A 144,179-nucleotide genomic window follows, 5' to 3' on the forward strand; every position below is an offset into this window, starting at 1 on the left:
TAAGGCCATTAAAAAAGCCTTGGTACAATTTAATAAGTGAGGGGATGATTATTGATATAATGTGTCATTAACCTTTAATTGCCCAAATTTTGAAGTTGAACAATAGTTTTCCCATTTACTTCTCGATTTCTTTCTTGTAAGACTTGATAAAAATTGATGGAAGAAAAGGATAGTCTCATGGCTCTGAATTGTGGATAGTGTGATTAATTATAGTTTTGAAATCTCCTCTCACTGTTATCAATCACATGCCAATGCCTTTGGCTATTATGAAACATTTCCATAGAGCATACATTTTTACTTTATAGCTGGAAGCATACCAAGTCCCTAAACATAATAAGCTTATATTTCCCTTGTGGGGTCCCCGATGAACCCCTTGCATTTGCCACACTCATTTATGGGACACATACTAAAGGGTCTACTGCAAGATAGTTGGGAGAACTTTTGGCAGGTAAATCTTTAGATTGGGAATACTTTGATGGTGCTTGTCAAGGATCAAAGAATAATAATGGTATTGAGGCAATTGTTTATCTATTTGAGGATCATTTTATAAAGTTAAAAAGTAATTTGGGTAGTGGAACAAATGATATTTCTAAGTTTATGCCCCTTAAAATTCTTATGAAGTTAATTGTGGATAAAAATCTTAAGCATCTATAAATATTTGGGGATTATTTGTTAGTTATCTTGTGGATGAATAATGAGCAAAGAATTCATGGTATTGCAATCTAGGGATTAGCTTAATAACATGTTTTAAATGTCGACAAAATCTATTTTGAATTTTGTTCAAAATATATTTGAACAAAATTCACATTCTTGCATATTCATAAGGAATTGAACTTGTTGGCTAATTCACTTTCAAAATAAGGGTTATAAATGGCGCCCAAGGATTTGATACAAATGGAATTTGTGGCTAGAGACTTGATAGAGACAAGGTTCACTTTTATTTTTTTCTTAAAATGCTATATTTTTATCGAGTTTTAGATATGATGTATTTGCACAATGATTTTCTTATTTAGTTTTAAATAAACTAAAAGATTGAAATATGTTTCTCTTTGCTTTAAGTACAAGGCCATTTTTTTCTTGTGTGGTTCACGGTCCCCGGAGATCGATGACTGCCATGTCCACAAAATAATTGTACCTGACATATTTTCCTAAAGGGATCACTTCCTGCCAACCCAGCCACGAAGCCTGACCCCGAGAGTGTTGAGATAATTGAACCCGTGACCTCTCATAGCAGGGATTCTTTAAAAACATGGACTCGACCAACTGAGATAACCCCTAAGGATTTTAAATACAAGGCCACTATGAAAACGTTCATGAATTATAATAGTATAACTTAGAGATTGTTGGATATATGATGCTAATAGTCACTCTTTTGGAATGTTGGTCTAGTTTGGGAGTGTTTGTTTTTAATCTAATTAAACCTTTTATATTACATAATTTACAAAATCATAGTATGTAGGGGGGGCTTGCCATTGAGGAAACCAAGCCATCCTAAGAGTTCAAGCTAGCATGCCACAATGGGAAACCAAGTTTGGCAGAGTTAAACATGTCCACATAGAAAATATTATAGACTCGATAAACATAGGCATAAATTGGAAATTTTTGAACTAATAAAGTTTGGGATTAAAATGGTTGCATGTTATAGTAGGGTTCAACCCTGTTTCTTGACTAATATAACTATGAATCATAAAAAAATAAACATAATTAAAAATCTTCAAAAGGGAGGTAGTAAACCAAGGGATGGCCTAGAGTTACCTCTTTCTTAATAACATTGGGTTTCTAAGAGCTTGGAGTGCTTGCTAGGCTAGAAGAGGGCGGAAGCATGTTCTCGAGTACCAATCTGGGGTTTTTTCTAGAGCCTTTGGATCTCCTCAAACCACCCTTGTCTTCTTTATCCTCAACTCATCTTGGGGGCCTCTAATTTTGACAGTCAACTCAAAACCCCCCTTCACAAAGGCCTCAAAACTTACCTTTAAAAAGTGAGAGGTTCTTCTTCATCTTAGTGATTTCAACCCCTTCTAGAGTGATTCCTTGGGAAACCATAACTTTCGTGGTCAATTCATCTCAACAAGCATACAAAATTTCATTTCCTTAGTTCAAGAATTACCAGGGTGGTGAAGTTAGCCTTGTATCTCTGTTACGATCCTCTCAAAATACATACATTCCCATAATATCTACATTGTTGCACCAACTGAGATAACCCTTAAGGATTTTAAATACAAGGCCACTATGAAAACGTTCATGAATTATAATACTATAACTTAGAGATTGTTAGATATATGATGCTAGTAGTCACCCTTTTGGAATGTTGGTCTAGTTTGGGAGTGTTTGTTTGTTTGCTTGTTTTTAATCTAATTAAACCTTTTATATTACATAATTTACAAAATCATATTATGTAGGGGGGGCTTGCCATTGAGGAAGCCAAGACCTCCTAAGAGTTCAAGCTAGCATGCCACAATGGGAAACCAAGTTTGGCAGAGTTAAACATGTCCACATAGAAAATATTATAGACTTGATAAACATAGGCATACATTGGAAATGTTTGAACCAATTAAGTTTGGGATTAAAATGGTTACATGTTATAGTAGGGCTCAACCCTATTTCTTAACTAATATAACTATGAATCATAAAAAATTAAGCATAATTAAAAATCTTCAAAAGGGAGGCAGTAAACCAAGGGATGGCCTAGAGTTACCTCTTTCTTAATAACATTGTGTTTCTAAGAGCTTAGAGTGCTTGCTAGGCTAGAAGAGGGCGGAAGCGTGTTCTCGAGTACCAATATGGGGTTTTTTATAGAGCCTTTGGATCTCCTCAAACCATCCTTGTCTTCTTTGTGCTCAACTCATCTTGGGGGGCCTTTACTTTTGGCAGTCAACTCAAACACCCCCTTCACAAAGGCCTTAAAAATTACCTTTAAAAAGTGAGAGCTGCTTCTTCATCTTAGTGATTTCAACCCCTTCTAGAGCAATTTCTTGTGAAACCATAACTTTCGTGGTCAATACATCTCAACAAGCATACAAAATTTCATTTCCCTAGTTCGAGAATTACCAAGGTCGTGCAGTTAGCCTTGTATCTCTGCTACAATTCTCTCAGAATACATACATTCCCATAATCTCTACATTAATGCACCAACCCCATAAATGGAAACTCCACTTTATGTAGGACACCTGTATAAAAATTGGTTGTAGGTGCACTCCATATCCTGCTTGACTCTTGTAACTTGTCACTGAACTGCATCCATGGAGTAGGCATAGCCTCTCAACCCCTGAAACCATATGTTTTCCTCTATTTTTGCATTGAGACGATGCCATGGATCCCATCCTTTTCCCAACTGGCGTATTAATAACTTAGGTTCCCTCCACCTGCATGTCCCCTTTGCACTAGTCTCAACTCTGAGGAATGCAAGGATGAAGTTGAGTAAAGCAGAGACTACGGAAACCTCGTGCATATAAATCCCATACCTCTTCTAGCTAAGGGAATTAAAAATCCTTTGATGAAGTGGGAACACTACCCAATTCCCATTAAACCACCAAAATCACCTTGCATTTTATATGATACCTCATTCATGGTGATCATCTTTCTCACAGATCAAATCCAAGCCACTATACAACACAAGATCCCATCTGCATGCACCCACCCAAACCACCAACTTGATGATCCAACTCCCTCATGTGGACCATTAACATTCATCATTTCCACACTCATTGTTGTGAGTGGGGATGTGTAGTACCTGTAAAGAAGGAGGATGGAAAAGGAGCTCATACAAGGCACTCGTTACAACATTATGAATTGTTGCTCCCATCATCATTGAATCTGCTACAATGTTGATCTTAATTGCAATGTCTAGCATTTTTTTAACACCATCCTCCCACATCTACCCAAGTAACCTACCAACCAAGGTAAACATGTGACGAAGAGTTACTATGATATGATTCAACTCTCCATGTAGCAGTTAAGGAAGTGGAACCAATGGAACATAGATAACCTAACCTTATACACATACAACGGAACCCTTAGGAGCCATCCAACCCATCCAGGTGACTAGCCCTCGAGAAAAATTGACTTTTTGCTGCATTAAAGCATCAATCGCTCCCTTGACATGGGCATGCATACGACTGGAACCCTCTAGTCACTCCCACAACAAGGCATGCATGCGACTGGGGAATTTTCTAGGTAGTTCTGTGCTAGTGACTCTGGATTTTGTGCCACTTTTTTAGGGCCAAGACTCAGGCCACTACCTAGAACTCCATGAAACTTCCATAAATGAAAAATAACATTGAAACAATGATACAAATGCAAATAATTGAACAAGGACTTGATTGGACCCCTACTAGCCATGATAAACATTTTGTCAAACATGTCACAAATATGCATCCTACAGGTTTAAACAACATATCTGAGCATAGGGGTCTCAAGCTTATCTAAGAATCACTAAGAAGCATTGTTGCCTCATCACAATAACTGCATTACCATCTATTAAGCCACATATTCATTGTACATTCAATGATTAACCAAAACATGATGAGAGCCATACATTTTCATTGTCATAAAACTCATTCATAACCAACATATAACCAACAGAAATATCAAGGATATAATAACCATATAAGCCACATATAAACAAGTATATTTACCCATAAAATACCAATGAGAAAGAGAGCTCTTATTGATGATTGCATAAGCCAACCAAGTATGGGACTTCCATGAACCACCCGACTGTAGACTAGGTTGAACCAAATCTTTCTTTCATCTAGTCACCTCGATGCCATATTCCAAACATGAATGTGGGATCTCATAAAGCAAACCAATCAAAACCATCTAGGACTTGCGGAGGCCAAACCACCTCAATCCTCAACCAATGATTCCACCTCATGGTCGGACATCATTAACCATCACCAGATTGGTCTCTACCTAAGCTGTCTAGGGCTCCAGAGTGTTTGTTCCAACCAGGGCTTCCAGGACTAGTAACTCAACTCATAGTTGCCGCAGGAATTTTAAAGCATTTTTCCAACCAGGGCTTCCAGGACTAGTAACTCAACCCACCAAGGGCTTCCAGAGCGTTTTTCCAACCAAGGCTTCTAGGACTAGTAACTCAACCCAAGCTATTATAGGGCTTCCAGAGTGTTTGTCCAACCAGGGCCTCGAGGACTAGTAACTCAACCCAAGATGTTACAGGGCTTCTAGAGCGTTCGTCCAACCAAGGCTTCCAAGAACTAATAACTCAACCCACAACCAAAGGCACAAGAAAACCAACCAGAAAACAAAAGTAAAACCCACAACACCATGACTATCTAGGAAATGGCAAGGCTAGGAAAAACCACTGTCAATCTAGGCAATCCTCCATGCCAATGACAGATCATAACCAAATAAACACATGCATATGCCATGCATGCCAAAACTAGCAAGGAAATCATACATGCAACTCAGTACTTGCAAATAAAATCCGATGTAGCTACTGATCCCGATGTCCTCTTGTGCTTTCCTGCTTTTCCTTTGCCTTCTTGCTCCAAATCCCAAGTATGCCACAGTCCTCCAAGAGTGCTCTAAGAAAACTCTAAGTGTCCGAGAGAGAGAGAGAGAGAGAGCTCCAAAACTGAACTGATCAAAAGCTTGCCAATTGATCCATAAGCCTTTTTATTAATGAGGCCTCTATCTTCTTCATTTTCCATTATTTTCCTTTAATTTCCTCCTCACATGCAACTTATAACCTTTCACCTTCCTTTTCTCATATTTTCCATTATATTCATAAATAAAATGCCAATTAATGTCTCATGCCTTTCCAAAGCCTTTGCCATTGTCTTTGCCAATTTCCTTTAGCCATAATAAACCGAAGTGATACCCCACTAGAATGTTTTGCCCACCATTCAGCTTGGAATACGTGTCCCATGACCTTGGTCTTATATTTTTTACATGGATTTTTAACCAAGATTGTTACAATCTTGCTTTGCCACAACCCAATACCCCATTCAAGGTGGTTTGGGAGAGTGGTTTTTCAAGTATTGTTCAAAGTGAACTTTCTACAAAGTGCCATGAGCAATTAAAACATGTGTATTTCATTTTTTTGAATAAAATATGTGATTTTCTTTCTTAGTAATTTTTTCTTATGAAAAATTTCACAAAATTTATTACAAATTTTAAAGAAAATTATAAGTAAATCTTTATCTCCACCCATAATTACTAAACATGTTATTTTATTATTATTTTTAAATAAATTATGACATTTTAACTTTTCAATTTTCTAATGTGTCTGGGTCTCTTTCAACAAATTTAGCATAATTTCATTGCGGCTTGGAACTGAATAATATACACTTTTCCATTTAAAATTCTTGCCATAGATTTGTTTAAAGGAAATAGAAGCATTTTGAAAACCATTTACATATTATAAAAAATGTAAAGAAATATAAACAATATATTTATTTGTATTTGATTAGATTATTTTAGACTTGAAATTTAATATAAGTTATTATATTTGTGCATTCTATATTATGTAAATATATGACCATGTGATTGGAGGCGTCATCCAAATTGTTATCGGTTTCATTTTTTGGAAATAGGTTTATATAAATGAATTAAAAAAAGAGAGGATAAATTCATATTCAAACTAATAAAAAATATGTTAAAAACAAACTATATTATTTCAATGAAAAAGCAAAAATATGTACAAATATTCCTAATATACATGTAGTTTCATTTATATGATATACATTAAATACAGATAAAATGTGAATTAAGATAAAGATTTTATATTATAAGCAAATATATACATATACATTTTAAGGAAAACAATTTGATATATCTTTTTTTTTCTTTGAAATATTTAGATGGAAGTCAGTTTAATCACTAGCCACAATGATGCCACGATAATAGTTGGTAATTTGGTGAGATTTAGTTGAACTTAAACCTTAACTAGATTAAAATTGAGGACTTAATAACAAACTTTACTTTGAAATAATTAATTTGAACATATTAAGGTAACAACTTTCCAAAACTTATAAACGTGATTCCTTTTTGGAGGTCATGAGTTCGAATCCAGAGAGGGGTAGGTGTATTTACACCTACATAGTTAAGTAGTCAAATCATTACACAAAGGGGATTTCATTGTCCCACAAACTAAAGTCTCATACATCAATTTGATGTTTGATTAAGCTGGTACCTTAAAATTATATTTTTATACACAAACAACATACATTGATGATGGGTGAATGGGTGCGTTGTTAAGGCACTCCTTGCGATAGGTCACCGGTTCAAATCCCCCGTGGGTACTTAGGTTAATCTAATAGATAACATAAAAAAAAATAAAAAAATACATTGATGATGAACAAACTAGTTCAACTTTAAAGCATCTTTTAAACTTTCTTGATGGTCTTAAGTTTGTCCATTCCATACTATGAAAAATAATTGATTTAAAACCATATATATTATATAGTGAGGATATAGCTCATAATCTAAATTGTACTAATTTTACCATTAAATTGCACGATTTACAATAATAAATGAATACATTTTACAAATATTATGCATCATTATTATGCTATTAAACAATAACTTTATTTATATTAACAATCATATTAATTAAATTAATAAAACAATGTAAAATTCTGCCACTTATTCATAGTTTAACATTGAGAATTTGATTTTATTTTTTTTGCAAGGTGATTAGTTAAAGTCTTATTATATTATAGGCTCTTTAGTAACTTCCATGTTTTTAGTTACTAATTTTTTGTTTTTAATTTTATTTGATCTTTTTTATTTTTTATTTTTTATTATTATTCATTTTTCTAATATTTCCATTTTCATGAATTTTATTTTCTTCTCCTTATTTTGAATTTAAGATACCTTATTATTATATTAAAAATATATTTTAATAAAGTTAATTATTAAAAATAATATTAATTAAAAATAAAATACATAAATATATATAAAAAATAAACATATATATTAAAGTGTATATATGTCAATATAAACAATACTAATTAATCATATTCTTAATTTTTGATAATCACATTTAACAATATAATATTTTATTAATTGTTTTAATTTTGTGATAAAATCTTTATATTTATTATTTTTAATTTGATTTAACTATATTTAAATTAAATAGTAGATATACTACTAGCTACTATATAATCCCCATTTTAATCTCATAAGCAATACATTGTACACCATATCCACAAAAAAAATATATCCTAAAGACACCATATCCACAAAGAAAATCTCATAAGCAATACATTTTACGCAACATTAACACTTTAAAATGAACATTTTATAATAATTACAATTGTTCCATGATGCTTCCTCATAAAAATGAAAATGAAATTTTAACATCCACGAGACTAGATATAATCTATGGGATCACTAGCTTCCTCTGCTTTTTGCCTTTTGCAACTCGATCCTCTTATTATTCAAATCACTGATGCGATGACCCAACCTTCTAACAACGCTCTCACTGAAAAGACAATGCCAAGGCACTGATGTTAACATACTGTTGTAACTATCTCTGAAAGCATCACATTCCAAAATGAATTTTTATCCCAATTCCACTATCTCACAAGTGCAAAAAGTACACACCTCGTTATTTCCAAACTTTTTAGATCTTTTCCACCTACTTGATACAAGTTAGTTCTTAATTAAACAATAAAATTTTTTACTCTTCATATATCGAATGAAGAATAAATGAAGTATAAAGTAATTTGAATTGTTCGTTGTAGTTAAATTTTGCAATATCCTAGATATCAGTATTCAAAGGGTCTTAGATTTGAAAGCTTTGAGGTTCAGGGTTCTCTATTTACTACATAATGATAGTAGAGTGTAGTTTGTAGTTTGCATTGTTAGCTGTGGTTCAATTTTGCAATATCCTCCATATCGGTATTTAAAGGGTTTTAAGATTTGAATGCCTTGAAGGAATTGAAGGGTTAAACTTTGAATGAACATTTTACATAATGTTGGGAGAATGAAGATAATAACAATGGTCATGACTCATTCTTCCTCTCCAACAAAATCTCCCACTGGGCAGAATTCTTTTGACCCCAGAAAATTGTAATACCTTCAAAATGACACTAGAGAAGCTCTTTGCGAAGGACAAAATTACAATTCACAGCCTTCATAGTCATGAATTAACACATTTAATTCAATGTGCACTTGCAAAGTGCAAAAGAACAAAAATTAAGAAGTCTGAAACAAATTTCTTTCCAGTTAATGCTTGGTTTGACGAGGAATGCAAAAAGGCAAGGAGAATGTGGAAAGAGTCAAACAAGGATAACATAAAGCTCAAATCTTGCAAGCAGTTATTAAGCAAGAAAAATGTTGATTTCATGGTTTCAAGGAGGGAAGAACTATCTTCCTTGGGAAAAATAATCCCAAATTATTTTGGAAGGAGCTCCAAATGAAAAAGATACAAATTGGAAATAATATTACAGCTTATAAATGGTTTGACTATGCAAGACAACTCTATGAGTAGGTTCCCAAGGTTGACCCTCCCCCTTGGTCAACACTGATACTGAACTCTTCACGATACAAGAGGTAGAGATGGGTATCAAGAAGTTGGGTGTTGGAAAAGCAAAAGACTTAACTGAACTCCAAGCAGAATATTTAAAGTGGGGCTCAAAGATTCTTGCACCTCATATTACAAAAATCTTCAACAACATCATACAACAAGGGCTCCCAACAAATTGGATAACTAGTCTGGGAATACCTCTTTTCAAGAGTGGTGACGTCAATAATCCCTCCAGTTATAGGACCATCATGATAAATCCCTTTGTTTGCAAAGCTATCTGGAAGCATACTAGAAAAGAAAATTAGCAAGTGGGCAGATGAAAGAGATAAGTGTGCTAAAGGGCAAGTAGGTTTTAGACCTAAACATTCCACAGTTGATCACTGCATAAATTTAAGGGACATCATTGAAAAAGTTTGGGAGAAAAAGGAAGAAGTCTTTTGTTGCTTTGTTGATTTCAGAAAAGCGTTTGACTTGGTTCCAAGGATAAACTTTGGCAAAGAATAGAGGAACTTGGGGTTCCTAAACATTTGAGAGCAACTGTGCATAGGTTGTATGAAGAGGTGAAAGTCAAAATTAGAACTTCAGCAGGCATTTATGAAAGTTTTAGAAGTGATATTGGGGTCAAGCAAGGTTGTCCACTGTCTCCTACCCTTTTTGTTTATATATCGACAAGCTTGAGGAGTAGTTAAATTCGCAAGGAGGTGATGGTATTTATTTGTGCAAGTTTGTTATAAGGCTTCTTTTGTATGCAGATGACCTTATTCTGATTGCTAAATCAACTCTTGGTTTGCAAGAGCACTTACTATCCCTCGAGCATTTTTGTAGAAGTGTGGGGATGCAAGTCAATATCAGCAAAACGAAAATAGTGGTCTTCTCTAAGAAAAGAAAACATAACCAACATAAGTTCTACTTTGAAGGCAACATTTTGGAAGAAGTTGAGGATTACAAATACCTCGGAATTGACTTCAACAAAAATCTAAATTGGAATGGTTGTAGAAAGAAAAGAACTTTGGGGGGTTGGAAAGCATTTTGTGCTTTTCAAAATAGGTGCAGAGAGGCAGAATTATGGGACTGGAAGACCACTCAAACTCTTTTTGGGCTTCTAGTGATTCTGGTGATTCTCTATGGTTGTGAACTGTGGGCTAGCAGTCCCTCCGACATGCAGTGGAGACAAATTGAGAAAATTCAGAGGCGTTTGATTACAAATAAATTTAAGATTAAAAATGCAGTTCCTTATGATATCTTGTTAAGTGAAAAAGGAACTGCTCCTATTGAAGCAATTGCTATGGTGCGAGTCATAAGGTATTTAAAAAAAATTGAGCAAATGGAAGAGGGTAGATGGCCCAAGGTTGTCTTTGATGATAGTTGTGCAAGAGCAAAAATACTTGGATGCAGCAAAATAACAAATGGTTTAGTAAATGGGGTATTTGCTTGAACACGTGTCCCATAAACAACAAAGAGATAAAAGCTTTTGTTATGGAAAAGTTACACAAACATACTTGGGATAAGGAGCTAGGAAGAAAGAAAAATTACTATATTGAAGTGTTTAATCCCACTCATAATCATGAACCAAAAACATACATAAAGGCCAATATCTTTCGGAGAACCAAAATTCTTATTGCTCAGTTAAGGACTAATTCTCATCAATTCCATTGTGAAATAGGGCGCTGGAAAAGGCCAAAGGAAGTGTGGGAGAAAAGGGTACACATTTTTTGTTCTTCTAGAAAAGTGGAAAGAGAAAAACATTTCATTTTAGAATGTGACGCCTTCAAAGACAAGAGGGAAAGTTATGCAAATATGTTAGCAGCTAGCTCTTGGGATAATCTATTTAGCGAGGGGTTTGTTGAGAAGCTGGGAGCATTTATTGTGAAGCTTCACAGAAAAAGGGCCGACTACATCACGCAGATGAAGAATCAATTTGTCACAGAGGCTATCTTTAGCCTCGTAGACTTTAAAATAATTTCTTTCTTTCTTTCTCCACAGCCACTAGCAATATTAAGGCCAGGTCGGTCCCCTATATCGCATAGAAATTCTCTGCAAAGCGTTCGGTGAACATGGAAATGGTGGCCGTGTTCTCTGCAAGCCTGCTACGTTACTCAATTTCAAGTTGCAGCTTCTCGGCGCAACAGACCACTTTCTTCCTCAAAGACCAAGGTATCTTTTACAATTTCAATTCTTAGTTTTCCGTGGATGCCCGATGCATTCAATGGAACATCTCCTTTCTCTTGTTTTTTCGTAGAGATAAATGCTTTTGCTTGATTTGTCGGGAGCTTTGAACCCAAACTCTGCATTAACATGGTAATCCTCCTTTATATGGAGAAGATTCCATAAAATTTAAACTTTGCATGCCTACCTTGAAAATTGAATGTCCTGATTATTAGTCAAGCTGCTGAAACACGGGATTTACCGAACAACCCCTTTGGGTTTTGGTTTATTACTGTGAAATTTATTCACAAGGTCACTCTGTTGTCTGAGACATATATTCTCTATGGGATGGGAATTGTGTCCTTATTTGATTAGTAATAGGCTAGATGGTCCTGTTCTACAGTTGGACTAAGTATTATCTATTAATACCTTCGGTTAATGGAACTCTTGCAGATATAAATACCCATTTCCTTTGTCAGGTAATGTAACTGTGGTCAATGGAATTAGAGGCTGCTTCTGACTTCCAAGTCCCCACGGATAATATGTTGCTAGCAAGGTATACCCCAATTAAAAGAAAATGTTAAGTCCAATCTTATATTATTTTGGTTGAAAACTTTCCCATCAGAGAAGGTTTGTTGTCAAGGTGGAATGAACTTATATCGTTTCAACCAAGATAACTTACAGGGAAAAGATCCAGTTATTTATTATCACTAAAAGTACTGGATAGTTTCAAAAGAGTCCTGTTTTTCTTCTTTTGGCTTTCGATTAATGGAGCGTTGTCTTAAGCTCTTCAATGATCAATTGTATCTCACAAATGGAATGTCTTGTAAACATGTTATACATGTTGGCATGTAGCTGTTTTTAATCGCATTCGATCTATTCTCAAAGCTGGTATCTGGGTATGAGTCAAAACTACTGGACTTGACTTGGATAATGACTCATCGAGGCCAACGAGTAAGAGTTGATTCCGACTCAGAAAGAACTTTAAAGTTGACTCGAGAAACCCCTAAAAATTTAAAAATATACGAAGTTTCAGAAGTTTTTTTTCCTCACTAAGTTGAAAGTTTACATCGTCCATAAAATGCAAAATTTCAATAAATGTCTCGAAGTGCACAAATGATACTCAATACTACAAAATGACAGGGATCATAGGCAGTTGACAGGTCTGCTGGTTGTTTGCACAAAATGGGGTCAGTTAAACAAGAAAAATGAGTGCTTTTTTGTTATTCTGTGCCTTCATAGAGAGGCTACCAAGTCTAACTCATGAGACAGATGAATCAGACTCGCCAAGTCAATCTGACTTGTGTTTGACTTGCGAGTATGAGTCATACTCGTGAGTGAAAAATTGCGAGTAACTCAGGGTTGAGTCGACTTAGAAGAGATAACTCAACTTAGTTTCCTCAAAATACAGAGTCAAGCACAGGATCAAAATACTCGGAAGAGTCTGGTAAAGCTGATTTGCATCAAGTGATGCGAAAATCTAAATTTGCATCTTGAATCAAAATTATTGATCACTTTTCAATTTATTGTGGAGTTGTATTTGTAGAGTTCTCACATAATCATATTGATATTATTCAAATTTTATGGTGCTTGTACCTTAAGGCCCACCCATGGAGGGAAATGACTACTTGGTTATCAATAATTATATAGAAATGAATGAAATGGAAGCCATAAAAAATTAGAGTAATATTATAAGATGAGTAATCAATGATATAACACTGATAATTTAAATGCAAAAATATTAATATAAGGTGGCTAGCATGACATGGATGGTGGAATACATTTCAATGCAAGACTGTCAATAAAAATGGCTGCATGAATTGGTACATTTTAATGGAAAACTTCCAATATAAGGCAGCTAGCATTACGCTAAAAATATAACATAACACAAAAAGGTGCAATCCTTATAAACTGGGTAAGTTGCATGAAATGCAGAAACATGTATTAGTTTTTGAAGCAAGAATGCTTGGAAACACGACCCCACAACCCCCCAAAAAAATTGGTACATTAAGGGAAACATAGTACACAAAAAATTCAAAATCACAAACCATGTCTATATTAACTCTCATAGATGATTACATGACACAAAATTCAAAATTATACTTTATAAATGAGGCTATACATCCAAAATCAGCCTTTATATTTGGGAAATCCAAAATCATTTTTTTTCTGAGGAAAAATTACAATTTTATTCAAAGAACAGAATTACACTTTTGTAGATGTTAAAAAGCATTTGATCATACCAACCATGAAATGATTGGTGCCCAAGAAAACAAAATTATAAAAGAGAAAAACAAATAAAAAATACATTTGGGAGCTAAGTGTGAAAGCACTCAGCGACCCTTTTCTGCCCTTCCTTTTCTCCACTTTTCGCCAACCACCATGGTTGGGAGTGGCAGTTATAATAGCCAACTAATTCTCTTCCGCATTCATAGCGATTTCTTTAGCTAAATCTGAACTCTCTGATACATGGATTCTTTTGATGCCACCTGTCTCCTTTTCATGGGAGATCTTTTCATTCTGTTGCATTGGAATTGTGGTTTCTGTTGCTTCATTAATTTTCGAGCTTGGAACGGTAGTTCCTGCATGCCCAACTCCTCCTTCCACTAGTGTTTCTTGTGGATTCCGATCAACAATACTTGTAGAATACTCCATATTTTCTTCATCCTTTGCTTTGGAGAGATGCTATTCTGAGAACTGCCATCCCTTTAGCTTTTGGGCCTGTTTCTTTCTTGCCTTTTAGCTCTTTCTTTGCCCGAGGATCTATGAAACCGGATTCGCTGGAAATGGGCTATGTGTTCGAATCCCATGAATCGGACATGATTCGATGGAGATTTGAATCCCAGAATGGGACATGTCGTGTCCTAACCAGACACGATCGAACCCTATACGTGTCACGATTTTGGGATATGAATCCCAACAAAGGGAAACCCACGGGTATAAAAAAGTGTTGTTATATCAGTCATTTACCATTTCTCTCTTTCAGTTTTGCATACATTGAGCTGTGGGCAAGGAGCTAAGGGTTTGAAGCAAGGAGTTAAGGGTGTGGAGCGTTCGGCAAGGAGATTCAAGCATCAAGTAAGTGCATTTCATCTCTATTTTTTTGCATTTCTATTACAACAGTTTGTATATGATTTTTTTTTTACAAATTTGTGCATGTTTTGTTTATTTTTATTTTTACAGTATTCATGACTCAATCAAGGGCAGCAGATAGGGGGCAAAGGAAGGGGAAGAATGTCTCCATTGGAGATGCCCCTCCTCCCCCACTATCATCAAAGTCTGCTGCAAATAATGTTGAGGGAAGAGGAGGACCTAAAGACAGCATTGAGAAATATCCCTAGTGGAAATATGTCACAAGAGAGGATGGGACAAGCACCAAGGGGAAGGAGGAGGCAATGTGCAATGGAGATGCAACTTTTGCCACATTTCTTTCAAAAGCACATATTACTGTGTGAAAGGCCATTTGTTGGCTTTATCAGGTTGTGGAATTGGAGCTTCTGAAGCTGTTCCTTCACAAAAGAGGAAAGAAATGGAAAAGAAGTTCATTGTTGGTATGGCAAATGTGGCTACAAAATCAAGAAAAACCAAGAATGAAGACCTCCTTCCATTTTTGAGGAAAGGCACCACCAAATTTCCATTTGAGAGTTCTATTGGGGGACAAGCAACAAAAAAAAGAGCAATTTCACTTGGTCCAATGGACAAGATTTTTCAAAAAGAGAAACGGGAAGAGCTTGATATCACCATTGCCTTCTTTTTTTTATCAAAACTTCATATCATTTAATGTTGCACGTTCACCTCTATTTATTGAGATGTGTCGAGCTCTAACTCATAGGTCTCCATCATGGTATGTGCCTCCTGGTTCAGAGAATCTTAGAACCACATTGTTGATGAAGGCAAAAAAAGAGGTGCAAAAAATGCTTGAGCCTATTAAAGCATCATGGCCAACATTTGGGGTTAGCATTGTTTCTGATGGATGGACAGATCTAGCACGACACCCAATCATCAACTTCATGATGTCTTCCTTGAATGGTCCAGTTTTCTTGAAAGCAGTGGATACACTTGGAGAATACAAGGATGCACAATTTATGGGTGAGTTATTTATTAAAGTTATTGAAGTTGTAGGTGTTGATTCTTGTTTGCAAATCATTACAGATAATGCACCTGTTTGCAAGGCTGCTGGCATGATTTTGGAAGCTAAATATCCACAAGTGTTTTGGACACCTTGCATTGTCCATTCGTTGAACTTAACACTGAAATCCATTGTTTTTGATGTGCTTTGAATTGGTAACGTTATTGAGTATGCACGACATATCGTAACTTTGTGCAAAATCATACAAATGCCCTCACTATCTACAAGGAGTACAACAATCTATCATTGTTGAAGATTGTTGATACACGGTTTGCCTCTTCATTCATGATGTTGAAGAGGTTGAGGGAGGTCAAGACCGCTCTTGGGGCCATGGTTATTTATGAGTTTTGGTATTTTTGGAGAAAGACAGATCAAGTAGCCTCTAAAAGAGTGAAGGACACAGTGCTAGATGATGCTTGGTGGGAGAGGGTAGATCTAATTATTCAGATCATGGACTCTATCATTTCTTTGCGTCGATTTGCAGATACAGACAAACCCATCCTAGGAGAGGTTTATGAGGAATGGGATTCCATGATTGAGTCTATGAGGAGAATTATTCTACAGAGTGAGTGCCCCGAGTATGAGACATCACCAGAGGCCTTTTGTGGTACTATATAGGATATTCTTGTCAGCAGATGGGACAAGAATTGCACACCTTTACATTGTTTGGCTCACTCATTGAACCCAAAATACTACAACCATGAGTGACTGAATGGTGGACCTTCCCGCAAATTCCCTCCTCACATGGATGGTGAAATCTCACAGGGGAGGAAACATGCATTCAGACGGGTTTTTCAGGATAGAGCATTGCTTGATGAGGTGGAGGATGCCTTTGCAGAGTTTTCCACTAGCACTAGTCGATTTGCAGGATATGATGTGATTAGAGACAAGGGGGCTAAGAAGCCCTATTCTTGGTGGGAAAATCATGGGGCAACAAGCCCTCCTCTTCAGCAGTTAGCCATGAGGCTCCTCTCTCAGGTGACTTCATCCTCTTGTTGCGAGAGGAATTGGAGCACATATGGGAATTTGTATAGTGTGAAGAAGAGCAGGCTTGAGCAGTTCAGAGCAGAGACAATGGTGTATGTGCACACCAACCTTTGTCTTATTTACAGGCAGAGGGAAGAGTGGTTGTGGGTAAAGACAAAGATGTGGGATGTCTTTCCTAATGATATGGGTCTGGACAACAGTGTTGAGTTGGCATTGGCCAACATGGATCTCAATGATCCAGTGCTAGAGCCTGTTAGATTTGATGATGGTGATATTTTAGAGGGGTCATCCTCCACACCAGCAGATGCAGAGGCGACTATGGATACAGGGGAGGAGGAGGATGTAGAGGAGAGCAGTGGTGACCATAATGATGAGGACATTGATGTTGTCTTGATGATGACTATGAGGATTGTTGACTCATGAGTCATGCGCTACCTATTGCCTTGAGGCTTGTATACCTGTAGTTGTTTTATATTTTCTACTTCTATTTGCCATTGGCATTGCACTACCTATGTAACACATTTTGATTTGATGACTTAATGAGAAAACTACAGTTGTCAGTGTCTTTATCTTACTATCTTGTATGTTGTCTTTCATTTATGAATCATGATTTATCATTTTATGCGACATGTATTTGAATTTTGTATGTACTATGCATGCTAATTGCTATAATGTTACTAACTTACTTTGTAAACACTGAACAATACAACTAACATCTAGATGAAGATCTATGTTTGAAATCAATGAATTTGTATCATTAATGAGAATTTGTGTAAGAAATATATAATTTTTAATATATATATATATTTTAATAAAATAATATATAACGAATCTTACGTGTCCTGTTCCAGGGGGTCAACGTGTCCAAATCCGACTCTCGAATCACCGTATCCTACGAATCTCGAATCCTCGTGTCAGGTGACTTAGCCGAGGACACATATTTTGTAAATGTCCTATTTGAAGACAAATACGACATCTAAATGCCATGTTTTCAAAATCTAAAGGATGGGTCCACTGAAAGCTGTTATGAATCAGAAGTATGCGATCAAGTAAACCTTTACTAAGGTCTACCTCCACACAGATCTTGGCAAAAGTAAAAATTCCTTTTATGGCTCTATCCAGATCCAACTTTATAAACTTCCCCAAAGTATTTCCAATTCCTTCTAATACTTTGTGATGTCAAAAATGGAGGGGGAGATTATGTAATCTGACCCAAACCGACATTTTGGAAACCACCATGGTGTTGGCATCAAAACCCGGGAACCATGGGGTCATAAAGAGGCCTCCACTACCCCAAAACCATGGACCCTCTTTTTGTTGATTTCTGGTAGCATCAAATGTGCTCTAAGTCTCAAATTTTGCAGGGAGGCTTGGGCACATGTATTCCAAAGAACCCAAAAAGCGTTTTGGGAAATTCCACCCAAAAACAATTTTCTTAAAATAATTAATTATTTTTAATGGGACTTTAAGTCTAAAATTAGGAAAATAAAATAATTAAAAGGTATTAATATAGCTTGTGGGTGTAACTTCTAGAAGAAGACGAGGATCAAGCAAAAATGATCTTAAGTTCCATTGATTAGCTTCTAATATGGGCAGTTGAATGTCAACAAGGAGATTATTTAAGAAGCTTGAGGGTCACTTGGAAGACACACAGAGAGTTTAGAAGTTCGATTTTCTGAAGTAGAGCAACTGTCGGGAGGATTTCAATAGTGAGCTGTGGCAGAGAGGGGCAGAGAGAGTTTTGGCAGGAGGATCTTCTTCGGAGCCAAGAATACTCAGCAGAGAGGTAGAAAGACACACAGAGGAGGCAGTGCAGAGGGTATAGAGGGTGGCGCAGAGCCAGGAAGGGGTCACGCAGGCCCCACACAGAGCAGCGCAACAACTTCCAGTGCAGAGGTTCGAATTTGCTGAAGGAGCTGTTGTTTTTGAGACGGGAGGGCTAGAAAAGGCTCTTGAAGGCAGATCAATTCTTAATTGGGTTGATGCAAGGCCCATGCAGAAGTAGCCAGGGAACTCGCAGTTCAACTACCAGATCAATCGGGATCAACAATGTTGAGTGAGGTAATCTCACCAGTCTTTCTTGCCAAGTAATTTTCTGTGTAACGGGATTGCCAAGAGGGCATCCAGAGTTGTATTCAAAATACTTTTGCATAATAATAAAAACCCTTAGATATGCTGCACCAGTTTTCTCACATTGGGTTTTTCTGGGGACATTTGTCCAAAAAACACTGTGTCACTTGTGTGTATCTTTCTCTATTGTTTTGTTCTTGTTTTGGGCAAATTAATTAATTAAGTGAAGGCTGCAGTTGTATTAGCTTCGATATTTGCTATAGGAAGCAGTAAATAATTTGTTTTAGTAATTAACAAATAGGAGAAATTTAATCAGCTACTGCAGTGGTTGATTTGGGTGGGATTCTCGAATTTTCACACTTTCAAGGCAAAATCCATATCCTTCAATGTATCAAATTTTACAAAAAAAAAACCTTGGAGCATAAATGAATATAATATTTTCTATCTAGGTGGAGAAAACCCACTGATGTAGATCCTATGATTTGGGCTAGAATCCGTTGAATCTGCATATAACTGCTTGGGATTGAAAATCGATGTAAAGTGCATTAACCTCAGGAAGGTTAACTGCCATCGCTGGAACCTAATTCATCTTTTCTATGATGTAGGGTCTAGAAATATTGGGGATTTGACCAGATTTATTTTGTGTCTTAGCCTTTCTATTTACCACATCCTTAAACAAAACTGGTCCCTTAGTGTTATTGGATCTAGGACATTCTCCACGCAACCTTAGGTTTATGATGATAGATGAGTCTTGTTCCATGCCATATTCTTGTAGCTGGATGACATCTTGCATTGATTTCCCTGCAAAAATCAAACTTTGTAGCTTCGTCGGAATTCCCAACTTTTCTAGGACCTTGTGCTTCAAATCTTGCACTAGATCCCCAACAAAAACCCTTATAATAGCCGATTTCCCATCAAGGGTTTTCATAAAAAATTGAAAAGATGCCTTCTTTACCAGATCTGATTCACAGTTATCGTTCCCCTTCAATTTTTGAGATTTATTCCCCATCTTTAGAGATTTAAAAGGGACCCAATAAAACTCCCCCAAATCTGTAGAAAGAACAATTTTTTCTACCAGATCTGAGAAGATAGATTGTAGAACCACAACACAGATCATTTGTGCAGGGTTTTGCCTCCAGAAATTCTCAAGGGATGAACCCCACATTACACGTTTTCGGCTACAGAACATGATAAAGGTGTAGACTACCAACTTTGAATGCGAAGCTAACCAAACAAAACTCCAAAAAAAAGGATTGGAGTTCTCCTTAACAAGACAAACCCGATCCAGTAACCATCACACACACGACAACCACATCTGGAGAGGAAGGGCATTGACGTGCCCGTTGACAAAAAATTGAATGACATACAACCATTCTTTGCTCCAGAACTTCGGACAATACACCCTAAACAACAGCCACGTACAATCACACCCAATGCATAGAGCACGAGGAAGGAAGCAACCTCCATGAGCACCAGGATCATACCAACGTTCAGTGACAACAAACCCTGCAATCAAAGCAAGAAACCCTAGTGCTCCTCATTTTTTAACATTTGTATATCTAGTTTTGAAGATTAGGTTCCTAATGCAAAATCTCTCTCACACACACATATAATGTCACATTATCTTGAAAGAAAATAAGAATGATACAAATAATTGACATTTTAAAAGGAAGCCATGTCTATATTAACTCCCATAGATGATTATATGGTGCAAACTCCAAAATTACACTTTATAAATGAGGCCGCACATCCAAAATCAGCCTTTATATATGAGGCTATATGTGTTGAAAATGAAATCAAACATGAGCTAAAGATAAATACAATCACATATCCATCTCATCTTCATCTTCATCAACAAAAATAGAACAAGATTTCTGTTCAGTAGAATTGGAGCTTGGATTGGAGGATGAGGTAGCTCCACTTCCACTTGAATCACTACTAGTATTGAGAGCAGCAAGAGAGAGTTCCAAGTTTGTGCACTTTGGGTCCACATCCTAGTCTTTTTAACGTCCATTGAGTTCCAAGTTTGTGCACTCTGGATCCACATCCCAGTCTTTATGAGGTCCACTTGTATATTCTTCACCCTAACGAGACACAAGGTATAGGTTTGAATGCACATATACAAGATCCTTAGCCTTTTGTGATTCCAATCTGTTGTTCTTCACAGATGAATGAAACCATAGGTGGTCCAATTTCTTTTTGCTGATGAAGAGCTTGCCACTTGTGATAGAATATGAGTGGCAAGGATTTGAAAATATACACCATTTGCCCCATGACAAGTCCACTATTTGATCCGAAATTGATCTGAATTGATGAATGGGTGTAAGACTTAGTTCTTGCAAGTTTAATCTAGCAATTTATGATGGTTAGTAAACCATGTAAAAGACAATGCAATTGTGATGTGGAATGAAACAAAAGGAAAAAATAATGAAAGGGGAAAAAGGAGAGAATAAGCCGAGGAATGGGAAATGAAAGGTTAGCCTGTTGGCCTTCCCATTACCCCAACTTTCCTTTATTTTTCATGGAGGTTCATTCTCAAAGGGTCTTTTTGGTGAAGGAGAGAAGAAGGAACAACATTGTAACTAGAGATAGTTGAATGAAATGTTGAGTCCCCATTCAAACTTGGTTTTCCCATTTGGGTTCCCAGGGTAAATAATGTCTCCATGTGTTTTTTTATTTATCTAACATGTCCATTTTTAATGGTTTCTATGAATATTTTAATGGTTGTTGTGTTCGTTAATGAGCTAAGATTTCATTTATCTCTGTAGCATTGGAGTGTTCATTCAAACTTGCAGTAATTTATGAGTAACTGGATATTCTAATAGCTCTCTTTCCACCACTGTTGTTTAATTTTTGACATTGGATATTATTGGACATTGTTATTTGGCTGTTGCAATCTTGTAGGAGTTTCTAATTTGGTTTAATTCTAGCTGTTGGGCAAATTTCTTAGTCCCACAGGCTCAATCTCCCCCTTATTTTGCAATTTCACTTTCCCTTTGAGCCATTATTCACTACTAGGCAAAGTCATATTCCTTTTAGTGAATCCTTGTTCCCTGGGCAACTCTATACACATCAAGGATAATTCCTCACTCCTTGGGGGCGATTTTATACACAATTGGGTCAATTTCTCACTCCTTGGGTGGCAGTATACACAACGAGGACAATTCCTCACTCTCTGGGCAACTCTAAACATGATTGGGACGTTTCCCAATTGCCTGGGATGGTTCCCCACTTACTTGGGACGTTTCCCAATTGCCTGGGATGATTCCCCACTTACTTGGTACATTTCCACTTGCCTGGGATGTTTTTAACTTTTTCAATTGCCTAGGATGTTTTCCCACTTACCTAGGGCGTTTTCCACTTGCTTGGGGCATTTTTCCAATTGGTTGTGTCATTTCCCACATGCTTGAACGACTTCACATCTTTCCTTGGTGATTTTACATTGTCAGTTGATTTCACTACTTTTCTGAACTATCTTGTTGAGAGGAATTTGGTGGGTACTTGTAAGGCATTCTTTTTCCCATATCAAAAGGCTCTTTTTTAGCAAGGAGACATATATAGGAGTTCCACTACTATAGAAGGTTGAGAGGGGTAGGCAAGCTCCTTATTATTTTGACGATTCCTTACTATTGTGGGAAACAACCTTGGATCTCGCAACAAGGAAGTTGGAACAATTAACATGGAAGATGCTACAAAAACAAATACAATTTTCTCTTTATTAATGGTAAATCTAGTGGAGCCACGTAAGGAACTCATTAAAAATCCTACATCTAAAAATGAGCATTGAGAAGCTTGATTTTTAATTGCAATTTCAAGAGCAGTTTCTTCTTCATTCTTTAACTTGTTGTTTCGGTGCAACTCTCATTTCAATTTTAACTAGTGTACAAGTAGTGGCTGTGACTAGTGGTTCGGTATAGGGAGTAAGAGAATTCACGCACATGGTTATACTGATAGAGTTCATCTCTAATGGGTAAACCTCTTGGTATAAAGAGATATGGTTCTTGCATTTTAGAAATACACTAGGTACATAATTAAACTTCTCACTACCTTGTTTTTCCAATTCAGAAATTGAAGAGTCTGGCTGTAGCCATTAATGCTGAAGAGAGAGTGCATTGGCATAGTGGAGATTAGCATTGGTATTTGGTCACTAAATTTGAAGTGTTTGTAAAGCATGGTTTGCTATTGAGCTGGTAGTTATTTCCAGGTGGGTTGTTTTATGCAGGCTGCATTGAGAGAAGGCCTTGTAGCCAGGAGAAGGAGAGAGGCCTTTGTACAGGGTAGAGGATAGAGGCCTAGTGGTCTTTTTGAGAATAGAGCACTTTGTCCAAGATTGAAATAGATAATAGAAAGAGAATTCTGCACAATATTTGTGTTGGTGAAGCGAATGGGCTACAAATCCCTGATTTACAGATCACTATTTAACTAGGTCCATAGTCCTTGTCTCACTAAAAGATGATATGTCTACAAAATCCTCTAATTCAACAACAAAACAAGCAAAATTTTCCCTCACTTCCTTTTGAACTTTGTATAGAAGCTGGAAACAACCTTTGGAAGGCTTTCTTCACGCCATTGGACAACTCCTCGTCTTTATGTGGGGTGTCCCTTTAGCCCATTTCTTTGAGAAATGAGTTCTTCATTGTAGAAGTTTCGATTTAGATCATGTGCCAAAGCATGCAATGGAGTGTTAAAAACACTCCACCTCGCAAAAATGATGGACCTCACACACTTTGCAAAACCAGCACCAACAAAAAGAAGAGTGGGAGCCTCTTGTGTAATAATTTCACAGTTTTCTCAACCATGGTATCCATGTCATCATAAATCTCTTTCAAGAAGGTTTGTCTGCATTTGCCTCTTGGATAAACTCAAATGCAGGTAATGTGAACCTGAGCAAGAAATTTATCTTGCTCCATCGATCCTTATCAATCAACACCCTTTGCGTCATGCTTCCCCTCTTTGAATTTGTTGGTCTCTTCTCAGCTCAAGCCACACCCACCACCATACACATTAATGCACTTTTGGCTTCAATATGATTGTGCAACATGATAAAGTTTGAGGCATATCTCGTCTCAACTGTTGAAGTATGTAGCTACGGTCGGTCTTCATAATAACAAATTATTGATGTATTTTGAACAAATAAAATTATTATTATTTTTATTGTCAAGCATGTTCTTCATGCTTTGTATTGGTCAAAAGAAAATTTAGAAGGGCATGTTCTTCATGGCCTTTGCAAAAGAAATAAATTTGAAATTTGTCTAGTGTCATTTGTCTCACCAAGATGCCAAATCGGCCCTCCTACCCCTCAAAGCTGACTTAGCTACATGTTGCACCCATTCGCTGGTGGAGAAGACTACATATATAGCACATTTGCATCCCTCATTTGGAGATCATCACACACACTCACATCTGATCTGAAACGAAGAAGGATTCTTGGGGGTCAAAATCAGAAGCTAATATTCATCTCTTTTAGCCTTCGCTCTAGTAAACAAGGAGGCCAAAGTCTGTTTGAATATCTGAGACATCTTCTGAGGCATGCAAAGTCTTTCTGTGGTACATCTTCTGAGGCATGCGAAGTCTTTGTGTGGTGCATATTCTGAGGCATGCGAAGTCTTTCTGTGGCACATTTTCTGTAAAGCATGCAAAGTCTGAGGCACATAATTCTGTAATGATACCCGAGTTCTGTGGCTGAGAGAGAGGCCGAAATTCGGCCCTCTTGGAGACCTGTGACAGACTACATCAGACCTCTTTTGTGGACAGATTTGAAGGCACCTTGTCTTGGTATGCTGGAGGGTTGACTTGGATCTTGGTGAATAGTCATCTTGCTTCTATACTGGTCAGTTTGTCTATGATTTTGATGTCTCTTGTTGAATTGATTCTATAAGAAAAGACTGCTGGGTTTTCCCCTTGTGGGTTTTTCCCTGGCTGCTGGCCTAATTTCTGGTGTCTCTTGTCTCTTGTGCACTGTGATCTTTATTTATCTTGTACTTGAATGGTTAAATTGTTAAAGTATAATTGTTTGTTGAAGAATAAAGAAGGGCTAAAACAACAATAACACCTTCACAAATAATTATCAAGATCAGAAATTCAACTTGTACTTGAATTTCAACATCAACAACTTTGAGCAATTCCAATTTGGAGTGTTCTCAATATATTGCTTGAGATTGGTGGTGTTTGGTGATGAATTTTATGGTCACTCTAGCCTGCCTTGTGACCTTATGAATCCATGTAGTTTAAGCCTCAATCTCTTCTAAAATCAGAATTAAAATATGGACAGCACAAAAAGTCGAAAAAATATGATTGTATTTACCCTCAATAATCATGCTCGCATTGTGGCAAATAGGCACTTTATCCATGATGACTTGCACTGCATTTTCTAGGGCTACTTGCTCAATAGCAACAATTAAGTGTTCAGAAATGAAATTACCATCTTTTACCTCACCCGGACAATCTTTTGCTCTCAAAAACATTACATCTTTTTGTGATGATGCAATGACATCGATCAATGGCCTACGCTATATATTAGTCCATCTGTCTGAAATAATTTAAACCCCTGAGCTACTCCATGAGCTATGAATTGGTCTTGAAACATCCTCAAGCAATTGCCTCTCTTTCTTGAGCAAAGCTATTATGATTTTTCATAGTTTGGCCCCTTGATACCTTGAGGGGTTGTGTTAATTACCCTCACCAAATCCTGCCAATGGGGGATCCAAACCATGTTAAAAGGGATATCGCAAGTAGAGATGGCTCTGGCCATTCTTGGTCTTGGCTTCTTCTCTCCATTGATTGTTGAGCATCCATTAATTTGCTATTTTTACCTGCAGTCGAAATGTTTGATGTCTATTCTTGAACCTATGCCAGCCTCCTCTTCTTTGTTTCATGGAACATCCTTGGCCCATTACCAGCAACCAAGCAAGTATTCCTACCAATATTGCTTCTTTGCTCTTTCAACTTTTGAACATCGTTATTCTCTTTGTCAAATTTGGCCCCCGCCTCCATATTTCTGGGGTGTGCAAAAACATCATCACCCTTTATCATTTATGAAAAATATGTGACTTGACTCTTATGTAAGACCCCTTGTAGATCTTACTGTTGTTGCATAAATTACACGTCCAGTCATATGAACACTAATTGCCCATTTGCTTGAGCTTAGTAAACATACTTTTAAAGAAGATAGTATTCTCTTTGCTTTCTTGCTTGAAGAGCTCTAGTGACATGAGAAATCACACTTTGAGAAAACATGGATGCTGCAAAAATAGTAAATAAATCCGCTCACCAAATATAGGGCTGCCCACAACCTTCTTGTTGCTGCTGCTGGGAATGCACCAAAGCTTGCCCCCAATTCTCCAATATATAAATAAAATGGTTGCTGCTGCTGTAGGAAGCTCCTCTTGCTGAAGAAAGTGTGAAGAATGAGTGATCTGAAGCACTTTCTTATAGGAAAAGAGAGGCTGTTAAGATTTCTAGATATTTCCAATTTCATTTTTTTTAAATGAATGTAAAAATTAATCAACTAGGTTTATAAACTAATTAGATGTCTTTGTTATTTATTCTTCAAGTATTTTTAGGCTCTCTATGGTTTCCATGCGCCTCATGGGTGTTTGTGTGGGCCCACAAACTTCCAAAAAATTGCTTGAAACACAGCCCAAACTTGCTGAAAACCTTGGAAACGTCGTTGGTTGTACTGTATGATGCTTCCAAATTGGGAAACACCATATGATATGGTTGGTGATGCTTCCAAGGTGTTTCATACTGGTTTCTACATTTTTAGGTGTTTCGGGTATTGGAATGCTGCATAGCTAAGCATTTCTTGCAACATAATAAACTAGTAATTATGAGTTTATTATTAAACTGTAGTTTTGTTTACTTGAATTTAAGGGAAGTTGGTCTATCGCTAGTCATAAATTCCTTATATTATATGAGCATCAAGCACCATCATATAAGAGTGAATCATTACATCAAATGAGGCACTAGGTCCGTGACTCCTTTGTTTGATTAATTTGATGTAAGTTTGAATGATTGAATCAAAATGTGGCATTAGGGCAATTTATTTGACTTCATTCACCATGATGCAAATTATGCAATAAAAGCTCCACTTTGTTGTGAATACTGGATAAGTTAGGCACTATTCTCAAATAATATTGTGATCTCATGCTATCCATGAGATATTGAGCTTCATGGAATAACAAATAAGAAATGCATTGTCAAGAAAAATATAAAAAATGTTTTTTTAGTGAGCTGATCATAGGAATGTATTTGATGGAGTGTCAACATAATCTTCAGTTTATGGTTCAAGACGAAGTAATGAGAACAGCTGATCATTTATTTAATTCCAGGGTGACAAAAGAAAGGATCTTATGTTGTAAAATCAAGTCACCTAAATAATTAAAAACAATTGATCATTTTTAATTCCATGATGACGAAATAAAGGAATGCCCTAAAATCAAGTCACCTAAGCCTTTTTATATGGTGAAAGAAGCATGAGGAACACACTTATTGTAGTTTTTGTTTAGATCTCTGTGGTTGTGCCTTTGCTTATGCAATTATTCACAGATCACTTTGTAATAGAATTCACTTACTCCAAGCATTACTCAAGAGACATTAGATGAGTTCAAGTTTATATGGTCAATACATTTTGTTTACTCCTTTGTAAGATGATGATGAAAAGATTGAACCTAATCATAATAAATTATTCCACTTTAGAATTATGTTGCAAGAGTAACTATTTATGCGTGGTATAAATAGTTTTGATGTGATAAGTAACATTCTTGGCCCTCTAACTATATTTCCTAGATTGTCAATTTAATATGGTTTAGATCTTTCTTATGAAACTTATCCAAGTATATATTTGGATCTCTTTTATGCATTCCCCATACCTATTTTCTCTACTTCAGACTTTTACATTGTTGAAGAGCATGAAAATAGATCCGTATTGTAATAGAGCAAGCAATTTAAAATGATCCAATTTCTTTACCAAGCCAAAAGTTGCTCATTTAACTATTCCTTCTGCCATTTTGATATCTTGAAGCTTATTTGATAAACAATGATAGTGTTATGTATGAAAAACAAATGCAAAAGTTGTAGAAAGTTCATCGGTTATATAATAAAGAGAACAAATTTCAGCATTGGAATTTGCATTATGGACGTACTATTTCCATGGATTACCTAGGCATACTTGACTTTCCATTACTCTATGGTCTCTATGTAAAAGCTAGATATGCAATTTTTGCAAACAAATCTTATAGAATCTTTGATAAACTTCATCATCTCCACTATTGACCTGATTACCTTTATTATCTTTAAAATATAGTTGTGATGGACCTCTAAGTCAAATTGCATCTTTTCTTTGAGAGTCATCACAAGGTCCGATAATAGAAAAGTATTAAAATTTTCTATACAAGTACTCTTTGAAAGTTATAGGACGAGTCTTTGTGGCTTGAATTAGCATGGATGCAGCTTAAGAAATGGTGGGCTCCCTAGGAAACATATCCTTAGTATAGCTAAGATTCTTGGATTTCTCACTCTATTGCAAGGTTGATTTTTTTCCATCCACAACATTAAAGTTTTGAATGGCGTTGGTCGATTTTCACTTCTAATTTTTGTCAAGCTTCTTGTTGTGTGGATCAAGTTTGGTTGATTTGTTTGAAATTTTTCCAATAGAGAGGTAAGTCTTCATGCATTTCCCTTTGGCTTCTACATACATGGATTTCATATATGTTTTATCAAGGGTTTGAATGGCAAACAATATAAGCTTTGTTTGGATGTAGTTTTGCAATACATTAATATACTCAAACACTAGAAATGTTGATCACAATAATGCACATGTTCTGAGTCTTGACATTGATGCTTCCATTAGAAGGAATGATCTAGATTGACCACTACTTGAAATGGGATTTGCTGAATAAAAAGGGAGGTGATTGATGTTGAAATTATATGAAATTGATTAAAAGGAATTTGGGTGCTACAAGTCATGGGATTAGTGCCCAATGGAACTTTAAAAATCGTTTTTGGTAGATAAGATAATTATATTAGGGTTCAACGAATGACCACAAAAGTAGGTCAATGGGATTGAAGAGTATAACTAGTATGAATACAATGTGGGAGTTGAAGTGCAACTCCTAGAAATGTCAAAAATAATAGACACCTACATAAATATAAAATCAAAACATATGTATAAATTGAGGGAAAGGTATGGTGATACAAAACATTATGTGAGTTTGGACAACTTAAGAACTTGTCAAGAGAGGGAGTGAGAGAGAGAGTGATTAGATGATGAGGTTGATGCTGTCAAGTTCTATTGAGTTTGATGGCAGATGGTGAGGGGGTAGAACAGGGCATTGGCTTGTTGACAAAGTCCTCTGGAACTATTTGGGGGTCTGACTGTATGATCTTCGAGGGAATGTATGAGCGAAGTATACTTCTAGCATCTGAGGTCGAAAGAAGGAAACCTCGAATGGATATTTGGTTGCTCCTCTGGGTTTGGGAAGTAATCTAATAGGTGGAGGTGCTCTAATCTGAATTTGTTTGAAGTTGATCTCTCTAATGCTATGAGAACATGTGGCTTGATGCATGGGTTGGTATCGTAAAATTGGTCTTGATAATATTAGTTGGCCTGCAAAATGTGGAGGCTAAGGAGAAATCAGGGGTCTCACCATTTTGCTATCGGGATCTTTGTTGTGCCATTTGTTGCTCCAATATGACGGATCATCAGGGAAGTATGAGGTGATCAGTTTGGTCATCCCATGTTGGGGCATGGCATGCAAGAGCTAAAATCTTCGCTAGAAGATATCACCGACGAGGAGAGCTAAGCATCTCTAGTCCTGGTACTGGAAGACAGTAAGGAGGGAGCCCCATTAATCTTGATAGAGGTAGTAATAACATCCTCTGGTCTCATAGTATAAGGGACATCAGAAAATAAGATGCATCTCCATCTCTAGTTTGTAAAGGTGGCACACTTGGCAGATCCTACGAGATTGTGGTATATGGTTATTTGTCTCTAGTGGGAGTTAATGGTAGCTGACCTGAAGTTGTCCCAAAGGGATCTTGAAGGCCATTGCTTTGGTGAGTATTTTGGTCATCTCGTTGGTTACTATTTGGAGCTCTTGTAAACCATTTTCTAGTTGAGCTAACCTCCTCTCTTTCTCTAGTTATTGTAATGTTCCCTAGAAATTAACTGTCCAAGGGACGAAATAGCCTATCAATCCCCGTAGGCTAGAGTCCTCAATAAAAGGGAAAACCCCCAAAATACCCAAAGTCTGGGTGAGTTTTAGGGTAGATGGGCAAAGAAACCCAAAATTGGGGTTTGGAGTAAAGTTTATTCAATCATTTAAGAAGAAGAGGCCCCTCTAGGAAATCTATAAATAGAAGAAGGTTGAATTCATTTTGAAGCATCAAGTGTGGATCAATTTCATTTGTTTCTTGAGCATTAGCTTTGAGGGTTTTAAGACCCCTTTCCTTTTGTCTATTTTGGTGGTGAAAGATTCCACTCTAGTTGACACCGTTCCCTTTTTATCTCTAATTTGGCACAAGACTATTTTCTGAAGGAGGAGTGAAATTCTTTGTTGGATTGTCTTTGTTCTGGGCACAAGAAAACTATTGGAAGACATTGAATTTGTTTAGGACTTTTTGGTTCTTGATCTTGGCACAATAAACGTCATCTAGGAGAGAGGTTTTGCTGTAATTCTGTCCTGGCACAGGTCAATCATCTGGAAGACAGCGAAAGTTCTTGATTGGCTCTTATTCTGGCACAGGAAAGCTTTCTAGAAGGGCAGTGAAGTTCTCTGTGATCTTGATCCTTTTCATGGGAATAATAATATCACTAAGGAAGCAGTGAGGTCCTTTGATTATTCTTGAAGTTTGCGAGGAAGGAAGTCTGGCTGAAATCTCCTCCTAAGGTTGAAGTCAAGAGAGTATTCTTCCTTAAAGTAGACGAGACTGTCGAGGGCACAAAAAATGTAGTTCTGGCACAGTTTGTGTTTGAAGGCCCTAAGTCAATTGGAACAGGCTGAATCTTACTATCTGAAGCAGCGGATCTCTGAATTTAGGCAAACGAGGATTTTAAGAGTTGAAGGAAGCAAGGGTTTGGGCAGCGAGGGTATCTGTGGAGGCTTTCGAAGGTTGTTTGAGGCCCAAATTGACTCCGCAATGGATTATGTGGACAAGAAGATCAACGTTTTCATCCGAAAAGAAGAGTCCATGTTGTAGTTGTTTTTTGTAGTAGGAAGATGGTTTTCAAAGTCTGGTCTGGAAGCCACAATAGTTTTATCTAGTCCAAGTTGGTTGTATCTCTGCAATTGTGGATTCTGGTTAGGGTTTGCTGTACATCGGATTCTGTTTAAGGAGTGTATTGCTGTGTGATTTTTTATGAACTCTTGGTTATGTGGATTGGATTGATAAATATAGTGCACTAGTTTGATTCATTGGATATCTTCTGTTATGCCTATTGCTAAAGTTCATTGAAGAATACATTGACTTCTTGAATTTTTTTTATTTTTTTTTCTCTGTTGCAATTGGAATTTTTATTTAAAGTCTTAATACCCTAAGAGATTCTAGGGCAAAAATTACCCTAGCTCTCTACAATTATTCCTATTTTGTTTGGATTCCCTCCCTTTCCCTTGTATCGACTTCTAGTCAGGACCATCGAAATTCAAATAGATTCACAAACATTTTTTTCAACAATTTGAGTTGCTTTGATTAAGGTTTCTTTCTAAAGAGAACTTGAACCAAACTGATTTCAAATTACTTTAAATTTGTGGGTGATTGTGGCAATGTTTAGATACACAATTAAGTTGTCGTGGGATTTTGTCATATTTTGTAGTATGTTTTGCAACTTGCATATTGTAGAATTCTTTTTTCCATAAGTGTGCATTGTGTGTTTTATGCCCTTACTATATTGGTTTGAAATTTTTCAAATTTTGACAAAACAAGTCTTCATCTCTGCATCTCGAGTGGTAGGCCTTCTCTTTTTTGGAACTAGGAATTGCGCATCTTCAATTGTTCTTGTAAATTTGAGTTGTGCTTGCAACCTTGGGGTTGTGGTCTTGTGTCCATCTTGCAACTTTGGCTAATAAGCTTATGCCTCTTTCAACCTTGCTTTGTCTTTTGCTTATAACTTTGCAACTTGGGGTTTTTGTTGAAGAATGTAACTAGTTTCAGTGTTCATAATTGTATTTGAGTCATATATTTGTCAAAAGAAAGAAAGAGAAAATTTATTTGTAAAAGGGGAATTGTTTATAAGCATGGGTTTCATGCTTCATTCATTTCTAGGTCAAATCCTCCATTGTCGGCTTCTAGGGTTGAGTCGTTGTCATCTTATAGATCCTTCTTGGGCTTCTTAAGTTAAGAAAAAATTATTATTGGTCATGTAAAACCTCATTCATCAAGTCGGCCCCAAGCTCATCATGTCGGCCTCAAAGTACAGACTCCAACCACTGTAAATAGCGAATTAACTCGACCTATTTGACATCACTTGGATCTGCAACTTAAGAAGAAAGGATGAAATGTGAATATCATAAAAGAGCCTATTTCATAACTAGAAAGAGAAGGGAAACCAAGCGAAAAAGAAAGAAGCCTAGTCTTTGTCTTTTCTGTCACACGTGTGAAGGGATTGAAGCTCTGCAGGACAAAGGTACAAGATTATGATTACAGACCAAATTGTAGAAGGACGAAAGCCCTAATTGGTTAGTTTGATATATGATTCGATGGACCAAAGGCCTATTTGATTCTGCATTATCTTGAAGGTAAATTCTTGAGTGCTGACTTGATTCATGGAGGTAAGGTCTTTGTCTTAAGTCAAGATTGTCTCAATTTGATTTGAAGTTTCTAGTAGAAGAGTTTGACTGGGTTTTCCTGATCATAGGGGTTTTGCCCAGGCTGAGTGCCTACATCTGTTGCCCATTTGTCTTTAATGATTTTCATGTTTTGGTAGCTGTTTGATGATCAAGAATATAATAATAATAAGAAGAAGAAAAACCTAATAAGAATATCACAAGCAACTATCAAAGATAAAGAGAAATCAAATTAAATAAGCCCTAACTAAGCTGCCCTAGATTTCTCAACATGGTATTAGAGCTAAGGTCAATGACATAAAAGGCAACTAAAAGATCACAATTTGTAGGGTTAAAGGACAGTCTTGAAGGCAAAACTCCTAGAAGGAAATCCGAGCTTTAAAAGAGCATATTTCTGGGCACAATTACAAGTATATACAACTACAATCAGGGCGCAGAGCTGAGCTTATAGGTTGAACTAAAATATCGTTTTGCCGAAAATATCGCGATATTTTCGAATATCGCCAATATTATCAATAGTGGGTTGAAGTACCTAAAGGAGACTTGTAGCATATTTGTCAGGTCAGAAAGGCTAGATCTATAACCTAGACAAGGTTGAATCCATTGTGGGATAACGCGAAGTTCTATGCTTAAAATTTAGTCTCTGAAATCAATCTTGAGAGGTTATCATGGGTTCTATACTAGATCAAAGTGACCGAGTCATTTAATTTGAGGGCCGAAGATAATCCGTGTAGCCAACAAAGAATTCACTTGAAGTAGAAATCAAGACTGAGATCTATGAAGAGCGAAGTTCTATCTAAAATTAAGAATCTGAATGTATCTCAAAAAATCGAAATACAAAGACTAGAAACCAGCAAAAGGTGCAAGTATCAAAAGGACTAGGACAAAATCATTTGAGAGGCATTATAACCCTGTTATAAAAGCCACAGTCACTGTAATATTTGAAGGAGATAAGGTCCCTGTAAAGTAATACTTGTGCACATCTATAGAAAAAGGCCTGTATACAAGAGGATGAGTCTCCATAGTAGCATTAAAAACCGACTTAAAAAAATCATGGTACTTGACATAATAAGACTTGTTTTGAAGTGGGATGTAATCTCAGTCTTTTAAAGTCTTGTAATTTGTGGAATGATGAATAGGTTCAAGGTCTACAAGCAAGCATATTATCTTTGTCTTAAAAGCAAGCAATTTAGACCAAGGAGAGGTCTATTTGGAAATATGTAACAACCTATTCCTGAAAACCTCTACTACAGTCAAGAGAAGATATCTAGCATTTTGGGCATCAACTTAAAGGCCTTAGCTAACTCAAGTAAGTATTGATTGTACTCTTCATGTTTTAGTTTTCTAATAATTTGTCTTCAGTTTGCAAGAAAAGGGAAACAAGTGTGAAAATTTCATCACCGAAATTCTATTGCAACAACTAGAATTAATTCTTCTAACTTATAAATTAATTATTCAGTTTATTGCTATGACAACAACGAATTAATCACACTGTAATCTTCACAAATTAAAATACTGTGGAAGATAAACTGGAAACTGAGAAAATACTGGCACACACACAAAAATATAACACCATTATTTATAAACAGAAGTCCTTGGAAAAACCCAACTTGGGAAAACCGGTGCAGCAGTTGAGGGTTTTTATTATTAAGCAACAGTGAGAAATTCTGAGTACCATAAAAATCGGCAAACTGGCGAATCTATCTACGAGGATACTGGCAAAAATTATCTGAGGGAAATTACCCTCTCTTTGAGCAATCCCGACACTTGACTGCCCTTGAAAAACTAGCCGTCCAACCAACTCTGTGCAGGCCCTACGTCACCCTAGCGCAGTCCCTCAAATGAGCTGCTTGAATCAACTGCCAATTTGGCAGTCCTGCTTGCTGCTAACTGAAAAACTATCTCTACGACACTTTGGAAAATATTCCGGCCTTTGGAACTGAAAATGAGCTCCTCTTCAGCTGGATCAAATTTCCCTCTTGAGGCTTTGCGTTGCCCCTGTGTAGCCTCTTGGAGAAAATCTCAGCCTCCTCTTTCTGACTCTCCAGAACTGGAAAAATTCCTCCAGACTCATTGTCTTTGCCCCTTTCTGACTCTGCTTCCCTTCTCTAGTTTGAACTCTTTCGACAATCGTTGTTGCTCTCTGGAGAATCAAACTGCCCAAGGAAATCGATCTCTTGTCTCACAGGTGTATCTCTCCATCTACCCATTGACTTCTTCTTATAATCTCCTGTTGAGACTGTTACCCACCACCTGTGGGTAGTGTATATAGGAGAATTTTATTTCTCCTAGATGTTCCTCAGCCAATAACCAACAACCCTTTGCAACCACTAGATAGCACGATGTGCCATTATCTCCACCACCTGAGCCAACCATGTGGTCCCTCTTCCACTTGTTATGATTGTATGTTTGAAGGTGGGCCTTTTGACCCCAAAGGTATGGCTTTTCATTGGTATAGTTGAGTAATTTTCCTTGTCATCGGCACTGTAACCCACCATTTTGTGGGTGATGTTCCTAGGATAAATTTTTTCTCCATAATGGTCCTCATTTAACAGCCAACAACCCCTCGCAGCCACCAACTAGTTCGATATGCCATTTCTCTACCACCTGAGCCAACCATGTGGTCCCTCACCTATCTGTCATGATTGTATGTTTGAAGGTGGGCCTCCCAAATTTTAAAGGTATGCCTTGTTATTTTGTAATTGAGTATTTGAGTTTATTTATCATGGAAACTTTGGGCATGGATTAATGGGGGAATTCGGTGGAAAGAGTGGTCTAGGTCTGTGCTCTTGCCCCTAGGTCTCTTTTGGGATGTTAACCTTACACCCTAGTCCCATGGGATCTCTTTTATTGACCTATTGGTTTTAGGGATGGTATTACACGGGAAACCCTAATTTTAATTGCGTGGTCCTGCTCCCCGATTCGCATATATTACTCCCCTTCCGCTCATTACACCCCCAATCATCTCTTCTCCCCACCTGGGTCCATATTCCTCCTCTGGGTCCACATAGTGTCAACGACCCCTTCCCCTTGCCCCACATATTGGGTCGGGCTTGGAATGATGCTCGGAGGTTGATGCAGCTAAAAGAAAATGAAAAAGCATAATTGGTCACATTCAATTGGAAATTGTACCACAAAATGCAAAAGATGGCTGGGATAAATACATTTAGCACGTGGGCAAAAGCCATGGCATGAGCTCTACCCCATTACATGGCCATCACCCTAGTTCCTACATGGCCCTTGATAAGCCTCCTTTATCATTCAGGAACCCATGATTGTCCCAACCCTTGGTGAGCGATGAACTGCCCCACCTTATAAGGGGGTATCCACTGCTATACTTTACGCATCATGCTCTCATTACCTAGAGCCCCGAGAAGTTAACTAAAGAAAATCATAAAAAGGAAAAAGGCATATGAAGAAGGGTGGAAAAATAAAGGTCGGGGTAACTCATGCACCACAATTGCTCCCTCCTACACATTATTTACCCAAGTGTGGGCTTCCCTTTTATTAGCTACCCTTGTACCATGGCATGTGATCTAGGTTGCCCCCTTTCATTCCCTAGTCCATTCCATCATTATGCCACATGACACCACCATTTGAAGGATGTACCATGGACATACCACCCCTTTTAGAGGTAGAAACCACCTAATAGGATGCCTGGTTAATCCTATTTGGAGCTGGGAGACATTAGTACATGCCAAAGCCCACTATGGAAGGGCATGCCATTATGAAGTGCTCACTTGTTATCCTTGGTTTATAAACTCTTTTACTTGATTTCTTTAATGACTTAATGTGCTGGAAGGCACACAAACACATTGGATCTTATGCAGGATTGCATGTGGTTTCCATTTGGGTTTGGTCTCCCTATATGAGGTTCTGACACCAGAGGGCTACATTGGCACATGTAGGGTGTGTGAAGAGAGCCATGGGCCTCCACAATAGCAGACAACACTCCATGGATCCCAACAACCATTCAGAGATTGCTAGTGGTTCACTTATTGGACGAGGAAGATGTCCCTGATCCATCCGGCCCAGTTGGCCCCAGAGTTGCACCATACACTTGGCAAATGATCTGAGATTTTCACAATGATGTGGCATCACCTACAACATCATCCTAGACCTTGCAGGCGATCTACATGCATCTTCAATTTTTTTGGAGACCCATGAGGACACTTGTGTGCCCCACATGTCATTTGGAGCACCATAGGTTACTACAAGGGGCCAACCCCTTGTCCATTGCTTTTGGGAGTTCAACTACACATTATGGCACATATGGACTCCATTAGGCTTCCTCCAAGGGCCAACGACACACACTATCCATTATTCGACGTCTTGACAGGCTTATACTTTTGTTTATGAGCTAGTTTGGTGGGCTTGTCACCAAAAGTTAGTTATTTTGCACATTATTTTATTGTAGGGGCTATTGTAGGCCTAATTAGCTAAATCAAACTCATTAGAAGTGTATAAATACAAGTGATGTGAATTCATTTTATCATCATCACTTCGATGGATCGTTAGCTCTTGTGAGAATTTCACATTCTTTGGAGGAGGAGATTTTTGGATGAATGGATGAATTTTGATGTTTGGTTAAATCTTCTTTGTCTTGGAGCTTCTCTTGTTGGCAAATTTGATGATTGGATATATTCTTCTTGCATGTAAGTACCTTTAAAATGCTATTTTGTTATGTAATTTTGCTGCATCATGATGTTGGGAATTTCGCTATTCTAGGGCTTATTTACTACATCAATTTATGCGAGGTTGTGGAAATTAAGTTTCTAAATGGTGTTGTATCATGATTGGGCCATGCAATGAATGAATGAATGTTCCTAGGGATAACTATTTCTCCTGATAAGTCATCGAATTATGCTAAACGAAGTATAAAGACCTTGAAGCTGCTTCAAACTAGCCCTAAGCCTAGCGAAGTGTCTTCTAGGCCTCCTTGATAAGTTGAAATCAAGCCAAACCCTAATTTATCCATGACTCCATCTCTCCCAAAGAGCAAGGCACTGGTCTTCCACTGGTGATCACTTTAAAGAATATTTTTCTTCACCTTCTCTCTTTCTTTCTAGGCCTAGCCTACATAGGTCACCTAGGGCATCACTTATCTCACAATCTAGCCATCCAAATACTTTGATTTTTGGTCCACAACTGCGCTGGAGTTTTCTCTAGAGGCCCTCCAAATTTGAGGCAAATCCGACGGTGGGATCTCGAGATATTGCAAGCCCTAGCTCGAGGACTGTTTCTTGCCCTAGGTTTCCTTTGGCTAGTGACCTCATTGGGATTATTGCATCAAATTCAAAGAAAATTTCTCCTTTAATCCCTTTCTCCCCCTCAATTAGGTTAAGCACACCTTTGGTTGACAAATTCCATCGCCTTGACCTAATTCTGGTTCCACTTGGTCCCACAACTTATTGAAGCCAATTTCACAAAGACCACTTGGAATCCAAGTTTCCACAAGGATTTTAGGAGCTAAGAGTCTTCTTGACAAGTCATATACTCAAACCCTAGCTCTTAGAATTCCCCTAAGCCCTTCCTAGAGAGCCTTTCATCTTACTTTCAAAGCAAGCAAGCCATATATTTGAGCCTCTCTTGTGAATAGGCTTCTAGGATCACCTCTCATCCTATCATTGATCCATTTATTTTCATGATCCTTATTATAACAGGTCTCCTCCCATCGGTGAAAGTCCGTAAAGAGTAGGGAGCTTTAGCCGAGGTGATAGTGGGCTATTGCTCCATTGTTTCCCTTGACCTAGTAGTAGCCCTTCAAGGATCCCCTTTTCGGACCCTTGCTAGTTTGAGCGGTAACATTTTGGCGCCGTTGTCGGGGACACGAAACGTGTGTTTTGTTCCCATACAACACATTGACATATCATTATTGGTGACTCCATTGGACGAACGAAGCCCTAGTTCTTCATTATATTTTAAGGTTGATGCTTGTAGGGTGAAGCATGCATTTTTCTAGGCATCTTTAAAATCACCCTAGTGACTCCTACAAAATTTACATGTATACCCGAAGTAAGGTGTCTTTCTTTGATGATTTTCCCGCTTTGGACATCACTAGCATCCTTGGGCACCCTAATCATGTCAAAGGAAGAATGGTACATGGGGTACCCGTGTTTGATGGTGACCCAAGCTCCGCAATTGACCATGTGGAAAGATTTAATGCACATACTTCAAAGGAGAAAGTGGTCCACCAGGATGTCCTTATGTTGTTATTCTTTACTTCTCTCTATGGTCATAACTCATGGTTGCAAAATCACAAACCTAGGAGCATCTCATCTATTGAGGAGTTTGTTGATGGCTTTCTTAGGCATTTTCAAGTATGCCCCGCATTGAGCATTCAAGAGGAAGGCTTCATCGAGCATCATCAAGACCTTGAGAATCTAAGTGATGAATGGGAAGATGAGTCCTCCTTGGGTCCACATGATGAAAAGAATGATTTTGAGAACACATGTGTTGGGAAGGATGAGTCCATGGAAAGTGAAGTTGAGACTAACCTTACCTTTCTCAAGGATATTACTCTCAATGAATCTCCTTTTGAGAACCTTGAAGAAGGTGACCCCATTAGCCCCTTGGAAGATGACATTGAAGATTACTTCCACATTGAAAAGGAGAAATGGGAAATTGTTGGTCCTCAATTTGATTGTGCTCCCATTTATGACACCGACAAGGAAGATGAGGTTGAGAGTGGTCTCCCCTTTCTCTTAGGCATTATTTATGATGACATATTCATTGATACCCTTGAGAAGAAGGGTCATTATTTTCCCTTACATGAAAAGGATGATTTTGAGGAAGAAAAACTCGTTGAATATAGTACTTCACCCTCCCCTTTGCCTTATCCTTTTGTTCATCACTTCAATGTGAAAATTCCTTAAACCCGGGAATTCCTACTGCAACACTGATGATATTTCTTCTACTTGTTAGATTTACATGAACAAGTAATTTGCAGTTTCCTATGACAAACATCGAAATACATACACTGCGGCCTACACCAATTAAATAATATGCCAAGACAAGAAACATAACAATAGAGAAAGATACACACAAATGACACAGTTGTTTTTGGACAAATGTCCCTGGAAAAACCCAATGCGAGAAAACCGATGTAGCAGATCTAAGAGTTTTTATTATTAAGCAGTAGCAAATTCTGAATGCATCTTTGAATACCTCTCAGGTTATTCAGTTATAGAGAGAAATACTGGCAGAAAGATCCGTGAGATTACCTCACACAATCACTGAGAAAATCCTGGTTGATCCTGATACTGAATGAAGTGCCTCTGGTAGGCCCTACACTGCTCTGCGCAGTCCTCACGTAGTCTCTACGTCACCCAGTGTGCTGATCAATTTGCTGCCCGGAGTCTCTGCTCTCAGCCTCCCGGTCTCACACCCCGACTCCTAGCTTTTGAAACTGACTCTCCTCAGCAAAATCTCGGAGTCTCTCTCACCCTTTGCGCTGCCTTCGCGTGGCCCTGCATCAGCCTCCGCGTCTGGGCTACTGGATCACTCTTTGCCTCTCTTTGCTGATGATTCTTCGGCTGAGAAAATCTCTCTCTGGATGCTATCCTTGCCCCTCAACTGCAAGAAATCTCCTCGATCATAACTTTCTCCTAAGAACTTCTCACTTCAGAAATTTGATCTCTTGATCTCTCGGTGTGTTTTCGAAATGATCCTCAAGCCCCTTCTTATATCTTTCGTTGGACAACCAACGACCTAGATTAACTTCTAATCAAAGGCTCAGATCATTTTTGCTTGATCTTCGTCTTCTTCTAGAAGTTACACCCACAAGTAGATTAATACCCATGAATATTTTTAATTTCCTAAGTTTAGACTTAGGGTCCCATTAAAAAATATTAATTATTTTAATAAATTGTCTTTGGGTGGAATCTCCCAAAACGCTTTCTAGGTTCTTTGGAATACATGCACCCAAGCCTCCTTGCAAAATTTGAGGTCTAGAGCACATCCGATGCTACCCCAAATCAACACTCCCTCTTAGCAAGGAATGTGCTCTAACAATATACTGTTGCTGCGTATTGCTCTGACTTTGAAGCATCGTCCTCTACGCTGTTGATGTCTGACATGTTGTCCACCAACTACTACGCTGCTGCTGCAACTGTACTGCTACTGACACTGCCACTATGAACACTGCATCCGTACTATAACTCCCTCTCAAGTGTTGTATCTGTCCTGCTGCTAGCACTGCCACTGCCAACTGCCACTACACTGCAAATTGTTGCTAATAGCAACAGAAAAAAATCCAAAATTACTTGACTAACTGTGTTTAGTATGATACCACGTGAATGCTGAAGCTTGACTGCGACTAGTCTCTGCGTTGACCCTCTGAATATACTGCTCTGCTGCTGACCTTTGCTTTGTGCCATCTGCACTGCTGCCAACTCTGCTCTGCGCTGTTCAGTCTCTGGTGCTCTTAGCTACTGCAAGTTGCAATTGTCTCCTGACACTTCTCAGCATCATTCGACACTAGTCCATCCTGCTACTCCTAGTCTAGTCTCCCGTAGCAAGGTATTGATCCAAGAGGTGGAATCCTAAAGGATCTTGCCCATCTGTAGCTCTTTCAAACTACAACTCCAAATCAGCCCACCTCCCTCCTGGAGGTATCTCGACTGTCATGGCGAACTCCTCTTTGATCTTCGCGGGCGCAACCTTTGGATCATGTTTCTCATCTTTGTCCTTCTTCCTGAGAGGACACTGTGTAGCATAGTGACCCATCTCACCACACCTGAAACACTTGATCTTTGAGATGTCCTTCTTACGTCTCCCCTGCTCATCCTGTCCCTTCGATGCAAGGGCTACATTATCCTCCTCCTCCTTGGGCTTCGACCCACTGCTGCTGTTGCTTCCGTCAAGTTTGACCTTGACCATGTCTCTCCTTAGTTCCTCTTGTTTTAGAGCTTCCCACATCTCATCCCAATTTGGCAATGCTGCTCTGCCCAAGATACTCTGGACAAAGACTTGCCACTCATCTCAGATAGAATTGAGGGCTAGTTTAACCAACTCTGAATCTTGAGGTGTATGCCCCGCAGCAAACGATTCATCACGGGTCTCCTTAACCTTCATGAGGAATGGATCCACACGCTCCCCCTTCTGCATCTGAACAGATCTCAGCTTCTACTCCAAGTACATCTTCTGCTGCTCAGAAGATCCTTGATATAGCGTTATCAAGGCATCCCACATCTCTTTAGTAGTCCCTTTGCTAGAAATGTGACCCACCACGTGATCTTTGACTCCATCCAGGATCATCCTCTTAGCCTTCGCCATCTCTGCCTTGTACTTCTTCAGCGGATCTGGATCTGCTAGTTCAGCCACCACGCTGTGGACGTATGTCTTGAGGGCATGCTCATCTAGAAGGAATGACATTCTAGCCTTCCGGATGACGTAGTTGGATGCTCCATCCAACCTGTCCTGATCCCTCAAGCCACTGGTTGCCATTTCTGCCAACAAATAGAAAGTCGAATGACCTCCTCTCTCCTCTGTGCTATTGTTGGGCTAGCCTACGCACTCCCTGTTGGATCTAGTAAAAATGTTGCCCCTTGCTGCTGCTCAACTCTAGAGAATTCAAATTCCTTGGCTAGGAATTCTTTGAGGAAGAAATTCCCTCAGTTGTGCTTCTCATCTTTCTTCTGATGATCTTCCGCCCAGCAAAAATACCTACCGAAAAATTTGCATCCCACCAGCTCTCCTCACACTGAGGCTTCAGTGTTGCTCCCTCTGCCTTGGAAAAAATTCGAACTGGAAGTCCTTCTCTCCGTCGACTCTCTCAGAGAGAGACTGCCTCGAAAATCTGCCCTCCCGGCTTGGATTGCGCAACCCCTCTGGAGTTTCGAGCTGCTGCCTCCTGCAGCTTTTTCAAACTCCCTCTTCTGCCCAGCGCTGGGTCTACCAGCTCTACTCTTTTTGCTTCACCTGCACCTCCGATACCATGTGAAAATTCCTTAAACCTGGGAATTCCTACTGCAACATTGATGATATTTCTTCTATTTGTTAGATTTACATGAACAAGTTATTTGCAGTTTCCTACGACAAACATCGAAATACATACACTACAGCCTACACCAATAAATAATATGCTGAAACAAGAAATTGGACAATAGAGAAAGACACACTAAAATGACACAGTTGTTTTTGGACATATGTCCCCGGAAAAACCCAATGCGGGAAAACCGGTGAAGCAGATATGAGGGTTTTTATTATTAAGCAGTAGCAAATTCTGAATACATCTCTGAATAACTCTAAGGTTATTCAGTAATAGAGAGAGAAATACTGACATAAATATCTGTGAAATTACCTCACACAATCACTGAGAAAATCCCAACCGATCTGGATACTGAATGAAGTGCCTCTGGCAGGCCCTACGTTGCTCTGCGCAGTCCTCACATAGTCTCTGCGTCAACCTCTCTAGGCTTTGCGTCACCCAGTCTGCTGATCGATTTGCTACCCGGAGTCTTTGCTCTCAGCCTCTTGGTCTCACACCCGGACTCCCGGCTTCTAAAACCGACTCTCCTCAACAAAATCTCAGACTCTCTCTTACCCTTTGCGCTGCCTCTGCGTCATCCTCTGCGTCTGGGATACTGGATCACTCTCTGCCTCTCTATGCTGATGATTCTTCGGCTGAGAAAATCTCTCTCTCCGGATGCTATCCCTGCCGCTCAACTGCAAGAAATCTCCTCGATCAGAACTCCCTCCTGAGAACTTCTCACTTCAGAAATTCGATCTCTGGATCTCTCTGCGTGTTTTCCAAATGACCCTCAAGCCCTTTCTTATATCTTTCTGTTGGACAACCAATGACCTAGATTAACTCCTACTCAAAGGTTCAGATCATTTTGGCTTGATCTTCGTCTTCTTTTAGAAGTTACACCATAATTAGATTAATGCCCATTAATATTTTTAATTTCTTAAGTTTAGACTTAAGGTCCCATTAAAAAATATTAATTATTTTAATAAAATTGTCTCTGGGTGGAATTTCCCAAAACTCTTTCTGGGTTCTTTGGAATACATGTGCCCATGCCTCCTTGCAAAATTTGAGGCCTAGAGCACATCCGATTCTACCTCAAATCAACATTCAAGTCTTCCACAAATGATTCCTTTGGCCCTTTTCAAAGTGACCATGAGCCCTTTCCCCCTTTTGAGTAAGGTGTCAAGGAAGAACCCCTCATTGACTATATTTCATCTCCTTTGACACACCCTCAAGATTATGTCATATGATCAATTTATAATCCACCCTTTTCGGTATGATCATCATAGGCAACCTAATGTTTTTTCGTCTCATCATTCTCCCTTGCCTACTAATCATAATCCTATAGAGGCCATAAAATATGACATAAATGATAAGGACCATAATGGAATTGTTTTGATCTTTTAAGCAATTTTTGAAGACTTAGAGGGTATTTGGATCCATTTTGGATCATAAATGGATGAGAAAGTTTAGGGTATAAAAGATGTAACCCTTATTGATTATCAACCTAACTAGGTTTAGGTTTTGATATCTAAAGTTTGATTATTTTGATATTCCCATTGCAATAACATGCTAATCCTATTTTGTTAACTTCATGCTCCTATATATCGCCATCAACTTGAAGAACTATAAGGCCGCCATCGACTCACCGATTCATATGGGTGAGGACCGGCAAGGTGCGTAGCACGCTCGACTAATAAGGCTTTGTACTTGGTTGTACTCGTTCTTTAAGATTTGCAAGTACATAATCTTCAAGACGTTGAAAATGTTCATCTACCTCTTAATTAAAGATGACTGAGCATGATGAAGAGAGGAAGCTATGAGAATCTTGAAGTATTTGTTGGTGACCTTTTTGCCAAGTTAGGATAGAAGGAATGATGTATCAGAAGGTTGAAGTTCTCTGATGATGTGGTAATGCGAAAGAAAGAGCCTGTATAATTGAAAGAATAAAGTTGTTGATCTCCCTAAGCTGAGCGGAAGCTTGATTAAAGAAAGTGTATATCTCCCTAGTTAAGAGGGAGGACATATTGTGACAGCTATTGTGAAGACCTTGAAGAAAGAATGAGATCAAAGAATGGATGGATTCATGAAGTTGCAAACAAAGACTTGATTGTGTTGAGGCTGAGTTTGGTGCTGCTGAAGAAGTTAAAGAAGAAAGCTTCCGACGAGATGTGTTTGGATAATATGATGATGATCTAAGCAACATCAGAAGGATTAAGGACCTTGAAGGTTTGTGCTAACTTGTATATATTTGAAAGTCTGTTACGAATTGGGGTTGTGATTGTATAGGTAGATCTGTACATAAGAAGGTTGAACATTTTTGGAAGCATGCTTGGACTAATGGATATATTTGATTTAGTTGATAGGGAGAGATGAAGCATCTTGGGGCGACAAGATGCTGGGGAGGACATCTAGCTGGCTTGTGATGATGCCTAGATCTCGAAGTGGAGAGGGTATCGTTGGTCTTGTATAGCTCCAACCTTGGATACGATACCTAAATCCCTGGGTTCGTGTTAGAGCTGAAGCCTGATGGTACCTATAGTGGCTAAAGCTTGGAACACACCCTAGTCTCAACTGGTTAGATACCTTGATCAAGTATCTAATCTGTAGCATTGCGTGTGCTGTGACTCTTTATAGAACATATCATTTTGAGATCATCCATGTACCTATGTATATATGTAATTATAAATACCTCCCTAGTTAAGAGGGAGTGTTGAAGAATGTAACTAGTGTCGGTCTTCCTAATTGTATTTGAGTCATATATTTGTCAAAAGAAAGAAAAATAAAATTTATTTATAAAAAGGAAATTATTTATAAGCATGGGCTTCATGCTTCATTCATTTCTAGTTCAAAGCCTCCGTTGTAGGCTTCTAGGGTTGAGTCCTTGTCATCTTATAGACTCTTATTGGGTTTCTTAAATCAAGAAAAATTTATTATTGGTCATGTAAAACCTCCTCCATCAAGTCGGCCCCAAGCTCATCATGTGGGCCTCAAAGTATAGACTCCAACCACTATAAATAGCAAATGAACTCGACCTCTTTGACGTCACTTGTATTTGCAACTAAAGAAGAAAGGATGAAGTGCGAATATCATAAAAGAGCCTATTTCATAACCAGAAAGAGAAGGGAAACCAAGCGAAAAAGAATGAAGTCTAATCTTTGTCTTTTCTTTCACACGTGTGAAGGGGTTGAAGTTTTGTAGGATGAAGGTACAAGATTATGATTACAGACTGAATTGCAGAAGAACCGAAGCCATAATTGGTTAGTTTGATAGATGATTTGATGGACCAAAGGCCTATTTGATTCTGCATTATCTTGAAGGTAAATTCTTGAGGGCTGACTTGATGGATGGAGGTAAGGTCTTTGTCTTAGGTCAAGATTGTCTCAATTTGATTTGAGTTTTCTAGTAGAAGAGTTTGACTAGGTTTTCCCCTTCATAGGGGTTTTACCTGGGCTAAGTGCCTACATCTGGTGTCCATTTGTCTATAATGATTTTCATGTTTTGGTAGCTGTTTGATGATCAAGAATATAATAATAACAAGAAGAAGAAAAACCTATTAAGAATATCACAAGCAACTATCAAAGTTAAAGAGAAATCAAATTAAATAAGCCCTAACTAAGCTGCCCTAGATTTGTCAACAGTTTTGACCTCCACCACCTCTCCAACTTGACCATATGGTCTTTGACCAGTGCCGTGGCTTATACTTGATGGATTTTTCCTCCTCAATGGGATCCTTCAACCTCACAAAATAGCACTTACTCATATGACACAAATGTAGTAATTTAGATCATTTACTTTTATTTTTTAAGCTTCAAATCCAACTTATGTTGAAGCACCAGTTTGTAATAGAAATGTGTATACATATTGTATATCACTTGACCTTTGTTGAATAAATTAAGATGAAATAATAATATTAATGTTCAACAAATGACCAAAAAGGTAGGTCAATGGGACAAAAGAAAATTAGTACGATCAGTAATAAGTGCCTGTGGGAGTACATAAAGTAAGTCATTTAAAACATAATAGCCCATATTAATACACATTTTATTTCATGCGTTCTTTGGCATTTCTCCAAAGTCACAATATGTAAAATTTGAGCAACTTGGTTGATATGGTGGGCCCCAAATAAAGGGAAACTACGGCGGTGAAACTAAATGCAATATATATGGAAAATATGCATTAGATACAAAATATAAATAATAATAAAATTGAGAATAATCTATGAGAATATTTAAAATCCACACAATAAGCTCAAATCTAAGATAAAATTGGAGGTTAAGATTTCAACAATCTAAAACAGAAATCACAGGAAAGGTTAACCTGACACAATTAAAATATTAAATCATTTCATCAAGAAAACCTTATGCTTCTCCTTTTAAATCATTGAAGACAATACATTCTTAAATCTGTTCAATGCCCATTGATGGATGAAAAAATTCCTCTGCTGTTCCAAAGTTTTACAGGATGAGTTGAAACTTCTGGAAATACTTCAAAAGGTTCAAAAACTCGTGTAGGTGTTTCTTACTATGAAATATGTAACATTTATGACTATGATGTACAAAAAGGCCTATCTATCCTTTTCAAAATAAAACAAAAGGCCTTTGAAATCATCGACATCGGCCTTTTAAAGTTTAAAGGGTCGGAAAGATGAAAATATCAAAACAATATGAAGTAATTCTATTAAAATTTCGAGGCATTCCTAAATATTTTGAATGTAGCCTTAAACATTAACTGTATATTTTATGGTATGGAAGGGTCCTACAACCCACTTCGTTTGTCAAGTTTAGCTTTGATAGATTCAAGATTGGGGAAATGCAAAAATATGAATGTAAAAATATATTAAAATGGCATTGAAATGCTATTAGAATAATACAAATGATCAGTATTTTTAATTGATGTTGAGATCCATGATCAGATTCAACAATACATTTATTTTGCTAGATTTTTGAAGAAGCAAGAGTACAAGAAAATGTGCAGGTACTATTTTAACCGTTGCCCCTTCCCAACATGGGTAAGAAATTTGGAGCCGTGGAGAAGTAATGGTGCCCCATCTCATACTTGCTTACATTCACAAACTGTTAAATTTAGGTTGTCTTACCAGATTGACATCTAACCTCGACTAATTTAGTTATGGACGGCTTTAGTTCATTGACAATATATTGCAGTTCCATGGTTTAGGGTTTTGTGTTTTAACATCAAAAATATTATGTTAGAGATGCTATTAGTATGTTTACTATTTCGATATGCCTTTTATTAACAGTAATAATTCTCAAGCTTGACCAGACAGAGGAGGAGGTTGATCAGTGTTAATATTAAGTGTCAATAATCACACATTTCATTTTCAACACCATGTCGGGGATATACTATGAATTAATACAACTAGGACTATCTTTTCCAGAAGGCACAAAAGAATGAAGAAGATGAGGACTCTCTAGATGAAGATGCTTTGGAGGCCTTGTTTAGCCAATTAGAGAAGGATCTGGAAAAAGATCAGTTATCTGATGATGATGAGAATGATATGATTACTGAAGAGGAAGTCTCTAAATTTGAAGAAGAGTTGAATGAAGCAATATCTGATATAGATGATGATGAGAAAGCACTGGATGAGTATCCACCATTAAAATTAGAAAATTGGCAACTTCAGATATTCGCTGCAGCTCTGGTGGTTGGACGTTGTAAAGTTAGTGTAAGTGAGAAGCTTTGGTTGTGATTGGCATCATTGCACATCTATTTTTTATTTCAGTCTCTTGTTTACCAAGTACTAGATCAACTGATCCAAGTTTTCTGCTCAGGAGGTTAAAAAGCTTGCAGAAGAATTAGGCCTTGACAGAGAAACAGTTCTTGATTTGCTGCGGAATCCTCCTCCTGAGTTGCTTCTAATTCAGCCTGTGAAAGATAACATTGGGTCAACTCAATCTGCTGTTAAACCTGATAAAGATAATGTAGGGTCATCTGGATCTGATAGAAAACCCATAGATCCTACAATAAAAGAGGCGTCAGAGAGTGACGTTGAGGTTCCAATGTTTGTCAATCAAGCTCAGTGGAATAGGAAGAAACAGATGAAAAAAGTGCAGATTGCTACACTTGAAAAAGTCTACCGCCGTACAAGGCGCCCAACTGTGAGTATTTCTTTTTGTTTTGTAAAGCTATTATAATAGTGTGCTTCAAGTGGTATGTTTTGTCTTGATGTTGTTAACAGGATACAAATATGAGAATATAAAATGGGAAAAAGAGGGGGCTATTGGTGTTAGTCTGATTTGTGTGTCATTTAGCAAAATGTTGTTGATGCAAGTTTGTTATTTTATGTTCAAAACCTCCATTTCTTTTTAGCTTGAATGTTGGATGAATCAGCTTGCCTCAATGAAGATGCCCATAATGGTGCATAACTGAAATCACTGTAACTCGCGATCTTGGTAGAGAGAACTTCGACAAGTGACAAACAGGGAAAGTTTCGCGAAGTATATATTTATTAATCAACTACCTAAGAACAAAGCATCTTGGACAAGTAATATGGAAGTTGAAGTGATTACCTAGTCCATAGTTGAGAATGTAAAAATTCTTGTGAGATTTCATTGTCCAGTGAACTCTTGAATGTAAAAATTATTGTGAGATTTTGTTGTTCATGTTGATTTCTGGTAGCATCGGATGTGCTCTAAGTCTCAAAATTTGCAGGGAGGCTTAGACACATGCGTTCTCCAATACCCATAAATCGTTTCGGGAAATTCCACCCAGAAGCAGTTTTATTAAAATAATTAATTATTTTTAATGGGGTCCTAAGTCTAAACTTAGGAAATTAAAATACTTAATGGGTATTAATCTCAATTGTGGGTGAAACTTCTAGAAGAAGACAGAGATCAAGTCAATATGATCCTAGCCATTGATTAGAATCTAATCTGGGCCGTTGATTGATCAACGAGAGGATTATAAGAGGAGGCTTGATGGGCACTTGGAGAACTCATGAGAGACAGATATTCAGTTACTCGAGTAAGATCGATTTTCTCACTGGTCGAAGTTCGACAAGAGAAAATTGAATAAGAGGGAGAGTTGCAGGTGAGAAAGAGAGAGATGACATCAACATTTGTCAGGAGGGCAAGGCAAGAAGAAGCAGAGCAGGGAGAGCCAGCACAAAAATGTGACGTAGAAAGAGGCAGCGCAAGGCAAGTTACGTTGGGGTTGCGTGAGTAGTCTGACACTAGGCTAGCGTGAGGAAAAGTGACGCAGGAAGATACAAAGGGATTCAGAGGGCTGAGGAGCACTTCTCCTGGATCAAAGATTTGTCAGGAAGCGTCTGTAAATTTTCTCACTTCTGTTCTGTTGGTTGTATATTGTACAAGAGATTTTTGCTGAAGAATAATAAAGAAACCCTCATCTGTTGCACCGGTTTTCCCACATTGGGTTTTTCCGAGGACGATTGTCCAAAATTAATTGTCATTGTGGTTATTCTTGTGTTGTTATTGCATTCTCTTTAGAATTTTATTTGTGAATACTACAGTGGAATTTATTTTGATATTCACTGTAAGAACACTGTGAATAACTTATTTCTGAGTTAATAAGTAGAAGAAATAATATTATCACTACTGTAAGATTTCTATTTTGAATTTTTCACATGGAATCAAAGCAAGGTTAAGCAAGAGTGCAAACTGAAGAGCCCTCGTTGAGGAAAAGAAGGGAGTTCAAAATTACTGCAAAGGCAGAAAATCGAAACCCTAGAGAATTGCGTAGTTCTCAGGAAAGGACACAATTTATTCTACAACAGTTGCTGGGGTAGGATAGCGTCAGAAAACAACACAAAGATGGATATTCAAAGTAACTCAGAATTGGCTTCTAGACTAGAAGAATTCACATGCCTAGCAAGTTCAGCATCAGCGTTAGCAGATGTTTGGTATATTGATAGTGGGGCTTCAGCTCATATGACTAGAGTACGAGAATATTTCTCGAGCTATCAAGAAGAACAAATGGATTTTCATATTACAATGGGAAATCGGACAAAGTGTACTCCAGTAGGGAGGGGCACCATAGCATTTCAGACAGAAGCAGGAACCAACATCCGAGCCACCAATGTTCTACATGTGCCGGGATTAGGAATGAATCTGATTTCAGTGTCCCAGTTACAGGACAAGGGATACGATGTATACTTCATTGGAAAGAAAGTATATGTCAAGCATCCAAGTTGAAAGAAGAAAAGACAAATTGGAACTCATAGCAACAAATTGTATAGGTTGCAACTTGAGTCTCCAATGGCACTTATAGACAACAACTATGATGGTGAAAAGGAACGAAATGAATTATGGCACAGGCGAATGGGACATTTACACCATGGAGCAATGAGGATGCTCAGAGAGACTGTTACAGGAGTACCAATCCTTAGTAGTGAACATGATGACTTATGCAGAGGGTGTGTACTAGGGAAGTACGCTAAAACAACTTTTTCCAGAAGTAACAATAGAGCAGAATGTGTATTAGGATTGATACACTCAGATATCTATGGTCCTATGTCCACAAGAGCTCTTAGTGGTGGCGAATACTTTGTCATGTTTATTGATGATCACTCCAGAAAAACCTGGATCTATTTCTTAAAGACTAAGGATGAGGTCTTTGATCATTTTCGAGAGTTTAAATCTCTTGATGAAAATATGACAGGGAAAAAGTTATAGGTATTGCATTCAGATAATGGTGGAGAATATATGGACAAAGACTTCACAGATTTTTGCGCAAAGGAGGGCATAAAAAGAGAGTGGACAACTCCATATAATTCGGAGCAGAATGGAGTAACAGAACAGAAAAATAGAACTATTGTTGGGGCAGCCAAAGCTATGTTGTGTGATCAGGATCCACCTAGGTATCTGTGGGTAGAAGCTTGCAACACAACAATATATATCCAGAATAGAACTCCTCCTAAAGCATTGGGGAAGAAAATGCCCGAAAGGGTCTTCACTGGGAAGAAGCCGGAAGTCAGTCATCTCAAGATATTCAGAAGCGTGGCTTCTTGTTACATTCCAAACAAGAAGCACAATAAACTGGATTAGACTGTAGATAAGGGATATCTCGTAGGATACAACGAGACCTCAAAGGCATACAAAATCTACATTCCTAGCAACAGGAAGATTGTAGTAAGACGAGATGCAAAGTTCATGGAGGATAGAGCTTTCAAGAAATCTCGTGAGATGCCTGCAGAAGATCAGTCAGGAGATGTTCCACTAGTCCAGGAGTAGCAAGGGCAGCAAGGAGGACAGGCAATAGGACAGACACCTAGATCGATTATAGTGACCAGTACCAGTGTCTCCTCAGAAGGAGGAAATCCAGATGGTCCTGAGCAGATGGAACAACAGGATCAGGAGGACTTGATTAAGCCTCCCACCACCTGTGGTAGAACTAGCAGAGAAGTACGGTAGACACTGAGGGACGTAGAGGAGTTTGTTGGAGCTCCTAGAACTGAGGAAAGGTTGCGTAGGCAACTTGATACATACCAAACATTGGTAGCTTAGGCTGAAGAACACTTTAGCTTTCAGGAAGCTGTTTAACACCAAGTATGGGTGGATGCCATGGTAGAAGAATACAACTCTATCATGACGAATGATGTCTGGGAAGTAGTACCTAGACCAGAAGATAGATCAGTTGTAGGATCACGATGGATCTACAAGATCAAGTATGTTGCAGATGGCAATATAGAGAAGTACAAGGCTAGGTTCGTGGCAAAGGGGTATGCTCAGAAAGAAGGAATAGACTATGAAGAGACCTTTGCCCCAGTTGCTCGATACACCTCTATCAGATCCATTATATCCCTAACAGCTCAAATGGGATGGGAGATTCACCAGATGGATGTCAAGACAACATTCTTGAACGGGGTGATAGAAGAGGAGGTGTATATAGAACAACCCGAAGGCTTCGAAACTCATGAGAAGAGAACTCATGTTTGCAGATTAAAGAAAGCCCTGTATGGGCTCAAGAAGGCACCCAGAGCATGGTATGGTTGGATTGATAGTTACTTGTAGCAGTTGGGATTTGTCAAGAGTGATGTTGATCCCAATCTCTACTATTTGATGGTAGAGAATGAGCCACTTATTCTGGTATTATATGTAGATGACTTGTTCCTAACTAGGTCATCCAGGCTCATACAGGATTGCAAGAAGAATCTTGAAGCTGAATTCAACATGAAGGACATGGGGTTGATGAATTATTTTCTAGGATTGGAAGTTTGGCAATTCTGAAGAGATTCAGAATGCAGGATTGTCGACCCATGGCTACTCCCATGATCACCAACTGTCAGAAAATAGATGTATCAGGAAACAAGGAAGTAGACCCCACCTTGTACATGCAACTCATTGGATCGCTCATGTATCTGGTCAACACTAGGCTCGACATTTGCTTTGCTGTCAACACTCTTATCCAGTTCATGGTGAAACCAAAAAGGATGCATTGGGTGACAGCTAGACACATTCTTAGGTATGTGTGCGGAACAATCGGATATGGTTTGAAATACTCCCGATGGGAGGACGTCAGATTGAATGGGTTCACAGATGTAGATTGCGCAGTTAGTTGACCGAAAAAGTACCTCAGGGTACTGCTTCAGTGTTGGATCGAGGATGATATCTTGGTGCAGCAGGAAAGCATAAATTGATAGCTCTGAGCTCAGCAGAAGCAGAATATATGGCGGCCAGCACAACTACGTGCGAAGCTATATGGCTCAAAAAATTGCTTGTGAGCTTGTTCAGAAAAAGGATGGAAGCGACCAGGGTTTACTGTGATAATTAGAGTTGTATCAAACTCTCTGAGAATCCAGTATTTCATGATCGGTTGAAACACAGATATAAGATGTCACTTTATCAAAGACTGTGTTCAGTGTGGGGCAATACAACTACAATATGTCCCCACAGGAGATCAGGTAGCAGACATACTCACAAAGGCTCTCGGAAGGGTTAAGTTCACTCAGTTCAGAGAGCATATGGGTATGGTAGAGAATCCATTTCAGTAGCAGCAACAATTTGTAGTGTAGGGCAGTTGGCAGTGGCAGTGCCAGCAGCAACACAGATGCAAAAATTCAGAGGGAGTTGCAGTACAGATGTAGTGTTGACAGTGGCAGGGTCAACAACAGTACGTATGCAACATTTACATAGTAGTTGATGGACAAAAAGTCAGACATCAGCAACGCAGAGGACGATGTTATGAAGTTAGAGTGATGCTTCAATAGATTGCATTGCTAGAGCACATTTATTGCTAAGAGGGAGTGTTGATTTCTGGTAGCATCGGATGTGTTCTAAATCTAAAAATTTGCAGGTAGGCTTAGACACATGCATTCTCCAATACCCAGAAATCGTTTTGGGAAATTCCATCCGGAGACAGTTTTATTAAAATAATTAATTATTTTTAATGGGACCCTAAGTCTAAACTTAGGAAATTAAAATAGTTAATGGGTATTAATCTAAACTGTGGTTGAAATTTCTAGAAGAAGGCAAAGATCAAGTCAATATGAGCCTAGCCATTGATTAGGATCTAATTTGAGTTGTTATTAATCAATGAGAGGATTATAAGAGGAGGTTTGATGGGCACTTGGAGAACTCACGAGAGGCAGATACTCAGTTACCTGAGTAAGATCTATTTTCTTATTGGTCGAAGTTCAGCAAGAGAAAATCGAATCAGAGGGAGAGTTGCAGGAGAGAAAGAAAGAGAGGGCATCAACATCAACATTAGTCAGGAGGTACAAGGCAAGAAGACGCATCGCAGGGAGAGCCAGTGCAAGGTCGATTGACGCTGGCACTGTGTGAGCCGTTTGATGCTGGGCCAACGTGAGGACAAGTGACGTAGGAAGATGCAGAGGGATTCTGAGGGTTGAGGAGCACTTCTCCTGGATCAGAGATTTGTTAGGAAGCGTTTGTACATTTTCTCACTTCTATTCTATTGTTTGTATATTGTACAAGAGATTTTTGTTGAAGAATAATAAAGAAACCCTCATCTACTACACCAGTTTTCCCACATTGGGTTTTTCCGGGGACGATTGTCCAGAATTAACTGTCATTGTGGTTATTTGTGTGTTGTTATTGCTTGCGCTTTCAGAATTTTATTTGTGAAGACTGTAGTAGAATTTATTTTGATATTCACCATAAGAACATTGTTAATAACTTATTTATGAGTTAATAAGTAGAAGAAATAATATTATCACTACAGTAGGATTTCTATTTTGAAATTTTCACAGTCCAGTCAATCTTCTAGTTCATAATTTTGGGGAAGAGGAATTTGAAGAAGTAATGTCACAAGGCAAAATCAATTTCCAGACTAGACAAAAGGCTTCAAAAACGAGAATAATGTGAGATGAGTCTTGCAAAAAGATTACAACTGCCAGACAAATCATCTTAAAAACCAGTTCCTTGCTTGATAAAGATTTGTTGTAATCATTCTGACTATCAACCAATTGAGTTTTAAATATTTGATTCAAATGGGATAACTTCTTTTGGATAATGTTTTGGGTGAAGAGGTTGCTTTAAGGTCCTAACAGAGCAATTATTAAACCATAGCGATCTTAATTGGATCTTCCCTCAAATAAATATGAAGTTCAGAACTTTGGAATCTTGGATGAAACATATTTAGATATGTTGAAGACAAAATCTTAACTCTTGCTAAGTGTTACCTCCAAGATCTGTACTCAAAGATATTCAAATCCCTGAATGAAGTGGAACCCTAGAGGCACTTAAGAAGGTTGCCCACCATTACCACAACAACTCTTCTTCACAGTTTATGCTGGATCTTCTTTGTCACAAGAGGAAAACACTAGAAAAGTTGTTTATGATATCTTGTGAATTTGAGAGATGGTGAATTGGCATGACCAATACATTCCTAATTAGGCGATGGAGTTAGGGTTAACAATGAAGAGGGTTTGAATAGTATAATGGAGGCATATTTGGGCTGTTATAAACATGATTTGACTGTTGATTTTTCTTATAAGAGACTGATCTTCTAATCTGATAATTACTTCCAATGATCCTTAATCAAGTTATCTTATGTCATTAAGAAATTATACATAGAAAATCTCAACAATAATGCAATATTAACAGTAGAATCATAAAGAGACAACCAAACATCGAGAGACAACAAATTTACCCTGGGAAAACCCAACCTTGGGAAAAACCCAGGAAACTTTTCTTCTTAGGAGAATAATTCTTTAATAGTATAATTCAGAACCTTTCTAGGAATTTGAGCCCAATTCAAATTCAAAAATACTGGTCAAAGTAACAGCTTCTCGAAGCTGGTCAATGTTGAATTTCCACAACACTCAAGAATTTGGGTTTGGTCTTAGAATATCTAACACAAACACACTCAAGTGCCACAACAATAGTACTTTGCACAACGGAATCCACACACATCAGTGAATCAACTAGTGCACATGACAATTTTTAACTTTTCAAACGTACTACATGTTATATTACAAACTAGAATACAATAGTCTTAGGGCTCCCGTACCAGGTATGATGGCCCTTTACAATTCTCCTGATACAAGGATGCAACTAGGGCTTGGTGTCAGTCACTTGGACCACCAATCTACCCTGGAGAAGACTATACTTGACCTACTTGCTGATGGTGGTCACACACAACCCTTTCAATTCACATGTCCTGAACACATCTGGTGGGTTCTGTTGCCTCTCATTCTGCAACTCCTCAATCTTCCTCTATCAATGAACTTTTCTCCTTTAGGTCACTGAACTCGGCTCAATAAACTCTGCCCTCTAGCTGCCTCCTTTGTCCTTCAAGGTCTACAACACATAGGGTCTTTGATCAATTGTTAACAACTCTGTTTGTGAACAACCCTTTGGTCTGCCCACTTCTGCCTTCTTCTGCTACTATAATAATGGCAAGTCTAGGGCTTGGAGGTAGCCCTCTTTCCACCATAGAAGTCCTTATCTACATAGTGAACTAGGGATGATTTATTAAGCCCTTTTGGTTGCTCCTCTAGTGCTTCAAAGTTTGCAACCCTTTGCCTCCAATACATTGCCTCTCTTAGCATACTTGTTGTCCTTCACAAGTCTTGCACTTAGGGTACAATGTGACAACTACTAACAATCCTCCAATCTATTCTTAAGTTGCCACCAACAGTCCCAAACCGGGACCTCCAATTCGGCATTACATCTTGCACTGCTTCTCAACTTTCATATCTGCCCATCTTTAGTCAGAATCTTGACTGATCTAGGGCTTCAAATATCTGCCCCTTGTTATGCAATTTGACTCCTCAAATTGCACAGATCTAGGTTCCCATGTACAACCACTAATAATGAACATCCTGACCATTCTTAGGTCGTCCATCTCATCACTTTAAGCATACTCTTCTTCTTTACAAATCAGTTCCAACACATTTGTCCTATTTGCATTTCTGTCCAACATAGTCTGCAACCTCTCCTATTCTGCTACATCTTCACAACCCTAGAGGAATGCAACCTTCCATACTGAGATAACTTACTTTCTCATTAGGGTCTGATCTCTCATCCCTATGCTCAAAATTTGGCTGCTTAGGAACATAACTAGGGATTTGATTTGTTCTTGAAGAAACCCTCAACTAGGGCTTAGCATTTGTTGTACTAAACCCTTTACGACAACCTTCTCCACTCTAGAATCAACCCTCCTTGGCATCGGCATACATGGTAACCCTACAACAAACCTGATCACAACTTCGGCCTCCTATTTGTACTGTTGTAACCTACAACAAGGTCTCTTCCTAATTTGAGCTCTTCGGCTATCATTACTAGGCTAGGAAAAACCCTTATCTCGGCCTTATTAGCCCTCCTATACCTGTGCTGTGGCTAAGGCTTTTAGGGTGTCTTTCTTGTGAGCAAACATGCATTACGACCTCCTATTTGAGGCTTGGCCCTCTCTATAGAACTACGACCCCTTACCCCTTACAGAACAGGGATCTTGGCCCTGCCTTACTAAGCTCCTTGGCCTGCAAACTCTCCATAGTCTCGCTGCCACTTGAGGATGAATTTACTTGTGGATAATTAGATCTCGGCCTCCTAGTAGCCCTTTACGATGTCCTCTTCTTACGCAAATCCTACCTTCTCCGAGGCACGAACTTCATGAGGAAATCGTCCTCCCCTTGGAGCAGAATGACCTAGAAGGAACCCTTCTTGCTCCTCCATTCGTCCTCCCTAAAGGTGCTGCGACCTGAAGTATCCAAACCTCCTTCTAGGGCTACATAGCGACAATTTCTTGATCAAATGAGCTCCTCCCACTTGATGTGTCTAGCCTTGATCCTAAGGCCTCCTTAAATAATCTCTTAATTAGGCCTCTTAGGAACCCTCTAGAACTTAGGGGTTTTGATCCTCTAGACCTTGGGAATTAATTTTTCCTTTTAATCTTCTTTTTAATTCCTTCTTTAGATTTTAAACCCCATCATGGGTCTAAAACCCTTTCGCTTGGGTTCTTTTCCCACAAACCATTTTTGTGACCAAACTCACACAAACCCATCTCACTAGGCTTGTGGAGTACCTCCCAAGCTACACAATTCAACAGTCAAACCCTCCAAAAAGCGTGAAAGTGAATTCTGGTCAACTATGTTTAATGGGGGCCGAATTTCTACAGTCAAAACAACCTCCTTCCTCCATGGTCAAACTTGTCCAAAAATCAGTCAAACAACAATCCAAACATGGTTTGAATCTCAGTCAAAATAGAGCAGGTCAATGATGGTCAACGAGTAGCTTCAAACCTCATAAATCTTCCTCCTTAACTCACACTTGTGAACAAAAGAATAGTAGATGTGATGATGATCTAAATTATTCCATTTGTGAAGTTGAATTGAGTATTTATGAGTCAAATGAGATGGGTTTTGACCAAGGGTCACACCCATTCATTGGCAGGGCCAACTTGTCACTTTGGGGCCTGCATGAAGTTCAAATTAATAATTTTAATTTCCATATCTAATATTTTTCTTTGGCCAACTTAGGGGCTTTTTTTGGCATGCAGGTATACTTCTTGATGCTACACAAAAACCAACACTCCCTCTTAGCGCGCAAGGTATTGTCCTGCAACATATTTCCCTTAGCTGAAAATTCTCCCTCCTTAAGAAAAGTTTCATGAGCTTATCATATTGAAGCATGTATACAAAATAATCTTATCATGAATTAGGGAACACATGTTTTTCAAATATCCAGGGTAGGCCAAAATCCTTTATGGCTCCTCAGGCAAATATGTCAACTCTTTTGGTCATGACCTAGCCTAGGCATCAAATTTTTCCAACTTCTCAAGAGAAATTGCCTTTGACCATGCACCTTTCTGTTCAGAGTCCTTTGTGACTTACCCAAGTCCTTTTGGTATCAAAGGTGAATTTCATCTATCTCCTTTGGTCAACATAGCCAAGTCCTTCTGGCAGCGATTTCCTTTTGGCTTCTAAGGAGATCTGTCCAATCGTATAGTTTCCCTAGAACATTCACTTTTGGTTGACCTAGCCAAGTCCTTTTGGCTTCAAAGGTGAATTTATCCATCTCTTCTTGGTCAAAGTGCTTTATGACCCAACCAAAGTCATTTATGGCTTTAGGAGATGGTCTACTAAATTCTACAAATACCTCATCATTTCCTTTAATGAGGGAGACATTCAACATCATACTAAGCTCGTCTTTGTCCTCAATCTACTCATCTGTGGATATGTACTAGAGCTCTATTGCTCCTCTTGATCCATGTCTCAGATGAAGTGATTCGAGCATTGCTTCATGACTTGTAATGTTCCCGCAAAGACTCACTTCCTCTCATGAGACACATCCAATGTACAACATGTTGAAGAATCTAGGGCAATTAGATATAGTAGGATTCTTCTAGACTTGATAACAATTTGTGAAGCTCTTTTATAATTTATCTTGTTAGCTTAATCTTCTTCTCTTCTTATTAATGCATGTGTGTTTACTTCATCAAACTGCTATCAAAAACATAAAAACAAGAAGACAAGATGTTGGCTCTTTGCCAGGGCAAAACCTCTCTCTCTTAGAGAGGAAAACCCTTTCGTAAATTTCTCTTATTGAAGCTTCTTATTGATCAATGCCAAACCCTAGACCCTTGACAAGAATATCCTCCAAGCACAAGTCAAATCCTTCCTCCTTCCTGCACTTTGTTTTCCGGCACTTTGTCCTCCTTCTTCCGACACTTCATTCCTCGACACTTCGTCCTCCTTCTTGCTTCTTTGACTGGAGATAGACCTTGTCTATGTGAGCTCTAGAGGAGATACTTGGCTTTTATACTTATTGAGATCCTTCACCTATGGAGACACCTTCCTTTTCTTGACTAACTGAGTTTCTTCTTTATGTGTAGTTGTAGGCTTGATGTGACAACACAACAACCCTAGTTTCTTGCACGTGTGGGAGGTTTCCTTGAATATTTGACTCCTTCTATCTTCACTTGGGAGAGCCTCTTCTTCACTCTAATGGGAGGCCTTATAGGCCTAAGTTACTAGCCCAAACAATGAGAGATATGGGACTGATATGCTGCTGCTATTATGACTGTAGAGAGGCCTATTTTTCTTGCATGTGTGGCTGTGTTTGACTCTTAGAACAACCCCTTAAACTTCGGTCTTGTCTTCTCCTTCTTCACTGCACTAAAGGCTCCTTATACTTGGCTTCTTTCACTCTTTCTTGACTTCTCTTGCTCGCTGATTTCAGAGGTGAGTTCCCTTTTCGTTGGAGGAGTGGACAACCTCTATATATAGAGGACTGTCCGTCCCTTAGGCTGACTTGAGGCCGACTTGAGGACAATAGGCTGACTTGAATTTTCTTCATCGTTTTTGCTCCTTTTGGTGACGTTGTTGCATGGAGAGGACTTGTCTTTGCTTGGAGGGATATTCTTTGACTCTTATACAAATATATACATGGTGTAACATGCCCTTAAGGGTCTTCAACATTTTCTTTTGACTCTTTGACTCACCTATAACACTTTGACATGTGTTAGACCTATTTCAATGAGCAAGAAACACATTGATAAATATAACAAAAAATTAATATTTCTTTTCTTGAATAAATACAAATATCAAAAGTACATTTATGAAGACCGAACCTAGTTACACTTTCTTCAACACCCCCTCTTAACTAGGGAGGTATATATAAATCATTACAAGGTGTTTGGCTATTTTTCAATCTTGAAGAATTCACATAAGAGAAACCAGATTGGCAATCCATCTGTTATAGCATCATAGTAACCAACATTGTTCATAGCAAGGCCTTGACTAACAGCTCTATCTCTCATAAGATCAGAGCACAATTTTGGTGAGACCAATGACTTATAGACACCTTAGTCATTGTCTCTCAAGGTACATACCCACCCGGGTGTTCACTGAGTATGACCTTCTAGGACTATTCTTGCCTTGGGTTCCCAGCCCTCAAAGAATATCGATCCTCTTGCCTATTCTTGTCTTGGATTCCTTACACATCCTCAAAGAGTATCAGATGCCAGATGATTACCCAATCCTCCCATTCTTTCTTCCCAAGTGAAGACAAGAATGTTGTGTCTATCTCTTCCTCTTAATTGAGGAAGACATGCCCAAGTTTTCTCTGACAAGGAACTTGCCCAAGCTCCTTTGTAGTTGGGAACTTGTTAGAACTCCCTCTTAACTAGGGACTTGTCCATTCATCAACAACTTCTTTTTCATGGGTCCTTCAACTGCTTGATCTCCTTCTTTCCTTTGATGTCATGAAGTCTTTGTTTGAAATTCTTCTTGGTAGGGCACCAACCATCGATCACTTTCCTTCCTGGTTTGTCATGTCATTGCTCCCTTCGTGGAAAGTGGCCTTCTTGATATATATCAGGTCCTTTTGTCATCTTGTCTATGCTTCATAATACTTATGGATGCTTAGTTGTACTTGCTTTTTCCCATACTTTGATTTACTAGCCCTTCATGACTTCATCTTGATATTGCTTCAACATCAAATGATGCTTTTGCTAGACGACTTCTTCATCATGACATCTTTGTAGAGTTGAATCAATCATCTGCACCTTACTATCTCCAAGGCCTTCATAGGTGTCAAGGCCCAAGGGTCCTTTGATCTTTTTCTTCCTTTGTTGGAGTTTTCATGCCTTCTTTCGGGAGATGTCTTTAATGGATCTTGTCAGATAGTGATTCTTTGTGACCATGGTGTTCTTCACATGCTTGATCTCTTTCTTCATTTGCTTCCTTTTGGATGATTAGTCAACCACCTTATACTCCTTATGGGAGCACTTCTTTATGTTGACCTTCATTGCATTGTAGTACATGTCTTCAAGCATGTCATTGGTGAAAGAGATCCTTTTATACTTGATCATGCCATAAAACTATTCCCATGACTCAATAATATATATGATGACATGACTTAACTTTGATGCATACATACCTCATCTTGATTCTTCTTTGATCATCTTGGCTTCATTTGATTGTCCTTGGTGTGGCCTTTCTTGCTTCATCTTTTCTTGCCTACATATCATCCTTTTCTTGAATCCCATGAATGGGAATCCAATGAGACATCTGCTCTTGTTTATGAACCTTCTTTTGAAGATTCTATCAGAGGATCTTGAAGATCCTTACCTTGCAAATGTTTCTTCTTTTTTATGATGAAGGCCTTCTAAGATTTTTTAATCATGATCAATTATTCTTTCATTGTGGATGAGGTCCTATAATAGGTATGCTCCTTGTACATGAATATCTTGAGCTATATCTACCATGCTCCTATATTCTAGAAGATATATTTAACCATGCATTCTATTCTATTCCTACATGCTCCTATACTACTCAAAACTTTGAAAGAAGACTTTAAGTAAAGAGGTTGACTTAGTCATAGTAGAGATCTAGAGGATCTTCCTTCTTCTGCTTCTTGTCTTCTTCTTTCACTTCTTGAGTTACATGAGCTTCTTCCCTTTTTCTTTTGTTGTTGTTGTCCTTCTTAAGTTTAGGACAATCCCTTTTGTAGTGTCCATATTCTTGGCATCCAAAGCATTGGACTTTGGACATATCTCTATTGCTTGTTCTTCGTGGACCAAATTTGCCAAATTTTCCCTTTCTCTTGGCCATGGTAGCAAATGCTTGCTCCTTTGATCCCACATCATCCTTTGCTTTGAGTCTAGTTTCCTCTATCTTGCATAGAGACCATAGTTCACGTAGTGGAGTAGCTTCCTTCTTGGCATTTATGCTTGATGTGAAGTTGCCCCAATCCTCGGGTAGAGCATTGAGTACTACAATTGTCATTTCTCTATTAGACATGACTTCTCCTAGCTCTTGAAGTTGATCCCTCATCTCAGAGATCTTCATGAAGTATGGAGCTATTCCTTCCTTTGATATCTTCATCTTGTACAAATCATTTCGTAGAGGTACCACTTCTCCAGTTGTGCTTACCGAGAATAGCTCTATTAGCTTGTCATAGATTTATTTTGAGGTTTCAAATTTGGAGACATAAGGAATGAGAGAGTCTTTGATGGATTCTATTAGAATCCTTTGAGCTCTTGTCTCATCCTTATTGTACTTGGCTAAGGCTTGAGTTTGTTCCTTAGCAGGGATAGTGATATTCCCTTTGATGTGGTCTAGAAGTTCATTCTCTTTGAGAAGTAAATCAATCCTCTTCTTCCATGAAAGGAAGTTAGTGGTCCCAACCAATTTGTTGCTTTCCTTGCAAAAAGACATTGAGGTATATTCAGGAGGGGACATATACTTACTTGATAGAGTTTGAGATGTAGTGGACTTGCTTTCTTCTTGAAGACTTGATGGCTTGCCTTCCTTAGATCTTGATGTTCTTCAAGTTGCTTCCTCCAAATGGACTTGTTTGATGATGCTTTTCCTTTATGAATGATAGATGGTAGACCTTTTTGTCCTTGATGTGATTGAGACTTCTTGGCTTGATGCTTCAACCTTGTAGATATTCTTGAGATGTTTTTCCTTGATGAGTCACCTTATGAGTGTTCTTGAGATGCCCTTTCCTTGATGTGTCACCTTAGCTCCGATACCATGTTGAAGAATCTAGGGCAATTAGATATAGTAGGATTCTTCTAGACTTGATAACAATTTGTGAAGATCTTTTACAATTTATCTTGTTAGCTTAATCTTCTTCTCTTCTTATTAATGCATGTGTGTTTACTTCATCAAACTGCTATCAAAAACATAAGAAGAAGAACACAAGATGTTGGCTCTCTGCCAGGACAAAACCTCTCTCTCTTAGAGAGGAAAACCCTTTCGTAAATTCCTCTTATTGAAGCTTCTTATTGATCAATGCCAAACCCTAGACCCTTGACAAGAATATCCTCCAAGCACAAGCCAAATTCGTCCTCCTTCCGGCACTTCGTTCACCGACACTTCGTCCTCCTTCTTGCTTCTTTGACAGGAGATAGACCTTGTGTATGTGAGCTCTAGAGGAGATACTTGGCTTTTATACTTATTGAGATCCTTCACCTATGGAGACACCTTCCTTTTCTTGACTAACCAAGTTTCTTCTTGATGTGTAGTTGTAGGCTTGATGTGACAGCACAACAGCCCTAGTTTCTCGCACATGTGGGAGGTTTCCTTGAATATTTGACTCCTATCTTCGCTTGGGAGAGCCTCTTCTTCGCTCTAGTGGGAGGCCTTATAGGCCTAAGTTACTAGCCCAAACAATGAGAGATATGGGACTGATATGTTGCTGCTATTATGACTGTAGAGAGGCCTCTTTTTCTTGCACGTGTGGCTGTGTTTGACCCTTAGAACAACCCCTTAAACTTTGGTCTTGTCTTCTCCTTCTTCGCTGCACTAGAGGCTCCTTATACTTGGCTTCTTTCACTCTTTTCTTGACTTCTCTTGCTCGCTGATTTCAGAGGTGAGTTCCCTTTTCGTTGGAGGAGTGGACAACCTCTATATATAGAGGACTATCCCTCCCTTAGGCCGACTTGAGGATAGTAGGTTGACTTGAATTTTCTTCATCGTTTTTGCTCCTTTTGGTGACGTCGTTGCATGGAGAGGACTTGTCTTTGCTTGGAGGGATATTCTTTGAATCTTATATAAATATATACATGGTGTAACATGCCCTTAAGGGTCTTCAACATTTTCTTTTCTCTTTAACTCACCTATAGCGCTTTGACATGTGCTAGACCTATTTCAATGAGCAAGAAACTCATTGATAAATATAACAAAAATTAATAATTCTTTTCTTGAATAAATACAACTATCAAAAGTACATTTATGAAGACTGAACCTAGTTACACTTTCTTCAACACAACATAGATATCACTTTGCTACACCCAATGTACCATGAGGTGTTCATTTGTATAGCAAATATCTGGTCCATAGATATGGAATTGTAGTCCATACAAAACTAAACAATGTATTTCCTGTTAATTTTCCATTGTTCTATGCTATTACAATCACTTAGCCCAATGTTTTCTTCAATTAGCAATCAAATTTAATCTTCCAATGATAAATAACAATTGTAGATAGAACAATAAATGCAATGTACAATAGAAGACAATCGGGAGCAATGACAAGAGACACAAGATTTGGTCAAAGACCAGGGAAAAACCCCACCCCACAAGGGGGAAAACCCTTGCAAATTCTTCTTCTATTAGATTGTCATCAAATGTTCAGTAGAGAGATACAATAATTCAATTCATCAAAAAAAAGAGTCAAAGTCAATTCTTTGACTATCGAAGAGATCAATCATCCAATATCCAATAGATGAGCCTCAAAGTCAAATCTGGTCAACAAGTCAAAGTCTGCAATTCTACCACAGTCAACAACAGCCAAAGATGCCCTAACCAATCCACAAGTCAACGGTCAAACTGCCTCAAAGGAGCTTGGTCATCAATTAAAATATTCGGCCTTCCAAGTTGGTTAAACCTTAGTCAAAATAGTCCCAAACAACTCGGTCAAACTCGGTCAAAGGAGAGAGAAGAACCCTGCGGTTAACTTTATATTTTAGAGGTCAAAGTCAACGGTCAATAACAGTCAAAGTAGCCCAAAAAATCTTAGTTCCTCCATAGAAAAACTCGGCCTCCAAAGATCGAACTTTTGCAAGTTAAAGGGAGTCAAAATACCAAGTCAAACTTGGTCAACAGTCACCCAAACAAAAAGTCAACGCAAAATTTCAGAAGTAGCCTTTATCCCTTTGCATGTGTGAGCTCAGACCTCTCAATTGCAGACCTGTACAAACCAATCCAAAGAAGAGAGAAGAAGATGCTTGTGATGTGATGCTCCAAAGTGATGTGGGATTAGGTCTATTTATATGTGTTGGAGGAGACCCAATTTGACTTCTAGGCCGACCTGAAATTTTGTGCACGTGTGGGTTTTCACATTAAAAATATATTTTTCCTTGACCAAATTAAATTCTTCGAAGGGCAAAGAGGGTCTTCTCTAGACGAGGAAGGTTGTCCAAAGGAGGGAATTTGTCCCTAAGCTGCCAAATTAACATTTCCAAGAAATAATATATAAGGTCAAAATCCTTCATCTTAATTTCTGAGGCTAACTCCTTCTGAAGCTGAAGTAGGTCTTCCTTGTGGTTATCCTGGTTGCTTCCTCTGTTACGAAAACAATCCTTTTTACTACTGCTACTCCCTCTTACTTGGGAGATCTTTCTAGTCACAAATTTTTCTTTTTTCTTTCTGAAGCTTTGTATCAATACAATGTTCCTGCAATCTCATTCAGTATACCATGGAATTATAATTGAGTAAAAAAATTACAAAGACAAAGGGATGTTAATGAAAAGAATAAAATTAATCAAAGGAGAAGAATATAAGTTAGGAGAAGAATATAAGTTATCTTTTGATTAAGAGATATATGGAATTGTCGACTCCCTCTTGATCCTTGCTTCCTTACTGAAATCTACCTACAATCTCATTTTAGTTCTTAACATCAATGATACAACTTTCTTTCTTGTATGACTTGTAGGGGCTAGGGTTTATTCATCCCCTAGATCTTCCTTTGACATTCAGTATTCCAAATCTTGTACTAGGGTTTTATCCTTCAAACCCTAGGGTTAAATAGGTTGTCCTTTGCATCGAATGTTTTCACAAGGATTAGTTCCTTTTGATCATTGTTAACCTCAACCCATGACGTGATCTTGGGTGTCTATAAGTCAATTTTATTATTGTAAGTGGAGGAATATATATGTAGTCCTCTACCTTTATCAGAACAAATAGCAGTCTGAGCAATATTTATTATACTAGACTATTAAATGTCGATTTTGGACATAGTCAAAAAGTCTGTAGTGAAAAAATGAACGTGTTCAATGGAGCTTGGCACTAATTACTTATTATGCCCATTCATGGAACTTGTATTCCTTTCTTTATTGTTCGATCATCATTCATTTTGTCATTAGCACATCGGGTTCTAACTGCAACCAAAATGAAAGCATGACCTAGACTTATCAGAATTCGACCTTCATGGTCAATCTTTCACAGACAATAAATGGGTTTCGCTTCCGCATCTCTGCTCATGTGGCTGATCTACATGTCTACAATATCCAATCACAAAACATCGAGTCTATCACCTTTTGACCTTCACATATGTGTCTCATCTGAATATCTTGAATAGCTTGTAAAGACCCCCCCACCTTAACCTCGATGGAAAGTGTTCACTTGCTAGTCCAATATCCCTTGTAATAATTAGAGAGATGGGATAATAAATCTTTTTTTTTTCTCCAGAACTTGAGATAGTATCACCATTGTGTTCATCTCGATGAGATGATTCCGGTGATATAAAATTTTACCCTAATCTGTTAATTTTTCATCAATTTGTTCTATGCTGCAACTATCACTTCAGCAATATCCAATAACATCCAATTTAACAATTTTACTTCTTCAATTATCCAATGATAGTAGAGCAATAGTAGATAGAACAATTAAACAAATGCACAATGAAAGACAACCAAGAGACAAGAGACACGAATTTTTGGTCAATGACCAGGGCAAAACCCACTATGGGGAAAACCCTTGCAAATCTTCTTCTTATTAGATTGTCTTCAAATGTTCAACAAAGAAAGAGTACATCATCCAATATCCAATTTCAATATCCAAATAATATCAATATGCCAAGAAACTATCTAGGAGAGATGGAGTCAACTGTGGTCAAATATGATCTTCCTGAAATCTGCTCAAGTCAACAATAGTCAATTGTTGTTAAAGTGTGCCCTAACCAGAGATAGGACAATAGTCAAATGGTCTTCAAAGGAGGTTGATCCCAGAGCAATTTATGCAGCCTTCTTAGCTGAACAAAATGAGCCCAAAACAATGCAATTAGGACCAGTCAAACTTGGTCAACATAGAGGAGTAGCCTGCGGTCAAAGTCTGTGATTAGGGCTTTGGTCAAGTAGCACAAATTGCTTTGAATTAGCACCAATAGCCGCGGCCTGTTGGAACAAAAAGGATTCACCCAAAAACGCAGTCAAAACATGCCAATAATGACCAAGTTGATGTTGGTCAACGTCCTGCAACTTGTCCCAATCAGAAACAACCACTTGTCCTTCGCACATGTGAGAGAAATCCTTCAAATTTGAGTTGTACAAACCAATAGGAAGAGGAGAGAGAAGATGTGTTGTGAGGTGATGAAGTGCCAAATGAGGTTTGAGGTCTCTTGTATTTATATGAATTCATGTGGGTGAAAAGACATGACTTTTAGGCTTCATGAGCCAACATGATGGTGTAGTTGACCTTTACAATTTGCACATGTGTGGACTTCAATTAAGAAACACACTTCTTGTCCGATTTGAGTGATCTTTAGGTCAATTTTGGTCCTCTCGAAAAGAGGAATTCAATGCAATAATTATCTCCATCAAATGAGTTGTCCAAAGTGGAATTTGACCCTAGTTGCATTATTTAACAAATCCGTCCTCTGGATGAAAAGTTATGATCTTTTAAATTTTCGACAAATCAGGGGGTGCCATGTCATCGACCCTGCCACGTAGAACCCACGTGGCTATGCCACCTGGTTAACCTTCTAGTGCCACATGGAAAATTGTTAATGGCTTCCAAACCGTTCATTGCCTTCCTGATCCAATCACGACCAATCGCCATTTTTGGTGTTAAATCGACCGTTATCTTGGCTACAACTCCCGGTTTTGTTACCTGGCTAGAATTCTTGGTGTGCTACTCAGTTAAAATTCCTAGTGTGCTACCCAACTAAAACTCCAGGTTCATTACCTGATTAGAACTCTCGGTGTGCTACCCGGCTAAAACTCTCGGTGTGCTACCCGGCTAAACCTCTTGGTGCGCTACCCGACGAAAACTTTGGATGCAACTTTGCTTTTTCCTCCAGAGAATAGTATCCGGGATAGATTTTATGGGATGGTTACCCTGGCCCCGTTACCTCAACCCCTTACCAACACATGCCCCGCCTCATGCATCAGGAAACTAATCTCCAGGATAGAATTTACGGCCTGATTACCCCGACTCCTCATCAACGTGCACCCCGTTTCATGCACATGGGGAACTAATCTCCAAGATTGACTTTATGGGCTAGTTGCGCTGGCCCCATTACCCTAGCTTCTCATTAACATGCACCCCACTCCATGTATCTGGGGAACTAATCTCTGGGATAGATCTTATGGGATTATAACTCTTAAGGTACGCCTTCCACTCTTCCCTTTTGCGATAAGGCATAATCAAAACATTCAACCTGCTGCTTCCATGACGAGGCTTTTTGTTACGCCATGCAAATAAGGTTTAATCGACCAAGGCTATAAGGTTAAGTTCATGTCTGAATTGCAACAACACCACTCGTAGCACAATTTCACTCGTAGCTCGCAGATGAAGCTTTTGGCTGGAACTTGGGCCATGAGCAACATGTTCGCTCTTGCATTCGGTGGTTTCCATGAGGGTTTGCCCCCTTTCTGCACTATATGCCATTTACAAAGGAGTCTATCATGGCCCGGTTTCAGTGATTCTACAAACGTCTAGACTTGTGTCAAAGTTCCACCACGACCATTGGGGTTTGCTAAGACACCCTCTGGTGCTATCCCTTTTGAGCTTACGTTTGAGTTACTCTCTCCAGGTTCACAGTGTCTATAACGAGGATCTTTGGTCAGGGACTTGTTCATACAGGCCAACGACTTATCTATCCAGTCCCTCAAGGATTTGCAGTTCCTAGGATCTCTAGTATTTTACCTGGATCTAACAGATCTCGGCACAGAGTTCTACATGTCTCATTCGAGGACCCAATAAGTGCCACGAGCATATAACAACCACCATGAAGCACATGGTGCCAAGCAGGCCACTAGGAGATCAACACTCCTCAAGGAAACAGGGAATCCCTTCTTTAGGTCCGAATTCAAGCAAGAGCCTTATGGAGAGGCACCTAATAAATAAGATTGCGGGCTTACAAGCACTCCCTTTTTAGGGACAGGGAACTCCAACCATAGCTACATCAATGGTTGTTAGTCACCTTCTGCTACAGGCTTGGAGACTCTTGAAGGCCTCCAATGATCACACTGCACACCACAATGCAACCCAGGGCCTACAATAAACATACAAGTAATTATGTGCACCTACTTGGGCACTTCTTGTATGATGGACCAAGAAGCAGAGCTTGTAATGGGTTCCCAAACAACTTGGCTATTTGCAAGGACCCGTGGATGATTTCTCCAGACAAGGTGCCAACCACATTCAACACAAGACTATAACCAACTATTAAAGGTTATAACCAAGCTCAAGAAGACATGCTTTACACAACACAACATACAAATATATTTGACCAAATCTTGAGTAACATCATGATGTGCATCATTAAGGGCTCGAAGAGGTCCCTCATATGAGATCTTAGATTGATGAGAATAAGGACAGAGGAAAATCCTCAGCATTATCACCTTGTAACATCAGCCATGCTGGTGCAAGTTATCGTCTATGTAATCATCATGCTGTAACAAGAAGTTCTCATACTGAATATTATTGTAAGTAAATCAAGCTTCTCATAGGCTATTCTAATGCCTTTCAGACATTGCACAATATGTTAATCAATTTGTGTAATACTAATAATACAATCATGTATTTGCACAACAACAACATTTCAAACTAGAGATGTATTACACATTCATTATCAGAAGACATACTTAAGAAACACTTATAAGTCTTTGGGCAATTCAGTCTGGGACTAAGACTATCCCTCAACCATAGATAGTTGCAACTAATTCTCCCTTGTAACTATCACCCCCAAGCCATATTCCAGGGATTGAGGGGTCTGTTGCTCAAGGCTACAAACACCAACTCTAGTTGCTCCTGGGACTCCAGAGATCCTTTTGCATCCACCCTCCAACTGAGTGGTAGTCAATGATGCACATGGAATCTAGAGACTAACCCTCTCCACACTAAAACAAAGTTGTAACCAACAAGGTGCAAGAAATGCAAAGATTCACCGTCTCCACCCTTCAGTAGAATCATGAGCATCAAAATACATAGGGAATCCAGAGACTCACTGTCTCCACCCTTCAACCATGTTGTAATCAACAAGGTGCAGGGAATCCAAAGACTCATTGTCTCCACTCTTCAGTAGAATCGTGAGCAACAAAATACACAGGGAATCTAGAGACTCACTGTCTCCACCCTGCAAAACTCAACACCATGATTCCATCCAACCTGGGGAATCCAGAACCACACAAATCAAACACACAACAAGGAAGCCATCCAAAAACATTCCAGAAATTTTCCCAGGAATAATTCCTCCACCGCCGCCCTTTAGGGATTTTCCAAGAATCACCATCTCCACCCTTCGGCCAATGGGGACTCGAGAGGCGATTTATTCCCCACCTCGAAGTGATTTCCTCCCTGACATCTCCTTCCAACAGAATGTTGCTCTTGTTCTCTGCATTCTTCTTTTTCCAAGCTTCTCTTGCTTACCCTTTCTTCTGCTTCATTCATCTGTCTATTTTGTTCTTGCCCAATTCTCTTCTCTACGTTCCCCTGTCGTGCGAGCCATCTTCTCCTTTGTATACACTCTGACGACATTGCCAGCAGGTCTTGCGAACCCATGGCAAGTGAGCCACATATTCCTCTTTGTTACTTGCTGGTTATGCTTAACCAATAGCCCATACCTTCTACGAGCCTCGATCCTCTCCTTCAGCAACGCTGCCACCCCTGCATGTAATTCAAGGTTCTCTTTGTTGAAAAATGTGTAACTAGGTTTGGTCTTCATAAGTATGAAATGTATTCTTGTAAATATAAAATGGAAAAGAAATTATTATTATTATTATTATTATTGGAGCATGGGTTTCATGCCCAAGTTCTTTTATTTTATAGGTCAAGCACCCATTGAGTGCTTCTAGGATTTGTCCTAGGTAGAAGAGTCATTATCATATATGGAAGACCCTATGGGCACATTGTAAATTGTAAAGAAAAAATTATTTTGTCTTGAAAGTGTCAAAATACCTCCAAGATCAAGTCGGCCTACATGAAGAGCCACGTCCACCCTTGAGGAAGCCTATATATAAGAAGAACTCATCCTCCATTTGGATCACTCACTCTCTCATATCTTATGCGAAGAAGGAGAAGTCGAAGAAGGAAGTGCAAAGAAGAGGAAGTCGAAGTGTTTCTGGGCCTTATCTATTCTTCTAGGAAGATCGAAGTTAGGGTTTCTGCGTTGGATCTTTTGGGGTTTGATTTTGGAAGCAAAAGAGAAGGGAAGGCAAGCGAAGGTCTCTTAGGGCATCCTACTAGCCCTAGGACTCAAGTCAAGGCAAGCAAAGTCAAGAGGAAGGCTATTAGAGGGAGATCAAAGTCTCCTAGAGAAGCAACAACAGTTGCTGGGGAGCAAAATTTCGGATCTATTGGGAGGTCGAAGATATTGCAATAGGAGGTCGTGGTAGACTTGATCTTGGAGGGTATTTGTCTGAGTCTAGGTCATGGTATTCGTCAATTGAAAGATTTGAAAGATAAAGAAGAGATTTACGGGTTTTCCCCTCAAGAGGAGGGGTTTTGGCCCTGGCTTGTAGCCTATATACTGTGTCACTGTTCTTATTGTTTTGGTAGTTGTTTGATGTATTGCACATTGGAATAATAACGAACAAAGCTAATAAGTAAAAGGTAACACAAATAGTTATCAAGTTAAGAGAATTAACATATTCATTGCCCTATTGAATTCTCAACATGGTATCAAAGCTTTGGTTCTCTAAGGGCATCATGAAGATCTCCTCTACAATGAAGAAGTTCATCAAGAAAATTGCAAGCCATCTCAAGAAAGGTATCAAGGAAGCATGGAGTTTCTTATTCTCTTCAAAGAAGGCATCAATCAATGAAAGGGATGAAGGTCTCTTCTCGGCTCTCTCTGGTACATTCCAAGATGAAGACATCTGGGTAATTGATAATGGTGCATCAAGGCACATGACTGGTCACTCCAACCAATTAAAGACCTTATCAAAAGGAAAATCCGCTTATTATTTGGAACTTGGAGACAACAAAAGCTATCTGGTGAAGGGCATTGGATCAACTTCCATTAAACTCGAAGATGGAAGAAACATCCACCTCAACAACATTATATTTGTTCCAGGTTTGCACAAAAATTTAGTTTCCATTTCAAGTTTAGAATACAAAGGAGATAGAGTAGCCTTTATTGATGGAAAAGTAGTTGTTTGGTGAAAAGACTCGAGCATAGATCAAGCAAAAGTTATTGTTATCCAAGAAGGAAGGCTTTGCAAATTAATATCTCCCATAAACCAAGCCCTATTTCACATTGAGATTAGTCCATGTGAACTTTGGCATTAAAGGTTTGGTCATCTACATTTCAAAATACTTCCAACTTTAAGTTCCATAGTAGATGGAATATCGAATTTGAAGGAGGATCATGAAGGTGTCTACAAGGGATGTGCATTGGGCAAGAATACCAAGAGACCATTTGGAAGCAGTGCGTCGCAGTCGAAAGAAATCTTGGATCTCATTCACTCTAATGTGTGTGGCCCTATGACTCCAAAATCTCTTGGAGGCCATCTATACTATGTCACATTCATAGATGATCATTCAAGAAAAACCTAGGTTTACTTAGTGAAAACCAAGGATGAATTATTTACAAAATTTCAAGAATTCAAGGCTGAAGTGGAGAACCTTACAGAAAGAAGAATCAAGATACCGAGATCTGATAATGGAGGAGAATATACATCCAAAGAGATTATAGCATTCTGTAAGGAGTCTCGGATTAAGAGGGATTTGATAGTCCCATACAATCTCGAACAAAATGAAGTCGCCGAAAGAAAGAACAAATCTATTGAAGAAAGTGTGAAAGCAATGTTACACGATCAAGATCTACTTAAGTTTCTGTGTGGAGAGGCAACAAAGACAATGGTCTACATTCAAAATCGATGTCCTCACAAATCTCTAGATAACAAGACTCCGAAAGAAGTGTTCACTGGGAAAAAGCCATCTGTAGATCATCTCCGAAGCTTTGGGTGTCTTGTATATATTCATATACCAAAGGACAAAAGAAAGAAGTTGGATCCTTCCGGTATGAAGGGAATATTTGTTGGGTATAGTAACTCATCAAAGGCCTATAGAATCTATATGAAAGATGGACATCACATTGAAGTTAGTCGTGATGTCATATTTGATGAGAGTATAACATTCAAGACGTCAAAAGAATTTTCCATAGATTCTGATGATGAAGAACTTCCGATATTTGAGGAGGAAATTGACAAGGAAGGAGAAGGATCACACCATGAAGAAGAAGGGCCAAGTGAACCTGTTCAACCCATAGTCATTCCAGAAATAAGGAAAATACCTAATTGGTTGAAATCCACACTACTTGATGTAGAAGGTCATGGGGCAGCATAAGGATCATTTAGAGAAAGTAAGAGACCCAAGAAATATTCTGGTTATGCTGCATACATGACAAAATTAATAGAAGCAGAACCATCCACCTTTGAAGAGGCTATAGATTCTAGAACATCAAGAATGGAAGGATGCCATGAATGAAGAGTATCAATCTATAATGAAGAATGGAGTCTGGGAGATCATACGTAGGCCCGAAGACAAATCTTTGGTTGCTTCCAAGTGGATCTATAAGATCATGCATGCAGCTAATGGAAGTATAGGTAAGTATAAAGCAAGATTTGTGGCTAGAGGTTTCTCTCAACTTGAAGGCATCGACTATGAAGAAACATTTGCTCCAACAACAAGATATACAACGATTTGATCATTAGTCTCTCTGGTAGCATCGATGGGATGGAACATCCACCAAATGGATGTCAAGACTGCGTTTCTAAATGGCACCATAGATGAAGAAGTCTATATAGAACAACCCTTGGGATTTGAAGTCAAAGATAGAAAGGCATATGTTTGCAGATTGAAGAAAGCATTATATGGCCTCAAGCAAGCACCAAGGGCATGGTATGCTAGAATGGATGCATACCTCCAAAGAATAGGCTTCACAAAAAGTTCTACTGACTCGAACCTTTATATTAAGGTTGAAAATAATGAACCTGTAATTATTCTTCTGTATGTAGATGATCTTCTCTTGATAGGTGTAGAAGGTCGAGTTGAAGAATGTAAGAAGCAACTGGTAGTAAAAAATGACATGAAGGATCGTGGGCAGATGCATTACTATTTGGGACTAGAAGTTTGGCAAGGATCGAATGAAATCTATTTGGGTCAAGGAAAGTATGTGATCGAGATTCTAAAGAAGTTTGACATGATGGACTGTAAACCTATGACCACTTTGATGATCACAAACTTGAAAATACTGAGGAGTTTTGAATCAAGCCCTGTGGATCCTTCCAAGGATAGACAACTTGTTGGCTCATTGATGTACTTGGTGAATACTCGACTAGACTTATGTTTTGCAGTAAATGTATTTAGTCAATTCCAAGTGGAGTTGAAGCATGATCATTGGATAGCAACAAAGCATATTCTGAGACATTGTTGCTTTAAGTAGTGCTGAGGCTGAATATGTTGCAGCGTGTGAAGTATGCAGAGAAGCAGTATGGTTAAGGAAGCTGCTATCTGACTTGTTTGAAGGACCGATGAACCCTACAGTGATACTTTGTGATAACACCAGTTGTTTTCGTTTGTCTAAGAATCTAGTGTTTCATGGAAAGACAAAGCACATCAACAACAAGTATCACTATATTTGAGAGCTAGTACAAAATGGTGTGCTACAACTACGGTATATCTCCACTGATGAACAGGTAGGTGACATATTGATGAAATCACTTCTGAACAAGAAGCTTGTATACTTAAGGGACAAGCTTGGTTTGGTGGATTTTCCCTCCCTAATTGAGAGGGAGAGATAAACACTACATTCTTGTCTTCACTTGGGAAGAAAGAATGGAGGATTGGGTAACCATCTGGCATTCAATACTCTTTGATAATTTGTTAGGGCATTCATGACAAGAGTAGTCGTGGACCAATATTATTTGAGGATTAGCTACCCAAGATAAGAGTAGTCCAATGGGTGGTCATACTTTGTGACCACCCGGGTTGAGTATGTACCTTGGGAAACAATGAGGATGGTGTCTATACATCATTGGTCTCGTTAGCGTTGTGCTCTGACCTTGTGGAGAGATAGAGCTGTTAGTCAAGGCCTTGCTATGTGACAATGCTGGTTAATATGATGCTAGACAGATGGGTTACCAATTCGACTCTTCTTATGAGATCTCTTCAGATTGAGAATAACCATGGACCTCTTATGAATAAATCCCTAGTTAAGAGAGAGAGTTGAAAAATGTGTAACTAGGTTTGGTCTTCATAAGTATGTGTTAATTTTAGGCAACATTGGTATGTTCCATGCTTTAGAGCAATTTTACTTCAATTTCTTTATTAGCCCAGTGTTAATATTCAAATTAGCATCATATCAACATGATAGTAAAATGCAGATAGAACATAAACATAAACAGTAGAAGATAAGCCAAGACAAGAGGACACAAGATGTGGCACCAGCCAGGGACAAACCCCAATGTTGGGAAACCCTTGATCAAATCTTCTTTTAGTCTTCAATAGTTCAACAGAGAGAGATAGTACAATTTACAAATCTGATAATTTATAACAGCAGCAAAAGAGCCCTAACCAAAAAAGTCAACGCTGGTCAATAGGGTAGATTTGACCCTCAGCAAATCGGTCAACTTCAGTCAACTTCGGCCTCCAAAAAAAAAAGATAAAATAACCCTCAAAACAGTCAAATTCAACCCAGTCAAAGTCTGGTCAAATAGCCCACTTGCGGTCAGCCCTAGTTGCAGTTAACACTGGTCAACTATCAACGTTTAGCCTCGATTTTTGTGCCCAGAAATGCGGCCTGCCCAAACAAAATAGCCCTCACAAAAACACAGTTAAAGGAGATCAACGCATGTTGGTCAACGCTTGATCAAACTGTCCAAAAATTCGGTCTCCTAAAATTCCGGCCTCTTGAAATTTCGCTCTCCTGAAATTTTGGCCTCCTGAAATTTCGACCTTCTGAAATTTCGGACATGTGGAGAGAGAGAGGCCTAGAACTCCGTACCCAATCAATGAGGGGAGAGAGAGAGAAGTGTCAAGATGAGTGTGTCCAAACGAGGCTAAGTCACCTTCTATTTATATGCAACGTTGAGGATGAATAGACATGATTGTTGGGCTTCTAAGCCTAGATAGGTTTGCTAGTCGACCTTGACAATTTGACCATAATAAAAATAAATTCATAACTTCATTTGTACATGTCAGAATCGGATGATCTTTAGATCAATCCTACACCTCTCGGAGAGAGGAATCCAAGAAAAATATCAGCTGTCATAAATAAGATGACCCATGTGGAGTTTGGCTCTAGTTGCCAATTTTAACACTCCCTCTCAACTAGGGAGAACTCCATCTGCTAATCCATCTGCCAATCTGTACTATCTCTGCCATCAATGCACTGCTCTGCTCTGTTGAACTATGAAGAAGAAGAAGTGATCGAGAATGTATCATACCATTCTTTATTGACCCGAAGTCAGTCCCAATCAAAAGAGAGTGTCTCATACCACTCTTACTGACCCGAAGTCAGTTCCAATCAAAAGAGAGTGTCTCATACCACTCTTACTGACCCGAAGTCAGTTCCAATCAAAAGAGAGTGTCTCATACCACTCTTACTAACCCGAAGTCAATTCCAATTGATCCCAGATCAATATCGGTCATCCTAGCATAGGGAGTATGGTAGTACACGATGCGTCCATTAGTAGTTCTATGGTCCCTATCCTCATTTCCCTACTCATTGGCTAGATGAGAGGTACTTCCCATGAGTCCCTGACTACATGGGTAGGATGTCTCAACAGAAGGATGAACCAATCAACCTGCCTACATGTTGCTAAAGGGTATCACATGGGAAGGCTGAACCACTCACCTTATGGTTGCTCATCGCTCCAAGAAGTACCCCAAGCCCCCCGAAGCTCCCAGAGCTCAATGTCCATCTCATACAGGACCCTCATAAGAGGGTCTCTCCATGACTCCAAGTTGTTCTCGGAAGGCCAAGAACTTGACCTTCCCCAAGGGCCTTGTCAGAATATCGGCGACCTGCTCATCAGTCCCAATGTGATGGAGCCTTATTGCTCCTCATTGTACCATATCCCAGATAAAGTGGTACCTGATATCTATATGCTTGGAGTGATCATGAAACATGGGATTCTTTGATAATCGGATCCCACTTTGGTTATCGTAGAGGATCACAGTGGTATCCAACACATGTCCAAACAGCTCACTGAAGAGCTTCCTCAACCAGACAACTTCATAGGAGGCCATACTAGCAACTATGTATTCGGCCTCGACGGTGCTCAAGGCAACCAATTTTTGCTTCCTACTCATCCAAGATATCAAAGCAGAACCCAAAGAAAAACAACATACAAAAGTGCTCTTACGATCCACCACACTGCCAGCCCAATCAGCATCAGAATAACCATGCAGCCTCACATCTCCGACAGTGTATCTCAGTCCATGAGTGATTGTGCCCCACAGATATCGCAGAAGATTCTTGGCACCAATCCAACGTATATGATGAGGCTCAACCATATATTGGCTCAATGTGTTAACTGCAAAACATATGTCTGAATGAGAGTTCACCACGAACATCAGTGCTCCTATGAGTGGATGATACTCTGAAGCATTTCCCAATTTGGGTCCAACAACACTATCACATAACTTCTTAAAGTTAAGTTCCATTGGAGTAGTCACAGGGTTGCAGTCCACCATCCCAAATCTTTCCAATATCTTCACAACATATTTTCCTTGAGAGAGGAAAATTTCACCAGGCTTTTTCCAGACCTCCAACCCTAGAAAATAATGCATCGGCCCTAGCTCCTTCATCTCAAATTCAAAAGCTAACTCCCTCTTACATTTGTGAATGAGAGGGTCTGCACTTCCATTAGCTCCATGCTTGATTTTGTAGAGCCACTTAGAGGTGAAAACCGGTTTGTCTTGGGGTCTAGGGACCACATCCCAGACATCATTCTTCATAATTGACTCGTATTCTTCATTCATAGCATCCTTCCATACTTGATGCTTCACGACTTCTTCGAATGATGAAGGCTCATTTTGAATGATAGTGCTCATGGTGGTCAAATATCCTTGATACCTGCTCGGCTTCTTGCTTTCACAGAAAGTCCCCCTTGGTGCAATGTGTCTCTCAGCATCTTCGAGAGTCTCCCTAAGCCATGAGGGTCTCCTTTTGGAGGAGGAGGGCTCATGAGGAGGAGGATCAATAGGATCCATAGGTTTATCAACATCAGGCATCGTTTCATCTTCTTTTGCACCCTGATTTCCGATGTCAACTTCTTTGTCCTTCCTTAGGATAGGAAGGTTGTTGATATTCTTGAGGCCATATCTTCGTCGAAGGTGACATCATGACTTATCTCAACTTCCTTTTGACCAACCACATAAATTCTATGTCCCTTAGAATTTTCACTATTGCCCACAAAGATTCCTTTCTTCCCAGATGCACCCAATTTGCTTCTTTTCTCTTTCGGCATATGAAAATATATGGGACTTCCAAAAATTATAAAATGAGAGACATTAGGTTTCTTGCCAGTGAACATTTCTTCGGGAGTCTTGGAGTCCAATGGTTGATGAGGGCATTGGTTTTGAACATACACGGCAGTATTTGCAGCTTCAACCCATAGGAACTTTGAAAGGCCTTGATCATGAAGCATGGCACGAACTGCTTCTACAATAGAGCTATTCTTCCTTTCAGCCATACCATTTTGCTCAGGAGTGTATGGCATTGTAGTATCCCTCTTAATGGCAACTTCTCTGCAATAATCTTGGAATTCATTTGATTCGTACTTGGTCCCATTATCAGTCCTCAATATCTTGATTTTCTTCTTGGATTGGTTTTCGATCAAGGCTTTGAAGTGTCGGAACTAGGTGAACACTTCATCCTTCTTCTTCAAAAAGTAGATCCAGGTCTTGCAAGAATAATCATCCGTAAAGGTGAGATAATATAGGTATCTTCCCAAAGATTTTACGGGCATCATACCAGATATGTCAGAGTGGATCAATTGCAATATATTTGTGGTCTTGCTATTACTTGAGGGGAATGGTCCCTTTGTAAGTTTTCCTTCGACACAGTCCGAACATACACCTTCATGCTCTACTTTGAAGTCGGGCATACCTGTCACCATTTGTCTCACATCGGGTAGGGCCTTATAATGAATATGGGCAAACCTTCGGTGCCATAGTTCAGATTGTAGAGATGTGTCGCAAGACATGGTTCCCAATGGACTTCCTCCAACTTGAGACAGAATGTGAACCCTGAACATAATAGTAAAAGCATCTTCAAATTTTCTTTTCCAAACATGTACCTTTCCATCGATGAATGCCACCTTGAATACTTTGTCCTCCGTGGCTGAAACGGACACCAGGTTCTTCTTGAGATCAGGTACATATAGAACTTCTTCCAAATGAATAGTGTTACCTTGATTCAATTGAGGGTAACATTCCCTACCCCTTTCACGGGATAGGTGGCATCGTCTCCAAGGATGATCTCCAAGTTTGTATCCTTTTCTATCAGATTAGAGAGGGCTTCCTTATATCTGGTGAAGTGCCTTGAGGCACCACTATCAATCAGCCAATTTCCCAAAGTGTCTGGAGGAGAGGCAGTGGAGAGGCCTGATATAAGATAGTACTCTTTTTGCTTATTGTTAACAAAATTTGATTCTTCATACTTGGAGTTCCTTGATTTCTTGGAGGGTCGACCATTTCCTTGATGTCCCACATTCCTTTTTCCTTTGCCATTGGACCTGCCATTCCTTTGATCGTTGTTGTTGAAGTTGCCCTGGAATGATTGTGATCATCATCATGCGATGAGTCCCTTCTATTTGGACACTCCCTTGCATAGTGGCCAAATTTATTGCAAAGAAAACACCTTCCCTTCCTTCCTCCCTTAGATCCAGGCTTTCCATGGAAATGACCTTTAGACCCTGCATTATTTATCCTTTTGGCATGAGCGGAGAATGTAGTGGGGTTGCTTCTATTAAAAGGCTTTTCTTGCTCCACCATTCTTGTTTCTTCTTGAATGCATCTCGACATAAATTCTTCAAACCCTGGAATTCGATCATTGTTGAGGACAGTGGTTCTAGATACATACCACTCAGGTGGTAGTCCTGTAAGGGTGGTGAGAGTAAGTTCCCTGTCAGGAATGACTTCTCCAATTGAGAGTAGATCATTCTTGATCTCAGTAATCCTCAAGAAATAGGATTGAATATCCTCGTCCTTGCCCTTCTTAATATCCTTCAACTTATTCTTGAGGAATAGAATTTGATTAGCATTACTAACCTTGAACATGCCGACCAATCTAACATAGATCTCCTTGGAGGTCTTCAATTCGGAGATGTAGGCGACCAAATGCTTGTCAATGGAATCCGTGGTAATCTTCTTTGCTTTGACTTCAGCCCTATTGTACTTGGTCTTCGCAGCAGCCAGTGCATTTGAAGGAGGTTCAAGGATTTTACCCTGCACATAGTCCATCACTTCTTTTTCTTCCAAAGTCAAATCAAGAGACATCTTCCATCCATGATAGTCAGATTTATCATGGAGCTTGTCTTCAGCCAAGAAGTAGGATGAGGAACCCATTGAACCTTTTGTCCTTGTCCAACTGTCTTTGGTGATTGCTCTTTCACTCTTGCTTGGGCTTTGTCTTCACCTCAACTCTGATACCATGTTAATTTTAGGCAACAATGGTATGTTCTATGCTTTAGAACAATTTTACTTCAATTTCTTTATTAGCCCAGTATCAATATTCAGATTAGCAATCACATCAACATGATAGTAAAATGCAGATAGAACATAAACATAAATAGTAGAAGACAAGACAAGACAAGAGGACACAAGATGTGGCACCAGCCAAGGACAAACCCCAATGTGGGGAAACCCTTGATGAAATCTTCTTTTAGTCTTAAATAGTTCAACAGAGAGAGATAGTACAATTTACAAATCTGATAATTTATAACTGCAGCAAAAGAGCCCTAACCAGAAAAGTCAACATTGGTCAATAGGGCAGATTTGACCCTCAGCAAATCGGTCAACTTCAGCCTCCAAACAACAAGATAAAACAACCCTCAAAACAGTCAAATTCAACCTAGTCAAAGTCTGGTCAAACAACCCACCTGCAGTCAGCCCTAGCTACAGCCAACGTTGGTCAACAATCAATGTTTAGCCTCGATTTCTGTGCCCAGAAATGCGGCTTGCCCAGACAGAGATAGCCCTCACAAAAACGCAGTCAAAGGAGGTCAACAAATGCTGGTCAACGCTTGGTCAAACTGTCCAGAAATTCGGTCTCCTGAAATTCCGGCCTCCTGAAATTTCTCTCTCCTGAAATTTTGGCCTCTTGAAATTTCGTTCTCTTGAAATTTTGGACGTGTGGAGAGAGAGAGGCCCAAAAATCTGTACCCAATCAATGAGGAGAGAGAGAGAGAAGTGTGAAGATGAGTGTGTCCAAATGAGGCTAAGTCACCTTCTATTTATGTGCAACGTTGAGGATGAATAGATGTGACTGTTGGGTTTCTGAGCCTACATAAGTTTGTTGGACGACCTTGACAATTTGACCATTATCAAAATAAATTCATAACTTCATTTGTACATGTCAGAATTAGATGATCTTTAGATCATCCTACACCTCTTGGAGAGAGGAATCCAAGAAAAATATCAGCCGTCATAAATAAGATGACCCATGTGGAGTTTGGCCCTAGTTGCCAATTTTAACAGTATGAAATTCTTGTAAATATAAATTATTGGAGCATGGGTTTCATGCTCAAGTTCTTCTATTTTATAGGTCAAGCACCCATTGAGTGCATCTAGGATTTGTCCTAGGTAGAGGAGTCATTATCATATATGGAAGACCCTATGGGCACATTTTAAATTGTAAAGAAAAAATTATTTTGTCTTGAAAGTGTCAAAATACCTCCAAGATCAAGTCGGCCTACATGAAGAGCCACGTCCACCCTTGAGGAAGCCTATATATAAGAACTTGTCCTCCATTTGGATCACTCACTCTCTCATCTCTTATGCGAAGAAGTAGAAATCAAAGAAGGAAGTGCGAAGAAGAGGAAGTCGAAGTGTTTCTGGGCCTTATCTATTCTTCTAGGAAGATTGAAGTTAGGGTTTCTGTGCTGGATCTTCTGGGGTTCGATTTTGGAAGCAGAAGAGAAGGGAAGGCAAGTGAAGGTCTCTTAGGGCATCCTACTAGCCCTAGGACTCAAGTCAAGGCAAGCGAAGTCAAGAGGAAGGCTATTAGAGGGAGATCGAAGTCTCCTAGAGAAGCAACAACAGTTGCTGGGGAGCATAATGGAGGACATGGTAGACTTGATCTTGGAGGGTATTTGTCTTAGTCTAAGTCATGGTATTAGCCAATTGAAAGATTTGAAAGATAAATAAGAGCTTTATGGGTTTTCCCCTCAAGAGGAGGGGTTGTGGCCTTGGCTTGCCGCTTATATACTGTGTCACTGTTCTTACTGTTTTGGTAGCTGTTTGATGTATTGCATATTGGAATAATAACGAACAAAGCTAATAAGTAAAAGGTAACACAAACAATTATCAAGTTAAGAGAATTAACATATTCATTGCCCTATTGAATTCTCAACACTCTTCTTGCTTCCCTCTTCTTTCAATAGTGCATGGTTTTGTGTACTTCCTACAGTTCCATTAAATTCATGAACCAGTCCCTTAAGACATACAACAACCAACCTTTAATGGCTGTCCCAACAACTCAGATTTTATTGCCTTAAGGAAGGTCATACCATCCAGGAAAGCAACCTCCCTTGTGTTGAAAAATGTAACTATGCTCATTCTTCATAATTGTCTATGTATTTATATCATTGTATATTTATTGTAAAAAGTGAAAAAGAAGAAAAAGAAAATTATTGTCAAGCATGGGTTTCATGCTCTTTTATTTGTCTCCTAGGTCAAAGCATGCATTTCATGCTTCTAGGGTTTGTTATGAGTCAATAATTTTTGCCATATGTATTAGACCCTTCTTGGCCTATTTATATGAAGAAAGAAAAAATATTTTGAGTCAAGAAAGTTAGATTTGCCTCCAAGACCAAGTCGGCCCTACTTGTGACAAGTTGGCTTTGATGTGGCTATTCGACCTATTGGAAAAGGTATATATTGGAGAATACTTTGACCTTTTAGGACAGATATCACTCACATCTTCAATCTGCAATAGAAATGAAGTGCGAAGGTAGAAGAAAGAGGAGTAGCCCTAATGAAGGAGAGAGAAGCCCTAGCGAAGTCAAAGATCTGAAATTTATCTTGTTGCAACTCCCATGTGCAAGTTTTCTAGGGTTTTTGGGCAGATTGCAGTTCCAAAGTTGCAGGCTGAAATTGCAGACCTGAAGTGGAGGCGAAAACCTTGATTGAGACAAAACTTTGAAGCATTGATCTTCGTTGACTTTTGGAAGCCTTGTCTTGTTTGGAGAGAATTCTTTGGAGGGCTGACTTGGTGTTAGGAGGGAATCTTTGTCTTGGTCTAGAGGTCTTGGATGTCTCATTTTGACTTGGTTCTATAAGAACAAGAGAATTTTGACTGGGTTTTCCCCTAGGAGAGGGGTTTTTCCCTGGTTGAAAGCCTACATATTGTGTTCTATTGTTCTTGTGATCTTCATGCTCTTTATGGTTTGATAGTTGCTTGATGAAAAGAAGATATAAGAAGATAATATAATTCAAATATATCACAAGCTATTATCAAAGTAAGAAAATCTTTTCTGGATTTTGTTTCTAACACCCAGTCCCTGGAATCCGTGTCCCATAACTCAACCCGTAATTCTTTTATGAAATTATTTACATTGCAAAATGAGGTTACACAATTGGGGTTGTCACAAACCCCTCCCCCTTGGGGGAACACCGTCCTCAGTGTTCTTTACCGATATGCAACACAAAAGACATGCTTAAAACAAACAAATATTGCTTATGGAGCTTTATATACATAGCTCTATATAACATTTACAATTTGTTGAAAATTGACAGCTAAGGGATGAATTTCCTTGATTAAAATCTCATTTCTAAGAATTCTAGAGAGACTTTCTAAAAATAGAAAGTCATGTCTATCATTTCAATCATGACTTTCCAAAAATAGTAAATCACTTTACTTCAATTGGTAATCAAGTATAGTTGATGGAAAATAACTTAACTTATCATTAATCAATCCTAATAGTTTAATCTCGACTTAATCATCAATATTATTATTATTATTACTACTATTATCGTTTATGATACTATTATATTATTATTAAAAGGAAATTCATGTCTCTCAATCATGGTTCTCAATCATGGCACTCAATCATGTCATATGTAACTCCCCTCAATTAATGCATATGTTACTCTCTCTCACTTAATGGATACGTTACACTCTCTTACGCACTCTTTAAAAGCATGGCATATTCCTCTTACAAACCCATTAAAGCATGTCATAAAAGATTCCTCTTACGCACTCTTTAATGCATATGTTACATTCTGTCCTTTATGGCATAAGCTGCTAAGGCATGCATGCCTCATTAATGACAAGAGTTACTAAGGCATGCGTACCTCCTTAATGGCATGAGTTACAAAGACATGTATACCTCCCTAAATGGCATATGTAACTCCTCCTCAAGGCATGCGTATTACTCCTTTATGCCCAAAATTTGTTGCTCCTCCTATATATATGTATCTCATATCATCTCATTCTCACTACTTGTGCATTGTGAAAGAAGGATTCAAACTTGAGAGAGAGAGAGTTGGAGAGACTTGAAGAAGATTGTGAGAGAGAGAGTTGGAGAGTAAGAGCATAACTTGAAGGTTGATTCAATGTTTGCATCTGCTGTTGCTACTAGTGATCTTCATGCCACAACTTGTTCAGATATGGGTGAACTTACTCATTCTCTTGATCTCTCATTGTACTTTGTATCTCTGCTGAACAATTGATATATAATAGAAGAGGAATCTGGTTGGGTTTTCTCCTTGTGGGTTTTGCCCTGATCATTGGATCTAAATTCTCTTCGTCTTATCTTGTTCTTGATTGCCTTCAATTGTGCATTTGGTTTATGTTCTATCAACAATTGCTTAACTAATATTGCAGCAAAAAAATAAGTAATTGTTACAAAATAGAACATTATAATTTCAACACAGTGCATATACACTTGCTTTAACCAACAAACAAAAAGGGACATCCTTTTCTCATTGTGTCAACCATTTCCTAAGTGGCTTCCTCGGGCCCAAAGTGCTTCCACTGCACTTTGACTTGCTCTATTACTTGATTCTGGAGCTTGGTGCTCCTTCGATCTAGGATGTATAGTGGCTATGGCTGGAACTCTCCCTCTGGTTCCACTCGTAGCACAGGCCAATCAATCACATGATTAGAATCTTGTACATATCTTTTAAGAAAAGAAACATGAAAAACATCATGGACTTTTATTGATGGAGGTAAGGCCAACTTGTAGACCACTGGTCCAATCCTTTCAAGGATCTCAAAAGGTCCACAAAAATGAGGTGCTAGCTTGGCACATGACCCAATCTTTAATGAACTGTTCTTGGGCTTAATCTGCAAATATACATGTTCCCCAACTTGGAACTCTTTATGTACCCTATGCTGATCTGCATAGCTTTTCTGCTTGTCTTGTGCCACCTTCAAATTCTGTTTGATGATTTTAATCTGCTGCTCTATTTCTTTGAGCATATCAGGCCCAATAAGGACCCTGATTATTGGATCACTCCAGCTAATAGGAGTATTGCAACTCCTCCCATACAATTTCTCAAATGGACTCATCTTCAAGGACTCTTGGTAGCCATTATTATATGCAAATTTGACAAGTGGAAGATACTCCTCCCACTTCTTTTGCTAGTGCATTACATACATCCTCAACATGTCTTTGAGGATTCGGTTCACCCTTTCCGTTTGTTCATTCGTCTACAAATGATAAACAATACTAAAGGCCAATTCAGTCCCCAAACCTGCAAATAGCTCCTTCCAAAACTTGGAAGTGAACTTAGCATCCCTATCTGAGATGACCTTCTTGGGAACTTGTTAAAATTGGCAATTAGGGCCAAATTCCACCTTGGGACAACTCATATGATGGAGATGATTATTGCATTGGATTCCTTTTTCCGAGAGGTCCAAATTTGATATAAAGATCAACTCATTCGGACAAGCAAAAGTGGAATTTTGAATTTATTCTCTCTCATGCACAAACTGTTAAGGTCGGCCTTAGCTTAATGTAGGCTCATGAAGCCCAATAGATGTGTCCTTTCACCCTCAACGAATTGTATAGACAGGAGTGACCTCTCTCCTCATTTGGACATCACTCACTCATAATTTCTTCTCTCTCCTAATTTGATTGGTTCGTATAGCTTCGGGATCATCTCTCTCTCTCTCTCTCACGTGTGGATGAAGGACGAATTTCTGGGACATATTGCAGGCTGAAATTTCAAAGTTTCAGGACAACATTGACCGAGCCCTTATTGACCAAGTTTGACTGCGTTTTCTGGGGCATAATTTCAATCTCATTAGGGCGCATTTTTGGGCACAAAAAACGAGGTTTTCTGGGCATGTTGACCAGTGTTGACTTCTGTTTTGACCGCAGAAAATCACAACAGATTTTCTTTCTCCTTTGAACGAGTTTGACTGAGCTATTTTGGGCTGCATTTGACTTCCTATTCAGGCCGCGTTTGACCAAGGAAGACCAAGCTGCATTGGTGAAGTTTTGTTGGTGTTTTGACCAATGTTGACTTTTTGGTTAGGGCTGAAATTGACTGCAATTGACTGTAGAATTTGACAGGGCTGATTTGACTGTGTATTGGGCATGTGAATTTGATTTTTGTACTCTCTCTGTGTGCTGAACTATTGAATAATAATAAGAAGATTTGATCAAAGGGTTTTCCCCACATTGGGGTTTTTCCTTGGCATTCGCCATATCTGGTGTTCTCTTGTCTTGGTTTGTTTTTTGCATATGTTTTTATGTTCTATCTGCATTTACTGTCAATGTGATTGCTACTAGAAATAATTGGAAATTGTCATTGGGCTGCTAAAGGAACATTGAAGTAAATTATGCTAAGCATAGAACATACCATTGTTATCTAAAATTAACATGGTAATAGAGCTCAGGTGAAGACAAATCCCAAGCAAGAGTAAGGAAAAGAAATCACTAAGGGAAGTTGGTACTTGGAACTAGTCTCAATGACGACTACATCTTACTTCAAATCCGAGGACAATCTTAAGGACAAATCCGACTATCATGGATGGAAGATGTCTCTAGATTTGACTTTGGAAGAAAATGATGCTATGGACTATGTCAAAGGAAGAGTGGTGGAGCCTCCATCAAGTGCATCTGCTGCTGCAAAAACAAAGTACAAGAAAGGTGAAATTAAAGCTAAGAAAATTATTGTTGATTCTATTCACAGGCCTTTGGTTGCCTATATTTCTGATTTGAAAACATCTAAGGAGATGTATGACAAAATGGTTGGGATGTTCAAAGTAAATAATGCAAATCAAGTCCTCTTTCTGAAGAACAAGTTGAAAGACATCAAGATGGATAGAGGAGAATCCATTCAATCCTACTTCATGAGGATTACCGAAATCAAGAATGATCTCCTATGTATTGGAGAAGTTATTGGTGATAGGGAGCTCACTCTTATTGCACTTGGAGGCCTTACAAGAGAATGGGACGTGTTTAATACTAGCATCCTCAATAATGACAGGATTCCGGGATTTGATGAATTATTGGCTAGATGCAGTCAAGAAGAAACAAGGATGATGGAAAGAGACAAACCCTCAAATGGAAACAATCCTACTGCCTTCTCTGCTCATGCTAAAAGGAAGAACAATGTTGGTCCATGAAGACAAGGCCAATGATTCAAGCCGGGATTCAAAGAAGGAAGAAAAGGAAGATGCTTCAATTGCAATAGGTTTGGCCACTTTGCTAGAGAGTGTCCTCACAAGAAGGATACTCCAAGAGATGATGACAACAATAACAACAACTACAAAGGCAATGGCAATCAAAGGAACAATAGGTTCAACAACAAAGGAAAGAGGAATGCTCCCGCTGCTTGATATGGAAATGTTCGTCCTCCCAAGAAGTCGAGAAACTCCTCATATGAAGAAGTTAATGTTGTATAAAAGCAAAAAGAATTTTATCTTATTTCTGCCCTCACCACCGCCTCTCCTTCAGATACATTGAATCATTGGTTGATTGATAGTGGTGCCTCAAGGCACTTCACTGGGTACAAGGAGGCCCTCTCAAACTTGATTGTAAAGAAGACAAATATGGAGATTATACTTGGGGATAATGCCACTTATCCCGTGAAAGGAATTGGGACTGTCACTCTTCACTTAAATCAAGGTCAAATCCTCCAAGAAGTGTTGTATGTACCTGATCTGAAAAAGAACATGGTCTCTATTTTTGCAATGGAAGATAAAGGTTTCAAGGTGACATTCGTTGATGGGAAGGTTCGTGTTTGGCAAAGGAACCCGAAAGATGCATTAAAACTTGGATTTAGGGTTGAAGGTCTTTATTAGGTTGGAAGGAGTCCTTTGGGAGCTATGACTTGCTATACTTCTCTTCAATCTGAATTATGGCACCAAAGGTTTGCTCACCTTCATTACAAAGCCTTACCTGATGTAAGGAAGATGGTCACAGGTATGCCCAAATTCAACTTAGATCGTGAAGGAGTTTGTCAGGGTTGTGCAAATGGAAAACATACAAGGGGACCATTTCCCTTAAGTGAAAGTCAAACTACTGATGTTCTTCAATTGGGCCATTCTGATCAATTAGATATTTTGCCTGTAACATCTTTGCGAGGATATTTGTACTATGCAATTTTTTTGGATGACTTCTCTCGCAAAACATGGTTCTATTTCTTAAAGAAGAAGGACAAAGTGTTCAAATGGTTCCGCTCTTTCAAAGCCTTGGTCGAGAATCAAACAGGGACGAAGATCAAAATATTGAGGACCGATAATGGGACCGAATATGAGTCAAATGAATTCAATGACTATTATAGAGAAGCTGGCATTAAGAGGGAGACCACTACTGCATATACCCCTAAACAAAATGGTGTTGCTGAAAGGAAGAATCAAACTAACATAGAAGCCACCCGTGCCATGCTTCATGACCAAGGTCTACTGAAGTTCTTATGGGGAGAAGCTGCCAACACCGTTGTGTATGTTCAAAATAGATGCCTGCATCAAGCATTGGACTTCAAGACACCCAAAGAAGTCTTCACTGGTAAGAAACCTGATGTTTCTCATTTTAGAATTTTTCGTTGTCCCTTATATTTTCATGTGCCAAAAGAGAAAAGAAACAAGCAAGATGCATCTGGGAAGAAAGGAACGTTTGTAGGCTATAGTGAAACTTCGAAGGCATATAGAATTTATGTGCCTTGTCAAAGATAAGTGGAAATAAGTCATGATGTCACTTTCGATGAAGATTCTGCCCTTAGGAAAGTCCGAGATCTTCCTATTACTAGGAAGGACAATGATGATGATGCAAGAAAGCAGGATGAATCTCCGACAGATGATCCAATGCCTGATGTTGAAGGTCCAATGGATCCCATTGATCCACCTCCTAGTGAGCCCTCTACTTCAAGAAAAAGACCTTTGTGGCTCAAAGATACTCTTGAAGATACTGAAAGACATGTTGCACCAAGGGGAACATTTCATGAAAGCAAGAAGCCGAACAGGTACCAAGGTTACTTAGCTGCAATGAGTACCATTGTACAATCTGAGCCATGTACATTCGAAGAAACCGTGAAGCACCAAGTTTGGAAGGATGCGATGAACGAGGAATATGAGTCGATCATGAAGAATGATGTCTGGGATGTGGTTCCTAGACCCAAGGGCAAGTTTGTGGTCACTTCAAAATGGCTTTACAAAATCAAACATGGAGCTGATGGGAGTGCTGAAAAGTTCAAGGCCAGGTTCATTTCTCAAAAGGAAGGAGTGTACTATGATGAGATATTTGCATCGGTTGCCTGATATACCACTATCTGTTCGATCATAGCCCTTGCTGCCTCGCAAAGATGGAGCCTACACCAAATGGATGTCAAAATTGCTTTCTTGCATGGCTCGCTTAAGGAGGAAGTCTATGTAGAACCCGAGGGGTTCGAAGTTCAAGATTGTAAGACACATGTATGCAGGTTGAAGAAAGCCCTCTATGGGTTGAAGCAAGCTCCCAGGGCTTGGTATGAGAGGATAGATAACTATCTTATGAAGCTAGGATTTACAAGGAGTGAAGCTGACCCGAACCTATACTTCAAGGTTGAAAAGGACACGCCTCTCATTCTAGTCCTCTATGTGGATGATCTCTTTCTGATAGGTGATGACCCTCTCATTCATCAATGCAAGAGGGAGTTGGCTTTCGAATTTGAGATGAAGGACCTAAGACTGATGCATTATTTCCTAAGGTTGGAGGTTTGGCAAAAGCCAGGTGAGATTTTCCTTTCTCAAGGAAAATACATTGTGAAGCTACTTGAGAGATGTGGGATGGTAGATTGCAAGTCCATGTTTACTCCGATGGAACTCAACTTCAAGAAGCTATGTGGAAGTGCTGCTAGGCCTAGATTAGCGAACCCTTCCGAGTATCATCAACTTGTGGGGGCCTTGATGTTCTTGGTAAAGTCCCGTCCTGACATATGCTTCGCCGTGAACACGTTGAGTCAGTTTATGGTCGAGCCTCATCACATTCATTGGATTGTTGCTAAGAATCTCTTGAGATATCTTCGGGGCACAATCCATTATGGACTGAGATACAATGCCGGTAATTTGAGGCTACATGGATATACTGATGATGACTAGGATGGCAGTGTGGTGGATCGTCTTCAATATCTTGGATGAGCAGGAAGCAGAAATCAATTGCTTTAAGCATCGCCGAGGCCGAATACATTGTTGTGAGTATGGCCTGTTGTGAAGCTGTTTGGTTGAGGAAGCTCTTCAGTGAGCTATTTGAGCATATGTTGGATACCACCGTGATCTTCTGTGACAACCAGAGTGGGATTCACCTTTCAGAGAATCCTGTGTTCCATGACTGCTCCAAGCACATTGATATCAGGTACCACTTTATTCAGGATATGGTACAATGGGGAGCAATAAGGCTCCAACACATCAAGATGAATGAGCAGGTTGCAGGCATTCTCACCAAGCCTTTGGGGAAGGTCAAATTCTTAACCTTCTGAGAGAGACTGGGAGTCGTGGAAAGACCCTCCTATTAGGGTTACGCATGAGTTGGACACTAAGCTCTAGGAGCTCCTGGGGGCTTGGGGTACTTCTTGGAGCTATGAGCGACCATAGGGTGAGTGGTTCACCTTCCCCTGTGATACCCCATCATGGTTGACATGTGTGTAGGGTGAGTGTTTCACCTTCCCTTACGATTGACATATGCATAGGATGAGTGGTTCACCTTCTCCTATGGCATATGAGCAGGATGAGTGGTTCACCTTCTCCTGCTGATGCCCCAACATACATCCTACCCATGGAGTCCGAGACTCATGGGAAGTACCTCTCATCTGGCCAATGAGTTGGAAAAAGTGGTTAGGGACCATAGCACTACCGATGGACACATCGTGTACTGCCGTACTCCCTATGATTAGGATGCATGGTGTTCAACAACTTGATCTGGGATCAAGGACTGACTTGTGTTAGTGGAAAGTGGTAAAGTCTTGTGACTCACTCTTGATCAGTTCTTCATTATTATTTCATGGTTCAACAAAGCAGAGCAGAGTAGTGATGACAGACAGATTGACAGGTGGAATTGTCCCTAGTTGAAAGGGAGTGTTAAAATTGGAAACTAGGGCCAAATTCCACGTTGGGACAACTCATATGATGGAGATGATTATTGTATTGGATTCCTCTTTTCGAGAGGTCCAAATTTGATATAAAGATCATCATTCGAACAAGTAGAAATGGAAGGCATGAGGCGAAAGAGGAGATGGGGTTCTGGGCTCTGACGTGGCCGCAGGCGGGCAGGTGGCGAGCGCGTCTCCCTGCACCTGCACAGAGACAGAACTGAAATTAATTCGCAGTTATTTTGGGTAAATGCGATAGCTGTTTCCCTGTTTCCTCGACCGGTCGACATCCGTCTCACCGTCCTCGGTCAACTAACTCCTTTCCTGGCGGTTTCGAAGGCGGTTTCCATTTATGGAAGCAATGGATTATGAAGAAGAGGCGATCGATTATTCCCAGGATCCTTATGAAGGACAATCCATTTTTTGCGGTCGTGGCACTAACCCTAGCATAAACGGATCTGCACCTTCTCACCCGGCTTTCTCGCCGACTGTTGCGCTCCCTGGATCTTCTGCATCGCTGCTGCGTATTGGATCACTCTCCTTGGAGACCCCGGGTTTAGACATTCCCCCGCTTTCCCCTGGTACGCTCAATCTTCTCTCTGCTATTACGCCACCCTCCCCTAATTTCGATCCGCTCCCCTCCTTTAACCCAGTGCCCCCCCAGAGATCGCCTCATCCGGTTTTGGCAAACCCTAATTCCCTCCCTTCGGGATGCTTCGACTCCCCGGTCATAAACCCTAAATCGGCGACTCCCCTGAAGGATGCGGGATCAGATCCATTGACGGAGCACCCATCGGCGCCGAGAACAGGAAAGCGAAAGGTTAAGTGCATGAAGAAGTCCACAAAGGATCTTGTAGAAATTTTGAATAATATAACACTTATTCACAGAGATTATCCTGATTATACACTATTGCGGAATGCATGCATAATACATAACCTCCTCTACGTTGATCATCAATTTTGCGAAATTTAGAAACAATCACATGCGCACATTGAAGCATCAATCACACATATCAACACAGTATATCACGGGGAAAGCATACAGCTGAAAACCCCCAACTATCTGTATATTATATTGATTGAGAACATGTAACAATACATAGTACAATACTCCTCACAAGTACTCAGTACTATCTCCACCTGTTACACACAAACTAGCTTAGATCTGAATCAATCACAGGTTCAAATCTCCTTCGCTGCTTGCCTGCCTCCACTGCGCAATCCTGCATGAGAATAGATGAGAATGGTTGATCCAAACTCGCATTTCCTTGGCTGAACCACGCAATCCTCATTGGCAATACTCAATCCATTGATTATGCAAATCTCATGCACCACTATAGTCACAACTGACAGCTGTCTTGCCCTTTCACTCACCTCTAACACCAGTCTCCACTGAACTGTCCATGCATTGAGTTAACTGATGTATTCTTTAGTTGCTTTATGAGTTAATAATTAGTGAATTAATTAATAATTAATTCACATCACTCATCACTAGTGTATTCTGCAGTTAGACTAAATACAACTAGTTCAACTAAGTCAAATTGAACACAACTCCATCAACTCCTCAATCAACTCCACCAAACTCAATCACTTGAGTTTTAACTGAAGTCCATCATGCAATAGCTCAACTAACCCATAAGAAAAGCGTATTTCCTTCTGGCAGTTGCATGTGCCACATCTGTAGCTCGAACTGAAGTGCTCCAAGAGGATAAGATAATGTTTATAGGCCAAATATTATTAAGAGCTAATAATATTTGACTGCTCTATTTTTAGCCTGGCAATCTAAAAATAGACTCCGCCCATATGTCTAAAAATAGAAGTCCATCTATTTTTACCAACATGACCAATCATCCATAAATAGCATCCTGCAACTCATAGACCATGATCCATATGTCTAAAAATAGACTTTGCGCCAAAAATAGCCTGCGGGCCCACTTAGTGAAGGTGACTCCTTTCCACTAAGCTCCATCATCTTGTTGCATTTTCAACACTCCCTCTCACAAGATATCGATTATCTGCAACCCCTATCCTGCAACTCTGGAATGTTCTGCATGAAACACATTTGCCTGGTCCACTTGCTCCAACAACACTTGGAACAAAAACACTCCCAACTGACCACTCTGTTGGGCTAGGAACATACTCTGATGTTGAAGCTCTACCTGCTGCTGACAAGTGCTCCCTCTCTGACATCTGCGCTACTGAAACATCTCCAGCATCTCGCACCATTGCACACTTCTCTGTGTCACCTAGCACTGTGCAAAACACTTGTGCCTCTTGCATTTCTGCAGCCTGCTAGCTATGCGCTGTCCTGGGATTCCCTACACTGTCGCTCTCTCTGCTGCTCCATCCGCATCTGTCTCTACCCAATCAGTCAGTTCCTGCTACTCCACATCGGGGCTCCCGTAGCAAGGTCTCATCCAAGAGGTTGGGTACCTCAAGGATCCTGCCCCTCCTCCTTGGGACGATCACTCTATATTGCCCCACCTCCTACTTGGAGGTATGGCTGCATGTGATCCCTCAGCCCACCTGGCTCGAAGTTTCCCCCTACTGGAGGTCTCTACATGAGTAGATGTCTCTACTCGATCTCCTCTCAGCTTCCCCTGTTGTGGCTGCTCCACAACCTCCTGAAGCTGTTGTACCAATCGTGGCTCCTCCACAATCGTCTGAGACTTCTTCTGGCTCTGCATGTTGAGAGGTAATATACGCTCCCTCTCAACCACCAAGTCTCCATCAGTTGCCTCGCTGCTCAAGGCTTTGCATGCATCTTGAACCTCAAGAGCATACAGGTTCTTGACCCGAACCCCTATCTTCCAGGTTTCTCCAGTTGTCTTACTGCGCAGGAAAGCCTTTCCTTCGCTGAAGACAACATCATATCCCCTGTCTTCTAACATCGCCACAGAGATAAGATTCTTCTTCAATCCTGGAAGTTGCATCACTTCTTTCAATACGAAAGGTTTACCAGACTCCCTCTCAAAGGAAATGGTACCGATACCGGTCGCACTGTATCTACCATCATCGCCCATCTCCATGTGCACTCCAAGATCTTTCTCATCCAGATCTGAAAACAAATCTCGATCTCTTGTCATGTGAAAAGACGCACCACTGTCCAAGAACCATACCGATCCCATCACACTTGATACCAAGCATGCGATCAGCGAAAAATCCAGCTCAAATTGCGAGGCTAAGGCCTCTCCCGCTGCAGATCCAGCAGCTTGCTTATTTTTCTTCTTCTGCGGACAATTTGTGGCATAATGTCCGTGCTGGTGACAATGAAAGCACTTCACCTTGGACATGTCCTGCTTCTTGCCTTTTGCACCGGAATGAGAAGCTTTCTTGTTCTTCCCCTTCTTTGCTTTGGTAGCCAAAGCGCAATTTTCTTCATCAGATGCCTTTGATGAAGATCCGTCCCTGGTATTCCGCCTGATCTCCTCTTGCACAAGATCAGACCAAAGTCTCTCCCATCCTGGCAATTTCTCTCGACCATTGACAGAGTCCTGATAGGAATGCAAACTCTTCGGAAGACCAAGGAGAGCCAAGCTCACCAAGTCCTCATCATCGACAGTCACCCCCACACTTCCCAACTCATCCCGGCATTGGGTGAACTTCGTGAGATACTTGGGTATACTGTCTCCATTCTCACACTTAATGTTTCTGAGTTTATCCTTGAGCGCCAACTTCCTCTGGTCGCTCTTGCTTTGGAATAAATCTGTCAACGCTTTCCACATCAAGTATGGAGAAGCCTTTCCATGCAGGCTGGATACAATGTGATCCTTCACGCCCTCTAACAAAATCCTTCGACACTTTGCTGTCTTCTTTTGCCAAGCCTCAACGTGAGCAGCATCAGTAGGTTTTGGGACATCAGCATCTATGAACTCCTTCAACCCATTGTCATCTAACATCGCCTCCATCCTATCTTTCCATGCAATATAATTCGAGCTGCCTTCAAGGGCATACTCCAATCGCAATCCGTTGAAAGACATTTCAACTTCGACACCAAGAAAACACTGCTGCAAATTCGAATTCCACCAGCTCAAAACTCAACCGCTTCTGATCTAAAATTCGTGAGAACAAAGTACTTCTCGTACAGAGATTGACTGTATGGCCATTCACCGGATATCTCACCTTCCAAAGGAAGGATGAATCCAGAGGCTACCTGGCCCGATTACAGACTCTGCCTGAAGAAATAAAATGTAATCACTTTCTGAATAATAGACCTGATGATCAACTTCGCTCTGATACCATGTATAAATTTTGAATAATATAACACTTATTCACAGAGATTATCCTGATTATACACTATTGCGGAATGCATGCATAATACATAACCTCCTCTACGTTGATCATCAATTTTGCGGAATTCAGAAACAATCACATGCGCACATTGAAGCATCAATCACACATATCAACACAGTATATCACAGGGAAAGCATACAGCTAAAAACCCCCAACTATCTGTATATTATATTGATTGAAAACATGTAACAATACATAGTACAATACTCCTCACAAGTACTCAGTACTATCTCCACCTGTTACACACAAACCAGCTCAGATCTGAATCAATCACATGTTCAAATCTCCTTCGCTGCTTGCCTGCCTCCACTGCGCAATCTTGCATGAGAATAGATGAGAATGGCTGATCCAAACTCGTATTTCCTTGGCTGAACCACGCAATCCTCATTGGCAATACTCAATCCATTGATTGTGCAAATCTCATGCACAACTATAGTCACAACTGACAGCTGTCTTGCCCTTTCACTCACCTCTAACACCTGTTTCCACTGAACTATCCATGCACTGAGTTAACTGATGTATTCTTTAGTTGCTTTATGAATTAATAATTAGTGAATTAATTAATAATTAATTCACATCACTCATCACTAGTGTATTCTGCAGTTAGACTAAATACAACTAGTTCAACTAAGTCAAACTGAACACAACTCCATCAACTCCACCAAACTCAATCACTTGAGTTCTAACTGAAGTCCATCATGCAATAGCTCAACTAACCCATAAGAAAAGCATATTTCCTTCTGACAGTTGCATGTGCCACATCTATAGCTCGAACTAAAGTGCTCCAAGAGGATAAGATAGTGTTTATAGTCCAAATATTATTAAGAGCTAATAATATTCGACTGTTCTATTTTTAGCCTGGCAGTCTAAAAATAGACTCTGCCCATATGTCTAAAAATAGAAGTCCATCTATTTTTACCAACATGACCAATCATCCATAAATAGCATCCTGCAACTCATAGACCATGATCCATATGTCTAAAAATAGACTTTGCGCCAAAAATAGCCTGCGGGCCCACTTAGTGAAGGCGACTCTTTTCCACTAAGCTCCATCATCTTGTTGCATTTTCAACAGATCTTACCATCACCTTTGGTTAAGATATCCCAATGGGCGAGGTCGTGGATAAGGCCAACAGAGTACTTGTTGGACATGTGCGAGGGAGGGCTTACTCAGCAACCAGGCTCTCAAATTGGGTACAGGAGATATGGGGTGGCATTCTTCAGGAGCTACCGGAGGTACAGAGCCTGGCTCGGGGCTGGTTTGCTCTACATTTTTCGAAAGCTGAATACACCGATCTGATCCTGGCCAAATATTGGCACATAGAGATGGCACCAGTCCTCCTCAAAAGCTGGTCATCGTTATTCGACCCGGAGCGGGACCTATATGGGTACGATTACCTAGTCTACCTCTACAATTCTGGTCTGAAGCGGTGTTTATCAGGATTGGCAATGCCCTTGGAACATATTTGGAATATGATAAGACTTATGTTCAGACAAAAAATCGGGCGCTGGCAAGAATACTGGTTCACCTGGACACAAGGGAGGGCTTAGAAGAGAAGATCACCCTGAAGTGGAGGCATTACACCAGGATTCAAATCTTGGATTATGAGGGGGTACCGTTTCGTTGTAGAAGGTGTCACAAGGTTGGGCATGTATTCAAAGAATGTCCTCTGCTCACGAAAACATCGGACTCCCTAGGCTCGCCTTCGTCTCTAAAAGGAATAGCTCCAGTGTCGGCATCCCAAGCCCGGGTTCGGCATCGCGTATGGGTACTCCGGCACCAAAGCATCTCAACTTGGGTGGATTGTCGAAGGAGGCAGAAGAAGCAAACAGGGTGCCCTGGCCCCTTTGACTCGGGCTAGGGCCGCAGCAGTAGCGGAGATGGCGCGGAATTCGGGTACATCTACTTCCTCCCCTCTGATTTCACCTTCATTATCACTTTCCATTGATGCACCTTCGGATGTATTTGCATCACTGGTTACTTGTGCAATCCCCCCCCTCCGCCCATCAATGCACCATCCTCTCCTACTGTCCATTCCTCTCCACTTCCTACTGAGGTCGTGGCCTCGTCCTGCCAGATATTGTCACACTCTTACAACCTGCGGTCAAGGCCCTTATCTGGTACCGACTCACATTCTGGTTTGGGAATGGTCTACCCTGGACCCCTTGCTCTTTCATCCCGGGGGCGCAAATCTAACCTATCCAAAGCTATTCAGAAAGCTGGAGCTGAGGTAGTATCGGGCAAGCAATCCACCATGGAAGGGGTCCTTAGAGCACTGAAAACCCCAGAGGGGGTTCCACCATGAAATGCCTATCCTTTAACTGCAGAGGTCTGGCTAGTACCTCCAAGAAACTAGCCATGCGGAGGTTGATTGATAATGAACCAATTGATATCCTTATGCTGCAAGAAACTTTGGGCAATGCTGATTCCATTGAGCATACCCTCGCCACCCTGCGACCTGGATGGCATCACCATGCGCTGGATGCCATAGGTAGGGCTGGAGGTTTAGCCATCGGTTACAATCCTCGGACAATAAATGTATCTGCCACTTGGGGGGGAGTGGGATTCATAGGCATGGATTTCTTCTCGGCCGAGCTAGGGGAGACCTTGAGGATTATCAATGTATATGGCCCCTGCCAGAGGAGAGAGGAATTCTGGCAGAATTTTCTTGGATCAAGCATGACATCTATAGATCAGATTATCATTGGGGGTGATCTTAATTTCTCTATGGGATTTGGGGAATCCTGGGGATCACATGCACAGGTTGACCCCTTGTCCGATTTCTTTAAAGACATTCTGGAGCTACATCAACTTGCTGATATCCCCATGAATAAGCCGATGCCTACTTGGAGGAACCGGAGGATAGGGGATGCTGCCCTGGCTAGGAGACTTGACAGATTCATGATCAAAATCCCCCTACTCCAGAGACTGTCCAGATACAGACAATGGGTCGGGGCAGGGGGTAAATCCGACCATTCTCCTATCTATTTGGAAATTTTGGGACCTGAAGCCAAGCCAAGGGCTCCCTTTAAATTCAATCATGTCTGGCTTCAAGATGAGGAGTATTCTAAACTGATCAAGGACTATTGGGTGTCCCACCCTATATCTAATCACAGATCGGCAGCAGAGGGTTTCTGCCATAATCTCTCTCAGCTTAAACAATTAACCATGGCTTGGGCTAAGGAGAAGAAGGCCAAGGATGATCGGAAGATTCTGGACATAGAAGCTGAGCTGGAAACACTGATGGATGATAGGAATCTTGGCTTTACCTCAGCTGAAGAAAAGAGCAAACTGATCGAGCTTGAGCAGCAGAAAGACAAGATTCTTAAGGAAAGGGAGGAAGCATGGAGATTGAAGAGCAGGGCCATATGGTTGAAGGCAGGAGATGACAATACCAGATTTTTCCAGAATTATGCCAAAGGAAGGAAGGTCACTAATACGATCTGGAAACTGCCCCTTCCTAATGGAGAACTGGCAGACAATTTCCAAAAACTCTCCAGACTGGGCACATCTCATTTTCGGAGTCTGTTCAAAGTACCCCATGAAGCCAACTTAGCAGATATCATTCATGTGGCTGGACTTTTCCCTTGTTTTGTAGGTGAGGAAGAAGCAAATGAATTAACCTCGCCGGTTACACTAGAGGAACTGGAGGGGGTTCTGAAGTGGTTCAAGAAGGATAAAAGCCCGGGACCCGATGGGTGGACTATTGAATTCTATTTGGCTTTCTATGATTTATTGGCCTCGGATCTCCTTCAGGTTGTGGAGGAATGCCGATCATCTAGGAGGCTTTTCAATGCTATCAACTCGACCTTCATAGCCCTCATCCCTAAGACTAATTTTCCTGTCTCTTTTGATGACTTCCGTCCCATCTCCTTATGCAATTGCCTCTATAAGATTATTTCAAAAATCATCGCCAATCGTATCAGACCTATTCTTTCTCAGCACATTCTCCCTGAACAATTTTCTTTTCTTGAAGATCGCCAGATTCATGAAGCGATTGGCACTGCTCAAGAGGCCATTCATTCTATCCGAGCTCGCCGTCTTAAAGGTATCATTCTCAAAATTGACTTAGCCAAGGCCTTTGATCGGGTGGACTGGACTTATATCAAAATGCTGCTTATTCACCTGGGCTTTCCTCTTCCTTTTACAAATTGGATAATGGCCTGCATATCAACCCCCTCATACAGTCTGCTCATTAATGGATCTGCCTCCCCTTTTTTCCATGCTGAAAGGGGTCTCAGGCAGGGATGCCCTCTCTCCCCGCTCCTTTTCCTACTTGTTATGGAAGGACTGAGCAGACTCATCTATCATGAAAAGCAGAATGGCAGATTATCAGGCTTGAAGATCACTGATCAGTGTTATTTAACACACCTCCTATTTGTAGATGATGTCATCATATTTTTGGATGGGAGTGTTCGGGACACGACCACCTTTGATAAGATTCTCGCCTCATTCTACAGGGCGACCGGCATGATGGCTAACCACTCAAAATCAACTATTTCCCAGGCTTACACTTCAGCTCAAGAATCTGATCTAGCCTCGCATCGTTTCCCTTATAACCCTCGACCGTTGGATCAGGGGTTCAAATATTTGGGTTATTGGATCAAGCCGACGGGACACAAGATTGCGGATTGGACCTGGCTGATCACAAAATTAGAGAAACGGATCTCGCACTGGAGCCAACGCTTTCTATCCAGAGCAGGAAGGCTAGTTCTCATTAAATCAGTATTGGAGGCCACACCTGTATTCTGGATGGCTTTAGCCTGGATACCTAGAGGTATTCTTGCTCGCCTAAAGCAATCATGTTGTAGATACCTCTGGAATGGAAGACAGGATAAATGAGTTTTTGCTTGGATCAGCTGGGACAACATTACTCTGCCAAAGAAGTGGGGAGGTTGGGGCCTTAAGGATCTTACACACTTTGCACACGCTTTGGCTGCGAAAATGGGATGGACTTTGCTTACAAAGCAAAATCTCTGGACATCTATCTCATACCACAAATACATATGGCCCTTACAACTCATGGATTGGATCCGATTACCTGGCTGGAACAGAACAGGTATATCATCAGTATGGAAAGCTCTGTTGTACTCGCTCCCCCTCATTCGCAGCCATTTAACATGGAGAATAAATGATGGATCCAGGGCACGCATCGGAATGGATCCATGGACAGGAGGTGGAGGGAGGTGTTATCTCCCACAAGAGCTTATTCGGTTACTCGATCAACAGAATACTAGAGTAATAGCTCACATTGCGGATCAGGAGAACTCATCCATATTCACTCAAGCATGGAAATCAGCTGCGCAGTTAAATCTGCCTCCTGACTGGCATCAAAACTGGGAGGATTACACGAATGCTCTGAGTGAATCTCATATTCGCATTAAAGACGGACCAGATGAACTCATGTGGGACAAGGCTGAATCTGGATATTACTCCCCCAAGGAAGGGTACCTGTGTCTGATTAATTACAAAAAGCCGGAAATATTACAGAGCTGGTGGAAGATCATCTGGCAATTAAAGACCCCACCCCGAACAAAACTCTTCTTCTGGTGCTTACTCCGGAACAAGGTTCCCACTGGGGAATCGCTCATGCGCAGGTCTGTGCATGGTCCCACCTAGTGCATACTCTGCAAACAGCAGTCCGAATCGACCACTCATCTTTTTCTTACATGTGGAATAACTAAACAAATATGGAAGGAGGTGACTGAGGAGCTCGGCTTCATGAGTATTTGGGAGGGTGAAAACATCTCAGTAGCATGGGAGGCTTGGTATCGAGCTCACTCCGGTACAAACCGCACATGCCTTCCCCTCATCATTAGCTGGGCAATTTGGCTGGCTAGGAACAAACTGATCTTCGAAAATGGCTCGATTCGATGGCAATCTGTTACTGCCAAAATCGTTGCAACATATCATGAACTGCCGGAATATACCCCTCCTCGCATTCGCAGACCAGCTGCCCCGGACCCCATAGATCACTCCATACCATGGGCCTTTTTCGATGGTGCTGCGCAGCAGCACGGATGTGGAGGGGGGGTTCATTTTATATTTATCAGCTCATCATCATTTCAAAGTTAAGATGGGCTTAGGCATAGGAACAAACAATTTCGCTGAGCTCATTACCATTAGACACCTTATGCATTTTGCATTAAATCATGATTGCAGAGACTTACAGATATATGGGGATTCAAATATTATCATAAACTGGATCAATCTGAAATCTAGATGTCATGCACACACACTCTTAAATATTTTGGATGAAGTTATGCACCTCAAATCACAATTTAATAACATCATTGTTTGTCATATCTACAGGGAGCATAATCACAGTGCCGACGGATTATCCAAGGAAGCCACACACATTCCAGGAGGACAGTGGATAATCCATGAACAGAGGGGCATCTCACAGTATCAATACTACCACAGGCCTTACATAGACCAAATCTACCCCCGGGTGGATGACCACTGATTTTGCCATGTATATATGATGATGTAGAAATCTAGTTTTACTTATGAACAACATCCTGCGAGGTGCAATTATATATTTTGCTTATTATACAAACATATTGTCTGATGTTTATTTTTTGACAGCTTGATACAACATCATCCTGCGTGATGATTTTTTGAATATGATACAGATATGTACAGGAAGGACCATAGACTCTAAAGCCATGAAGGAAATTCGCATATGCTGAACAACATTTACTACATGTAATTTTTCACCATATAATGAAAGATTACGATTTTTCCGTTGGAAAAAAAGTAGAAGTGGAATATTGAGTTTATTCTCTCTCATGCACAAATTGATAAGGTCGGCCTCAGATTAATGTAGGCTCACGAAGCCCAATATATGTGTCCTTTCACCCTCAACGAATTGTATAAATAGGATTGACCTCTCTCCTCATTTGGACATCACTCACTCATCATTTCTTCTCTCTCCTAATTTGATTGATTCGTACAACTTGGGGATCATCTCTCTCTTTCTCACACGTGTGGATGAAGGACGAATTTTCTGGGATAGATTGCAGGCCGAAATTTCAGAGTTTCAGGACAACGTTGACCAAGGCCTTATTGACCAAGTTTGACTGCGTTTTCTGGGGCAGAGTTTCGTACTCCTTAGGCCGCATTTCTGGGAACAAAAATCAATGTTTTCTAGGCATGTTGACCAACATTGACTTCTGTTTTGACCACAAAAAATCACAACAAATTTTCTCTCTCCTTTGATGAGTTTGACCGAGCTGTTTTGGGTTGCATTTGACCTCCAGTTCAGGCTGAGTTTGACCAAGGAAGACCGAGCTGCATTGGTGAAGTTTTGTTGTTGTTTTGACTAGCGTTGACTTTCTGGTTAGGGCTGAAATTGACTGCATAATTTGACAGGGATGATTTGACTGTGTATTGGGCAAGTGAATTTGATTTTTGTACTCTCTCTCTCTACTGAACTATTGAATAATAATAAGAAGATTTGATCAAAGGGTTTTCCCTGGCATCCACCAATCTAGTGTCCTCTTGTCTTGGCTTGTTTTCTGCATATGTTTTTATGTTCTATCTGCATTTATTGTCAATGTGATTAAGTTAATGTGATTTCTACTGGAAATAATTGGAAATTGTCATTGGGCTAGTAAAGGAACATTGAAGTTAATTGTGCTAAGCATAGAACATACCATTGTTATCTAAAATTAACTAAACTCCATGCAACCTCACAATCTCCCTTATGAAAATTTGAGCCACCTCACTAGCTGAGTTGGTGGATTTGACCGCCACAAAGTGAGCTACCTTGCTCAACTTGTCAATCACCACCATAATTGCATCATGCTGTTTGAAGGTCCTCGTTAAGCCTGTAATGAAATCCATGGAGATCACCTCCCACTTCCATTTCAGAATGGGAATGGGCTGTAATAAACCTGTTGGATGTTTGCACTCAACTTTCACTTGTTGACATTCTATGCATTTAGCAACAAAATCAACCACTTCTTTCTTCGAATTTGGCCAAAAATAAACTTTTTATGGCTGTGAGAGTCTTTTGGTAACCGAGATGGCTTGAATATGGCTTGTTGTGGAATTCTTTCATGATGAGCCCCTTCAATTCCTCACTATTTGGCGCAGATTCTATTCTTGAATTTGATTAGGCCATCACCTGTGAGATGATACTCTTCATCCTCACCATCTTGCTACAACCTTCTCCTTTATTTGTTGGTACTTTTCATCACGTTGTCCTGCATTTTTGGCCCTTTACCCTAGGTCCACTTCATAGAAGCTTATGGCTGCCAGATGATTCAATTGAATCCTTCTTCTAAGTGCATCGACCACCTTGTTCTCTTTGCCTTTTATATATCTGATTTCGAAATCAAACTTGCTGAGCGTGGTTAGCCATCTTGCCTACCTTGCATTTAACTTGGCTTTTCAAATAAATACTTCAACCCTCCATGATCAATCATTAGGGTGAATTTTCTACCAAGAAAGTAGTGTCCCACATCTTCAGTGCATGGATGACGACAACTAATTCCAGATCATGGGTTACGTAATTTTGTTCATGTTCATTTAGCTTTCGGGACTCATAGCACACCACTTGACCTTCCTGCATCAACACTCCATTGAGCCTTCCTTGCAGGCCTCTGTGCATACTACAAAATCCTTATCAGGATTTGCAATTCTCAACACTGGTGCATTCGTGAGCAACTGTTTCAATTGCTCGAAGCTTTTTGCACACTCAACTGTCCATTCAAATTTCTTTTCTTTTCTCTGCAATGATGTGATAGGATGACCTATCTTGGAGAAGTTTCAGATGAACCTCCTATAGTAACCTACCAATCCCATGAATGATCTGACCTCATTCACATTCTTTGGTGTAGGCCATTCCATGATTGCCTTAATCTTCTCTGGGTCAACTGCTACTCCCTCCCTTGAGACAATATGCCCCAAGTAATGAATTTGTGATTGGAAGAAGTTGCATTTACTAAGCTTTGCATAAAGCTTATTCTCTCTTAGCAATTGCAATACTGTTGCCAAATGTTGTTCATGCTTTTCTTCAGTTCTTGAATACACCAATATTCATCAGCAAAAACAATGACAAATTTGTCCAAATAAGGACGCAACACACCATTCATTAGACACATGAAAGTGGCAGGGGCATTAGTAAGCACTACAAACTCATAATGCCCGTATCTTGTCCTGAAAACAATCTTGTGGATATCCTCCTCTTTGATGCACACTTAATGATACCTAGACCTCAAATTGATTTTGGAGAGTACTACTGCTCCCCTCAGTCGATCGAATAAATCATCATTCCGTGGCAACAGATACTGGTTCTTAATGGTTACTTTATTCAATTGCCAATAGCCAAAACAGAGTCAGAGCGTCCCATCATTTTTCGTCACAAATAATACTGGAGCTCGCCATGCGACCCACTCTATCGTATGTAACCTTTATCAAGCATTTCTTTCAGTTGCAATTTTAGCTCTACTAGCTCAGTAATGCTCATCCTGTATGGTGCTGTGGACACTAGTGCTGCTCTAGGAACCAATTCAATAGAGAAATTGACTTCCCTATGAGGAGGTAAACCAGGTATATCCGCTGGAAACACATCCTCATATTGCTGCAACACCGGATACTTCTTCAGCAATTCACTTTCTTCTTACCCAACGCTATCACTAGCCTCTTTATTGTTGGATATTTGCACAAAAAATAATTTACAGCCCTTCCAGCTACTGTGTTTAGCATGCATTGCTGTGATTAGTCTGACTGAAATTGGTTTTCGCTTGCCTTGTAATATTTTCCTTTTCCGAGCATCATCCAAGAATTCAGTTGCTTTTTCAAAACAATCCACTTTGGTCCTATGCATGTACATCCAGTCCATGCCCAATAATATGCTATACTCACCCAATGGCAACAAATTTAAATGTGTTATTGTGGGCATGCCACTGAGTTCAAATGCACAAGATTTCACCCAATGACTAACTTTTCTCTTTGTCCCGATTTCCAATTTAACTAGCCATGGCTCTGTGTGCCCTTAATCAATTTGCACTTTTCCACAAGCTTCGGGCTGACATAGTTGTACTTAGAAATAGGGTCAATTAAAATGGAAGTGACTTGATCACACATCTTACCTTCCATCTCAATGATGGACGCTTGGTGGTTCGCTTGGCGATTGTCCACGACTGCATAAATTCTAGGCAAGCTCTGAGCTACGTCCCCCACTGTGCGAGCTTCCTTGGAACTATAAATCTTAAGCCCTGCATTTCTTTGGTGTGGGCAGTTCCAAATGGAATAGCTGAAATGGAGAAAGCGTCAAAGCTTTCAAGCATGCCCCACACTACATTTTTGTACTGTAAGAGGTTGGTGAGACGCATATCTCGAACTTTAATATTCATTCACCACCAATTTTGAAACATTGCAGGTTTAGTTCTAGAATCTAAACACTACAAAAATTTAAAATTAAATGAATTCCAAACCCGAGTGGGGTTGTTGCCTGGCGAATCGTCCTCTGTTGCGCTGTTGCTATTCGAAAAAAAAACCTAAAACTAAAAACCATGCTGCAATAAACTTGAAATCGGTCGTACTTACACAGTATCCATTCCCAATATATGGGATTCGTTTCCAAAATGCGGGATCTGTTTCCAACAAACCAGGGTGCGCCACGTTGTAGTTTCTTGGATGAATCAAGGCGGATTTAGATCCACCACGTTGCAGTTTCTTAGACGGATCAAGGCGGATTCAGATCCGCCACGTTGCAGTTTCTTGGACGGATCAAGGCAGATTCGGATCCGGATCAGATCCGTGGATCCTGGACCCCAATGTGCCGGATCTGGTAACATATCAAACAACCAACAATACATCATTCTTCAATTGTGATTTCACCAAAACATCAAGAGGGCCTAATTGTGCCACACTTAACCAACAACTCTAGCTAGGGCAAATCCCAAAATAGGTTGAATAGTGCTAACTTGTACACAACAACAAGAAATATGCTTCAATAAACATAATGTTTGCAGGTAGAGTCTAGATGAAGGGAGGGTTTCACCTCAACCCCAACATTTTTTTATTAGAGGAAATTTTCTTTCTTTAAAGGTTATATCAACATACTTGAACTAGTAATTTTGGCCATCAAATCAACCCAAGAAAAACAAAGAAAGATGAAGAACAACACATTAAAATGCCGCTTATCTTCTCTCTCCCAAAATATCTTCATCTTAGCTAGGAGGGAAACTTCTACACTTCCAACCATGCCTCTAGCAAATGAATCTTTCATCTACCTTCATTCTAAATCAGGGCTTCATCCATCTAGAGTTTAAAGAGGTGAAAATAATATTTTAATCCATATAAGGTGTCCTCCAACCCAAGGTGCACCTCCCTTGGGCATTCTTTAGGTGATTTAGGGCCTTTATTGTCAACAACTAGGGTTTGTGAAGGGAATTTTGGGTGAGGGCTTTTATATCTAGATATTTTAGTATTAAAAATACAAAATACCCAAATTAATCATGATTCCATCAATATATACTACACATGAAATGTTGAAGAATAAAATAGTCTCTAGGACAGAGGATTAACATAGAGGGTTTCTTTCCAGGGCACCTCAAAACCTTCTGAAACCACTGGTAGTCAGAAAATGCAGAAGGCTGAAGTCATTTTGGTCATTGTGGAACCTAATATCTGGGACCTTGTTTTCATTCTTATCATCTGGAAGATCAGATAAAGAATTACTGGAAAATATATCTTCATTTGAGAGGGAATCTTCACATACCCAATTAGTTCTTTTTTTAAGGAATATTTCAACTTATAGTCACCTTTGCTCCAATCTTGTGTGAACTTCGATTAGGAAATATGTCAAAATTTTCATTTTTCTGAAAGTCAATTTCAATAAAGATGAATGGTAGTGAAAAATTTGTATTTCAAACATTTGATTTGATTATGCAGGATGCGATGGTAGATAATATCATACACCTGACAAATTTGCCACGTAAGGCTATTGTGAAGTGGTTCAATGACAAAAGAATGCAGGAGAGTCCCAAAATTGTATATAAAAAGCGCCAGTAATAGTATGCCAATGTTTTTGGTATGTCATCAAATGAACATATTTAGTGTTCTTTGTATTAGTGGACATTGCTCAACTTTGTAAAATAAAATGCAGAATTGTGGAATTAAGATCGTGTCCGATTTCCCAAGTCTTTGAAAATCAGCAATTTTTTACTTTTATTGCATCCCATCCCAAGTCTTTGAAAATCAACAATTTTTTATTTTTATTGCATGCCATCCCAAGTCTTTGAAAATCAACAATTTTTTTATTTTTATTGCATGCCATTGTGTTCTCATATGTAGCATTCTTCGTATCAAAAGGTTTTGTTTGGACATTGTAAAATAGTATCACATAACAGAAAAACCAAGTTCTCCGCTTGCTGCATTGTTAAATTTACAGTTTTGCATTTTGTCATATAACTTTAAAGTACAGATTGTGTTAGAAACCATTGCCCTTCAATTTTTTCAGGTCTTCCTCATTCACAGACCTTGCGCTGCCTCACTGTCAAAATAATACAGGACAAGAATTGCACTGCAAATGAAGCAAAACATTTGAAAATAAAGAAACCAGAAGAGGTACTGCACATATTTGAAATACAAAGCCTAGCTCATTGCATTGGTGAATTTACAGTTTTTCATTTTGTCATATAACTTTAAAAGTACAGGTTGCAATATAGACCAGTACTCTTCAATTTGATCAGGTCTTCCTGTTCGCGGACCTTGTGCTGGCTGGGTGGCAAAACCTACATGAACGCACTGCAAAAGAAGCAAAACATTTGAAAACAAACAAACTTGAAGAGAGGCATGGAAAATCTTTGATATGGAAATCCTAACTTGGTCATGCCGTACTTTTGAAGAGAAAAACATTGAGGTTTTGCATTGCATGACCCCTATCAGTTTAATATTTTGAACCTATTATAGTAGTCCATTTCTACAGTAATTGACTATTCACCTTGAGAAATGCATTACGTTAGAGTCTAAACAAGTGCTACAATTGAAATGTAGCTCTACATAATAGTCGCAATACCTTGCTTTGCAAGATGATAATTATACATGTTCTTGGTGTATGTTGTTAGAATGGTTACATTCAATAAGTGTTATTTACGAATCATGTTATATGTTGAATATGGAGCCACTGTAATGATAAAATTTAAATAATGAGGTTTGAGATTTGGTGGTCAAATCACCGAATCAAGTAGGGTGTTGTAGATAGTTTTCTGGAGTGAACTGTGTGTATTAGCTTGAAACAATTCACTCCAGAAAATTATCTACGAATGACTGGCTGTGGAAATCTGTAAGTTCCCAAGGGGATTTTTTTTCCCTAGGGTTTCTCTGTTTGGCTAGGGTTACTAATAAATCAGATGATACACAGAAGTACACTCTCTAACAATGAGCATGCATGAATATAAAGATCTTTACAGCAATATAATTGTCTAGCAGTAGTGCACATTCACAGTAACAGTAGCATGGAAGAATTCCAACAGTAATTAAGTTCTTCAGCAATCTCACAGCAGATAGGGCTGACTGCCCAAGTAACAGGTATTGTATCCAACCAAGGAGAACACTGATTTGTGGTGTCAGCAAAACCAGTACACGCTGTAACTATACTAAACTAATAAGTCCAGGTATGCTATAACAATTTATTATCTACTGTGTTATTCTGCTCTTACTGCACAGGGATCTGCTTGTCCTGGGACTGTCCCTTCCTGATCCGAGCTGATGCAACCCGTGGATCCTTGAATGAGATCTGTGTTTGAAATAGCCCTTGTTGTGACAGATGCTGACTGTGGATTATCCCGGCGACACTAGACAACTTCCTTGCTGGCTTAAATTCAGACCTCGGTGCGTCAGGGAGGCTTCACTGCAGTTCCCCTCTACTTAACTGAGCATCTGGTGCCCACAGATCTTGCTGTTCCAGCTTGCTGACCAGTCGAGTAACCACAGAAAATTCCTTCGCTGTTGTCTCAGATTTCAGCCAGACGGTCTGCAGCCCTGCGGCCCCAAATTCCTCAGAATATCTTCCAATTGGGCCGCAAATCCAATAAATCAAACTGTCTCCAACGAACCTGCAAACAGATTGCTCCAAATCTGCCTCAGGGAAGGCCAAACTGCCTCAGGAAATGCCCTCTGAAGTTGCCCAGAATATCACTCAATTCTGCTACAGAAAGGTCAATTCGCCACAAGAAAGAATGCAACAAAACCTGCCTTAGAACAGACCAGAACAGCTTCAACAGATCTGAGTTTTGCCCTAGATTTGCAACAAAAACTTGCTGTCTACCCAATTGGATGAAACCCACCATTCCAGACCAGAACAGAAGATAAAGGAAGAGTTTACTAACTAGGGTGAAATATTTCACTACCAAAATTAATAGGGAAAAAAGGGTCTTAAAACCATCAGAGCCTGAGGCTCAAGAAAATCAGAGATATTCCAATCCAAAATTGATGATCTCCATTTGATCTCAACTCTCCTCTATTTATAGATTTTTTCATGGGCTCAAGATATTCCAATCCAAAATTGTTGATCTCCATTTGATCTCAACTCTCCTCTATTTATAGATTTTTCATGGGCTCATGGGCTCCCAAATGTGAGGGGTTGTGGGTGCAACTCCCAATTTTGGGTCTTTTTGCTCGAGCCGACCCAACTTTTGCCCCAACATTGGAAAATTTGGGTTTTCTACCCCTTTCTCAAGACTATAGCGTAGGGGGTCAGATAGGCTATTTTGTCCCCCTTTATTCAATCAATTGGGAGAGGACATTACAAAATCTACACTCAATAACAACTAGGGTGTGTTATTAATGTAATCTATGGCAGCTGACTTTAGGTTTCGGATTGCAGAGGAATCGGTGCTCGCCATGGCTTCTGCAACAGCAATGGTTTCTGCCACACTTCTATCGCTGCCCAACGCTCCCAACTCTTCCATTGCCTCCTCTCGCAGTGCCATGCTTGTGAGGATACAGAGCACCTCCCCATTGAAGCCCTCCATTGCTACCGGGCGTCCCACCAGGTTTCGGGTGCTCGCTTCCACAGAGGGATCCTCTCCTCCTGCAGCCCCGGCGGAGGGAGAAAAAGCAGCAGCCCCGGAGGAGGGAGCAAAAGCAGTAGCCCCGGCGACAAAGCCTCCTCCCATAGGACCCAAGCGCGGTACCAAGGTCAAGATCTGGAAACGGGAGTCGTACTGGTATAATGGCACTGGCTCAGTGGTCGCAGTTGATCAGGACAGAACGTTGAATTTAGTGGAGCAGCGGCTTCTGATGAGGGTCATTAAGTTGTTGCAAATCTATGGCGAAGCAGAGGAACTGAACTTAAAGGTTCTGGAGAATCGGTTCATGGATTTCCTGGACCAGCAACGGACGTCTGCATATATCAAATCCAAAGAGGATGCGAGGCAAGTGTTTGAAGAAATGCCTTACCGAGATTTGGTCTCCTGGAGGGGCCTGATCTCATTCTTTGCACAGAATGGTTTTTCGGAAGAGGTTTTGAGAAACCTGCGTGAGATGCAGTGCTCCACTGCCGTATGGCCTCGGCTCGACCTTGCAGAAAATGGAGCCGCTTGCTGCCCTGTGAAGGAAAATAAAAAACAGGCACAGTTAGGGCCCTCAGCAAGCTGTGCATGTACCAGCGTCCTCTCGTCTCAGATTTACAGAGGAAAGCAGAAAGTAGATTTCTCTGCATCTTTCCAGATCTTGATTGTGCTCCTCTCTGGCAAAACTCTGCTACAGTGGGTGAGCTCTTTAGATCTTGTGCAGGACCTCAAGCAGATCCTGGAACTTAAGATGGGGATTCCCTCGGCATCTCAACGACTCCTCTACGAAGGTAAACAACTGGAGGATCTCTATCCCCTTTCTTTTTACAACATTCAAAGAAATGCATCCATTATTTTCTCCCTTCGATTGAGAGGGGGAGCTGTAGGACAATCATCTTCAGCTGCAGCATCTTCTTACAAAGATGCTGTCCATGCTCAAATTCCCAAGAAAACAGCCCCACCAAATCAGGCTCCAAAACCTTTTTTGGTGGACAAAATGGAGGAAACCCCCTCCATTGAAGTAATGCATCCTTCGATGGACAGGCAATTCCAACGTTTGCAGAGCTTGGCATTATTTGCAGGTTCAATGGGCTATGGCCACGCACAACAGATCTTTATCAATGGATTCACTCTAACTGGACCAAAAATTGCAGGGTTCTTTTCTGCTCAAAAGGTTTCTTCATTGTAGTGTTTGCTTGCAGCGAGGACTACCAGAAAGCATTAACTGAAGGCCCATGGTTTTGGGACTCCGCGGGGTTATTCCTAACCCCGTGGTTCCTAGATTTTGACCCTTCCACAGCAACTATCACCAAGCTCCCCATCTGGGTCAGGCTCCCTAACCTCCCAGCGCCTTTATGGCACTTTGCTGTGTTTCAAGGAATAGGCAATTCTCTAGGACGTTATCTTGATACAGATACCTCGAGGGGGGAAAAGGGCATATACACCTACACCAGAATCTGTGCAGAAATAGATGTAAGCAAAGGTCTACCTGATCAGATTATTCTCAAAATTGGAGACTTCCATTGGACTCAGACCTTGGATTTCGAGAACACAGCCTTTCGCTACCGAATCTGCCATCTCACAGGGCACCTTCAGAGCTCATGTCCTTCGATGCCTGCCCAAAAAAAGAAAGCCAATTCTAAGTCAAATTCCAAAAGCTGGCAACCTCATGATCCTCCCCCCTTGGATGTTTTTGAGTCCAGCTCAGAGGAAGAGGATGAGGATGAGGAAGTTGAGGAAGATATGGACGCAACGCTGGCACAGGATGCGCCCTCGTTTGGTCCTGAGGAATCCACTGTCCCTCCTAATTCTCAGAAAAGAACTCATGAATCATCTCCTTCGGATTCAGACAAGGAGATCTCTCCTTCAGCCCAGCGCAGCTTACAAATCATGCCAGCCTAGCAGAGTAATCTTGGTTGGGTCAAGGTTGGTAAAAAGAAAGGAAAAAAAGGCCGAACAACTGATTCTACCCACGTTGAGTAGAATCCGTGGTGCTGCTCTTGTTTCTCTGTTCTTCTGGTTCTTTCTTGCCTAGTACTGCTCTCTTCTAAACTTCTCTTCGGGGTTGAGGTGGATAGTCTATCCTTTCCGGCTGCCCGGTCTCTTCGGGTTTCTGAAGATGTTTCTTTTTGTGTCTAGTGTCTTCTCTGTCAAGTATTTTGATGTTTGTGTCCTTCTGATAGTTATGGTTATCTGCCGCCCTGCGCGGTGTGCTGATCTTAGTTTTTAGTTTCTCCGCCTACTCTTTTCAGTCTCTTGAAGATTGGCCTGCTGTTAAGCGGCCCGTAATCTGCAGCTGCAGAGGTTTTGTACTATATTTTCTTTTTTTTAATATCAATTACTGACTTACACAAAAAAAAAATGTAATCTATGGTAGCTAATAGCGTGTGACAGATGCAACATTGCAACATTATTAATAAAATATTTCTTTTACTTTATCTTACCATCATTTGCGTACCATATTATCCTACATGGTATTAGAGTTATACTGATTTAGTGTGTGTTATTAATGTAATCTATGGCAACTCATAGCGTGTGACAGATGCAACATTGCAACATTATTAATAAAATATTTCTTTTATTTTATCTTGCCATTATTTGCGCACCATATTATCCTACACGGTATCAAAGTTATACTGATTCTCCGATATGTAAAACGAGAAAAGATCATGAAGGTCAAATCCAGAATTAGAAGGCACCTTGGACAAAGGAATGTGAAAGACAAGGCATGTGTTTTTTTAATGTTGAAATAAGTGCAAAGATAATCATTATTATTTTCTATTTTTTGTAAATATGTAAGTTTAAAACATAGGGGAAATGTTTTTGCCCACAACGAAAATTGGTGGCAGAAAAAAGAAGAATGGGCATCATGTCGAATCCAACGTGTAGAATACAAAGAAAATTGAAAATGAGACACTAGAGTCAATACCAGGTGGTCGATGTGCACAAGAGAAGGCGACATTTCATGAACATTGGTCCAATTTCAAGAAGATTGTTTGATGCCATGGCATAGAGCCAGAATGAAGACAAAGATAATAGTAGCGTGCATCACGAAAAATGGCATGAGTCAAGGGAAAAAATTGTTACATAAAGATAGATGTAAGCAATGAGAGAATGCATTTGTAGGAATTTACAGGGTAAGTTCCTCAGATAGAACACCAATGGACAACACTCACAAACAGATCACAAATCAGTACATCAGTGTTCTTGACATGGTTAAAACCCTCAAAGAGGGAAACAGTCCACGAACTGAGCCAACGCGACCACTTCAGGGAATTTATTAATGTAAAAGAAAGAAAATTTACATAAGCTTCTCTCATGAACGATCACCTTACAAATGACTCTCCATGCTCTTTAAATAGAAATCATGGACCAATCGGGTGTTAAGCCACAGATCAAGCGTCGGTAATACCGAGGAGAGAATGAACCGTTAGATCACTTCTTGTCTAGAACATATCGTGACTGTCGGATTGTAAGTTACAAAAAGTACATACTAAAGAAACACACTTCACCTAACTATACACTAGATCAAGTTATACTTAACTATTTCCTATGTGTCAGAATACCTTAACATCCCCTCTTAAGAACAACTTGGGATAGGATTGAAAAATGTACAAATATGACACAATAGGAGAAAGAAGGAGGCATTAGAGCCTATCCCCCCCTTAGTGAAAACTTCCTGAACTCCAACCATAAATTGAAGTTTAGTAAACTTCGCCTCTGTGAGAGCCTTTGTAAAGATGACTGCAACTTGATCATTGGTTGAACAATACTGTACTTCAAGAACATGGTCATGAATGAGCTTTCTGATGAAGTGCATGTGTAGTTCAATGTGTTTGCTGCGTTGATGTTGAATGGCACTTTGATTATCACACCAAAGTGTATTCGGATGCTGCTGCTGAAAGCCAAACTTTGACAGGATCTGACGAAGCCACATGGTTTCCTTACTAGCTTCTACGACACCACGATACTCTGCTTCTGTTGAAGAAAGAGAAATGGCACTTTGTTTCTTGCAAGCCCATGTAATAGGTCCTATTGACCATTACCGGTCAACTACCCATGCAGTACACCCCCTTTTCTTTACAAAAAGGGGTAGCACCTGATCGACGTGTCCGTGCCATCCTGCAGTCATCAGCATCTTGATCATTTTAATTGTAAACCCAATCTGCATGTATAAATTTGTAAATAATCTTAGCAGATGTGAGTCATGTCTGTAAATTTCCTAGGTGGACCTAATTTTCTAAGTGATAATCTACGTCCCGGAAGGTTTTTCGTCTCACCGATCCATGATCGACAGAGTTTTCTTTCAGCCTGACCCCAAAGCCGGGATGGATTTTGTCATTAGAATTTTAGGAGAATCCTAGTGCGTTAATCTGCTAGATTATAGTTGTGTCGCAGAGCTGGGTGGTTTATGAGGGTCTATGATAAAGGGGTTTTCCCCCTTAAGATGTAAATTGTAAAAGTCATGATGTAAAGTGTCTTGAGGGTTGGAAAATGTTTTAAATCCCCTCATGAGTCCTAAGTCCTAGGTCCTAGGAGATTTTTCCAAAGGCTAAGTTCGAGGATCCATTTTAAAATGAATTAAAAAATAAAAAATAAATTAAAAAAAAATAATAATAATAAATAAATAAATAAAATATAAAATTATAAAATATAAAAATTATAAAATAAAGCAAAAACCCTAAAATAATAAAATAATAATATTTTGAGTGAATGCATGTAAAATATCATTTTTTTAATAAATCGACGGATGAGATTAAGAGTTGTCTTGATTCTCATCAGCGGTCGAGATCATTTCGACATGGATCACTCGAACTAGCTGTTGGGATCATTTCCTTTAAATAGGGTGCTAGGGGTCTGTTGAGATGAAGAATTGATCTGTGAGTCTTGTGCTGAAGAAGCTCTCTTGTAGTTCATTTTTTGTGCAATAAAGAAGACTTTGGGGTTAAAAATCTTGCTGGTGTTACCCTTCTGAAAATGCTGTAAGATTGTTCTATTTTTTCTGCATAATTTTATTTTTAGCCATTAATGATAGCTTGAAGAAGATTGATCTAGGCACAGGTATATTGTCTGATCTTTGAGGTTTGAATGATAGTTTAGATTCTGAAATATATTGGCAGGTATCTCCATTTGATCGGGGTTTCACTATTGTTTTCTCCTTCTATGTCGATGGTTGATTTTAAGCTGTGCAGGAAAGCCTTTTTTCAGATTACCGGGCGTTAGGGGAAGTTCTCGGCTGAACCAGCCAACTCCCGGGTTGTGTTTTCTGAATGAGCCCAGCCAGTTCTTGATCCCGGGCTTATCATTCGAAATATTTCTTATGAATACATGCAGGGTTTTCTGAAGCATTTTACATTAAAATAAATTTTCTGAAAATATTACTGTTGTTATTGCTAAATCTGGCATTTCAGGGGCCACAATTTGTAAATTAACTAGCTGATCTGGGTTTCAAATTTTGCCTTATACGCAGTCTTCATTAGGGTTTTGGTTTTCTTGTATTTGCAGGTATAGGTTTTTTTTGAAATTTTTTTTAGGGTTTCTGGATCAGGAGAAATTGAGATTTTTGAGGTCAGGTTATTGAGTTTCAGACATTGGCATAGCTTCCTTGGATCCATGCGTCCAACCTTCATCCATTATGTAATAAAATATATATGCATTTATCTCCAACAAAACCCTGGTAAGAAAATCGATTTTTATCAAAGACCCTCAGCTCAGCATCCTCTGGTACGTTTCTAACGCGGTTTTCTGTCTATTTCCGTTGAAAATACGTTTTATGCTCATCATACTTCTGAGACTCGAACCTGTCAATACGCCGTCTGGTGCCTAAGCCTGCAGATCTAACAAATGTGCATTTCAATTTTTTTTTGTATATTTATGTCATATCTTTCAGAAAAGGCGCTTATGAATTTTCGCATAGCATCATTCTAATTTCGATTTGCAGTCTCAGGTTCTATTTGATCTATCGCTTGTTTGACTGCGTGCATATAAGTTTTCGAAGCCGTAAGGAGATAATCAGTTGTCGGCTGGGTAAAAATTTTCTTTGGCGGCTCTCCAAAAAATCAGGCATCGAATGTCATTTTCTACTCGCGGTTAAACGCACCGCCGTCGAGGGTATCCGATCCGCAGACAGAAATCATTCACCGCAGAGTTGCTCAGGTTAACCTTCACGCGAATCAATTCTTCAGTGGACACCAGGTTTCAATGTTCGTTGCTTTCATCAGTGGTGATTCGGTTGCTGGAGGCTTCACGCGTCAAAACGGTGGCGAATATATACGTAGGCTCAACGCATGAAAACGTCAGGTAAGAGACGCAGTGCTGGGTACCCTTTGACGTGAACTATTCCTTGCCAGCTAGCGAATTCAGTCTCAGTCGAAACGCTCAGGTAATTTTCAAGCCGATTCGCATCTCTGTCTGCCGTCACCCGTGCCTGCCGAAGACTTTTCCACGCATTCAGTCGAGTTTTTTATCAGGGTTACGATTTTTTGTTTTTCTTTCTGTCAGTTTAGACATTGTTGTTTTCGATTTTAGTTTTATGATACAGATGGCTACGTTTTGGTTTGTTTTAGATTAGGGTTTAGTTCTAATTTCGATTTCCTTAGGTTTTTCTTTTATGAACTCATAAAAAACAAAAACAAAAAATCGGATAATTGTTTGTATTAGTTTAGTTTTTATTAACTTTTTTTTAAAGTTTTAAGTTTAGTTTTAAAATTTTAAATTTGTGACAAATTTTGGTTTGTATATAAAATAGATTTAATTTTAGTAGACTTTGGTAATTTTGAGTTTTGTTTATTTTATCTTTTAGTTTAGCATTTTTTATCTTTTTTTTTTTTTAATTTTAATTTTATTTTAATTTAGTTTAAAAAAAATAAAAAATTGAAAAGGTATAAAAAAATATTGTGGAATTTTCTTTTGCCGGATTCAGTTATTTTTGGGAAATTATCACGTTATATCTTTTATGTTGGGATTGGAATTTTTCGATTTTGCATACAAGTGACCAACTTAAGGATTTAGTTGCATAAAGGAGATATCTGGTTAATGATTTATGATTTGCATGATTGTTTAAAGCATCTATTGAAAATTTTCTTAAATTACTGGATATTGCAAGAACGTTGTTGTTTCAACTGATATCTTGCGTTGTTCTAGCTTTCTTGATAAATGCTTGCTCTGCATGGTTTATATTGTTGCAGCATCTGATAATTAAACGATTAAATATTTACTCCACAAGGCACTGGTCTTTTAACTTCTAAATCCATTTAGTGCTTATCATATCGTGTCTCCCAACCAACTGGTCGACAGCCAGTCTTCGTCATATCATAGGGTCTACCCCCCTTAGCCGCGGGAGACAGGCTTAAACGGAGAGATCGGGGATCAGAGTGACAGCTCCCGGTCTGAGCGTTGTCGTGTCAATCTGAGCGACAACATTTTTTGGCGTCGTTGCCGGGGACAAAGTTTTTATGTTACTGGAGTTTCATCGACATTCATCTTCTCATCTTTCTCATCTCTCATTTGAGCTGGCAGATTCAACCATTGGGGTTATCATTTGGATCTTTTATTGCCTTATTTTTCGTCATATCAGTGTCTTCTCTCCGGTTTGATTCTTGTTTGGGTGGCGACTCCATTTTTCAATTTTTCCCAGACAAGAAGCCTTCCTCTTATCTGCTTGTGTTTGCTTTCTGGATCCTAGAATTAGATTCATTGTTCAAGTGGCGACTCGACTTCTTTCATCTATTAATTTTCTTGAGCAGAAGTCTCTTTCTATCATCCATTTGATCCCTTATTATTCATCATGGATTATTCATTTAAACCATGTAATTTTACTGATAACCTCCATGATCTTCCGAAAGAGGCCATTTGTAAATTACTTAAGTTCTCGGGTGGTGATTTGGTCGCTGTTAGACAGCATTTAAACAGGTTTACTTGTGTAATGATCATATATTGTAGACTTCCTCAATATAATCATGAAGATTTCAAGATGCGTCTATTTGTCCATTCTTTAAAGGGTGATGTTTTGAACTGGTTTAATAGTTTTCCTGAAGATTCCTTCATTTCTTTGCAAGACATTGTCAATGCTTTTAAAAATAGATATGGTGATCCAGATAGCTCGCCTTGTGCCCCTAAAATTGTGCAGCAGAATGAAAGTAATTTGATAAAAGGTCCAGCTATTGAAGAAAGATTTCAAGATCAGAATGTGTCATCCACCTGTACTATTGCAGATCAAGTCAATGATAGTGGAAAAGCAGGGACAAATGACAATGAAAAGGAAGATCAAAGGCAAATTATACAAGAACTAATGCTGTTAGTAAAAAATATGGAGATTAATCAAACTAATTACGTCAATGATGTGAGAACTTTATGCACCCACCTGGAAAAGCGTAATAGGGAGATGGAGATTATGCAAAATCAGCATGCTAAAGAAATTGAAGCCATGAAGACTAATCATGACACAGAATTTAGTTTCATACAAAGCAAAATGTCAAGCTTAGAAGAAAATATGATGACCATGAAAGCTGATCATGATAGGGAAATTAATTCTATGCAAAGCAAGTTATTAACTATGGATGAAGAAATGACTATCATGACGTTCGATCATAATAATCAGTTGGCCACCATGCAAGCAAATCATAAAGAAGAAATAAACTCTATGCAGTATTGCTTGATGAACTTAAAGGAAAAGATCGATAAAGTAATAAAAGATATGGAAGAAGACCATGTCAGGCAAATCAATGCTATAAAGGTTGAACACTCCAGTCAAATAGATGTCATTAAAATACAACTTCAAAAGTTTCAACAATGGTTAGAGGATAAAAGAAACCAAGAAACATCAATAGATCAGGAGCCTTCTCATTTGCCGCAACAAGCTCCATCTTATTATGAAGAGGTCATTGGTTCGATTGAAAGATGGTTAATTGAAGGTGATCCAGATATACTTAAAAATGATAAAGATCAGATGTAGGATAAAGAAAGACATATCACGCATATCTTACATACTTCATCTGATAGTTTTGAAACAGAAAGTTCCATGTCATCTGTGATACAACCTGCCACAAAGAAAAAGCGCAAGAGAAAGAAAACGAGAAGAATATTTGATGCATCAGACGGCCGCGAGCAGCTTGATTTTCGGATAGGAAAAAGTCCTACCATATGCAGAATTGGACATGGCACATCCGACAAACAGCCGACAGATTTGTCTGAAAGCAGGCAAATGCTCAGTATACACTATATTGAACACATGTGATGCCATGGGGCATCCTTTGTATTGTATTTCTAACCCTACTCCTTGTTTTTTCCGCATTTTCATTTCTGTTTTAGGATTAGATTTACTTTTCTAGATAGTTAATAAATGAAGAGTTTATATCTTTCATGTGCTTAATGTTATATGATGATTTTTTTTGCACGGAAGCTACTTATATTTTGTTGTGTGTTGCATGGATGCAGATTCTGGATTCTCGCATTCCTACAGAGCAGCAACGTGTCCCCAAGTAGAGCCAGATGTTGACCATTACCGGTCAACTACCCATGCAGTACACCCCCTTTTTCTTTGCAAAAAGGGGTAGCTCCTGATCGACGTGTCCGTGCCATCCTGCAGTCATTAGCAGCTTGATCATTTTAATTGTAAACCCAGTCTGCATGTATAAATTTGTAAATAATCTTAGCAGATGTGAGTCATGTCTGTAAATTTCCTAGGTGGACCTAATTTTCTAAGTGATAATCTACGTCCCGAAAAGTTTTTCGTCTCACCGATCCATGATCGGCAAAGTTTTCCTTCAGCCTGACCCCAAAGCCGGGATGGATTTTGTCATTAGAATTTTTAGGAGAATCCTAGTGCATTAATCTGCTAGATTATAGTTGTGTCGCAGAGCTGGGTGGTTTATGAGGGTCTATAATAAAGGGGTTTTCCCCCTTAAGATGTAAATTGTAAAAGTCATGATGTAAAGTGTCTTGAGGATTGGAAAATGTTTTAAATCCCCTCATGAGTCCTAAGTCCTAGGTCCTAGGAGATTTTTCCAAAGGCTAAGTTCGAGGATCCATTTTAAAATGAATTAAAAAATAAAAAATAAATTAAAAATAATAATAATAATAATAAATAAAAAAAAAAAAAAAAAAAAAACATAAAATTAAAAAATATAAAAATTATAAAATAAAGCAAAAACCCTAAAATAATAAAATAATAATATTTTGAGTGAATGCATGTAAAATATCATTTTTTTAATAAATCGACGGATGAGATTAAGAGATGTCTTGATTCTCATCAGCGGTCGAGATCATTTCGACATGGATCACTCGAACTAGCCGTGGGGATCATTTCCTTTAAATAGGGTGCTAGGGGTCTGTTGAAATGAAGAATTGATCTGTGAGTCTTGTGCTGAAGAAGCTCTCTTGTAGTTCATTTTTTGTGCAATAAAGAAGACTTTGAGGTTAAAAATCTTGCTGGTGTTACTCTTCTGAAAATGTTGTAAGATTGTTCTATTTTTTCTGCATAATTTTATTTTCAACCATTAATGATAGCTTGAAGAAGATTGATCTAGGCACAGGTATCTTGTCTGATCTTTGAGGTTTGAATGATAGTTTAGATTCTGAAATATATTGGCAGGTATCTCCATTTGATCGGGGTTTCACTATTGTTTTCTCCTTCTATGTTGATGGTTGATTTTAAGCTGTGCAGGAAAGCCTTTTTTCAAATTACCGGGCGTTAGGGGAAGTTCTCGGCTGAACCAGCCAACTCCCGGGTTGTGTTTTCTGAATGAGCCCAACCAGTTCTTGATCCCGGGCTTATCATTCGAAATATTTCTTATGAATACATGCAAGGTTTTCTAAAGCGTTTTACATTAAAATAAATTTTCTGAAAATATTACTGCTGTTATTGCTAAATCTGGCATTTCAGGGGCCACAATTTGTAAATTAACTAGCTGATTTGGGTTTCAAATTTTGCCTTATACGCAGTCTTCATTAGGGTTTTGGTTTTCTTGTATTTGCAGGTATAGGTTTTTTTTGAATTTTTTTTTAGGGTTTTTGGATCAGGAGAAATTGAGATTTTTGAGGTCAGGTTATTGAGTTTCAGACATTGGCATAGCTTCCTTGGATCCATGCGTCCAGCCTTCATCCATTATGTAATAAAATATATATGCATTTATCTCCAAACCCTGGTAAGAAAATCGATTTTTATCAAAGACCCTCAGCTCAGCATCCTCTGGTACGCTTCTAACACGGTTTTGTCTATTTCCGTTGAAAATACGTTTTATGCCCATCATACTTCTGAGACTCGAACCTGTCAGTACGCCGTCTGGTGCCTAAGCCTGCAGATCTAACAAATGTGCATTTCAATTTTTTTTGTATATTTATGTCATATCTTTCAGAAAAGGCGCTTATGAATTTTCGCATAGCATCATTCTAATTTCGATTTGCAGTCTCAGGTTTTATTTGATCTATCGCTTGTCTGACTGCGTGCATATAAGTTTTCGAAGCCGTAAGGAGATAATCAGTTGTCGACTGGGTAAAAATTTTCTTTGGCGGCTCTCCAAAAATCAGGCATCGAATGTCATTTTCTACTCGCGGTTAAACGCACCGCCGTCGAGGGTATCCGATCCGCAGAATGAAATCATTCACCGCAGAGTTGCTCAGGTTAACCTTCACGCGAATCAATTCTTCAGTGGACACCAGGTTTCAATGTTCGTTGCTTTCATCAGTGGTGATTCGGTCGCTGGAGGCTTCACGCGTCAAAACGGTGGCGAATATATACGTAGGCTCAACGCATGAAAACGTCAGGTAAGAGGCGCAGTGCTGGGTACCCTTTGACGTGAACTATTCCTTGCTAGCTAGCGAATTCAGTCTCAGTCGAAGCGCTCAGGTAATTTTCAAGCCGATTCGCATCTCTGTCTGCCGTCACCCGTGCCTGCCGAAGACTTTTCCACGCGTTCAGTCGAATTTTTTATTAGGGTTACGATTTGTTGTTTTTCTTTCTGTCAGTTTAGACATTGTCGTTTTCGATTTTAGTTTTATGATACAGATGGCTGCGTTTTGGTTTGTTTTAGATTAGGGTTTAGTTCTAATTTCCATTTCCTTAGGTTTTTCTTTTATGAACTCATAAAAAACAAAAAACAAAAATCGGATAATTGTTTGTATTAGTTTAGTTTTTATTAACTTTTTTTTAAAGTTTTAAGTTTAGTTTTAATTTTTTAAATTTGTGGCAAATTTTGGTTTGTATATAAAATAGATTTAATTTTAGTAGACTTTGGTAATTTTGAGTTTTGTTTATTTTATCTTTTAGTTTAGCATTTTTATTTTTTATTTTTTTATTTTAATTTAGTTTAAAAAAAAAAAAATTGAAAAGGTATAAAAAATATTGTGGAATTTTCTTTTGCCGGATTCAGTTATTTTTGGGAAATTATCATGTTATATCTTTTATGTTGGGATTGGAATTTTTTGATTTTGCATACAAGTGACCAACTTAAGGATTTAGCTGCATAAAGGAGATATCTGGTTAATGATTTATGATTTGCATGATTGTTTAAAGCATCTATTGAAAATTTTCTTAAATTACTTGATATTGCAAGAACGTTGTTGTTTCAACTGATATCTTGCGTTGTTCTAGCTTTCTTGATAAATGCTTGCTCTGCATGGTTTATATTGTTGCAGCATCTGATAATTAAACGATTAAATATTTACTCCACAAGGCACTGGTCTTTTAACTTCTAAATCCATTTAGTGCTTATCATATCGTGTCTCCCAACCAACTGTTCGACAGTCAGTCTTCGTCATATCATAGGGTCTACCCCCCTTAGCCGCGGGAGACAGGCTTAAACGGAGAGATCGGGGATCAGAGTGACAGCCCCCGGTCTGAGCGTTGTCGTGTCAATCTGCGCGACAACATTTTTTGGCGCCGTTGCCGGGGACAGAGTTTTTCTGTTCCTGGAGTTTCATCGACATTCATCTTCTCATCTTTCTCATCTCTCATTTGAGCTGGCAGATTCAACCTTTGGGGTTATCATTTGGATCTTTTATTGCCTTATTTTTCGTCATATCAGCATCTTCTCTTCGGTTTATTTCTTGTTTGGCTGGCGACTCCATTTTTCAATTTTTGCCAGACAAGAAGCCTTCCTCTTATCTGCTTGTGTTTGCTTTCTGGATCCTAGAATTAGATTCATTCTTCAAGTGGCGACTCCACTTCTTTCATCTATTAATTTTCTTGAGCAGAAGTCTCTTTCTATCATCTATTTGATCCCTTATTATTCATCATGGATTATTCATTTAAACCATGTCATTTTACTGATAACCTCCATGATCTTCCGAAAGAGGCAATTTGTAAATTATTTAAGTTCTTGGGTGGTGATTCGGTCGCTGTTAGACAGCATTTAAACAGGTTTACTTGTGTAATGATCATATATTGTAGACTTCCTCAATATAATCATGAAGATTTCAAGATGCGTCTATTTGTCCATTCTTTAAAGGGTGATGCTTTGCACTGGTTTAATAGTTTTCCTGAAGATTCCTTCATTTCTTTGCAAGACATTGTCAATGCTTTTAAAGATAGATATGGTGATCCAGATAGCTCACCTTGTGCCCCTAAAATTGTGCAGCAGAATGAAAGTAATTTGATAAAAGGTCCAGCTATTGACGAAAGATTTCAAGATCACAATGTGTCATCCACCTGTACTATTGCAGATCAAGTCCATGATAGTGGAAAAGCAGGGACAAATGACAATGAAAAGGAAGATCAAAGGCAAATTATACAAGAACTAATGCTGTTAGTAAAAAATATGGAGATTAATCAAACTAATTACGTCAATGATGTGAGAACTTTATGCACCCACCTGGAAAAGCGTAATAGGGAGATGGAGATTATGCAAAATCAGCATGCTAAAGAAATTGAAGCCATGAAGACTAATCATGACACAGAATTTAGTTTCATGCAAAGCAAAATGTCAAGCTTAGAAGAAAATATGATGACCATGAAAGCTGATCATGATAGGGAAATTAATTCTATGCAAAACAAGTTATTAACTATGGATGAAGAAATGACTATCATGACGTTCGATCATAATAATCAGTTGGCCACCATGCAAGCAAATCATAAAGAAGAAATAAACTCTATGCAGTATTGCTTGATGAACTTAAAGGAAAAGACCGATAAAGTAATAAAAGATATGGAAGAAGACCATGTCAGGCAAATCAATGCTATAAAGGTTGAACACTCCAGTCAGATAGATGTCATTAAAATACAGCTTCAAAAGTTTCAACAATGGTCAGAGGATAAAAGAAACCAGGAAACATCAATAGATCAGGAGCCTTCTCATTTGCCGCAACAAGCTCCATCTTATTATGAGGAGGTCATTGGTTCGATTGAAAGATGGTTAATTGAAGGTGATCCAGATAGACTTAAAAATGATAAAGATCAGATGCAGGATAAAGAAAGACATATCACGCATATCTTACATACTTCATCTGATAGTTTTGAAACAGAAAGTTCCATGTCATCTGTGATACAACCTACCACAAAGAAAAAGCGCAAGAGAAAGAAAATGAGAAGAAGATTTGATGCATCAGACGGCCGCGAGCAGCTTGATTTTCGGATATGAAAAAGTCCTACCATATGCAGAATTGGACATGGCACATCCAACAAACAGCCGACAGATTTGCCTGAAAGCAGGCAAATGCTCAGTATACACTATATTGAACACATGTGATGCCATGGGGCATCCTTTGTATTGTATTTCTAACCCTACTCCTTGTTTTTTCCGCATTTTCATTTCTGTTTTAGGATTAGATTTACTTTTCTAGATAGTTAATAAATGAAGAGCTTATATTTTTCATGTGCTTAATGTTATATGATGATTTTTTTTGGACGGACGCTACTTATATTTTGTTGTGTGTTGCATGGATGCAGATTCTGGATTCTCACATTCCTACAGAGCAGCAACGTGTCCCCAAGTAGAGTCAGATGTTGACCATTACCGGTCAACTACCCATGCAGTACACCCCCTTTTTCTTTGCAAAAAGGGGTAGCACCTGATCGACGTGTCCGTGCCATCCTGCAGTCATCAGCAGCTTGATCATTTTAATTGTAAACCCAGTCTGCATGTATAAATTTGTAAATAATCTTAGCAGATGTGAGTCATGTTTGTAAATTTCCTAGGTGGATAATCTACGTCCCGGAAGGTTTTTCGTCTCACCGATCCATGATCGGCAAAGTTTTCATTCAGCCTGACCCCAAAGCCGGGATGGATTTTGTCATTAGAATTTTTAGGAGAATCCTAGTGCGTTAATCTGCTAGATTATAGTTGTATCGCAGAGCTGGGTGGTTTATGAGGGTCTATGATAAAGGGGTTTTCCCCCTTAAGATGTAAATTGTAAAAGTCATGATGTAAAGTGTCTTGAGGGTTGGAAAATGTTTTAAATCCCCTCATGAGTCTTAGGTCCTAGGAGATTTTTCCAAAGGCTAAGTTCGAGGATCCATTTTAAAATGAATTAAAAATTAAAAAATAAATTAAAATAATAATAATAATAATAATAAATAAAAAAAATATATAAAATTAAAAAATATAAAAATTATAAAATAAAGCAAAAACCCTAAAATAATAAAATAATAATATTTTGAGTGGATGCATGTAAAATATCATTTTTTTAATAAATCGACGGATGAGATTAAGAGATGTTTTGATTCTCATCAGCGGTCGAGATCATTTCGACATGGATCACTCGAACTAGCCGTTGGGATCATTTCCTTTAAATAAGGTGCTAGGGGTCTGTTGAGATGAAGAATTGATCTGTGAGTCTTGTGCTGAAGAAGCTCTCTTGTAGTTCATTTTTTGTGCAATAAAGAAGACTTTGGGGTTAAAAATCTTGCTGGTGTTACTCTTCTGAAAATGCTGTAAGATTGTTCTATTTTTTCTGCATAATTTTATTTTCGGCCATTAATGATAGCTTGAAGAAGATTGATTTAGGCACAGGTACCTTGTCTGATCTTTGAGGTTTGAATGATAGTTTAGATTCTGAAATATATTGGCAGGTATCTCCATTTGATCGGGGTTTCACTATTGTTTTCTCCTTCTATGTTGATGGTTGATTTTAAGCTGTGTAGGAAAGCCTTTTTTCAGATTACCAGGCGTTAGGGGAAGTTCTCGGCTGAACCAGCCAACTCCCGGGTTGTGTTTTCTGAATGAGCCCAGCCAGTTCTTGATCCCGGGCTTATCATTCGAAATATTTCTTATGAATACATGCAGGGTTTTCTGAAGCGTTTTACATTAAAATAATTTTTCTGAAAATATTACTGCTGTTATTGCTAAATCTGGCATTTCAGGGGCCACAATTTGTAAATTAACTAGCTGATTTGGGTTTCAAATTTTGCCTTATACGCAGTCTTCATTAGGGTTTTGGTTTTCTTGTATTTGCAGGTATAGGTTTTTTTTGAATTTTTTTTTAGGGTTTCTGGATCAGGAGAAATTGAGATTTTTGAGGTCAGGTTATTGAGTTTCAGACATTGGCATAGCTTCCTTGGATCCATGCGTCCAGCCTTCATCCATTATGTAATAAAATATATATGCATTTATCTCCAACAAAACCCTGGTAAGAAAATCGATTTTTATCAAAGACCCTCAGCTCATCATCCTCTGGTACGTTTCTAACGTGGTTTTCTGTCTATTTCCGTTGAAAATACGTTTTATGCCCATCATACTTCTGAGACTCGAACCTGTCAGTACGTCGTCTGGTGCCTAAGCCTGCAGATCTAACAAATGTGCATTTCAATTTTTTTTTGTATATTTATGTCATATCTTTCAGAAAAGGCGCTTATGAATTTTCGCATAGCATCATTCTAATTTCGATTTGTAGTCTCAGGTTCTATTTGATCTATCGCTTGTCTGACTGCGTGCATATAAGTTTTCGAAGCCGTAAGGAGATAATCAGTTGTCGGCTGGGTAAAAATTTTCTTTGGCGGCTCTCCAAAAAATCAGGCATCGAATGTCATTTTCTACTCGCGGTTAAACGCACCGCCGTCGAGGGTATCCGATCCGCAGACAGAAATCATTCACCGCAGAGTTGCTCAGGTTAACCTTCACGTGAATCAATTCTTCAGTGGACACCAGGTTTCAATGTTCGTTGCTTTCATCAGTAGTGATTCGGTCGCTGGAGGCTTCACGCGTCAAAACGGTGGCAAATATATACGTAGGCTCAACGCATGAAAACATCAGGTAAGAGACGCAGTGCTGGGTACCCTTTGACGTGAACTATTCCTTGCCAGCTAGCGAATTCAGTCTCAGTCGAAGCGCTCAGGTAATTTTCAAGCCGATTCGCATCTCTGTTTGCCGTCACCCGTGCCTGCCGAAGACTTTTCCACGCGTTCAGTCGAGTTTTTTATCAGGGTTATGATTTTTTGTTTTTCTCTCTGTCAGTTTAGACATTGCCGTTTTCGATTTTAGTTTTATGATACAGATGGCTGCGTTTTGGTTTGTTTTAGATTAGGGTTTAGTTCTAATTTCGATTTCCTTAGGTTTTTCTTTTATGAACTCATAAAAAAAAAAAAAAAAAAAAATAAAAAAAAAAAAAAAAATAAAAAAAAAAAATCGGATAATTGTTTGTATTAGTTTAGTTTTTATTAACTTTTTTTTAAAGTTTTAAGTTTAGTTTTAAAATTTTAAATTTGTGGCAAATTTTGGTTTGTATATAAAATAGATTTAATTTTAGTAGACTTTGGTAATTTTGAGTTTTGTTTATTTTATCTTTTAGTTTAGCATTTTATTTTTTTATTTTTTTATTTTTTTTAATTTAGTTTAAAAAAAAAAATTTGAAAAGGTATAAAAAAATATTATGGAATTTTCTTTTGCCGGATTCAGTTATTTTTGGCAAATTATCACGTTATATCTTTTATGTTGGGATTGGAATTTTTCGATTTTGCATACAAGTGACCAACTTAAGGATTTAGTTGCATAAAGGAGATATCTGGTTAATGATTTATTATTTGCATGATTGTTTAAAGCATCTATTGGAAATTTTCTTAAATTACTGGATATTGCAAGAACGTTGTTGTTTCAACTGATATCTTGCGTTGTTCTAGCTTTCTTGATAAATGCTTGCTCTGCATGGTTTATATTGTTGCAGCATCTGATAATTAAACGATTAAATATTTACTCCACAAGGCACTGGTCTTTTAACTTCTAAATCCATTTAGTGCTTATCATATCGTGTCTCCCAACCAACTGGTCGACAGTCAGTCTTCGTCATATCATAGGGTCTACCCCCCTTAGCCGCGGGAGACAGGCTTAAACGGAGAGATCGGGGATCAGAGTGACAACCCCCGGTCTGAGCGTTGTCGTGTCAATCTGCGGACAACAGGTCCAAAACCAAGAGTGAAGACATAACCTGCAGTAGACTTCCGATCATCAGAGTCACCAACCCAATCGGAATCAATGAAACCAACCAATAGAGGAGATACTTCTGCATGGTAATGAATCCCAAACTGAACTGTACCTTGAACATATCGAAATATTCTTTTAGTTGCTTTCTGATGACTTTCATGTGGGTTTTGCATAAACCGAGAAATAAGGCCAACAACAAAGGAAAGGTCAGGACGGGTATGGGTCAGATACAAAAATTTTCCTACAAGCTGACGGTCTAAGGTAGCATCAACTTCAGGGGAAGTACAAGTGACTGAATGTTTGGCTCCAGACTAAAAGGGAGAAGGGGCTGGCTTACGGTCTTCCATGTGAAAGTGGCGTAGAAGATCACAAGCATACTTGCGCTGGGAAAGGGAAATACTTTCCTTGGATTGCAAGACTTGAAGACCAAGAAAATAATGCAAGTGTCTTAAGTCTGTCATTTCAAACTGCTTTTTAGGGCTGAACTTCACATGGTTTATAAGGTTGGGATCACTACCAGTAAGGATAAGACCATCAACATAAAGAACAAGAATGATAAGAGACTTACCCACTTTCTTGGTGTAGATAATATCGTCAGAATGACACCTAGAAAAGCCAATATCTAAAAGAGAGCTATCTATTTTGGCATAACAAGCTCGAGGGGTTTGCTTGAGACCATAAAGGGATTTCTTAAGCCGACATACAACGCTGGAGTCTGTTTGTATAAAGTCAGGAGGTTGTTCCATACAGATTTCTTCATGCAAGTCCCCATGCAAGAAGGCAGATTTAACATCCATCTGATGGACTTCCCATTTGAAAGAGATAGCAAGGGAAAAAACAAGGCAGATAGAGTTCATTTTGGCAATAGGGGAGAAGGTTTCAGTATAGTCAATGCCTTCAACTTGTGAAAAACCCTTAGCAACAAGATGAGCTTTATGTTTATCAACTTTTCCATATGGTCCAAACTTGGTTCTATAAACCCATTTGCATCTAACAAGTTTTCTTCCCTTTGGAAGAGGAACAAGATCCCATGTATCATTTGCCAATAATGAACGATATTCTTCATTCATAGCTGCATCCCAATCTGGATGGCTTGAAGCTTATGCAAAGGTGTCAAGATCATAATTCGCTGAAGCTTGAGCCAGTGAAGAAGAGGCTCTATCGAACTGAGAACGTGTACGTTGCTGATCTTTAGGATCACCTGCAAGAGCACCCACTGCCTCCCGAGTAGCACAGAATCATTTTGGAAGCTGAGGAGTTGAAAGAGGATCTCGAGAAGGTGGGGGAGAATTGTCATCCTCACTGTCATCATCTGAAAAAGAAATATTTTTAGAAGTAGAAGGGATAGAGAGAGGTGGCACATCCATTGAACTAGGCTCATAGACCGATATATTTTTAACAAACTTTACATCTCTTCTAATGACAACATTTTTGGATTTAGGTGGAAGAAGTCTATATCCCTTGACATCTACAGAATATCCAACAAAAATACATTTTTCAATCTTAGGTTCTTTGGCTTTATGTTTTTCATGGGGAATATGGGCCCATGCTTCACTTCCAAAAACACGAAAGTGACTTACATATGATTTAATTGAGCTCCATGCTTCTCCTGGAGTGATATTCTTTAAAACCTTAGTAGGAGTGCGATTTACTATGTAATTTGCACAGTTAATTGCTTCTGCCCAAAAATTAAGACTAAGCCCTTTAGATTGAAACATACAATTAGCCATTTCCTTTAAGGTGTGATTCTTCCTTTCAGCTACACCATTTTGTTGTGGTGTATATGGAACAATATGTTGCAATTGAATTCCATGCTTAGTGCAAAAGTTAATGAATTTGTTGATAACATATTCTCCGCCATTATCAGATCTTAGCTTAAGAATTTGATGTCCAGATTGTTTCTCAACAAAGGCCTTAAAGGCCAAGAACATGTTAAAGATTTCACTCAAGTTTTAAGAAGTATACCCAAGTGCGTCTGGAGAAATCATCAATGAAAGTTAAGAAATACTTGTAGCCAGAGAATGAAACAACTGGAAGTGGATCACATAAATCACTGTGCACAAGCTGTAAAGGGGCTGAGGCGTGCCAAGAGGCACGTTTTTCAAAACTATCCCGATGATGTTTTCCGAGTACACATCTGGAACAAACACCATCTCTGCAAGATACCATATGAAGACCTGTCACCATGTTTTCCTTACATAGATTCTGAAGGGAGCGATAGTTTAAGTGACCAAATCGCTCATGCCAAAGTTTGCTCACTTCATCATTATGAGCAACAAATACCGAGGGAAGAGTTGATACCCAAAGTTGTTAAACTTATACAACCTTGTAGAATCATCAGTAATGCCAGTGGCTAAAATCTGTCTAGGATCTCTTAGGTCCTTAATTACAACATCATGAGGTGAAAATTCAACGGTTTTGCCGTCACCTGAATGAGTTATCTGACATACAAATAAAAGGTTGCAGGATAAGGTGGGAACACATAATACATCATTAAATTGACCATTGTTTAGATGAATAGTTCCAACCCCTACAACACTAAGAGATCTATCATCACAAACATATATATTTTTGGTGTTACAATCATTTAAAGAAGACAACATGGCTTTGTTTTTGGCCATGTGATAAGAAGCTCCAAAATCAATGAGCCACTCATGAGAATGAGAAGAAGAAGATACATTTAGTGCATAACCAGACTGAGATGCTTGACAATCACATGCAGAAAGTGTTATTCCTGAATATGAAGTTGAAGTTGAAGAGTGCTCCAAATGGATGTTATGCTTCTTCATTGCTACTTCCAAGGCTTTCATCTTTTTAAAGCATTTGGATTCTAAATGGCCATCACGATTACAAAAGTTGCAATGTCTATAAATCCTCTTCCCTTTGTTTTTATTTGCCTTATCATTTTGTTAAATTGATTTTTCATTTTGAGACTGAAATTGCTTAGAACCCTTGTTTGGTTTAGGACCATTCTTTTTAAGATGTTGCTTCTTAGGATTCTTTAAATTTGGTTGTTGTTGGGCCGCTAAGGCTTTCTTAGAAGGGTTTCCAATACTAATAAGACCAAGATGTAAGAGTTTTTCTTGTTCTCTTATTAAAGAATCAGAAAAGGCATCAAAAGAGGGGGACTTGTAGTCTTGTCCTTGAGAAATAAAGGCTTCTCTTGTAGATTGGAAGGTGGACACAAACACAGGGTAGGCTGGTCCCAACTTAGTAAGAATGAAATAGATAAGGCTACCATATTCTTTCTTAACCTTAACACATTCCAAAAGAAGTCTAAGGGTTTTGAACTTGGATAAAAAATCTTCAATGAAAGAAAAATTATTGGGGTCCAACGTAAGCAACTCATTTTCGAGTTGATGGGCTCTAATTTAATTTTTAATTCCAAAAACTTTATTGAGTTGTTTCATTGCTTCATCAAGGGTATCAAGTTTTGCGATATGGAATCGAAGGTCTGGAGAAATAGACATCCCTATCAACCCACGTGCTGGATCTTGCCTATTTTCCCATTTGGCTTGCTTATCTTCATCTTTAGGTTTAACCTCTAGGCCTGAGGATATTCTATAAAGACCTTTACTTCTAAGTAAATAACACATATTTCATTAAATTTGGAAGTTTTCTATTACAAGGCCTTCAACAACATTCATTCTTTTGTAAATCACGAAAAGTTCACTCAGGTCTTATAAGTTCTGGTTTGGAAGCCTGCGCATCAGTGTGCTCGGCACTGGTGAGAACCTAAAGTGGCTAAACCAATAGGGAAAAGTCTGTGAATCTGAAAGTCTAAAGTTTCTGAGGCAGAGTCTGTCTATTGCCAGGTAGCCTCCGGTAATACTTGTTCCTTGCGAACGGTAGAAAGTCCGGTAAATGCAATGACAATCGATCTCTGTAAAGAAAACATCCTTATGTAAGAATCTGCATCCATATAATAAAATTTTTCCAGTTCATATTTCCGCAAACTTGCTGTGTTAATTATATCTGTGAAAGGTCCTGTAGAAATGGTATCAGAGCCAAGTATTGTTTGAGTGGATTTTGTTGTGAGATATTGTTTGAGTGGATCGCGAATTCGCTTGAGTCCTGAATAGCGTTTGAGCCCGTTGTTGCCGGTGTTGGCGTTGGAGGGTGTTGAAGACGTTGGACGAGAATTCGTACTTTGGTACGCGAGGAAGCCGCAATTTCTCCTTCAGAAGAAAGCCGCAATTCTGCTTTCATCATTTACTGCAAGTCTTTGAACGGGTATTTATCTTACTTCAATCTACAATGGATGCATCTAGAAATTCATCTGCTGAATCTTCTGAGTCTATGGGAATGTTTGGATCGAAGCATTTTAAATCTATAAAAAATGAAGATGAATTAAGATTTGGCTTAGAAGGTCTATGTCGTTCTGAATCTACTTCTGGTAATTCTGCAATAATCGAGCAAGAAGAAACAGACCCTACCGTAAACTGGAAACTTCCACCAGTTTCTCCTCGTGATGTTTATCGAGGACTTTCCTCTTTTAATTTTTGTGCCCTCAGTTAGATAAAAATCAAAGAGAAGTCCATTAAAGTTGATTTAACATTGAATGCTATGTTGACCATCTCTCTCCGAGAGGCTAAACATATCAAATCAGCTCTCAAAGCTGGTTATCGGTACGCCCATCTGGGGATGGTGAGGATAGGACTGAATGCATTACATAGAAAAGGCCAAAAAGCTTATGTATTCTCAGCCCTATTTGATAATCGATGGACTACATTTACACAAGCCATGATTGGTGGCATAGAAACAAGCCTTGCTGAAGGCCCTATACAATATGATGTTTTCCCAGACTTTTCTGTTGCATTAGATGACCCAAATATCCTGCAATGCCTAACATTAGGTATCCAGATTGCCGGATATGAAAACTTCAAAACAAAATCAAAAAATTTGGCCATCTTTTACATCACCTGTGTCTGATTCTATAATACAACAATTCCTGCTGTATTACATACTCCTAAAAAAGATGAAGGCCGAGTCACTCTCATTCAATATGACTCATCTTGTAACCCTGTAGCACCAGTATATGTTTCCCGTAATGATTTGTGTCCTCCTGATGACTGGGTAACCAATTGGGGAAAGCCCATAAAGAAACCTGTTGCTGCAGCTCAATCAATCATCACAGAGATAGATGGTAAAGTTACCACACGATTTCCCAGAGTTAACACAGTTCAGCGTGGTGGACCCTCTGCTTCTGTCTCTACAATTCCAACTACAATCAGTCAGTTACATCCTGCCCAAGCCCAAGCTCCTCCGCAGTTTGTAATTGACCAAGCAGTGTATGATTCCATCAGAAGATTATTTTCACAGCCAGGCCCTTCCCAGCCTTTCAGTTCAGTCTGTGACCATCCACACTGCTCAAAAACATTTTGTCAATTCTCTTCAGAACCACCCATACCACATGGTGAGTCATCAGACTGTCACAGAATCAATATGATCAGATTTACTCCTCCGACTGACTCTTCTGAAGAAAGTTACAAAAAAGTTGTATTTTTTAATCCTCAGGAAGAATTGCTTGTACATACAGTTTCTAGTTCTTCCACTTATGGTTTGGGTTATGTTGATCTTTCACCAATTCCTGAATACAGAAGAAATCCTATTGATAGGATTCCAAAGCATGTAGAAATTCGTTCTGATTCTGAGATAGTTGCCTTCTTAAAGATTTTTAAAGGAATAAGTCCATATGATCCGGATGATCAATGGAAAAAGAAAATGTTCAATTGGGACATGTTCACACATGAAAAAGAACATTTGTACTTCGAAGAAGTGATGCTTCTTCCAAGAGATGATCGCCCTGCCTTTAATAGACAGAATGTTGAAAAATGGAAAGATTGGATGAAGGCAGAAAACCAGTGGATATCATTCCATGAATGGTATTACCCTTCTGTAAATATAATTGAACAATACTCGATGAAACAATTCAGAAATCAGGCCAAGCAAAAGAGAATCAAGGATCCAGAGAAATTTGTAGAAGAAAAATTGAAAGAAAATCCAGTAGTGATTCCTCCTCCTTTAAAGACCCATGTATTTCAACCTGAAATTCAGAGTATGATGAATAAGCCAAATATTCCTAGACCTCTGATTGCTATTCAAATTGAAGGAGAGAAATTACTAAGAAGAATTTGTTCTCAGCTCCAAGTAAATATGACACGGACTGGAACTCCAAATAAACACAAGTGGGAACTCCTTGATGGAAATCTCTTGGAAACAGACACAAAGTTTCCCCCTTGGAAAATTTTTGTGATAAGAAGTCAAGATGGAAAATTATACAAATTACTTCCATCTCATGCTGATGATCCCTCATTAGCAGCAAGAGACTCAGTTGTTGCTACCAATTGGACCAATCTGGCTCTGTCTAGCCTTGAAAAATTTGTCAGTTCTAACTTTGTGAGTATTGAAGCTGCTAATTCTGAAATGAAGACTATGCTTGAAAGTATTTTGAGAAAACAGGGTTATAATACAGTTTGTTTGAATAGCAGTGTAACTACTTTAGCAGAAAATGATAAAGCTCTTGCGAAGAGCCTTGACAGGTTGTCTTTACAAACAGGCCAGATAGAAAAGAAGACCCATGAAGCTTCCTCTGCTCATGGAAAAGAAATAGTAAAGATCAATACTTCTCTAGACTTTGTCAAAAAACAGGTTTGGGAAGTATCTCAAGGGATATAATCCCTGAAAAAGAAGCCTAGGGTTGAAGCTTATAAATCTGCAACTATATTTTCAGAACCCAAGACTTCTGTTCCATATTCTATTACTCCTTTTGTGGAAAGCCTCATCAGAACACCCAGTTCTATAACCTTTCCACCTCCTACTTCCTCTCATCCATATTCTTTGTTTGCAAATCCCAATTTCTTTAGCCCACATCCTGCCATAAAACAATCCAAAGGAACTGAAGAATCAAGCAAGCCTGAATCCTCTAATTTCATGTTTGAAGATTCATCCACTAAAGATGAAGAAGAAAGTCTTGATACAAGTCTTCATAAGATAGAAGCATCATTGTTTGATATGAGTCTTCATAAGATAGAAGCAGAACCACAAATTGAAGACCTTGAAGCATGTATCAATAACTTCTCTATATCAGATCAAGAGCAGTCTGATGAAGACAAAGACCAGGTCAATGCTACATCTTCCAGATCGAGATGGGAGACTACATGGAATCCTGCTCCTGACCGCAGAGACCTTATGAAATCAGAATATCATAAGGATTGGTCTGCAAATTCTACCTACTCATGGAATATTGACAATTGCACTGAAGCTGAAATCATGTCTGTATTACATTCCATGCTTGTTTGCTATAGGACTTATCTTGCAGATGATATAGGTCCTACTAATGCCACGAGAAGGATAATTGGAGGATTTGAGGGTACATTAGATTCTTGGCTAAAAGCTGAGACATTAAAAGAGCCAAGTCTCCTTGTTGATTGGGAACAAGTTGTTGTCCTAAATGAGGATGGCACTACTCACATAGACCCTGTCACTCATATGCCTGTCAGCAATATGATAGGAAAACTCCTCTATGCCATTACTGTCAACTTCATTGGTTTCCCCCAGATAACCAATGATATTACGACAATTACTCTGCTGGCCATGAAACTGCATAATATGCAGCACTTTGATGAGTACTTTAATGAATTCCTTCACAGATTGCACACATTGACTCCAGATCTCATTCTTGAGCCAAAATGGAAGGAAATTTTTGTTGCATCCCTTCCCCAATGGGTTTCTTCTGCTATTGTCAACAAACTACCAGGGAAGGTTGGTGATTATAAATTTGGCATAATCAGGCAAGTTGTAAAAGCTATCATTGTTGAATTATGCTCACAAATGAAGATTGCTAGAGCAGCCACTAACCCTAAGAAGCCTCATGGTTATCAGCAGCTCTGTAAGCAATGGCACCTTGGTAAAGCTGGCAATTCTGAGGGGCATAAGAGAAGAAAGAAAAGACACTTCAAGAAGAATTCCCAGATTTACCAAGAAAAACAAAAAGGAAAACATCACAAAGCAAAACCATACAAGCATACAAAAATGTTTTCCAAAGACAGAGAAATAATCTGTTACAATTGTAACAAAAAAGGCCACACAGCTCCAAATTGTCCAAGCAAAAAGAAGGATTCATCCAAGAAAAAAGTTCAGTATAGAAATAAGAAAGGAAAGATAAATTCTTTTGATCTTCCTAGCAGCTGTGATGAGCTTGTATCTTCTGATTTTGGATCTGAAAATGATTTTAACTTTGTTGATTCAGAAGAATCATTTGATGAAGAATTTTGTAATGACCCACATTGTACAGAATGTAAATATTGTGATTGTGATGACCCTGATGTTTGTGCATGTAATGCAGTCAGAATGATGAAGACTGATTATGATGAAATCAACAAAAATATCTTTTCACAGATGATGGCTGCTACTGACCCACAAATGAAAAATATGTACAGAGCTTTGCTAACAGAGCACTTGAAGCAAACACCTTCTAGTTCCAAAAACTCTCCAAATAAAGGGTATGTGCCTCCAGCTACCCTCTTCTCAGTAGAAGCTTTAACCAGGCAGTTTCGAAATGAAGATTTTGGAGAGGATCTGCCGCAGACACTACCTGCAGTCCATCAGGCAATTAAAGAACTGAGAAAGGCAATAAAGGAGAATAGGAGATTCTGTGTAGAAAAACACAATGAACTAAATCTAAGGATGATGAATGCGCATGCATCTCCTGCTACTTCACCTCAAGGCCCTGTCTCAGGAAAAACAGAAAACTGGACATCCCATATGAATCCAGTAATGACAAAAACAAAGCAGGAAGGAAATACAAAAGAAGAAGAAGAGAAAGCCAGAACAGATTTTGGATGCAATAGCATGAACATAGATGTCATGTATTGTGTCAAAATGAAGGTAAGGATTGGAAATCAGTATGAATATTGGAAAGTTCTTATGGATACTAGCTCCAGATTAAATATAGTAAGTGAGACAGTAGTTAGAATGCACAACAGAAGGCCAACTACATGTCCCAGAGTAATCACAGCAAGTGGTGACATCCCCACTAGACATGAAGCAGAGATAGATGTCTTGCTAACTGAAAAAGTTGGAGTTCATCTGGTTTGCCCCGTTGTCCTAGGGTTGGATTGTGCTATGTACCTCAGGACTCCATTTTTTCATAATTTCAGTATGCATGGAGCTAAATTTGATGAAAGAACCCAGAGGTATGGATATTTTATCAGCCTTGAAAATAATGAAGTCTTTTTCCCATTCATTAATTCTAACTCTCCTATTAGAATTAAAAGGCTTGAAAGAATGGAAAATCTTCTGGCAAAAATGGAAGTAAAAAGGGAAATATTAAAAACAGAAGAACACTTGGATAATGGAAAATATGCCTCTGAAATAGCAGATCTCACTGCTAAATTCAAAGAGTGTTGTTCAGATGATCCAAATGCTTTCTGGCATATCAAGAAACAGGAAGTAGAACTTCCTCTCAAAAAAGACTTCAGTGGAAAATTGAGGAGATCCAAAGCAGTGGCAATGAATGAAGAACAGATGAAGCTTTGCAGAGAAGAAATCAAGGATCTCTTAAAGAAAGGGCTTATCAGGAAAAGTAAGAACCCCATAGCATGTTTTGCATTTTATGTAAATAAACATGCTGAAATCGCCAGAGGTAAGCCAAGATTGGTTGTAAACTATAAACCTCTGAATAGTATTTTGGACTATGATGCATATCCTTTGCCCAAGCCATCCTCTATACTTGCCCAAATATCAAAGTCAAAAATTTTCTCTAAGTTTGATCTCAAATCTGGTTTTTGGCAAGTAGGGATAAAAGAAGAAGACAAATGGAAAACAACATTCTCTGTACCTGAAGGGCATTATGAATGGAATATCATGCCGTTCGGCCTAATCAATGCCCCTTCAGCCTTTCAGAGAATAATGGATGAGACTTTTGAAGGAATGGAGGAATTCCTGAAAAATTATATTGATGATTTATTGATTCATTCTGATAATATTGCTGATCATATTAAACATTTGAAGATCTTTCTCCACAGAGTCAAAGAAATGGGTATTGTATTATCAGAATCCAAAATGAAGTTGTTCCGACCAATGATAGATTTCTTGGGTTACAAAATACAGTATGGATCTTATATTGTAATCCAAAGGAGTTTAAATTTTGTTGATCACTTCCCTGATGAAATTAAGGATAAAACACAGTTGCAGAGATTTCTGGGAAGTTTAAACTATATTTCTAAGTTTCTGAAGCATTGTGCACAACAAAGAAAGTTATTAAATAAAAGGCTTCAGAAGGACCCGATCCCATGGAATGAAGACTGCACCAAGGCAGTCCAGAAGATAAAAGAAAAGGTAAGAAACATCCAGCCTCTCTCCCCTATCAGAGAAGAATGGGAGAAGATCATTATGACAGATGCTAGCTATGAAGGTTGGGGAGCAGTTTTATGCCAGAAGAACCCCAACAGTAAAAATGAGATTGAAATATGTCAATATGCATCTGGATTATGGGTCAAAAACCAATTGAATTGGTCCAGTCTGAAGAAAGAGCTTAGAGCAGTTTGCTTGGGAATAGAAAAATTCAGATATTTTGTCATTTACACCAAATTCACCATTAAAACAGACTACCAAGCATTAAAATATGCCATTCACAAGTGTGATTTTGAAGATGTTGCCATGGTGAGATGGATAACGCAGCTCAGTCAATATAACTTCGATATTGAATTTGTCAAAGGAGCTAAGAATAACTTTGCAGACATGTTAAGTAGAGAGTTTTTGTCTGAACATTCAATTATGAGTCTGCAATGCAATTTCATTAGAAGACATGAAGACACAGTGGAAATTGAAACTTCCTCTGGATGGATCTCATATGATCTAGATATGAGTCTTTTAGATCATAATGATGATATTTGGAGGCCAATCAAAGAAGTCAGGTATAGAACAGGCATTGACTTCCTTTGGACGGATCCCCATCAAGATGAAGCCAATGGTGAAGCTCTTGAAGCTTTGGATTATCTAAGACAAATTGGAAGCATTGCCTATGTAATTGAGAGAGACAATGAAGTCGACAATAGAATCACCAGTTGTCACATAACACTCAGAAGGTTTGACAACCATCTGCACAGAGAAAATTATGATCCTGATCGACAGCAAGAGGCATTCTACACAGCCATGAACATACAAAATTTTTCCACTAATATGTTTTACTCTTTGCAGTGTTCTTTCATATTTGAAGGTGTTCCAGTGGAGGAAATGGAAGAAGATTATCCTGTTCCCGAATTGTTCCTAGATTGGTGGGAAAAATATGGTCTGTCACCTCTCATCATAAGACCATATTCTTTACATATGCTAAGAATCCCAAATTTTAGCCCCCGGAGCACAATGACTGGTGTCCTGTACAAGACACTAAGAGATTTGGTAAATGTCAGCAGCACAGATTTTCTGAATGGTGTCAGAAGATGTGGTCATGTCAGATGGTTCGTAATGAATCATTACAAATGCAGAAGGATAAGCCCCAGTGCTAATTATGAAGAATTCCACCGACACGCTGATCCGGAATTAAACCCATTCCTGAACATTAATGAATTAAATTTACCAGATCCACATGATAACTCAACTTGGGAAACTGAAAAGGAGGTATGGGTATAATATTATTCCAATTACTTGATTGATAGATGGAGGTACCAGTACTACACATACCCACAAATTGATTACTATACCTTTGATTGATGTTTTTCCAGCCGACAATGGTGCTGGACAAGCTTTCGTGGATTCCCTCGTCCTGGAATCTCCACTTTGTACAAACCAAGATTTGCATATCTTGCCTTTTAGTCATTTCAGTCTTTCGAGGGTTCTCTTTTATGAACATCCTCTATGTATTAGTACCAAGATTCGGTCCCCACATGCCTACGGCTCTCTGTAAAAGAGTAGGGACGAGATAACATAGGACAATATTGTCCAATGCCCGAATCTTGCTTTCGGCGATTTTCTTTTGAGTCATCAGTCTGTACATAGTCCATTCACGGATGCTTGTTCCCTTCCAGCTTATAAATAAAGGCTAGCTGTGAAGTAAGATTCATTCATGCTTGGAGAGAGTCTTGAGTCCAGAGTTTTAGTCTTGAGTCTTGAGTCTGGAGTCGAGTGATTTTCCTGCTCTGCATCTGCAGACCATAGTGTCTGATCTGCTTGCATCACGAAAAGTTCACTCAGGTCTTATAAGTTCTGGTTTGGAAGCCTGCGCATCAGTGTGCTCGGCACTGGTGAGAACCTAAAGTGGCTGAACCAATAGGGAAAAGTCTGTGAATCTGAAAGTATAAAGTTTCTGAGGCAGAGTCTGTCTATTGCCAGGTAGCCTCCACTAAGACTTGTTCCTTGCGAATGGTAGAAAGTCCGGTAAATGCAATGACAGTCGATCTCTGTAAAGAAAACATCCTTATGTAAGAATCTGCATCCATATAATAAAATTTTTCCAGTTCATATTTCCGCAAAACTTGTTATATCTGTGAGCGAGGACTTTCCTCTTTTAATTTCCGTGCCCTCAGTCAGATAAAAATCAAAGAGAAGTCCATTAAAGCTGATTTAACATTGAATGCTATGTTGACCATCTCTCTCCTAGAGGCTAAACTAAACATATCAAAGCAGCTCTCAAAGCTGGTTATTAGCATTCAACGTTAAATCAGCTTTAATGGACTTCTCTTTGATTTTTATCTGACTGAGGGCACGAAAATTAAAAGAGGAAAGACCTCGCTCATAGATATAACAAGTTTGCGGAAATATGAACTGGAAAAATTTTATTATATGGATGCAGATTCTTACATAAGGATGTTTTCTTTACAGAGATCGACTGTCATTGCATTTACCGGACTTTCTACCATTCGCAAGGAACAAGTATTACCGGAGGCTACCTGGCAATAGACAGACTCTGCCTCAGAAACTTTATACTTTCAGATTCACAGACTTTTCCCTATTGGTTCAGCCACTTTAGGTTCTCACCAGTGCCGAGCACACTGATGCGTAGGCTTCCAAACCAGAACTTATAAGACCTCAGTGAACTTTTCGTGATGCGAGCAGATCAGACACTATGGTCCGCAGATGCAGAGCAGGAATATCACTCGACTACAGACTCAAGACTAAAACTCAGGACTCAAGACTCTCTCCAAGCACGAATGAATCTTACTTCGTAGCTAGCCTTTATTTATAAGCTGGAAGGGAACAAGCATCCGTGAATGGACTATGTACAGACTGATCACTGAAAAGAAAATCGCCGAAATCAAGATTCGGGCATAGGACAATATTGTCCTATGTTATCTCGTCCCTACTCTTTTACAGAGAGCCGTAGGCATGTGGGGACCGAATCTTGGTACTAATACACAGAGGATGTTCATAAAAGAGAACCCTCGAAAGACTGAAATAACTAAAAGGCAAGATATGCAAATCTTGGTTTGTACAAAGTGGAGATTCCAGGACGAGGGAATCCACGAAAGCTCGTCCAGCACCATGGTCGGCTGGAAAGACATCAATCAAAGGTATAGTAATCAATTTGTGGGTATGTGTAGTACTGGTACCTCCATCTATCAATCAAGTAATTGGAATAATATTGTACCCATACCTCCTTTTCAGTTTCCCAAGTTGAGTTATCATGTGGATCTGGTAAATTTAATTCATTAAGGTTCAGGAATGGGTTTAATTCCGGATCAGCTTGTCGGTGGAATTCTTCATAATTAGCACTAGGGCTTATCCTTCTGCATTTGTAATGATTCATTACGAACCATCTGACATGACCACATCTTCTGACACCATTTAGAAAATCTGTGCTGCTGACATTTACCAAATCTCTTAGTGTCTTGTACAGGACATCAGC

General features: G+C 39.2%; 1 protein-coding gene across 6 annotated transcripts; it reads left to right on the forward strand.

Moving 5' to 3' along the window:
* The first annotated feature begins 11,488 nt into the window (after nucleotides 1-11,488).
* Nucleotides 11,489-109,709, forward strand: LOC149143892 (protein OVEREXPRESSOR OF CATIONIC PEROXIDASE 3-like). Of its 6 annotated transcripts, none has more exons than XR_016264598.1 (6): nucleotides 11,489-11,647; nucleotides 47,974-48,261; nucleotides 48,368-48,694; nucleotides 108,865-109,003; nucleotides 109,433-109,539; nucleotides 109,629-109,709. XR_016264598.1 is itself a non-coding variant. In XM_089448816.1 (5 exons), exons 2-4 carry the CDS (start codon nucleotides 48,094-48,096, stop codon nucleotides 108,982-108,984), a joined length of 615 nt encoding a protein of 204 aa, XP_089304942.1. In that variant the 5' UTR covers nucleotides 11,489-11,647; nucleotides 47,974-48,093; the 3' UTR covers nucleotides 108,985-109,003; nucleotides 109,433-109,709. The 6 variants fall into 6 exon arrangements, 2 of the variants coding, with proteins under 2 accessions (XP_089304942.1, XP_089304943.1); XR_016264599.1 differs by having other exon boundaries at nucleotides 109,665-109,709; XR_016264600.1 differs by lacking the exon at nucleotides 108,865-109,003.
* The last annotated feature ends 34,470 nt before the right edge of the window (nucleotides 109,710-144,179 follow it).

This window comes from Pinus tabuliformis, chromosome X (assembly GCF_031772625.1).
Source record: "Pinus tabuliformis cultivar Carrire ecotype Pingquan chromosome X, CPIR1, whole genome shotgun sequence".
NCBI classification, from domain to species: Eukaryota; Viridiplantae; Streptophyta; class Pinopsida; order Pinales; family Pinaceae; genus Pinus; species Pinus tabuliformis.

What these genes read in the sequence shown, in the direction of transcription:
- LOC149143892 (XM_089448816.1), top strand. Translation starts at nt 48,094, where the DNA reads ATGATTACTGAAGAGGAAGTCTCTAAATTTGAAGAAGAGTTGAATGAA. An exon ending in TTGGACGTTGTAAAGTTAGT is followed by an intron (nt 48,262 to 48,367) that starts GTAAGTGAGAAG and finishes TTTTCTGCTCAG; the next exon opens with GAGGTTAAAAAGCTTGCAGA. An exon ending in GCCGTACAAGGCGCCCAACT is followed by an intron (nt 48,695 to 108,864) that starts GTGAGTATTTCT and finishes TTGATTATGCAG; the next exon opens with GATGCGATGGTAGATAATAT.